Here is a 121,896-nt window from a genome sequence, read left to right on the forward strand (position 1 = left end):
TCCGTTTTATGGGCTTTTTGTGGGATAACAAACAACACAGGCCATTTCAAGGCACTCCTTAAAAAGGGAGAGCGTGTGAGCTGCCGCTTACGTAAAAATAATATATTGACATATATTTTAACATGTATGTACATGTATATATGTAAATAACAGATATCTATATATAACCCTTATATGTATAGTATATGTACGTGGAAATACATTTTGACAGTATGCTGTGATAGCTAGTAAAATATATTCCAAAATATTTTTCATAAATATATGTTGCCAAGTACTGTCTTTTAAGGAATGGAAAATGTTACTTTTTTTACCTTAGCTAGGTTACATTAAAATGCATAAAACTACAAAGTTCAGCGCTAAATCACGATAGAATTCTGTGGTAGACTTTGAAAAGTTTGAATGAATGAATCATGACTGACAACTGAAACAGTGCTTTCAATAATTGCTATTTTTTGCTCAAATAACTTGGTCCATTGTTGAATTGTGACATGGGACTCCCTGGAAGGTCGCATCTGAAAAACAAAATATAATACACAAATGACCTCGGTGTTTAACATCTCTATTTGAAAATAATGTCTTTGAATGTCAAATTGATACTTGCAATGCAGATTCCTTCTCCTTCAGTGTCCATTTTCAGACTCACAAGTTGACAGTTACCCTGTGGATGATACAGAGACAGAGAGTCAGTGAAAACATTCCACACGAGACGAAGAATTAGGGGTTCATGTTCATAAACACGTTTTAATTTAATTGGGAACGAGCCATCTAAATGTTTCAAAAGACTACTTCTATTGGCTGGGGTCTGTCCACAGGCAGCTGAGGCTCCAGACCAGAATAAAAAAGAATCTATCAGAGACACCCAGCCGTCAATAACGCTAGCTAAGTTAGCTAGCTAGCGAGCAATGCATTGCTTGGCTAGCCAACAACAATTAACAATAGTTTTTGCAATTAAATGATATGCAATAGATACATGACATTAACTCTACTGAACTCTACCCTACTTACATTTTCAAAACAGTGCTTACCTTAGTCAGTCACCTTGGTGGCAAGCTAAAGAAGGCGCTAGTTTGCTTGCTTGTAGTTGTCACCCACCAGGTTAAAAACATATTTTAATTCATATTTTAGTTAATTTGCATAATTTTTTTTTTAGGGTAAACACAGGTGAATACAGTGATTAAATTCACCTTGACCAAGAGAGATTTACATGGTTATCAAAACGTTGCGCCAGGGTAAACCTACACAAAACACAGCCCTTAATTTAAGTGTTTCTAAAATCTCCTATGGGAAAAACGAATGGTGGAAAAATGATTGGAACCATTTCCCTGTTTGACTGCTAGGTTTTATGGGTACTATAATACAAACTTGTGGTACTCTACTCTAAATTGTAATGCTGCTCAGTCAGACAGCTCAGAAAAAAATATATTTACATTGACTTTTTCCACAATTTGTTACCTTACAGCCTTATTCTGAAATTGATTAAATAAAAATGTTCCTCATCAATCTACACATAATGACCTAGCAAAAACAGGTTTTAGAAATGTTTGCTAATTTATTAAAAATAAAAACAGAAATACGTTACTTGCAAAAGTATTCAGACCCTTTGCTATGAGAATTGAAATTGAGCTCGGGTGCATCCTGTTTCCATTGATCATCCTTGAGATGTTTCTACAACTTGATTGGAGTTCATCTGTGGTAAATTCAATTGATTGGACATTATTTGTAAAGACACACCTGTCTATATAAGGTCCCACAGTTGACAGTGCATGTCAGAGGATAAACCAAGCCATGAGGTTGAAGAAATTGTCCATAGAGCTCAGAGACAGGATTGTGTCAAGGCACAGATCTGGGTAAGGGTACCAAAACATTTCTGCAGCATTGAAGGTCCCCAAGAACACAGTGCCCTCCATCGTTCTTAAATGGAAGACATTTGGAAGCACCAAGACTCTTCCTAGAGCTGGACGCCCAGCCAAACTGAGCAATAGGGGGAGAAGGGCCTTAGTCAGGGAGGTGACCAAGAACCTGATGGTCACTCTGACAGAGCTCCAGAGTTCCTTTGTGGAGATGGGAGAACCTTCCAGAAGGACAACCATCTCTGCAACAATCAGGCCATTATGGTAGAATGGCCAGACGGAAGCCACTCCTCAGTAAAAGGCACACGACAGCCCGCTTAGAGTTTGCCAAAAGGCACATGAAGGGCTCTCAGACCATCAGAAACAAGATTCCCTGGTCTGATGAAACCAAGATTGAACCCTTTGGCCTGAATGCCAGCGTCACATCTGGAGGAAACCTGGCACCATCCCAATGGTGAAGCATGATGGTGAAGCATGATGGTGGCAGCATCATGCTGTGGGGATGTATTTCAGTGGCAGGGACTGGGAGACTAGTCAGGATTGAGGGAAAGATGAACGGGAGCAAAGATCAGATAGATCCTTCATAAAAACCTGCTCCAGAGCGCTCAGGACCTCAGACTGGGGCAAAGGTTCATCTTCCAACAGGACAACAACCCTAAGCACACAGCCAAGACAACGCAGGAGTGGCTCGGGACAAGTCTCTGAATGTCCTTGAGTGGCCCAGTCAGAGCCCAGATATGAACTCGATCAAACATCTCTGGAGAAACTTGAAAAAGCTGTGCAGCGATGCTCCCCATCCAACCTGACAAAGCTTGAGAGGATCTGCAGAGAAGAATGGGAGTAGTTACCCAAATACAGGTGGGCCAAGCTTGTAGCGTCATACCCAAGAAGACTCAAGGCTGTAATTGCTGCCAAAGATGCTTCAAAATAGTACTGAGTAAAAGGTCTGAATACTTATGTAAATATGATATGTAATTATTAATTACATATTACATTTACATAAGTATTCAGACCCTTTACACAGTACTATTTTGAAGCATCTTTGGCAGCGAATACAGCCTCGAAAAAAATGTTTCTGCTTTGTCATTATGGTGTATTGTGTGTAGATTGATGAGGGGGAAAAAAAACATTTTAATCCATTTTAGAATAAGACCGTAACGTAACAAAATGTAGAAAAAGTCAAGGGGTCTGAATAGTTTCTGAATGGACTGTATGTTCTAATTTCAAGTGTCTTTTCAGAATAAACACCTCGTTATTTTTTACTATGTTTCATAAGTGGAAGGTAGGCTATTCCTCAATAGCTCCAGAAATGATTTTCAACTACAACCTAATGATTCAACTTTTGCATGCAAAACGGATCTTTAGGAATCGAATGCTAAGATACCTGAGGCCAATAGAGACTCAACCTTATCGGGGTAGAGACGGTTGTGACGGTGTATTTTATCCATATATTTTACAAACAAATGTACATACAGTACCAGTCAACGGTTTTTCTTAATTTTGACTATTTTCTACATTGTAGAATAATAGTGAAGACATCAAGAACTGTTGAAGATGCATATGGTGCATATGATGTAATGATAGAAAAGTCTACGTGGTCCGAGAACCACTGATAATAGCACGAGGTGTTACTGTAGGCATTTCAAATAATTGTAAATGCACATGGAGTGGTATGGATGTGAATACCTAAGTATGTATAGTAAGGGACCGTACATTTGCAATATGGACTTTCTCACTAACCATACGGCAACTGCCGAAATGTTCCCTTAAGGTATGTTATAGAAGGAAAATAATGAATGCCCCAAACAGTTCTATGTGAGCTGAGTTTTCAGATCTATAATGTTATATCTAAGGGTTCACCAGCGCCCATCGGTCTACAGGTAGTGAGCACTGACAGGAGAAGCCATTGAAATATTTGAGAGGGTAACAGCCCAGGGACACTGATTTCCTCAGTATGAAAGATATGTGTACCTCTCGGGCTGCTGCGCTGTGACCGTTTCTGCGGTGTGGGCATGAATAACTAAAGATTTATAACGTTATATGGGGATTCTGTATGGCGATATGAAAGAAGAGAGTAGTATTCCTGAATATGCTGTTAAATGGAACCCTAGTGAATATTTAAATCCCTGTATGAATAGAACACTGGTGTGGAGGAGGAATTTGTGATGTTACACAAGCGTATAATGGGCTACTAGAGATAAAGTAACATAATATTGAGTATAACTTGCACACCCACACATAGCCGCACGTAAGTGGTGTAAAAAGTATTCTGAGAAATGTTCAGAGTGGTCCATTTACGGATCATTTGAGAAGGATGGGGTTAAAGTGTCGTACAGGACTTGACTTACCCCTGACCAATACAACTATAAACGCTCATGAGATTTCTTCCACCTTGGTAATACATTTTGAAGTAAACCCCACGCCCTGTTAAATAGACCCAATGATTTTCTGTGTTCACCTACTCAACCGTTTAACATGCTAGGTGGAGACTTATTATGGACAGAGCATTCTACACAGGGACACTCAATGTCAGAGCATGACTTCGAGTGTCCCTGTGTAGAATTTCCACGACACTCCAACCTGTCTATCAACCTATAAACTTTCACATGTAGGTGAGACTGTAGCAACATCATGATGGGTATAGGGCAGATTCGAGCATCAGGTAGCCTAAACCTATTGGTGTTACATTGACCTGGGTGAATGCAATATGAATGATTATATGCTGTAATAGAAAAAAGTGCATGCTCATCAAATCAAATCCAATCAAATAGAGCTCCATTTTTATGGAACGGTCTGCCTACCCATGTCAGAGACGCAAACTCGGTCTCAACCTTTAAGTCTTTACTGAAGACTCATCTCTTCAGTGGGTCATATGATTGAGTGTAGTCTGGCCCAGGAGTGGGAAGGTGAACGGAAAGGCTCTGGAGCAACGAACCGCCCTTGCTGTCTCTGCCTGGCCGGTTCCCCTCTTTCCACTGGGATTCTCTGCCTCTAACCCTATTACAGGGGCTGAGTCACTGGCTTACTGGGGCTCTATCATGCCGTCCCTGGAAGGGGTGCGTCACCTGAGTGGGTTGATTCACTGATGTGGTCATCCTGTCTGGGTTGGCACCCCCCCTTGGGTTGTGCCATGGCAGAGATCTTTGTGGGCTATACTCAGCCTTGTCTCAGGATGGTAAGTTGGTGGTTGAAGATATCCCTCTAGTGGTGTGGGGGCTGTGCTTTGGCAAAGTGGGTGGGGTTATATCCTTCTGTTTGGCCCTGTCCGGGGGTGTCCTCGGATGGGGCCACAGTGTCTCCTGACCCCTCCTGTCTCAGCCTCCAGTATTTATGCTGCAGTAGTTTGTGTCGGGGGGCTAGGGTCAGTTTGTTATATCTGGAGTACTTCTCCTGTCCTATTCGGTGTCCTGTGTGAATCTAAGTGTGCGTTCTCTAATTCTCTCCTTCTCTCTTTCTTTCTCTCTCTCGGAGGACCTGAGCCCTAGGACCATGCCCCAGGACTACCTGACATGATGACTCCTTGCTGTCCCCAGTCCACCTGGCCGTGCTGCTGCTCCAGTTTCAACTGTTCTGCCTTATTATTATTCAACCATGCTGGTCATTTATGAACATTTGAACATCTTGGCCATGTTCTGTTAAAATCTCCACCTGGCACAGCCAGAAGAGGACTGGACACCCCACATATGCTCTCTCTAATTCTCTCTTTCTTTCTCTCTCTCGGAGGACCTGAGCCCTAGGACCATGCCCCAGGACTACCTGACATGATGACTCCTTGCTGTCCCCAGTCCATCTGACCGTGCTGCTGCTCCAGTTTCAACTGTTCTGCCTTATTATTATACGACCATGCTGGTCATTTATGAACATTTGAACATCTTGGCCATGTTCTGTTATAATCTCCACCCGGCACAGCCAGAAGAGGACTGGCCACCCCACATAGCCTGGTTCCTCTCTAGGTTTCTTCCTAGGTTTTGGCCTTTCTAGGGAGTTTTTCCTAGCCACCGTGCTTCTACACCTGCATTGCTTGCTGTTTGGGGTTTTAGGCTGGGTTTCTGTACAGCACTTTGAGATATCAGCTGATGTACGAAGGGCTATATAAATACATTTGATCTGATTTGATTTGAAAAAAGATCCCTCTGGTCTGGTTCTGATGACTCATTCCTACACCATGGCCACAGCAAACAGCCGAGGCTGAGATAAACAGGCTCCCTGTGACGTGTGTGTTAGTGTGAGTGAGAGTGCATGTGCGTTTTGTGTTTCTGTTTGTCTGCTTATCAGTCATATTTACTGTGCTCCCTGGTGGCCCTACTGCCTGCTCTGCAACACTCCCACTGTGCAGATTGTCAGTGTGACTCAACTGCAGATTTGACTGGATGGAGAGAGATCAGAGCACGGAGGAGAGGATAGAGCCAAGCACAGAGAGATCAGAGTCGTACTAAGTCTTCCACTGGGAAGGGGGCGCTGTGGAGCTCTGCCCACACCATCAATCCTAGCATTAAAGGGGAACTGCACCCGCTGATTTGGCCTAATTTTTTGGCTTGCTCCTCAAGAAATGCTGGCGGCCATGACAGAAGCCATACGTCAGTTGGCTTGGGGGTGTGGTTTGATGTGGGTGTTTCCTGGGTGTGTCCTTGCCACCACCAATACACATCAATCTGTCAGATCCTTGCCCACAGCTGTTCGCCCCCACTCAATCACAGCGGAGGGAAACAGGTTGAGTTCAATAATTCCTGCAGGTTGTGTTCAATAACTACAGGCAGATGGGTGAGATGCCGGAGAAAGCTTTGAATAGGTCAGTAGCCTATAGCGTAATATGAGAAGAATGCAATTGCTGAATTTATGTAGATATTCTAGTGTTTTGATACCTTTCAAATGCAGTAACAGGTCAATGTAGAATAAACAACAGTTTACATAAGACCAACGAAGCAGTGTTCTGCTAATATAACAATGTTCACCTTTCACTTTTCATTGTCATTCCCAGCTGATACAGATACTGTGCCTATCAGTATTTTGTCTGGTGGTAATGGGGCGACCATGGTAACATGTCAGAGTGGCCATACCTTCCTGTGTGGTGTCCAGTATACAACAGGAGTTCCCTGATCCTGGTGCAGAATACAGTGTTTCCCCCTCCCCATATTGGCTGATAGCATTCAATTCAATAATAAAAAGAAACAATACACGTAAAAGTTTTTAAAATATATTTTGACCCCTTTTTCATCATATCCAATTGGTAGTTACAGTCTTGTCCCATCGCTGCAACTCCCGTACAGACTCTGGAAAGGCGAAGGTCAAGAGCCGTGCATCCTCCGAAACACAACCCCGCCAAGCCGTACTGCTTCTTGACACAATGCACACTTAACCCAGAAGCCAGCCGCACCAATGTGCTGGAGGAAACACTGTACACCCGGCGACTGTGTCAGCATGCATGCACACGGCCCGCAAGGACAACCCGGACAAGGACATCCCGGGCGGCCGAACCCTCCCCTAATCCAGACGACGCTGGGCCAATTGTGCGTCGCCTCATGGGTCTCCCGGTCACGGCCAGCTGCGACACAGCCCGGTATCGAACCAAGATCTGTAGTAACACAGCTAGCACTGCGATGCAGTGGTTTAGACCACTCGGGAGGCCCCTGTCTAGCAACATTTTAATGCCAAGTGCCAGGTCTCTCTCCATTCAGAGACATCAGTATCAAGCCCGTCTGTCAGTCTGGCTCCATACATGTTTCTGTGAACACATACAACACACAGCCCCTGTCTTATTACCAGTGGCAGTTATGAAAGGGGATACTGACACACAAAAAGAATGTTTAAGTTTGAACAGTCAGATAAAACCAGTGGTGGAAAAAGTACCTAACTGTCACTTGAATAAAATTAAAAAGTAAAGGTATAAATCATTTCAAATTCCTTATATTAGGCAAACCATTTTCTTGTTCTTGTTCTTATTTTTAAGTTACGGAAAGCCAGGGGCACACTCCAACATAATTCAGTCCCTCCAGGATTCTGCAATTCTGCGATCGCATAATTCAATGCAAAATCAACCAATCAGCGAATATTATGTGAGAGCTCGCAATTTTCACCAATCACCGCACTTTTAGCGCATAAAAGGGTCCAATCAAAAGCGGGTTCATAATTTTGACCAATTACTACACTTTTACAGTGACAAATGGCCCAATCAAATCAAATGTTATTAGTCACATGCGCCGAATACAACAGCTGTAGACCTTACAGTGAAATGCTGAATACAAGCCTTTAAGCCCTTAACCAGCAATGCAGTTTTAAGAAAATACCCCCAAAAAAGTAAGAGATAAGAATAACAAATCATTAAAGAGCAGCAGTAAATAACAATAGAAGGGCTATATATAGGGGGTACCGGTGCAGAGTCAATGTGTCAATGTGCGGGGGCACCTGTGTCGAGGTAATTGAGGTAATATGTACATGTAGAGTTATTAAAGTGACTATGCATAGATAATAACAGAGAGTAGCAGCAGGGGGGCATTTCAAATAGTCTGGGTAGCCATTTGATTAGCTGTTCAGGAGTCTTATGACTTGGGGGTAGAAGCTGTTTAGAAGCCTCTTGGACCTAGACTTGGTGCTCTGGTACCGCTTACCATGCGGTAGCAGAGAGAACAGTCTATGACTAGGGTGACTGGAGTCTTTGACAATTTTAGGGCCTTCCTCTGACACCTCCTGTTGTAGAGATCCTGGATGGCAGGAAGCTTGTCCCCGGTGATGTACTGGGCCATACTTTTATCTCCCTCACCAACTTCAAACATCTGCTATCTGAGCAGCTAACCGATCGCTGCAGCTGTACATAGTCTATCGGTAAATAGCCCACCCAGTTTTACCTACCTCATCCCCATACTGTTTTTATTTATTTACTTTTCTGCTCTTTTGCACACCAATATCTCTACCTGTACATGACCATCTGATCATTTATCACTCCAGTGTTAATCTGCAAAATTGTAATTATTCGCCTACCTCCTCATGCCTTTTGCACACAATGTATATAGACTCCCCCTTTTTTTTCTACTGTGTGCCTTGCGGTCGGAGGCCGAGCAGTTGCCATACCAGGCAGTTATGCAACCACCTGTAAAACCTTTTGAGGATCACGTCAAAGTTTTTTCCCCTGGCCTGTCAGTGTATTCACGTGGCAAGATGATGGCTGATTGGTGATGGCTGACAGGCAGTACAATGAACAGACATCAATCTCATTTGCCAACAAAAATAACAGCTAAAGACCATGCAAAACTATTGCCAAATGTTTTACATGAAAGTGGGGGGATTGTGCTGGAACACAAGAGCAAGTCGACAATCAACAGTCACTTCGAATCAGCAAAGCATATGAGAATGTCAGAACAGTTCCCACAGCAGTGGCAGATCACCATGACTGAAGACTGTGGCATGTGCCGAAAGAATCAAGGTGAGTGGCGTTTTCCTCAAACTTTTACTCTGCTAACCTTCGCTTAAGTAGGGTGGTCAGCACTCTGCTCTCCCAGTTTGTCTTTGGAGAGCGCTGCTCAAGGCACCGAGTACAATTTGTCAGCTTTGCCATTTTAAACTCTCTGTAAAACTTTATACGGATCACGAAAGTACAATCTTTCTGGCTTTTTTTTTAGAAATGGTAATATTGTTTTAAAAGTACATATCATCCACAATACTGTTTTTACATTTTCTGTTCTTTATCTCCCTTACGACCCTTTCATTAAAATATACAATCACAATCTCAAGTATTTTGAAGACAATTTATGGGAAAGAAATATCGATCCTCAAATTGAAAGCGATTGATCAGCTTAGAATCTTTTTTTTTTTTTAAATGAGAGAGAGAGAAAGAGTGTGAGTGGGAATGGGAGGTGGATCTCATGTTAATAGCAAGCCCCAAGCCTGATGGAGAGGACAGGTGTGTGTGTGTGAGTGAATTATGACACAGGATATATATTTTATCTAATTAATTGGTGCAAGTGTTATTTTTCAGATTTTTCACCTCTTGTTATGTTCAGAAAAAGAGCTGTGTTTGCTCCAAAAAAAAAGACAGCCCAAAAGATCAATTTGTCTCTAATTGTTTTCATGGAAGATGAACTTGAGACATAATACGTCTTAACTGCAGCTTGGACCCCAGGAGTTTGTCCCGGTTTAAGGTTTAATCTTTTTTAGTACCTACAAATTAAGCATTTTGTTATGTTGGAACCTTTTATAGATTCCACACCTTTTTTGTTCAGAAATAGAGTTGCTTGTTCAGGAAAATAAACAAAATTGAGCATGTTTCTAATTGTTTTTGTATTCTGCTTAACACCGTCCTAAAACAGAGCACATATGACTTTTTATTGCTTTATATGAAATTAACGTGAGAAAAAAAAACATTGCAAAATGCATCATAGAATTTCAGAAAAGCTGCCGCAAAATCAAGCATTTCTGGCTGCAGAAATCACAAAAAAAGTTGCAAAATCCTGGAGGGTGTAACGGGATTCTTCCTGGGAAGGAGAGGCGGACCAAAATGCAGCGTGGTTATAATTCATGGTTCTTTAATAATGAAACTATACATGAATAAACTACAAAACAAGAAACGTGAAAACCCGAAACAGTCCCGTGTGGTACAAACACTGACACAGGAGACACTATACAAAAACAATAAACAAAATAACGACCGTGAAGCTAATGAGGACTGTGCTGACACATGCAATCAACATAGACAATCACCCACAAACAAACAGTGAAACCCAGGCTACCTAAGTATGATTCTCAATCAGAGACAACTAATGACACCTGCCTCTGAGAACCATACTAGGCCGAAACATACAAATCCCAAAATCATAGAAAAAACAAACTGACTGTCCACCCCAACTCACGCCCTGACCATACTAAATAATGACAAAACAACGGAAATAAAGGTCAGAACGTGACAGAGGGACTGATCATTTACAAACAAAGCATGTGTTTAGTTAGTCCTCGAGATCAGAGGCAGTAGGGATGACCAGGGATGTTCGGTTGATAAGTGCGTGAATTGGAGTAAAAAGTACAATATTTTCTTAAGAAATGTAGTGAAGTAAAAGTAGTCTAAAACATAAATAGTAAAGTAAAGTACAGATACCCCAAAAAATTAAGTATTTTCCACCTCTGGATAAAACCTACCCAATTATGGTCTCCCCATCAAACAACTGAGGCAGCATCTGGCTCCCCCAAAAAACAGTTCTCAATCTGTAGAAATAGAGAGTTGAGGCAGAATTCATCAGTGACACATGGAATGAAAAAGGTGTTGCTAATACTGGACATTTCTGATGTACTGTATTATTAGTAATCACATCCAGTCCCACTTTGTGGATGTGTTGAGTGCCAGATCACTCTCCATTCAGAGATGTCAATATCAAGCCTGTCTGTCAGGACTCCATCACATCTTACAAGTTTCCAAGTGCTGGCTCCATGGATGCATATATGAACACATATACAGTCACTGTTCTATCACCAATGGCAGTTATGATAGGTGATATCTGACAAACCAGCATATACTATGTTGAAGTTTGAAAAGGTCAGACTACATCGACCTAATTCTGGTTTCCCCATAGAGGACCGTTGGTGAGCAGACAAACAGTGAGGTTGGAGGTGAGGTCTTTGCCAGCGCCCCAATGATGGGCATGGCAGCGTAGATCAGCTCCTGGCTGATGGAATGGAACCAACCTGTTCGTTGCATTCACCTTTCATAAAATGAATGGTGAACACAGCGAACAGGCTGGTTACACCAGATTAGGTTATGCCCTGGACATTATATGCATCTAAGAAGTAGAAAATAATAAACAAATAATATCAGCTTACATAAATGATATTTCACAATTGTGTGTCCTTTTGATAGAAATCGAGGGAGACTCTGGCAACAACAGAGGTGTTATATGGGTACTTACTTTTATTCTGAATTAAGTGGTTTTTGGAGGTCGCTAAAAATATTATGCCCACCTTTGCTCCTTCTGGTAGGTCCCGGCATCCCTTCATTGGATCAGCCTGGAAAGTGTTACGCTCGTCGAAATGATCGGACCAAGGTGCAGCGTGGTAGGCGTACATTTTGTCTATATTAAAAATGAACACCTAAAAACAACAAAAGGAAAACGAACGTAACGTTCGGTAGGCTACATAGAGCTATACAAAAACAACATCCCACAAAACTAAGGTGGCAAAACAGGCTACCTAAGTATGATTCCCAATCAGAGACAATGATAGACAGCTGTCCCTGATTGAGAACCATACCCGGCCAAACCATAGAAATAAAGAACATAGAGTTTCCCACCCGAGTCACACCCTGACCAACCAAACATAGAGAATAAAAAGATCCCCCCCCCAAAGGTGCAGACTCCGGCCGCAAACCTGACACTATAGGGGAGGGTCCGGGTGGGCCTCTATCCTGGTGGTGGCTCCTGTGCGGGACGCAGAACCCGCTCCAGCTCTGGCTCCCCCCACTTTGGTGGCGCCTCTGGTGCGGGGACCCTCGCCGCAGGCTCCGGACTGGAGAACGTCACTGCAGGCTCCGTACTGACCCGTGGAGCAGGCACAGGACTCACCAGGCTGTGGGGGAGCACTGGAGATCTGGTGCTTATCCTTTGTAGGGGTCCAGATTTTGCAGCTCTTTCAGAACATCAGCTATCTGGATTTGCGTAAAGGAGAAATGGTGGGGGATTTGGCGGGTTGCTGTGGAGGGTGCCGGGCAGTTGACCGGAGTAGGGGTAGCCAGGTGGAAAGCATGGTCAGCTGTAGAGAAATGCTTGTTGAAATTTATCGGTGGTGACAGTGTTTCCTAGCCTCAGAGCAGTGGGCAGCTGGGAGGAGGTGCTCTTATTCTCCATGAACTTTACACTGTCCCAAAACTTTTTTTTAAGTTAGTATTACAGGATGCTAATTTCTGTTTGAAAAAGCTAGCCTTAGCTTTCCTAACTGCCTGTGTATATTTGTTCCTAACTTCCCTGAAAAGTTGCATATCACGGGGGCTATCCGATGCTAATGCAGAACACCACAGGATGTTTTTGTGCTGGTCAAGGGCAGACAGGTCTGGAGTGAACCAAGGACTATATCTATTCCTAGTTCTAAATTTTTTGAATGGGGCATGCTTATTTAAGATGGTGAGGAAGGCAATTTTAAAGAATAGCCAGGCATCATCCACTGATGGGATGAGGTCAATGTCATTCCAGGATAACCCAGCCAGGTTTGACAGTGATGAGTGGAGGCCGTTTGACCGCTGACCCATTACGGATGCAGGCAATGAGGCAGTGATCGCTGAGATCTTGATTGAAAACAGCAGAGGTGTATTTGGAGGGTGAGTTAGTTAGGATGACATCTATGAGGGTGCCCGTGTTTATGGATTTGGAGTTGTACCTGGTAGGTTCAGCCCCCTCCTGTACTGCCTGTTCACACATGATTGCGTGGCCACTCACGCCTCCAACTCAATCATCAAGTTTGCGACGACACAACTGTAGTTGGCATAATTACCAACAATGCCGAGACAGCCTACAGGGAGGAGGTGAGGGCCCTGGGAAAGTGGTGCCCGGAAAATAACCTCACTCAATGTCAAAAAACCAAAGGAGCTGATCGTTGGACTTCAGGAAACAACAGATGGGCAAACTACCTGCCCTCCAGGACACCTACAGCACCCGATATCACAGGAAGGCCAAAAAGATCATCAAGGACATCAACCACCCGAGCCACGGCCTGTTCACCCCGCTATCATCCAGAAGGCGAGGTGAGTACAGGTGCATCAAAGCTGGGAGATTGAAAAACAGCTTCTCTCAAGGGCATCAGACTGTTAAATAGCCATCACTAGCCGGCTTCCACCCGGTTACGCAACCCTGCACCTGAGAGGCTGCTGCCCTATATACATAGACTTGGAATCACTGGCCACTTTAATAATGGAACACTAGTCACTTTAATAATGTTTACATACTGCTTTACTCATCTCACATGTATACTGTATTCTATTCTACTGTATTTTAGTCAATGCCACTGACATTTCTCTATTATAATATTTATATATTTCTTAATTCCATTTTTTTACTTTTAGATTTGTGTGTATTGTTGTGACTTGTTAGATACTACTGAGCTGTTGGAGCTAGGAACACAAGCATTTCAATGCACCCGAAATAACATCTGCTAAATATGTGTGACCAATAAAATTTGGTTTGATTTGATGTTTGGATGTGTGTCCTGATGTGAGGAAATGTTTAACTGTATGTGTGGATCTGCTGGCTCAATATGCTATGATAGTTTGAGGTTAGCTGGTGTGTTGATTTACTGTCAGCCTGGTCTCAGAGCACTTCCTTTTTTTCTTCCATCCCATCCCTAGGAGGGGTGCGTCACTTGAGTCACTGAGTCACTAACGTGATCTTCCTGAGCGGGTTTGGCGCCCCCCTCGGGTTCGTGCCATGGGGGAGATCTTCGTGGTCAGTCTGTTATATCTGGAGTATTTATCCTGTCTTATCCGGTGTCCTGTGTGGCTTTAAGTATGCTCCCTCTAATTCTCTCTCTCTCTCCCTCTACCTCCCCTCCCGGAGGACCTGAGCCCTGAGACCATGTCTCAGGACTACCTGGCCTGATGACTCCTTGCTGTCCCCAGTCCACCTGGTCGTGCTGATGCTCCAGTTTCAACTGTTCTGCCTGCAGCTATGGAACCCTGACCTGTTCACCGGACGTGCTACTTTTTCGCGGCCCGGCTGTTTTCGACTGTCTCTCTCTACCGCACCTGCTGTCTCTAACTCAATGCTCGGCTATGAAAAGCCATTTACTCCTGAGGTGCTGACCTGTTGCACCCTCTACAACCACTGTGATTATTATTATTATTTGACCCTACTGGTCATCTATGAACATTTGAACATCTTGGCCATGTACTGTTATAATCTCAACCCGGCACAGCCAGAAGAGGACTGGCCACCCCTCAGAGCCTGGTTCCTCTCTAAGTTTCTTTCTAGGTTCCTGCCTTTCTAGGGAGTTTTCCCTAGCCACTGTGCTTCTACATCTGCATTGCTTGCTGTTTGGGGTTTTAGGTTGGGTTTCTCTATAGCACTTTGTGACATTGGCTGATATAAAAAGGGCTTTATAAATACATTTTATTCATTGATTGAAAGTTGCCTGTGCAGCCTGCTAGAAGCATGAATTGTCAAACCAATCTTCCAATCATCAATCTTCAGTCTCAAATGGCTGTGATCCTTTGAACGTGTTGGAGGCGATGAAACAATGGCGCCCCATTCAATGAAGGGAAGCGAAGTGGGTGGAGGGGCGATTTGCACGTGGAGCTTGGAAAAAGAGGGCATGAATGGTTGACATAATTCTGATCCAAAATCAACCTTAATTTACTTGTTGTGACTCCGGTCAATGGATTCATTGGGCTTAGTGTAAAGGTGGAGAGGTGAAGGAACATCCACATTAGGATAACATATTCTCCTGGCCAGACTAGATGGTTACATAACTCATAAGGGGATCAGCTAAACTTTGACAAGGCTGAAATTATTTGGAATTATTACCTGTTTAATAATTCAACATTTCAAACCAAGGGCACCAACCAGCTTAAAAAGAGGCGTAAAATGTAGAACCACTCTCTGAGAGGAAGGTTTAGAAAGTTAATGAGATGTGCTCAGCCAGGCATGTACAGTACTCCGCAAGGGGTAACCCAAGGTAACTTCTTTAAATGGCTCATCTGATATTAATGGTTCACTGTACATGTGTGTGTGGAGAGAGAGAGAGATTTTTAAAAGAGTATGTGAGTTTCCAGGCGTCTTACATCTCCCACAAGGCACTGCAGCAGAACAGCCGAGCCTTGGGGCATCTCCAAGACACAGCTCGACTCTTCTGACGCACCCATATACACAACAGACAGACACACACACCACTGAGGCAGCCTCTACCCTGAGGAGGCATCTGAGGCAGCCTCTACCCTGAGGAGGCATCTGAGGTAGCCTCTACCTTGAGGAGGCATCTGAGGCAGCCTCTACCCACCATGGCATCTGACAAGACATACACACAGAGACACTGCTATATAAATACGTTCATGTTACTCTGTCAAATTACTTTGAAATGTACTATAAAATCCTTCAGTCACACACGGCATATAGCTTAGCAAGGTGTTGTTCCACCTCAGTAGCCTTGGGTCAAGGGTTTGTAAGAACTAATGTACTGCTGATACAGAGTAAACCTCAAAGTCCAGGTGCCCAAAAAACACCTTTATCATAAGGAGCAGTAAGGAAGGCCATGGCGATGTGGAGCTAAAGGGGTTGTGTGGTTGGTTACCCTGGTCTGATAGACTTACGAGGCCCATGATGCCTCCTGGCACTGATCACGTTCTCCTGCTCAACGGAGAATGACTCCGTACCTCGTAAAAAAACACCCAGCGCTCCGCTTCCACAAACACTCCACACACTGTAAACGTGGCGACTTTTTTTACGACCTGGTAAAACACCAAGGTTTTATTCTCCTGGAGGACCTAATGTTTCCCAGGATCCCGAGCGGGCCCCCCCTTCATCTATACAGAGCCGTGGCGCAAAAGCAAGGAGGAACGGTATTTGGAGGGAATTTCTGTTTGGATGGAACTACAGCGTAGGTCTGGCAAGCACCGCTCAGTTTGAACGTTGTTTTTCTCGCAGCGGCCTGTTGAGTGGAGCATAGGCATTCGGGATGTTAGATGTCAGGTTGAATTAGATTGCTTTGTGCAGCTTTCCATGGGCTGCACCACCTAGGCAGACAGGCAGATACTGCATAGTCAACCACAGATAAAACATATATCCTCCAATCCGTTGTTGTTTACTCACTGTGAAAAGTGTCCTGTGATTTTTTTTTCCTTCTCTGTAAACCATGCGCATCCCATAACCATTCTGCTGACTTCTTGGTGACATAATACAGACCTGCAGGCTAGATAAACCTTATACTTACACATCTATCCACTTTTCCTTTATACATAGACGTTATTAGGTTACATCAGTGTCTGGACTCTGTTACTCCTACTGACCCTGCTATGAGGTCCTGAGGTCAGAGGTTAGGAGGTAAAGGTGTCTTATCAGACACGATGGGATCAACCTGTCCTTTATTACAGTGGTCTGTCACCGATCATGGCGTTCAAAGTATCCAAGTGTATCATGATCTGACATTAGGTTCTCTACATGCACAGACATAGTCATGCAGATGAACAAAGCCTATAAGCATGAACGTGAAGAAACACACAAACATACAGCGCATGCATATGAATGACATGAATCTACCGGCACACAGTGGTATTTTGTGTCTGCAGTAAAGAGGACAGAGTTTAAAGAAAGAAAGGGAGCAGGAGAATGAATCAGAGGCATGGCTAAAGTCTGGATCTGAGCTCATTCATCAAGGTGGAGCAGGCACCCAGAGGAAATTGGGTTAAGGGGAGAAAACAAATCAGAATTTCCTTCGAAGACCTACCTGTCTAACTGCTGGGAGGGAGCTGCTCTGCTGAAACTTTGAAGAATAGATTTTGTTTTTGTCTAGCAGGTAGTGTAGCAGCTCAACCCCAAGCCTATGAGAACAGAGTAATAATCTTTCTAGACAGGGATTTCCACTGTGTTTTGTTCTCTGGACGCCTCACCAGAAGCTGTACAGATGAAAGTGAGGAAATATTAGACAAAACGGTGGAATTAGTTTCAGAGGCATATTTCACATCTGTCTGCATGCTGTTGTTGCTTTGTTGTGTCAGAGGTACAGATGATACATCAGTGGAACAAAGCCAACAAGTGGCTTAACATTCCTCTTAAGGATTTTCTGTGGGATCCTGAGTTTTTCCTTATCATACCCGAGGAGAAAAACTCCTGCCAATATTTTCCTGGTCAAACCATGTGATCAGTGAAAACTCCTGGCCCTGACAGGTAGACATGATGATAATCTGTGATTGGCCGAACTGTGTTGATTACAGCAGCTTCCTGTGAGGCGATGGCTCACTGGATCTCCACCGAGATGAAGGAACATAAACATTGGAGATGGTGGATGTGTTTTGCTACCTGGAGAGAGCTGTGGAGGAAGAGGCTAAAGAGGAAGAGGCTAAACTGCTCCTCCATTACTTCACAACAAGACAGGAGATATATTCTATTCACACTCCATGCCAAGGGAGAACGTACGTGCTACTGCATACTTCATACACAGTACCTCACATATCCTTGGCATTTGCACATCAGTGTGTACACAGAGAGAGAGAGAGAGAGAGAGAGAGAGAGAGAGAGAGAGAGAGAGAGACCCTTCTCAACTCACTTTCATCAGTCACTGTACCTCAGATCCTGTGGAATCTTTGCGTCTGTGATCCTGGGTTGAGGAGCAGCTCTAATTGGTGCAGGCTGGGGATGGATATGTTCTTTGGGGCTGAGGGGTCGACTGGGTCACCCTTCATTAGTGAGGGAGCGGGACCGTTTCTCGTCTCCCTGTGGTGTATCTCCATCCACACAACCTTCATCTCATCTACCATGACTGACAGCAGGGATCCAATGCACGTACATGCGCATACATGTCTGCTTCATGTACTTGAAGTTAGTTACCAGAGTTGGAGCCATGCTTCGAAAGCTGCATTTCATGCAGAGTGACAATGATGAGGCAGTTCAGGACGCTGCACTGTATATGATTTTAAATGCATTGAGATGGGCTTCTTAGTGCAGAGGCAATTACACCACATCATACAGCAGCCTGGTCTCAGAGCATTTTGTATGATTTTGTACGTAAATATGATACACTCCATTTAGTATGATATGTTACATTTCATATGATATGTATTAATTTGTGGATGTCCATCATCCATTTCATATTATATGTTACAAATTACAATTCGTATATGTTTCAAATTTGCAGTATGTTATGAATTCCAATTTGTTGTGGCTAACGTTAGCTAGGTGGCTAACAGTAGCATTAGCTAGGCTAGGGTTTAGGGTTAGGAGTTAGATTAAAAGGTTAAGGTTAGGGGAAGGGTTAGCTAAAAGGGTTAAGGTTAGGGTTAGTGGAAGGTTAAGCTAACATGCTAAGTAGTTGAAAGTAGCTAAAAGGTAGTAAGTACTAGTTGAAAAGTTGCTAATTAGCTCAAATGCTAAAGTTGTACGTGATGAGATTCGAACATGCAACCAGGCTGCCCACAGAACAAAATTGTGTTATATCAGTATCTGTATCAGTAGGACAAGTACATTACATTAGTCTATACCATTTTGGGAATAACCAGAGCACTAGAGAAGTAGAAACACAGACCAAACCGACAGGGATCAAGGCTCTTTAAATTAAAGCAGACATATCTTAGGGATTTTTCATCAATATTTCAAGAATGCTTATTAGCTGTGTCATAGCCTCGCTGAGCTGAGGAGCCAGAGTGATTCTTTAACATGGATTCTCTTTCTGCTCCTCACAATACTCTATTCTGAATATTTCATCAAACAGACAACAATTAAAGAGGTGCAATATTCATTTTCTCTAGAGCGAAGATTAATCTCTCCACTTTCCTTCCCTCTCCTCTACCCTCTTTTTCTCCTCTCTCCCTTCCCCTCTCCTCTTCTTTTCTCTCCTCTCAGAGATTTCAAAGAGGCACATAGGCTTGGAAGAGATAAATTCTCCCTACCACTTACTGGACCTAATTATAAAGTGTTACCCAACGCTCCTTTCACCTTGAACTGAAAGTGTACTTAGAGATAGGGTGACAGACTTGTACTTACTCGTGCAGTCAGAGAACTTTCAGCAAAGCCCATATTACATTTCCTCCACAAATTTTTAAGCAGCCCTCGTGACTCAAATTGTGTGAGGAAGACGAAGAAAGAGGAGCCATGCGTGTCTGACACAGAGTTAGAAAAACAGCCTGAGGATTCAGGTGTTTGGTAGATAGTGAATGAAATGTAGGAATGAATGCCCCGGAACCTGTTTACAACATTCCTGCACACTAAGGGAATAAGAGACATAGCTGAGCTGAACCAAGTGGATAACATCACTAACGATGTTAGATATTTACCTATTCATGTTAAATTAAAACATCCCCCCACCCCTCTCAGTCTGTCCTTTTTGAGGTGTGCTTTTGAATGTTTGCCCCCAGGCCTATTTAAGTGATGTTGGACAAGTTGTTTCCATCAGTCAATATTCATCACCCAAAAAGACCTTTCATGTCTCAACCTTCTGCTGCTACAGTATGATTATTTTACATGAAAGATAAGTGGCTAAAATAGTGCTTCCAACTCCAGTACAGTTTCAGTTAACCTGTAGAAATGGCAAACACAACTGTCATGCCTCTAGCACAGGCAGCCTCAGGCAGTCTCTCTTCACTGACTTGCCTGCCTGGAATAGATTGGAGCCTTAGTGGCAAAAGTGCAGAGGTGGGTGAAAGTGACTAGTTCAATGATTCCATATAAAAGCTAAGCTCTGGAGTGCTGTGTGTTATTGGGATGCAGTGCTAATGGTCTGTTGCTGTGCTGTGGAGTGGAGGGGCTGGAGAGTTGGAGATGTGTCCCAGCTAGCACATTCGGTACCTTGGAAGCTGTGGGAACATATCTTTTTGATTTCCGATTGGTTCTGGGAACAAAGCCATACGTTTCTTGACCAGTAAAACTGAACGTTTTTTATGTTCTGAGAACGGAAGAGAAAATTTGTCCTGTCCTGGAAACTGACATTTTTAGGTTGCAGGGAGGTTCTGAGAACATTTTACTATTGTCCCCTGAATGTCTTCACACTGTTTTGCAATGAAGGTCTACAGTAGTCTCAACAACGCACTCTAGGCTAGCATCATTAGCTCTTTTGTCTAACTATGTAGTGTGTTGTGTTATTTATTTTGTCTTCCCAGTCAAATCCTGTCCTGCCCCGAGTGGAAACATTGAGCTCTTCTCCAACACCATCCATCCATCCTGTTTTTTTGTGTGTTTTTTGGTACTTTCCACCCCTATTTCATGATATTCAATTGGTAGTTACAGTCTTGTCCCATTGCGGCAACTTCCGTATGGACTCGGGAGAGGCGAAGGTCGAAAGCCACACGTCCTCCGAAACATGACTCTGCCTAGCCGTACTGCTTCCTGACACACTGCTCGTTTAACCTGGAAGCCAGCCGCACCAATGTGTCGGAGGAAACACCATTCAACTGGCGACCAAGATCAACGTGTGTGCGCCATCGTGCCACAAGGAGTCGATAGAGCACGATGGGAAAAGGACATCCTAGCTGGCCAAACCCTCCCCTAACCCGGACGACGCTGGGCCAATTGTGCGCTGCCTCATGGGTCTAACGGTCGCGGCCAACGACACAGCCTGGGATTGAACACCGGTCTGTAGTGACGCCTCTAGCACTGCGATGCTCGGGAGGCGATGAGCCTGTCCTGCACTGAAGCCTATGAACACCTCAACCCCTGTCCTGCACTGACGTCAAGCTTCTGAACACCTTAACTCATGCCTCATACAATCACTGATTCAATCACTGCTGTGATCCCTTCCCAACATTGTGTGGAGGCTACTGAGGGGAGGACGGCTCATAATAATGTCTTGAATGGAGCTGAACACACTTAACAAGACAGAGGATAGAGACAGTTTTGTTGACGCTGAGAACAGAATTTTCAATTTTTAAATAACATTCTTAGAATGTTCTTTGAATGTTACTAATGTTTTCTTGTGGTTTTGTTTTTATGTTTTACTTTAAATAGAACCATGAGGAAACTGTAAGAAACATTATGCTGAAGTACTGAAATTCCCACAGAAGAACATTGTTTCTTAACGTTCTATGAACGCTCTGAGAAAATTACTCTAAATAGAACCATGATGAAACATGTAGGAAACTTTATGCTGAAGTATTGAAATCCCCACAGATGAATGTTGTTAACCGTTGTCTGAACTATTTGAGAACGTTGGAAATATCAAATTAGGTGGAGAATGTTCCTAGAACAGTACCAACATTTTTTATTAAATGTAACCATGTTTGAAGTAATGATATAGCAAGAAAATTATTTTGTCAAGTTCGTTAAATTTGTTGAGTATGATTCCAAAGCCAGTAAAGAACAAGAAGGCCTGAACACTGCTAAAGCTCCAAATTCACCGCTTTTTATTGACAACGTTTCGATCCTTCGTCAGGTCAAACAAATTTTCCAAAGCCAAGCAACTATCCTGCACCATTCCCAGGACTTTGTGGGAAGGTTGTATGCAAAATAACCATAGGACAACCACGCTCTCACTAAGCTCTAAGAAACATATGGTTCTCAGAACGTTATGTGCTACCTGGGGTCTCAGTGGTGGGTAAAATTGTCTAATAAAAGGCTCATTCTCTTTCCCCCTCTGTTTCAGTCCACCTCATCTATCAATGGAGACAATCACAGAGACCGTCGTCAGGCCGTCGTAGCGGGACTGAAGAGCCTCCACGGTCTTGGCTAAGAAAACAAATATTATGCCATAGCTGGAAAGAACATTATGTATACATTTATTGTTGCTTTAACAAGAGGTTTATTGTGTCGTGACCCTGCTGCTGCATTATGTCCTGTTAGGTGTTGTATTTGGACAGGGAGCAGCTTGGTACGGTGTGTGGATCACATGAATTTACTGTGTGCAGTGTGCAGACTAGATCAGAGGCCAGGGCTCTATTCTCTCATTAAGATCTCAAGGGTCTGAAAACGTTCTGTGTGATAATTCAAGAACTGTATGTAGCCATGAGAGATGAGAGTGTGTGTCTGGTACAATATGGTGGGGTGAAGCACTCTTAAATCAGGCTGGTTATTACTGTGGCGATGAGGAGCTATGGCCCTCTGATGGCTGTTTATGATGAGATCGTGTACAGCCACTTATAGAAAACATTTCATCCACACTCATAACTTACTTGAACTCTATACTGGACAACAGGCATACGCCCACATAATGGGACTGTCACACTTTATGTGGATAGTCCAGATTTTCCATCTGTAGACGCTTTGTAGACGAGTTTGTTGATAGTATGACCATCTGTTGATAAGCAACTGCTTCCTAAGGTTACGGGTAGGGTTATGTTTAGAATGAGGATTAAAGTAAGCGTTAACGTTAGGGTTCAAATCAAATCAAATGTTATTTGTCACACGCTTCATAAACAACAGGTGTAAGCTAACAGTGAAATGCTTAATTACAGGCTGTTCACAACATTTCAAAGAGAAATAAAACAAGGAATAAATACACAATGTGTAATGATAACATGGCTATATACACTGGTTAGCAGTACTGAGTCAATGTGCAGGGGTACGAGATAATTGCGGTATATATGTACATATACAGTGCATTCGAAAAGTATTCAGACCAAATGACTGTTTTCACATTTTGTTACATTACATCTTTATTCTACAATAGATTCAATTGTTTTTTCACTCGTCAAACTACACACAATACCCCATAATGACATAGCAAAAACAGTTTAAAAAAACATTTTTGTGCATTTATAATTTTAAAAAACACAGAAATGTTACATTAACATAAGTATTCAGACCCTTTCCTCAGTAGTTTGTTGAAGATCCTTTGGCAGTGATTACAGCCTCAAGTTTTCTTGGGTATGACGCTACAAGCTTGAAACACCTGCATTTGGGGAGTTTCTCCCAATCTTCTCTGCAGATCATCTCAAGCTCTGTCAGGTTGGATGGGGAGCATTGCTACACAGCTATTTTCAGGTCTCTCCAGAGATGTTAGATCAGGTTTAAGTTCAGGCTCTGGCTGGGCCACTCAAGGACATTTAGAGACTTGTCCCGAAGCCACTCCAGCGTTGTCTTGGCTGTGTGCTTAGGGTCGTTGTCCTGTTGGAAGGTGAACCTTCGCCCCAGTCTGAGGTCCTGAGCGCTCTGGAGCAGGTTTTCATCAAGGATCTCTCTGTACTTTGCGCCGTTCATCTTTCCCTCGATCCTGACTAGTCTCTGAGTCTCTGGAAAACATCCCCACAGCATGATGCTGCCACCACCATGCTTCACCGTAGGGATGGTCCCAGGTTTCCTCCAGACTTGCTTGGCATTCAGACCAAAGAGTCCAATCTTGGTTTCATCAGACCAGAGAATCTTGTTTCTCATGGTCTGAGAGTCTTAGGTGCCTTTTGCCAAACTCCAAGCAGGCTGTCATGTGCCTTTTTCTGAGGAGTGGCTTTCATCTGGCCACTCTACCATAATGGCCTGATTGCTGCAGAGATGGTTGTCCTTCTGGAAGGTTCTCCCATCTCCACAAAGGAACTCTGGAGCTCTGTTAGAGTGACCATCATGTTTTTGGTCACCTCCCTGACTAAGGCCCTTCTCCCCCGATTGCTCAGTTTGGCCAGCTCTAGAAAGAGTCTTGGTGGTTCCAAAGTTCTTCCATTTAAGAATGATGGAGGCCACTGTGTTCTTGGGGACCTTTAATGCTGCAGAAATGTTTTGGTACCCTTCCCCAGATCTATGCCTTGACACAATCCTGTCTCGGAGCAATTCCTTCAACCTCATGGCTTAGTTGTTGCTCTAACATGCACTGTCAACTGTGGGACCCTTATATAGACAGGTGTATGCCTTTCCAAATCATGTCCAATCATTTGAATTTACCACAGGTGGACTCCAATCAAGTTGTAGAAACATCTCAAGGATGATCAATGGAAACAGAATGCACCTGAGCTCAAGTTCGATTCTCATAGCAAAGAGTCTGAATTCCTATGTAAATAAATTTGCAAACATTTCTAAAAACCTGTTTTCGCTTTGACATTATGGGGTATTGTGTGCAGATTGCTGAGGATTTTTTATTTAATGTAATCAATTTTAGAATAATGCTGTAACTTAACAAAATTTGGAAACAGTCAAAGGGTCTGAATACTTTCCAAAGGCACTGTATGTGCGTGTTTTCTATCCCAGTTTGCTCCTCTACCTGTAGGCTTTACATACACTCCCCACCCATTGGCTGCAACCCTTCTAATTTAGTGTACCCTGCATGCACAACCCATGTGAAATTCCTGGTCACTGGCAGCGTTTGGAACTGCTGATCTGCGGTCAAGAACGCTGAGTTCATCTCAGCCTATGCTGCCCTTCAGTCCCTTGACTTTTGGGCCCTGATGGAGACATGGATCATGCCAGAGAACACTGCTACTCCAGCTGCCCTCTCTTCATCTAACTATGTTTTTATCTCATAGTCCAAGAGCATCTGGCAGTCGTGGTGGTGACACAAGGATACTTTTTTCTCTTTTCTCCCTCTCACCTGTCCATCTCCTCATTTGAATTCCATACGTCACTTGTCCACTCAAGCTTAACATTGTTGTCATCTAACGCCCAACAGGTGCCCTTAGATAGTTCCTCAATGAGCTCGACACCCTGATAAGCTAATTTCCTGACGATGGCTCACCGCTCTTCGTACTTGGCGACTCCGGTTGTCTGCCTTCGATTAATTTCTTTCCAACTCTTTCTTCCCCCTCCTTACCTCTTTTGATCTCACTCTTTCCCGGTCCCCTCCCACTCACCATGGCAGGCAATACTCTTGACCTCATCTTTACTAGAGGCTATTCGCCTACTAATCTCACTGCTCCAAGTATCTGATCAAGTATCTGATCACTACTTTGTTTCCTTTTCTGTCTCCATTTCCTCCAACCCTAGTCACTCAGCCCCTACCCAGATGTTCATGCGCCATTGCAATCTTTGCTCTCTCTCTCCCACTACCCTGTCCTCTTCTATGGGCAAAAATGGAGGAAAACTAAACTTCCAGATGGACCTATCATACTTCCACTCCCTCCTCTCTACCTTCTCTTCCTCTGTATCTGCTGCTAAAGCCACTTTCTATCACTGTACATTTCTAACCCTAGGAAACTATTTTCCACCTTCTGCTCCCTCCTTAATCCTCCACCCCCTCCCTCCTCCCTCTCTGTGAATGATGCTGTCAACCACTTCACTTTGCTTATTGAGTCGACTGGTTCCACTCACACAGAACTAGCCTACAACTTGACCTCTATCTCCCGATGAAATCCTGCGACTATGAGGTCGGGCTGCCCAACAACGTGCCTGCTCGACCCCATCCTCCTCCCTTCTCCAGACCATCTCTGGAGACATTCTGTAATGATTTATGTTGGTGGAAGGAGAGGAGGACCAAAGTACAGCATGGTACGTATCCATAATACTTTTAATCCAGAATGAATACACGAACAAAAACAACAAAACCATAACCGAACAGTTCTGACAGGTGCAACAAACACTAACCAGAAAATAATCACCCACCCCTCAAAATGGGAAAACAGGCTACCTAAGTATGGCTCTCAATCAGAGACAACGATAGACAGCTGCCTCTGATTGAGAACCATACCAGGCCAAACACATAGAACAAGAAAACCTAGACCTAAAACATAGAATACCCACCCACATCACACCCTGACCAAACTAGAAATAGAAACCTACAAAGCAATCTACGGTCAGGGCGTGACACATTCTCCCATTCCTCAATCCCCTCATCAACTCATCCCTGATCACTGGCTGCATCCCCTCTGACATCAAAATGTCACTACCCTCCTCTTGAAACCAACACTCGACTCCTCTGACATCAAAAACTACAGACCGGTATCCCTTCTTTCTTTTCTTTCCAAAACACTTGAGCGTCCCTGACCATGTCTCTCGCTATGTCTCTCAGAACAATCTTCTTGACCCTAATCAGTCAGGCTTCAAGACGAGTCACTCAACCAAGACTGCACTTCTCTGTATCAAGCTCAACCTTGACAAGATGGAGCTGCTCTTCCCAGCAGGGAAGGCCTGCCCGCTCAAAGACCTCTCCATCACGGTTGACAACTCCACAGTGTCCCCCTCCCAGAGTGTAAGAACCTGCTCTGACTTTGCTGATAGCTAGTTTATTGAGTAAAAATGTACTTACTATGACTGCGATAGATGGTTGTCCCACATAACTATCAGAAGATGAAAGGACTGACTGCTAAATGACTAAAATGTAATGTAAAGTGCTTCGAAAATAACAAGTGTAGACTAACAGTGAAGTGCTTACTTACGGACCCTTCCCAACAATGCAAAGAGAAAACACGTACGCATGTACACACACACACACACACACACACACACACACACACACACACACACACACACACACACACACGATGTCTCTGAACTCCTCTGGCTCTTAGATGTGGTTTTGCTGAGCAGCTGTTATGGTTTTATAGTGATGAAAGAGAGATGACAGTGGGATGGATGGATGGATTGAAGATTGAAGAGGAGGAGTGGTGAGGGAGAGCAGACATTGGCCTAATGAGCCATCTGTAGTGGCCCTGTGTGTACACCATCATCAAACATCAAGCCAGCACGGATCACTTCACACCATCATCAAACATCAAGCCAGCACATCCACACACCAGTATAGCTCCACACACCAGTATAGTTCCACACACCATTATAGTTCCACACACCAGTATAGTTCCACACACCATTATAGTTCCACACACCAGTATAGCTCCACACACCAGTATAGTTCCACACACCATTATAGTTCCACACACCATTATAGTTCCACACACCAGTATAGCTCCACACACCATTATAGTTCCACACACCAGTATAGTTTCACACACCAGTATAGTTCCACACACCATTATAGTTCCACACAACAGTATAGCTCCACACACCAGTATAGTTCCACACACCAGTATAGCTCCACACACCAGTATAGTTCCACACACCAGTATAGCTCCACACCCCAGTATAGCTCCACACCCCAGTATAGCTCCACACACCAGTATAGCTCCACACACCAGTATAGCTCCACACACCAGTATAGCTCCACACACCAGTATAGCTCCACACCCCAGAATAGCTCCACACACCAGTATAGTTCCACACACCAGTATAGCTCCACACACCAGTATAGTTCCACACACCAGTATAGTTCCACACACCAGTATAGCTCCACACACCAGTATAGTTACACACACCAGTATAGTTCCACACACCAGTATAGTTCCACACACCAGTATAGTTCCACACACCAGTATAGCTCCACACACCAGTATAGTTCCACACACCAGTATAGTTCCACACACCATTATAGCTCCACACACCAGTATAGCTACACACACCAGTATAGTTCCACACACCATTATAGTTCCTCACACCAGTATAGCTCCACACACCAGTATAGCTACACACACCAGTATAGTTCCACACACCAGTATAGTTCCACACACCAGTATAGTTCCACACACCATTATAGCTCCACACACCAGTATAGCTACACACACCAGTATAGTTCCACACACCATTATAGTTCCACACACCAGTATAGTTCCACACACCAGTATAGCTCCACACACCAGTATAGCTCCACACACCAAAATAGTTCCACACACCAGTATAATTCCACACACCAGTATAGCTACACACACCAGTATAGTTCCACATACCAGTATAGTTCCACACACCAGTATAGCTACACACACCAGTATAGTTCCACACACCAGTATAGCTCCACACACCAGTATAGCTCCACACACCAAAATAGTTCCACACACCAGTATAATTCCACACACCAGTATAGCTACACACACCAGTATAGTTCCACATACCAGTTTAGTTCCACATACCAGTATAGCTACACACACCAGTATAGCTACACACACACCCAACCTGGTCTCATAGACTAGACGTAACATAGCACATGTAAATCCAGGTACACTCAAATTAGTATAATATGTTACATTTGGTAAGGTAAGATAAGATAGATGGTTACTTAAGGCGAAAACAAAAGTAGGGTGGATGGTTGGTCGGGGTGGATGGGTAGGTGTATCACGTGAACTTCTAACAACCCAAAGGTTGTGGACAACTTGAGCATTTTAGCTAATTAGCAAGTTTTCAACTACTTCTAACTACTTTGCAACTACTTAGCATATTAGCTAATCCTTCCCCTAACCTTAACCTTGACCCTTTTAGCTAACCCTTCCCCTAACCCTTTAACCTAACTCCTAAACTTAACCCTAACCTTAACCCTAACCCAGCTAACGTTAGCCACCTAGCCAGAATGTGTAACATATCATATGTTTTGTAAATTCGTAACATATTGCAAGTTTGGAAAATTCGTAACATATAATACGACTTAACATATCCTATGAAATGGGTGATGGACATCCACATATGATTACATACCATACGAAAAGCAACATATTACATGAAATGGGGTGTCTCGGATTTAAGTACAGAATAATAGGAATCAATCAATCAATCAAATGTATTTACAAAGCCCTTTTTACATCAGCCAATGTCACAAAGTGCTATACAGAAACCCAGCCTAAAACCCCAAACAACAAGCAATGCAGTTGTAGAAGCACGGTGGCTAGGAAAAACTCCCTAGAAAGGCAGGAACCTAGGAAGAAACCTAGAAAGGAACCAGGCTCTGAGGGGTGGCCAGTCCTCTTCTGGCTGTGCCAGGTTGAGATTATAACAGTACATGGCCAAGATGTTCAAATGTTCATAGATGACCAGCAGGGTCAAATAATAATAATAATCACAGTGGTTGTGGAGGGTGCAACAGGTCGGCACCTCAGGAGTAAATGTCAGTTGGCTTTTCATAGCTGAGCATTGAGTTAGAGACAGCAGGTATGGTAGAGAGAGACAGTCGAAAACAGCATGTCTGCGACTAAGTAGCACGTCCGGTGAATAGGTCAGGGTTCCGTAGCCGTAGGCAGAACAGTTGAAACTGGAGCAGCAGCATGAGCAGGTGGACTGGGGACAGCAAGGAGTCATCAGGCCAGGTAGTCCTGAGGCATGGTCTCAGGGCTCTGGTCCTCCGGGAGGGGAGGGAGAGAGAGAGAATTAGAGGGAGCATACTTAAATCCACACAGGACACCGGATAAGACAGGATAAATACTCCAGATATAACAGACTGACCCTAGCCCCCCGAAACAAACTGTTGCAGCATAAATACTGGAGGCTGAGACAGGAGGGCTTGGGAGACACTGTGGCCCCGTCCGACGATACCCACGGACAGGGCCAACCAGGCAGGATATAACCTCACCCAAATCACAACCCCCACACCACTACAGGGATATCTTCAAACCACCAACTTACTACCCAGAGACAAGGCCGAGTATAGCCCACGAAGATCTCCCCCACGGCACGAACCCGAGGGGGGCGCCAAACCCGGACAGGAAGATCACGTCAGTGACTCAGTGACTCAAGTGACGCACCCCTCCTAGGGATGGGATGGAAGAAAAAAAAGGAAGTGCTCTGAGACTAGGCTGACACACCAGTATATCAACGCACCAGTATATCAACACACCAGCTAACCTCACACCATCATAACACATTGAGCCAGCAGATCCACACATATAGTTCCCTAGCCTCTCAAAGCACTTCTTGATGACAGAAGTGAGCGTTGCGGGGCGATAGTCATTTAGTTCAGTTACCTTTACTTTCTTGGGTACAGAAACAATGGTGGCCATATTGAAGCAAGTGAGGACAGCAGACTGGGATAGGGAGAGATTGAATATGTCTGTAAACACTCTGTCTACATGCCCGCTTGTATATATTTACTCAACACTTGCATACCCACACATTGCGCTCATTGTTCTCATTGGGTTCACAGTTGGAGAGGAAGCTTAAAAGGGAGATAATGAGAGGATAGAATAGAATGACTGACAGAGATGACCATATGCAGAGAGAGAGAGAGAGAGAGAGAGAGAGAGAGAGAGAGAGAGAGAGAGAGAGAGAGCATAATGGAGAGAGTAGGGACGTAATTGAACTTCGTGCTGTCAGTGAATTAGCGCATTAGCGCAGTGAGTGTTAGAGCCGTGGAGATCATTCCTACATTGCAGTGTTTAACACACTCCAGAGGCCAGGGGTATATGACGGTCAATGGACTCTGACCATACATTAGTGTCTGAGGGTATATCATGGTGGTCAATCTATCTGTGTTAGTACACCACAGGGACACTGATATTGCATGCTGGTCAATTCAATCTATCACTTGTGGGTGGACTCCTGTCAGTGGAGTCTGGGCTGTGGGGTGAATGGTTAGTGCAGAGTTTCTATGTTAATTTGCTATACCGCCATAGCTTATCATAGGTCCAATTTGTAGCAATAGTCATTGTGCAGTTGGCAGTAATACCTATAACTACGTGTGTTAAAACAACACACAGTCAGTTCTGCAAGAAATGTGTGGATGCTATCCATCAGCTCTCAATTCACAGATGGAGAGAGAATTTACTAGCTTCTTGGAGTAGCCGTCTGTGAATAGAACAGACACCATTTGCTGGCGCAAACCTCTGTCTCCCTGCACAGCCTAATCCCAATGCTTAATGGCATTGCTTTCAAAGTCCTCCTAGTAGTGCCAATAGCCATGCAGAATTATCCATGGTGCATAAAAAGATTCAAGAGCCCAACACACAAAATCCCCCTAAACATTGGTATGTCATTTGCGTATGTGTGTGTGTGTGTGTGTGTGTGTGTGTGTGTGTGTGTGTGTGTGTGTGTGTGTGTGTGTGTGTGTGTGTGTGTGTGTGTGTGTGTGTGCTAAATATTGATATGTAATTGCAGTGTGTACAGTGTTTTTCCTTGTTGGTAATCAAATCAAATCAAATCAAATCAAATTTAAATATTGATATCTATGTACAGAAATTAAAACCCCAAACAGCAGACAATGTGTCAGAAACAATAAGTCCTCTTCTGGCTGTCGGGTGGAGATTATAACAGTCAAGATGTTCAAATGTTTTCATGGTCTTCAGCTCTGGCCAGTAGGAGAACAGGTGGGGGAGAGAAGTAGTCCTGGGGAGACAGGAAGATGAGAAAGGTGGACTGAGTTTGTCAAGTCCTGGCTGTGAATGGATTTGTCAATCCTGGCTGTGAATGGAGACTCCGTTGATTGAGGGATTATAATGATTATCAATCAGCGACCTGTTGTAATGCTATAGGCATCACCAGCACCATGTGATGCTATAGGCACCACCAGAACCATGTGATCCTATAGGCACCACCAGAACCATGTGATCCTATAGGCACCACCAGAACCATGTGATGCTATAGGCATCACCAGAACCATGTGATGCTATAGGCACCACCAGAACCATGTGATGCTATAGGCACTACCAGCACCGTGTGATGCTGCAGGCAGGGCAAACCCGTTTTGGTGATTTCTGGTACAGTATATCATCAAAACAAATTAATCACAGCACTCTTCTACCTGATTAAAGGTTAGGAATCATGAGTTTTTACTCACCAATGTAACAACACAGGTGGTCAAAGAAGTAGTAATTTAGCTGTAGTCACAATCTGATTACCTATAAGTGCAGACATAGTTATGTTTTTGGGTTATTACATATTGAGTAACATATTTCTGGATATCTTCTAAACTACCCACAATGCACTATTTCTCAACATGTTATGGAGGATCTACTCCGTGTTACCGAGTTCGTATGCTCGCTCGGTAGCTAGCTCAAGCTGGCTAACGTTAGCCACACCTCATGCTCTTCATGGACTATTGATACACCATCCAAAGGGTAAATAATAACTTCACTATGCTCAAAGGGATAATCAATGGCTGCTTTTTTTACCCATCTACCAATAGGTGCCCCTTGCAAGGCATTGGAAAACCTCCCTGGTCTTTGTGGTTGAATCTGACTCAAGACATTTCAGCTTTTTAGGTTTAATTCATTTGTAAAAAATAATAAAACTTACCTTATGGGGTATTGTGAGTAGGCCAGTGACCAAAAAAAATCTAAATTTAATACATTTTAATCCCACTTTGTAACACAACAAAATGTGGAAATAGTCAAGGGATGTGAATACTTTCTGAAGGCACTGTATGTTGCACACTCACAAACTATTTCAACAATTACATCTATTTCTCACTAATTTAACCATTTAGAGAGTTTAAAAATGCTCCTAAACACAATTTAACTGGGCGCACTAGATTAGAGCCTCCATGGTGTCTGTGCAGCAGCCTGAACGTTTGATGTCACTATAGTGAGTTATGGGTGATACGATAGAATGAGGGTAATTTACTGTCTGGCAAATGTGATTGTGTATGTTTTTAATCAGGCCATAACTGGCCATCACAGACAGACAGTAGGACCCAGTGTTTGTGGAAGTGGAGATGTAACTCGTTTGGCCATGGAACTAACGTAGGCTTTATGATTAAACACACATCCTAATTTAATGGCTCTTCCTCAAATGAACCGCACGGCCGTGAAACAGCATAAGGGCTCCCTAAAGAGGAGTCCGGGGGGGGACATTGGAAATGACATATTCAACACATTGCTATTCATGGTTTTGTCCCATGCATTAATTACGTTACAAAGCCCTTCCAAAGCTGCTCCTGTGAAGAGTGGCTCCTCCACTGAAAAAATGTGTCCTACCCAGGATAAAAGCCTACCTCACCACCGTCCGTCCACAAAGTAATTAAGGCTCAGGCATTAATAACTCTGGAGAGAGGGAGAAATGAAATGAAACATGGGCAGGATTTATGCCCCACATTTCCACAGCTTTAGCAAGTCTGCTCAAACGCTCACACAGTCTACGTCTATTTTAAAATTGTTGCTCTTTTTTTCCAAGAAGTGCCCAGCTGGCTGGTTATTACTTGGAGGAAGAGCCCCAAACTTCCCTGATCAACAAAGTGCCAGGGGAGGAAAATAATTAATTCTTTATTTATTTTCCAGGCTTTTTTTTAGGTTCCCTTCGGCCAGATCGATGCCTTTCAATTTCACCTCTACGGCATCTCTGTCCAGAGCTATAAGGGCATTTCTGAGGTGGAGTCGAACCGGAGTGGAATACACTAATATTCCTGGAGTCAATCGATCAGGAATGGCATCCAACTCAGCATTAGCACAACAGCACAGAGTACTGATGAGGGTTGGGAATTGGCTGGTGAATTGGAAGTCCAAAGCAACAAACCAAATGCTACACTGCATTTTTCCCTGGTCTCTGTACTCTAGTACCTCATCAGGCCAGGGCCAGGAAACGCACCCCCAATGACGAACAACAATTCTCCATCTTCACTGCAATATAAAGAACTCTATTGATTCCCCTAACTACCATTATACTGCCCTATTGCCCGCATCACTGTCAGTCTAATAACTGGAGTTGGATAGTGTGACGTGAGTAGGACCTACACACACACACACTCTCTCTCTCTCCACAGTTAGGTTGTGTATTGGTCTTCAGGCTCTGTGGTCCGTCATTCATTAGAATAGAGTCCTCTCAATCTTGTCCTAGGGCACCATTAGCATTCTGCTGGCAGGCTGGGGGTATGGGGGTAAGGGGGGGGTACACCAGAGCTAATGGGTGCTGACATGCTGACAATGATGAGGGGGCAATGGCATTATGTGATAGGAGGTCTGGGCCTGCAGCCAGACTGATCTGCAGCACGGCTCACAGGGTATACACACACCCGCACGCACACACTCACACACTCATACTGTACACACACACCTTGTCTGTAACACATGCAGGGCATACAAAGTATGAAAAATTACAGGTAAGCACACACATGCACGGTCTGTCACACTCTCTTTATCACACAGTGAACACACTATCATTCATTAAAGTACATTGGTGCAGAGAAACATGCACCCCATTGCTCACAGATAGTGTATGGGATAATTACAGTAAATCACATACCAGACAGTTCATATCATCTCAGGCAGGGGTTAGCAGAATAGCCAGGGAGCTCACAATATCACAATATTTATGTGCCAATAGGATATGTATTGTGATTCTAAATGTATTGCAATTCGATACACTTGGAGGTAAAAGTGTTCACATGTTAGCTCACCATTTAAAATTTTTAAAAAGAAGAATGAAAACTAGCTCTAGGTGACTCGTTTCACAGAACTATGCGTATGTCGCGGGTCACTACCTCACACGAGAGCCATTTGAATGTCATTGTCACGCCCTGACCATAGAGAGCCCTCGGGTTCTCTATGGTGTAATAGGTCAGGGTGTGGCTAGGGGGGTTTCTAGGTATTGTATTCCTATATTGGTGTGTGTGTATGGTTCCCAATTGGAGGCAGCTGATAATCGTTACCTCTAATTGGGGATCATACTTAGTGTGTCCTTTTTCCCACCTGCTATGTGGGATATTGTTTTGTATGAGTGCCTATGTGCGCGACGTATTTTCACGATCGGTATGTTTTTGTTGTTTTGGAAGTTTCACGATCATTAAAATGTGGAACTCTACTCATGCTGCGCATTGGTCAAATTATTTATACGACGGGTGTGACAGTCATCTTTTTTATTTTCAAGAAATGCCTTCTGGAACATGTGAACTTTCATGTGCCTTAATAACAAAATTGTATGCCGTCTGTAAATACAAATAAAATTGTAATATTAAGAGCCTAGTTGGTTTAGCCACAGAAAACGGCAGCAACCTTTCCTCTAGTCATGATTGGCTGAGATAATGAGTGGGCTGGACATGCCGAGAGATGAGTTTGGATTGGTCTGCCATTTAGCACGCTTCTGTCTATTTGAGCTGGTCAGTATGTCGCAGCTTTACAAAATATATATATTGCTCAGAATTTGTTTTTAACTGACTTACCTAGTTAAATAAAAAATAGTAAACTGTTGCTCTCCACTTTCTGGAAGACCAAGTTTTTAAATCAGTGGAATTAGAGTATGATAGCTAAGGAGACGGATAAAACACCTGTCTCCGGATTACATCTTCAAACTAAGGGCAATCATGGCATCTGTGACAAGGAGAAGCGTCCAACCATGATGTATAAGGATAAGATAGTCTACCTAGCTTCATTTTAAGATATAACACGTTTCAAATTTTGACAAAGTTGTTTTCATTTCAAGTTAAAGTGTACTCTTCGTATCTAACTAGCTACATGTCTTAACAAAAGACTCCACTATGAAAGTAACCGTGGGTTCGTAAATTCAATCTGGCCATCTACTCTGATTTCAGAGCACTCTCATCTGAGTGTGCCAGAGCGCATAATAACTGATGAATTTACGAATGCTCAACACCTGTTGAATATTATCGGTGTCAGTAAACGTTGGCAAAAAAGCGTAATTCAATTGTTGCCAGCAGCACAGATACAGTCACCAACGCTCTGGATAACATGAAAACAGCTAAACCAGCTCTGCTAGTGCGAGTAAAAACGTCAGCGGGGGGTGTTCTCTCAATTGTGTCTGGAAGTAGCAAGCAAGCTAGTCAATGTTAGCAAGTTAGCTTGGGTGCTTGACTACAGTTGTCTCGGATCAACCCTACTCATCGGCCAGAGCATCCAGTGTGCGCTCTGAACACTCCGAGAGTGAAACATCCTGAATTTACGAACAGACAATCTGACAGCACAGTTGCAGTCACCAACTCTCTGGATAACATAAAAACAGCCCAACCAGCTCTGCTAGGGTGATTAATGTTCAGTGAGCTGTTCTCTTGTTTGTGTCTTGAAGTAGCTAACAAGTTAGCCAGTTAGCTTGAATGCTTGACTGTTGTTGTTAGTACAGAATGCTCGGATCAACCCTTAAAGAGATGGATTGTGCTAAAGCTTAAGAGGGTGTGAACGATGCTGAATGGGTGTAGACAAAGAAGAGCTCTCCATTAGGTACCAAAACATTCAAAGGACATTTTCTCAAAAGTGATGTTACAAATGTATCAACTTTCAAAACAGAATTACTTTCCCATTGTTCCTCAAATGCAGTGTATGATATACCATTTTGTAGCTCTGTGTCTCCGATTTTATCCAACATTTCAAATTTTGCTACATAAGACTGAATCAAGGTGGTCGGTCACATTAGGATGATAACACCCAAGTTTTGAAGCAGGTACAGCCAACTAGCGCTAGCTAAAGCAAACAACCAAGAAAAAAAGTAAAGCCACAGTATCGCTATAAAATCGGCAAAAATAATATTATGATAATCTACTGTATCACCTATTAGTAGGGTGTCTGGAAAAGACACGTTGTCTGCCTGTTATTTGCAGATACTCATCAAATTTGAACTGTATCAGAATCTCAAGTTTGAGCCAAAGAGCCCGTCTAAAAACGTCCATCAATTTGAGAAAACAGCCAAAATAAGGAAGCAGATTCATCTATTTAATTAGAGAGCATCTGAGAGGCCTGCCGCTTGTCCATTCATTCATCTGGTGTCGCACTTAACAACAAGCAAAAGCTATTTAATCCTGGTTAAAACACAAGGCCTTCATATCATCAGCAACATTTCCGTCCTCCCAGCAGTCTATTGGCGCTGTGTCATCAATCTAGAACTTTTCTCTGGACTGCAATTAAACAAAGCAGGGGGCCATACCGCAGCATTGATGAAATCATCAAACATGCTCTTCTCTAATTACCCGTATGTCATTTTGTTCTGCCAGTTTAATGTTGGGGGGACATTAGTATCAGTGTGTGGACAGATGAGAGCACGGGCAGTGTGTGTGTGTGTCTGTGTATAGTATAATATTTATAATCTAATATCAAATTCATTCTGGTTGTCATCCTAGCTGACATTTATTCTACTAATGCATGAGGTTAAGAGCTGATCCTCTTCACATCCTTTTACAAGCGGCTGCCATTTGATTATGAGGCCTTGCCAAGCCCACTTTTTGAAATTCACTGGCGGGTAATTTTTCTTCTTTATCGATCCATTGCCCTGGTAGGGGGAACACATCAATATTAAGGCACCCATCAGCTCTCCATCTGGTCAATGGACATATGGGGGGGGGAAAGTGACTTTACGGTAAGCTTCACCCTCTCTGTGACACCTGCCACTCTGACACCTCAGGTGGGGATGTGGGGTGTGTGGGCGGGACAAAATGGAGGAGGGACACTTTCGCTAACTCAGGACAAAAATTTGACACCCGTGCATAGGGCTGTGTCCTGATTTGAGATATGTGTCATGTGTGTTATCAAATATTCTGTGTAGATTTTCAACAGGAAGAAACAGATGTGGATATACCACATGAATGTTGCAGCCAGTTGAATATCACCTGACAGATTCTTGTGTGTTCTTTGGCTGCCGTGGCCTGTCCTCGGTTTTCTCCAATTCAACTGTTCCTTTCTCTGTCATGCCATTTCAGAGGCACACTCCCGTGTCCTTAGTTCTCCCTCCCATCTCCCGTTCCCTGCTCCCTATTTCCATTCCATAAATAATTTTAAGTGTGAGAGAATATCTCATCCGCTTCGCAGACAGAGATAGACTGCTCCACCCCTACTACGTAAGCAAAGCCCATGTTAGATTTGCATATGGAATCGTCCACGCGGTCAGATGTCGAGCCGTGTGTTCCAGTGTCTCAGTCAGGATCAGCAAGGAAGGGACTGTATCCTGTCTATTACATTACATAAAGCTACTAGACACAGATAGGACAAATAAGACCAGTTCACAGGTTTTACAGGTCATTATGGAGAATCACAGAGCTCACCTGTAAAAATGTGTCCTGTTATCTATCTCTATCAGATACTGAAGACTATTGCTGAATACCTACAGTGCTGTGTGTGTGGTGGTGGTGGTGGGGGGGCTACATGTAGAGACAGAGAGGATAGGCCTATTTAGTATTGGGCCAGTGTGTACTGTGTTACAGACAGGGAAAATAAGTAGTATTGGGCTAGTGTGTACTGTGTTACAGACAGGGAAAATAAGTAGTCTTGGGCTAGTGTGTACTGTGTAACAGACAGGGAAAATAAGTAATCTTGGGCTAGTGTGTACTGTGTAACAGACAGGGAAAATAAGTAGTATTGGGCTAGTGTGTACTGTGTTACAGACAGGGCAAATAAGTAGTATTGGGCTAGTGTGTACTGTGTTACAGACAGGGAAAATAAGTAGTATTGGGCCAGTGTGTACTGTGTTACAGACAGGGAAAATAAGTAGTATTGGGCTAGTGCGTACTGTGTTACAGACAGGGAAAATAAGTAGTATTGGGCTAGTGTGTACTGTGTTACAGACAGGGAAAATAAGTAGTATTGGGCCAGTGTGTACTGTGTTACAGACAGGGAAAATAAGTAGTATTGGGCTAGTGCAGGGCTCTCCAACCCTGTTCCTGGAGAGGTACTGTCCTGTAGGTTTTCACTCCAACTCTAATCTAGCGCACATGATTCTAATAATTAGCTGGTTGATAAGATTAATCAGGTTAGTTACAACTGGGGTTGGAGCGATGTCCACGCGACAGCTGACCGCGTGGACGATTCCATATGCAAATCTAATATGGGCTTTGCTTACGTAGTAGGGGTGGAGCAGTCTCTCTCTGTCTGCGGAGCGGATGAGATATTCTCTCACACTTAAAATAATTTATGGAATGGGAATAGGGTAGCTCTCCAGGAACAGGGTTGGAGAGCCCTTGGCCAATGTGTGCTGTGTTACAGACTGGGATAGTATTTAGTTGCTATATGTTCACAGACAGAACTGGTAGGCCTCTTTAGTATTGGGCCAGCGTGAGTGTACTGAAAGTTGTGAGCAGCAGCAGGAGCAGCAGCTCGAGGCTAACAGATGGAATGCGTCCCATACCAGTCTGCTGGCTAATGAGTGGAGAGCAGCCAGAGAGCAGCCAGACACTGGCAGATGCTGAGCCTCCGGGACACTTCCTAAAAGCCTTTTTTGGAGCGCTACATTTTAATTCCAGCACATGGACACACTGTGAAAGAGGGATGGCTGATGTGGGATGAGGTGTTGGAATTCAATGAGAACAAATGGCATGTTTCCAAGTTGCCATGTTTTTAACAAGGCTGACAGTTATGCAGGCGCTTATCTATACAGGCGGACTGTGCTGAACTGGGAAATTACATGCATTCCTTGAACAAAGTGGAATATTTTATCTGCTCAAAATACTCCCTAGAATGCTTTAAGTTGTGATGTATCATTCTATTTAAGGCCAGGCACCACAGGCTTAAATTACATTGGCTGGATGTCGTTTGGGTGGTGGACCATTTTTGATACACGGGAAACTGTTGAGCGTGAAAAACACAGCAGCGCTACAGTTCTTGACACACAAACCAGTGTGCCTGGCACCTACTACCATACCCCGTTCAAAGGCACTTCAATCTTTTGTCTAGCCCATTCACCCTCTGAATGGCAGACATACACAATCCATGTCTCAAAATCCTTATTAAACCTGTCTCCTCCCCATCATCTACACGGATTGAAATGGATATAACAAGTGACATCAATAAGGGATCATATCTTTCACCTGGATTCACCTGGTCAGTCTGTCATGGAAAGAGCAGGTGTTCTTAATGTTTTGTACACTCAGTGTATATTTTTTTCTTTGTTTGTTATACTAGCGCAATCAACATTTCATGAATTTTAACCACGTTAAAATGGTCATACATCAGTCATTTCAAAGCTCATGATTTTGAATTACATGTAATTTAAAAGCCCATTTCATAAATAATTTAACAAACTGGACTATATGTAGTAACTTACTTTGATGAGATGGTGATTGGGTCTAAATAGGTGTTTGGCGTTTGACAGTCTAAATTCACTGTACTTGTCTTTTACTGCCATTTATCGAAAGTTACTCTTCCCACACGTCAACCCATTTTCCTCAGCTTCAGAAGCATTTGCCTTCACAAAATTATGTGTGGTTATCCTTAGATATATTCTCGAGACTTGTCCAGAAGAATTGTTGATATGTTGTAGATTTTGTTTTCAAGATATCATTTTCTTTTGAAAAAACACATTTTACGAACATGATTTGAGTATTTTACAGCCAGCAGCTGCTCTAAGTAAGTCCTGTCCTGGAGTGTCTTAACAAAATGAAAACCAACATATTTAGGGTGACTTAATCCAGTGTCCAGAAAAATATTCACATTTTTAATACATAACTACCTTTTTAATACATATAAGATTTTTTTTATACAAAAAAGTATTATATTTGTTTCTACATTCAACTAGTAATAGTTGATTGAGATATAATTAAGGGGGAAAAAATCCCTATTAAGGTGTGGTGCCTGGCCTTACATTTTAGTATTCAGGGAGAAACATCTTTATCTCCAAACATAATCTAAAATCACCATCGCAGATGCAACCTGCAATTTCCCAAACTGGCCTCTTCCCCTCTCTGAATAGAACCAGTGGGCACTCTCTTTCCATAAGATGAAGTTTGGCGTAGCATGCTGTTTCTGGGCATAAATCATACGCTTTATCCTACCCCCAGCCTCAATAAAACTCCTCTAAATGTAAATGGGTTCACGCGCGGATGCCATTGCAGGCTTACTTTAAGAGAATAACCATATAAATCATGTTTGTTTAAAGGATACCGCATAAAGAGCTTTCTCACTATTGTGATGATCACACCACAGAGACAAGTGATCCTCATAACCTGCCCAGAAAAACACATACAGTTGAAGTTGGAAGTTTACATACACTTAGGTTGGAGTCATTAAAACTTGTTTTTCACATTTCCTGTTAACAAACTATAGTTTTGGCAAGTCGGTTAGGACGTCTACTTTGTGCATGACACAAGTCATTTTTCCAACAATTGTTTACAGACAGATTATTTCACTTATAATTCACTGTATCACAATTCCAGTGGGTCAGAAGTTTACATACACTAAGTTGACTGTGCCTCTAAACAGCTTGGAAAATTCCATAAAATGATGTCATGGCTTTAGAAGCTTCTGATAGGCTAATTGACATCATTTGAGTCAATTGGAGGTGTACCTGTGGATGTATTTCAAGGCCTACCTTCAAACTCAGTGCCTCTTTGCTTGACATCATGGGAAAATCAAAAGAAAATCAGCCAAGACCTCCACAAGTCTAGTTCATCCTTGGGAGCATTTTCCAAATGTTCCAAATGCCTGAAGGTACCATGTTCATCTGTACAAACAATAGTACGCAAGTATAAACACCATGGGACACCACTCAGGAAGGAGAGGCGTTCTGTCTCCTAGAGATGAACGTAATTTGGTGCAAAAAGTGCAAATCAATCCTTGAACAACAGCAAAGCACCTTGTGATGCTGGAGGAAACAGGTGCAAAAGTATCTATATCCACAGTAAAACGAGTCCTATATCGAAATAACCTGAAAGGCCGCTCAGCAAGGAAGAAGCCACTGCTCCAAAACCGCCATTAAAAACCCAGACTACGGTTTGCAACTGCACATGGGGACAAATATCGTACTTTTTGGAGAAATGTCCTCTGGGCTGATGGGAAAAAAATATAACTGCTCCAAAATTGCCATAAAAGGGGGATGCTTGCAAGCCGAAGAACACCATCCCAACTGTGAAGCACGGGGGTGGCAGCATCATGTTGTGGGGGTGCTTTGCTGTAGGAGGGACTGGTGCACTTCACAAAAGGGAGGAGGGAGGAAAATTATGTGGATATATTGAAGCAACATCTCAAGATATCAGTCAGGAAGTTAAAGCTTGGTCGCAAATGGGTCTTCCAAATGGACAATGACCCCAAGCATACTTCCAAAGTTGTGGCAAAATGGCTTAAGGACAACAAAGTCAAGGTATTGGAGTGGCCGTCACAAAGCCCTGATCTCAATCCCATAGAACATGTGTGGGAAGAACTGAAAAAGCGTGTGCGAGCAAGGAGGCCTACAAACCTGACTCAGTTACACCAGCTCTGTCAGGAGGAATGGGCCAAAATTCACCCAACTTATTGTGGGAAGCTTGTGGAAGGCTACCCAAAACATTTGACCCAAGTTAAACAATTTAAAGGCAATGCTACCAAATACTAATTGAGCGTATGTAAACTTCTGACCCACTGTGAATTTTGATGAAAGAAATAAAAGCTGAAATAAATAATTCTCTTTACTAAAAATAAAGTGGTGATCCTAACTGACTTTTTCTCAGTTAAAGTAAGTGATTTTCCCTCCAGTAAATGGGGGTACTTCTTAACAGATTTCTATTTCTGATTGATTGATCTATTTGATGATGTAACTCTGATCAGGAGTGGAGAAATAAAAACACTTAGAATTTTGCAAAGAGGCCTCAACCTCCCCAGTTAGGTAACTGGTTCTCTGCTTAAAAAGTGGTTTGTCTTTTGTCTTTTTTAGGACAGAGGTACGGCACATTTGAAGCAGCTTTGTCTTGAGATACAGCACTGCATGTTAATGTTGTGGGATTACAAAACTGTATAGTCGGTTAAGGGGAATCACTGTTGGATTAATAATAAGGATACGCCCCTTTTTTTCTATTTTTGCCTAAAATGACATACCTAAATCTAACTGCCTGTAGCTCAGGCCCTTAAGTAAGGATATGCATATTCTTGGTACCATTTTAAAGGAAACACTTTGAAAGTTGTGGAAATGTGAAAGGAATGTAGGAGAATATAACAAAATAGATCTGGTAAAAGATAATACAAAGAAAAAAAACAACCGTTCTTTTGTATTTTTTTGTACCATCATCTTTGAAATGCAAGAGAAAGGCCATAATGTATTATTCCAGCCCAGGTGCAATTTAGATTATGTCCACTAGATGGCAGCAGTGTATGTGCAAAGTTTTAGACCAATGAAACATTGTATTTCTGTTAAAAAAGTTGTATCAAGACTGCCCAAATGTGCCTAATATGTTTATTAATAACTTTATGTTAAAAATGATGCACTCTCCTCAAACAATAGCATGGTATTCTTTCACTGTTATAGCTACTGTAAATTGGACAGTGCCAACATCTTTAGGATAGGCTAACAGCTCTCTGTATCCCAATAAACCATCCAGCAAACATGACTGCCCCGTGTGGTTATTTGGTGGGCAATGTGGGCACAGGTTAGCCCACACCAAGACAACAACAGTCCGACATAGGCTAGACCACACCAATCCAACATCAACCAAACACAGGCTAGCCTAGCATGAGCTAGCCCACAAAAGCCCAAGACTGGCTAGCCTACACTAGCCCAACACAGGCTATCCCAAACCAAGCCCACATCAGCCCAACACAGGCTTGCCCACACCAGCCCAATACGTGGGGTGGAAGGTCACAAAGCTCAAAGAATTAAATCACATAAAATGAGAGAGCAGTGAAGAGCTGGCAAAATTAAACATCCCGAAAAGGAGAAATAATATAGTGCTTGAATATATTCGTTAAACCTTTGAATGTTAGCTAAAGTGGTCCGCTTGTCCACTCCTCAGAGAAAGCAGAATGTGAACAAAAGGATATTTTTCATTAGGGAGAAAGTCTCTTCATTATCACAAAGGACCCTGGCTCTTTGTTTTCCCTTGTTCCCCTGCTTCCTCCTCAGCTCTGCACTCTTCTGCCTAATTAAGCTCGTTGCTGATGAAATGGCCTATCTGGGAGTGCTGATTAAGCCATCATAGAGGTGCTGCCTCGCCTCAGTGTCTGGGGAACGACGTGCTTCATTAACACGATTGGACCAGATGGTTGGGACTGCATGGGCAGGTCCAGTCCGGGTGCTGGGCAGGTCAGGTGCTTAGAGGTGATTGTCTGCTGCCTAGACCACACAGAAACACAACGTTTTACCTCAAACTAGTTAAAGATGTGACTTGTTTTTTACTCCTATTCTGGTAAGGTTTCCTGTCATCCTTTACCTTCTACTGTGCTCTTTAAGGGGCATAGATCAAAACCTGCAAACCAAATGCAAACCACGGAGCTAATTTAAAACCCTGAGGCAACTTTCACATATTCCTCTGAGAGAAGAAACCCATCAAACATCCAAGGAATCTCATTATGAATGTCAGTCATTCAACTAGATAACGCAGCAACCGACTACCATCTGGCCATAATGTCACCAGTTCATCATCCATACTAACTTCAGAACACTCCTCCAAGTATCAAAGAAACACATGAATGAATCTGAAGTGGTAAACATCTGGCTACTCCAACCTCAGCCAACAGCTTCGCCCCCCCCAGCTACTCGTCCAAGCCTCCCCAGCTTCTCCTTTCCTTCTCCTTTCAAATCCAGATAGCGGATGTTCTGAAAGAGCTGCAAAACCTGGACCCGTACAAATCACCTTGGCTTGACAATCTGGACCCTCTATTTCTGAAACTATCCGCTGCCATTGTCGCAACCCCTATTACCAGCCTGTTCAACCTCTCTTTCATATCGTCTGAGATCCCCAAGGATTGGAAAGCTGCCGCAGTCATCCCCCTCTTCAAAGGGGGAGACATCCTGGACCCAAACTGTTACAGAACTATATCCATCCTGCCCTGCCTATCTAAGGTCTTCGAAAGCCAAGCCAACAAACAGATCATTGACCATCTCGAATCCCACGGTACCTTCTCCGCTGTGCAATCTGGTTTCCGAGCCGGTCACGGGTGCACCTCAGCCACGCTCAAGGTACTAAACGATATCATAACAGCCATTGATAAAAGACAGTACTGTGCAGCCGTCTTTTTTGACCTGGCCAAGGCTTTCGACTCTGTCAATCACCATATTCTTATCGGCAGACTCAGTAGCCTCGGTTTTTCTAATGGCTGCCTTGCCTGGTTCACCAACTACTTTGCAGACAGAGTTCAGTGTGTCAAATCGGAGGGCATGTTGTCCGGTCCTCTGGCAGTCTCTATGGGGGTGCCACAAGGTTCAATTCTCGGGCCAACTCTTTTCTCTGTATATATCAATGATGTTGCTCTTGCTGCGGGCGATTCCCTGATGCATCTCTATGCAGACGACACCGTTCTGTATACTTCTGGCCCTTCCTTGGACACTGTGATATCTAACCTCCAAACGAGCTTCAATGCCATACAACACTCCTTCCGTGGCCTCCAACTGCTCTTAAACGCTAGTAAAACCAAATGTATGCTTTTCAACCGTTCACTGCCTGCACCCGCACACCCGACTAGCATCACCACCCTGGATGGTTCCGACCTAGAATATGTGGACATCTATAAGTACCTAGGTGTCTGGCTAGACTGTAAACTCTCCTTCCAGACTCATATCAAACATCTCCAATCTAAAATCAAATCTAGAGTTGGCTTTCTATTCCGCAAAAAAGCCTCCTTCACTCACGCCGCCAAACATACCTTAGTAAAACTGACTATCCTACCGATCCTCGACTTCGGCGATGTCATCTACAAAATAGCTTCCAATACTCTACTCAGCAAACTGGATGCAGTTTATCACAGTGCCATCTGTTTTGTTACTAAAGCACCTTATACCACCCACCACTGCGACCTGTATGCTCTAGTCGGCTGGCCCTCGCTACATATTCGTAGCCAGACCCACTGGCTCCAGGTCATCTACAAGTCCATGCTAGGTAAAGCTCCACCTTATCTCAGTTCACTGGTCATGATGGCAACACCCACCCGTAGCATGCGCTCCAGCAGGTGTATCTCACTGATCATCCCTAAATCCAACACCTCATTTGGCCGCCTGTCCTTCCAGCTCACTGCTGCCTGTGACTGGAACAAATTGCAAAAATCGCTGAAGTTGGAGACTTTTATCTCTCTCACCAACTTTAAACATCTGCTATCTGAGCAGCTAACCGATCACTGCAGCTGTACATAGTCCATCGGTAAATAGCCCACCCAATTTACCTACCTCATCCCCATACTGTTTTTATTTATTTACTTTTCTGCTCTTTTGCACACCAGTATCTCTACCTGCACATGACCATCTGATCATATCACTCCAGTGTTAATCTGCAAAATTGTAATTATTCACCTACCTCCTCATGACTTTTGCACACAATGTATATAGACTCTTTTTTTATTTTTTCCTACTGTGTTATTGACTTGTTTATTGTTTACTCCATGTGTAACTCTGTGTTGTTGTCTGTTCACACTGCTATGCTTTATCTGGCCAGGTCGCAGTTGTAAATGAGAACTTGTTCTCAACTAGCCTACCTGGTTACATAAAGGTGAAAAAATACAAATAAATGACAGGATCATGTCCTGTTAACGACCAGCTATCCTCAGTATCATCCTATCACAATGAAGTGTGAGTGCTCCTGCAACGAGGTGGTAGTCCTATTCAAGTGGTTGTGTTGGAGTACTTGGCCAGGGTCAACAACCTGGTCTCTCAGCCAACAACCATTACAGTTGAAAAAAAACAGTGAATCTGTGAAAGGATCTGTGAAAGGAGTCCCCAACAGGGTCAGCCTGAAATGCTCTTAGTACCTCCCTAAATGTTTTAGGCCCCCCATGTGGGTAAGTGAATGAGAGTTAAGTGGGTAGGTGATGAATGTTGCCTTTATGGTGCGGTTAGACTGTTTATGAGAGATATTAAAGTGAGCTGCACTTATAACAGTTAAGAACACTCAGTGTCATCCATCAATGTGTATTGAACACTTTATGGAGTCCGGACACTTTTAATATACTGTACTTCCTCTTTGCAACAATGAATCTTCAATGCCTCAACTTTAGAGAGCACCACTCTTCCCACTTCCTTAATTGTTTTATTGCTTCTTTCATTTATTTGCAGATTTATGGTGTACAGTATTGATGTCCTACATTGTAATAGTTAAGGCATGTTGAGGAATGCTTCCTTTCAATGCTGCCTCACTACATGTGAATTTGAAAAAATAATTTATTAGGTTTATTAGGTGTGTACACATATTTGTAGATGTTATCGCAGGTGCAGCGAAATGCGTGTGTTTCTAGCTCCAACAGTGCAGTAATACCTAGCAATAAAAAAGAAAACAATTTACACATAATCCAGAAAAATTAAGAAATTGAGAAATATCAGAAAGAGCAATGTCAGTGACCAGAATATAAATATATGTACATATAATGGTACATATAATGCTGTGTAAAGAGAGTATGGACAGTATATGAATAGAAAAGGTGTGTATAGCAGTAGTTATATAGGATGAGCCTTGACTAGAATACAGTACAGTATATATAGTTGAAGTTGGAAGTTTACATACACTTAGATTTGAGTCATTAAAACTCGTTTTTCAACCCCTCCACAAGTTTCTTGTTAACAAACTATAGTTTTGGCAAGTCAGTTAGGACATCTACTTTGTGCATGACAAGTAATATTTCAAACAATTGTTTACAGACAGATTATTTCACTTATAATTCACTGTATCACAATTCCAGTGGGTCAGAAGTTTACATACACTAAGTCGACTGTGCCTCTAAACAGCGTGGAAAATTCCAGAAAATGATGTCATGGCTTTAGAAGCTTCTGATAGGCTAATTGACATAATTTGAGTCAATTGGAGTTGTACCTGTGGATGTATTTCAAGGCCTACCTTCAAACTCAGTGCCTCTTTGCTTGACATCATGGGAAAATCAAAAGAAATTAGCCAAGACCTCAGAAAAAAACTGTAGACCTCCACAAGTCTGGTTCATCCTTGGGAGCAATTTCCAAACGTCTGAAGGTACCACGTACATCTGTACAAACAATAGCATGCAAGTATAAACACCATGGGACCACGCAGCCGTCATACCGCTCAGGAAGGAGAAGCGTTCTGTCTCCTAGAGATGAAAATACTTTGGTGCGAAAAGTGCAAATCAATCCCAGAACAACAGCAAAGTACCTTGTGAAGATGCTAGAGGAAACGGGTACAAAAGTATCTATATGCACAGTAAAAACGAGTCCTATATCGGCATAACCTGAATGGCCGCTCAGCAAGGAAGAAGCCACTGCTCCAAAACCGCCATAAAAAAGCCAGACTACGGTTTGCAACTGCACATGGGGACAAAGATCATACTTTTTGGAGAAATTTCCTCTGGTCTGATGAAACAAAAATAGAACAGTTAGGCCATAATGACCGTCGTTATGTTTGGAGGAAAAAGGGGGAGGCTTGCAAGCCGAAGATGTTGCTTCAATATGGGTCTTCCAAATGGACATTGATCCCAAGAATACTTCCAAAGTATGGAAACATACTGGAAACATGGCTTAAGGACAACAAAGTCAAGGTATTGGATTGGCCATCACAAAGCCCTGACCTCAATCCTATAGAAAATTTGTAGAGCAGAACTGAACAAGCGTGTGCGAGCAAGGAGGCCTACAAACCTGACTCAGTTACACCAGCTCTGTCAGGAGGAATGGGCCAAAATTCACCCAACTTATTGTGGGAAGCTTGTGGAAGGCTACCCAAAACCCAAAACCAATACCCATAATGACTATGGGCAGCAGTTTCTAAGGTAGAGTACTTGTTGGTAGCTGGCTAGAACAGTGACTAAGGCTAGTGGTGACTGTTTAACAGTCTGATGGCCTGGAGGTAGAAGCTGTTTCCTATTCTCTTGGTCCCAGCTTTGATGCAACTGTACTTTTTCCACCTTCTAGATGGTGGAGGAGTGAATAGACTGTGTCTCGGGTGGCTGAGGTCCTTGATGATCTTATTGGCCTTCTTGTGACACCGGGTGCTGTAGATGTCCTGGAAGGCAGGCAGTGTAATGGAAGTAAGTCGCTGGTTTATGGACCATTAATCCGAGAAACTCAATCTTCTGCAATACATTGAAATCTAATTGTGTTTAATCACAGATCATGTGCTCTCTCTCCCTATCTCCCTCCCTCCCCTCAGGAGACTGAAAAGATTTGGCATGGATCCTCAGATCCTCAAAAAGCCATTCAGCTACACCATCAAGAGCATCCTGACTGGCTGCATCACTGCCTGGTATGGCAACTGCTCGGCCTATGACCGCAAGGCACTACAGGGGGTAGTGCGTACGGCCCAGTACATCACTGGGGCCAAGCTTCCTGCCATTAAGGACCTCTATGCCAGGCGGTGTCAGAGGAAGGCCCAAAAATGTGTCAAAGACTAGTCATAGACTGTTCTCTCTGCTATCGCACAGCAAGCGGTACCGGAGCACCAAGTCTAGGTCCAAAAGGCTTCTTAACAGCTTCTACCACCAAGCCATAAGACTCCTGAACATCTAATCAAATGGCTACCCAGACTATTTGCATTGTCCACCCCCTCTTTTACATGGCTGCTACTCTCTGTTATTATCTATGCATAGTCACTTTAACTCTACCTACATGCACGTATTACCTCAATTACCTCGACTAACCTGTGCGCCAGCACATTGACTCTGTACTGGTACCGCCTGTATATAGCCTCGCTACTGTTATTTTACTGCTGCTCTTTAACAATTTGTTATTTGTTATTTTTTTACTTATCTATTTCTTACTTAACTTATTTTTCTTAACTGTTGGTTAGGGGCATTGTTGGTTGTAAGTAAGCATTTTACTGTAAGGTCTGTTGTATTCGGCACGACCCGCTCTCTTTCTTTCTCTCTGCTACCTTTTTGACTTTCCACTCTCTCCTCGTTTCTCAATTTGTTCTCCCTCTTTCTTTATCATACATTTCTCATAGCATGACAGGAAAGAGTATGCTTCATCATCTATACACTTTCTTCCTCCCGCTCTGTCTCTTTCGTTGGAGATAGCTGGGTCTGACTATGTAGCCGTCCTCCACTCCTGCTGTCTGTTCTATTAGTGCTGAGGGAGACACAGAAACCCCTGTGAGCCAGGAGGGTTAAGCCATGTCAAAGAGACTCCCAGACACAACTGGACACAACACAGAACACAGAATAGACTGACAGGCCATGTGAGGCGTACAAAACACACTGCAGCTGACCGTGCTGAAGTCGGGTTCACCTCGCTGCTTTTCTATTCTTCCATTCATCCCCTGCTCCCTAGCCATCCCCTTCAGTATGTGTCACCCCAAGAACAATTCCCTTCCTCTCATTTTTCAAAGTCATCCCTCCCTCCTGTACATCCATCACTGTCCGCTCCTCTTCCTCTGAATAGATGCAATCTCTTTTTGCCCATCGTCAATCTGTTCGATTGTTCTTCAGTTCACTGCAACTCTGTCCCTCCTCTGTCCCCCCTTCATTCCAGAGCCTTATATCAACACACCCCTCCTCTTTCTATCGCTCCATCTCTCTGCATCCATACTGTTCTTCTCTCCTTCCCTCTCTTACTCTCTTTCTAAATTTACCAGCAGCATTGATTGACTATGTGTGCAAGCAAGTGTTTTTTTTTGCGTGACAAAGTGTGTGTGTGTGTGCTTCAGTGCATTTGTGCGTGTGTGTGTATGAGTTTTATTAGAGTACTGTGGCTAAGGCTGGTCCTATGAACATTGCTCTCTACCTGTATCAGCATTAAGCAGGCAGACCTGTGTCGGCCCCATGCTGAATGATGGTTAATAGGAATGACCCGCGCCCAAGGAGGAGAGAGGGATAAAGAAGGAGAGAGAAAGTCAGTGAGATGATGTGCAGGTGTTTTCCCCATTCAAAACCTTTTAGGCTGTCTTGGACAAAGCCATTTTTGCAGAGTGACACTAAGTTTGGTATGAATGGTCATTTATAACCATAGTTGTACACTATACTGTTCAGGCTTGGGGAAGGTAATCTAATAATGAAAACACAATTGTGTTGTTTTCTAATAAATTCCTCTCCACACAGAGATACATCAATAGTGAGAAATAGACTAAGAGGACAGACCTCAGTGATTTACTGACAGATTACAGAATACAGATGGCTTGCAAATGTTACCTATTAATTCACATACATAAATAATGAAGTTGGATAATATAAGTGTTTTAATGAATATCAGGGACTATTCACCATGAGGGATTCTTACTAGTCACAGTGATTAATGACTCTACCTCTGGGCAGCCATAAAACTTCCTGACACATTTTATCATGGCCAGGGGTCTAATTCTATTTTACTTTGCATTATTGTTGAGATCACTTCCCATAATTTGATAAGCACACACACCTTTCTAAGGGAAAACATTTTCCCTTGGCGTTTTCCCTATTTTGCTGCATTACAACCTGTAATTTAAATAGATTTTTATTTGGATTTCAAATAATGAACATACACAAAATTGTCCAAATTGGTGAAGTGAAATGAAAAAAATAACTTATTTTAAAAAATTCTAAAAAATACTAAATGGAAAAGTGGTTGCGTGCATATGTATTCACCCCCTTTGCTATGAAGCCCCTAAATATGATCTGGTGCAACCAATTACCTTCAGAAGTCACATAATTAGTTAAATAAAGTCCAACTGTATGCAATCTAAGTGTCACATAATCTGTCACATGATCTCAGTATATCTGTTCTGTAAGGCCCCAGAGTCTGCAACACCACAAAGCAAGGGGCACCACCAAGCAAGCGGCACCATGAAGACCAAGGAGCTCTCCAAACAGGTCAGGGACAAAGTTGTGGAGAAGTACAGATCAGGGTTGGGTTATAAATAATATCCGAAACTTTGAACATCCCACAGAGCACCATTACATCCATTATAGAAAATGGAAAGAATATGGCACCACAACAAACCTGCCAAGAGAGGGCCGCCCACCAAAACTCAGGCAAGGAGGGCATTAATCAGAGAGGAAACAAAAAGATATCCCTGAAGGAGCTGCAAAGCTCCACAGCTGAGATTGGAGTATCTGTCCATAGGACCACCTTAAGCTGCTTGGCTTTACAGAAGAGTGGCCAGAAAAAAAGCAATTTCTTAAAGAAAAAAATAAGCAAACACGTTTGGTGTTCGCCAAAAGGCATGTGGGAGACTCTCCAAATATATGGAAGGAGGTACTCGGGGTGATGAAAGCTTTTTTGCCATCAAGGAAAACGCTATGTCTGGCACAAACCCAACACCTCTCATCACCCCGAGAACCATATCCCCACAGTGAAGGATGGTGGTGACAGCATCATGCTGTGGGGACGTTTTTCATAGGCAGGGACTGGGAAACTGGTCAGAATTTAAGGAATGATGGATGGTGCTAAATACAGGGAAGTTCTTTTTTTCTTTTTTCTTTTTTTTCTTCTCCCCAATTTCGTGATATCCAATTGTTTAGTTGCTACTATCTTGTCTCATCGCTACAACTCCCGTACGGGATCGAGAGAGATGAAGAAAGTAATGCGTCCTCCGATACACAGCCCAACCAAGCCGCACTTCTTCTTAAGACAGCGCGCATCCAACCCGGAAGCCAGCCGCACCAATGTGTCGGAGGAAACACCGTGCACTTGGCAACCTTGGTTAGCGCGCACTGCGCCCGGCCCGCCACAGGAGTCGCTGGTGCACGATGAGACAAGGATATCCCTACCGGCCAAGCCCTCCCTAACCCAGACGACGCTAGGCCAATTGTGCGTCGCCCCACGGACCTCCCGGTCACGGCCGGTTACGACAGAGCCTGGGTGCAAACCCAGATTCTCTGGTGGCACAGCTGGTGCTGCAGTACAGCACCCTTAACCACTGCGCCACCTGGGAGGCCTCAGGGAAGTTCTTGAGAGAAACCTGTTTCAGTCTTCCAGAGACGTGAAACTGGGACGGAGGTTTACCTTCCAGCAGGAGAATGACCCAAAGCATAGTGCTAAAGCAACACTCGAGTGGTTTAAGGGGAAACGTTTAAATGTCTTGGAATGGCCTAGTCAAAGCCCAAACCTCAATCAAATTGAGAATCTGTGGTATGACTTAAAGATTGCTGTACACCAACGGAACCCATCTCACTTGAAGGCGCTGGAGCAGTTTTTCCTTGAAGAATGGCAAAAATCCCTGTGGCTAGATGTGCCAAGCTTATAGAGACATACCCCAAGAGACTTGCAGCTGTAATTGTTGCAAAAGGTGGCTCTACAAAGTATTGGCTTTGGGGGGGGTGAATAGTTATGCACGCTCAAGTTCTTATTTCTTGTTTGTTTCACAATAAAAAAATATATTTTGCATCTTCAAGTGGTAGGCATGCTGTGTAAATCAAATGATACAAACCCCTCCAAAATCTATTTTAATTCTAGGTTGTAAGTAAACAAAATAGTAAAAATGCCAAGGGGGTGAATACTTTCGCAAGTCACTGTACTGTATACATAATGCCATTAAGATGGAAGTGTGAAAGGGTGTGTGTGTGAAAGTAGCCATTACATCCATGTGAAGGAAGGACATGTTGGTGAGTAGAAAGACAGCCTTATGACCAAAGGGCAGAGCAAACCTCACACTTTTAAATATCCATTATTGCTTTGCCCACAGACCCTTCCTGCTGGATTGGTTCCTGGAATATTAGGCTGCTTTCTTCTCACACTCAGATCATGCAAAAATATTACTTGAAGCAGTGCCCAGCCTATAGCAAGAGTGCGCATAGAGAACTTAAAGTGTGAGTAAATGTTGTTTCGGCATCAAATACACAGCCAATTCTAAAGGAACATTCATGACAAGACATAACATATATTTCTCTGTCCTGTTGACAAAAAAAATACACTGTTTCCCCCTGTGCCAACCAGACAGCCAAGCAGCCAGCCAGGCAGCCAGAGCTGCACATATGGGCCTGCTCAGCAGTCGGCAGTAGCTGGTAACAGAAACACAAAGCTGTCAGAGCCCCGTTGTCCTTTTCCGTCTCCCCAGAAATAGAGTTTATTACAGCCCGGGGCGAAGTTTCTCAGTTGGGCCTTCAGCCCAATGGCCGCTGGCAGGAAATCTCTCCTTGGATATTAATAGTTGTGGTTAGTGGGCCATTTAATTGAGAGAGGTAGTGAGTGGTAGGTGAAAAGGATGATGGAGAGGCTCCTGCCAAGCCACAGTGGATATGTGGGATTGCTGTACTGCATAAATGCACTCAATTTACTGGTCTGTCAATAGACTTGGGCGGTATACAGTATATACCGTATACGTATTTGGAAATAGCCACGGGATGATTTTTCAATAGCGTCAATACCGCTTAAATACGTTTGAAAATTTGTAGCTAATTTTTAAGTAAATACCTGAAGTAAACCTGAGCAATACTTTAGGAGATAAAGAAGATTGCATTCTTCATTTCACCTGTCACATAATTTTTCATTATGAAGCTTACCGGTAGTTCCCAGTCATGTGGTGTTTGTTTACAAGACACCGGAGCCTTATGAGTCACTCACTGTTGTTCAGCACGTGCCAGGTGATTTAATTAGAGTATGGAATGCACAACTAAATGTTTTACAGCTAGATATCTTATAACTATTAAGTGAACTGTCTAAAATTTGCTAAATGCGCTGCAGTTGTGCATTTGGTTTTCTAATTTAGAAGTGACAGGTAGCTAGCGGTTAGAGATGCGAGCCAGCAACCGAAGGGTTGCCAGTTTGTATACCAGGTCTGCCTGGAGAAATCTGTTGGGAAATGAGCTGGAAACTGGAGGGTTGCTTGTATCAAATCCTAGATGCAATGCCTGCAGTTGTGCCCTTGAGCAAGGCACTTAACACCCCACAACAGCAGCTCCCATCACCTCTCCAAAAACCTGTATATGTATGTGTGTCTTTTGGAGGGGTTGGGTTAAAAGCAGAAGTAACATTTTGGTTGGACCTTGTGTGCAATTGACCAATAAAGTGATCTTCATCTCTTAATCTAGCTAAGTGGCTAGCTTCTTCCAAAATCAAGCTTTTCTTGGTAACAGCAGAGAATCCACTCCTGGATCAAGAGCCTTGCTGTCTAATATTTGTTTGGTGCGTGCAACAAACTGTGAGTAGCATGTTTGAGTTACTTGTATAACGTTATGAGCTGGGATGTCAGTCCTGAAAAAAGTTTAGTTCAGAGACGGTATAAAATGTTCGCAATGTGCTCATTAGCATTTAGTTAGCATTATCTACGGGATTTTACATGTACATGGTAGCATTGCTAACCTTCGGATTACAGAGTGGCATTTTGCCCCTTGTGTTCAGTGCCGGTATTACCGAATTTACCGGTAAGGCACAAGGTCGCTATGAAGGTACAGTATGACAATCTGAATACGGCTCAAGCCTGTCCTTGGGCTTACCATAAAACAGCTATTTTTATCAGACAGCAACACATGTTTTCTGCTCTATCAGTGGTGCTGGTCACTTTTGATTGGGAAGAGGCAGAGTATCATATAAGGAAAACTCACACATCCTGTCTACAAATTGTTTAACTTTAAAAAAAAAGCTACAGTATGAGACAGGCCAATGAGCGCAGACGTATGCAAATACAAAATTAATCCGCAATCAGTCCTCCTACATAGCAACTGTGTGTCATCTCCCCTGCAAGGCTACGTCAGTCCGTACTCCTTCTGCCACAGCGATTTTGACAGCCCTCTCTGTGCCAAGGAGGTGACCTCTGTCACTGTGCCAATAGGTGTACAACTTGTGAAATGTGCACTCCTCCCCTAGCACATCTCCTTTCTCCCCTCTACTCTCTCCTCCCCCATCCCATCCCCACCCTGATCTCCTGGTCTATCTCTCTCTCTAAAGGCACAAGGAGAAAAAGGCCATCCCACTGCAGAGAGGACATGCATGACTGCCCACCTGTCGGACACCATGTCCAACAACGAGGTCACCGGCACCATGCAGCATCGCAACCGCATCATGAATATTCACGACCCTGGGAAAGGTGGTGTCAGCCATTTTCCCTGCAGTGGTTTTCCACAGTGGTTTCCTGGAGCGATGCATGGAACTTCAATGACATTGCAGGCCTGAACATCAATGGCATTGCAGCCCTGGGATATCTCTCTAAATCAATCGCTCTTATTCATCTGAACTGATCTATACACATTTTGCAATGAGGTCTTAGAGGAGGTGGATTTAGAGCTTTCTGCTTTGATGACTGATGCAGAAAAATATAGGAAACTTGTCAAAATAAGGCGCGCATGCGGTATAGTGGATGAGATCCACCAAGGCTGGGCAAAAGAAGACTGCCTTGATAAACTGACTGAGCAAGTTTGACAGTAAATAATCGAGGAATCGCACCACTCACCACATTCAACCCCCTAGAGCAGATTCCTTTGCTCTTTTATGGATTTGTGTTATTTCAGGGATTTCAGTGAGGTATTCTAACACAACACATTCCTGTGCCAGCTTCTGATGTCCTTAAGGAATTGCTCCATCTTGGATCTAGAGGGAGTTATTTATGATTGAAAAAACTGAAATGGAATAGCACTCACATACTGTGATTGATTGAGATAAACTGGGCATTTCATGCAAAGCAGCACTAAGCTTTTCTGATGTCCCTTGGCCATCTGCTACAAAGCACCGCCTTTCATTCGGTACAAAAAGGGCATCCTTTGAATATAGGCACAGCCAATGCATTCACCTTCTTTCATAACTTACAGTCACACTTTGCTGTGCTTTTTCCTCTACTCTGATGCATTGTGAGCAGATCATTGTTCCTCCTGCATTATTTCAGAATTGTTTCATTAAATTAACATTACTTCTTCACAATTAGGTTGGATATTAAACTGTAGATTAATTGTGGTACCGTATTCCTACGAGGTCTGCAGAACGCTCTCATAAACCACGGAATAGAGCCACGCTCTGTTATGCGGAAACATTCTGATGAAATGTACTTTTCCACTCAAGTGGCAAATGTTCCATCACACTATAACCATGGAACTGAATGTAAAAAATAAGGTGCCTTAAATGTTGATTGAAAATGTTCTCTGTTACCCCTGAAAATAACCTATTTGATCATACATTAGAAAACAGGGCCCACAATATGATTGACGTTGAATAAAACTGCATAGACTACAACTAGAAGCTCTGTCCATGGTCCTGAATGTAGACTACAACTAGGAACACTATCCATGGTCCTGAATCTCTTCCTTCAAGTTTCAACTTTATTGTCCCATACAGTGGTTTTGCAGCAAAGGAGCACAAAGAACAATATTGAACATATAAAATACACATGGATCACAATGACACAGAGTTAATGACACATACCTTCTACAGTACATCTGCATTGCTTGCTGTTTGGGCTTTTAGGCTGGGTTTCTGTATAAGCACTTTGTGACATCTGTTGATTTAAAAAGGGTTTTATAAATATATTTCATTGATTGAGTTATAGTGAATACAATGAGCGTAGGGCTGACAGCCATCAGTACTGATATATACAGTAGGCCTACTAGTGATCGACATTAGCAGCAGCACAAAAGTATAGCAAAGTTGTTTAATAAGCTCTCTGCATTCTTAGATTATCTCGTCAACAACATATCATCAGTGTGCTGACAAAACTAAAATGACCATCATCATCAACATATTACCATCATAATCCGCAACATCATCATCATCCCTAGCCTACCTTCTTCTTTTCCCTGTAATCAAAAGGGCAATGGCCATAGGGCTGAAGGAGTGTTTGTACCTGTTAGTCAGTGGGGAATCGAAACTGGGAGCCAAAGGATAGGACCTGAAACCCATGGTGTAGGGGGTGGGTACAGTCAGACAGGATGGATTCTGCCTTCCTCACCACTTGTCTGTTGTACAGGTCAGACATACTATCCTGTGATCTTACTGACCACATCACTATTCTAGCTAGTGCATTGTTTGCTTTTACACCAAGGTTGCCGTACCAGCAAATCAAAGACAACGTTAAGACAGACTCTATGTACGACTTATAAAAGAGAGTAATCAAGGTCCTGTCTACCTGGAATTTTGCCAGTTTCCTGAGACAAAAAAAGTGTTTGCTGGCCCTTCTTCCACAACATGTCACTGTTACACTCAAATTTCAATGTATTCTCAATCATTGTGCCAAGATACTTGTAGTTGTCTACCATGTCTACCACCTGGCCTTTGATGATAGTGTTCTGAGGGGTAGGGGGTTGATGCCTGAAATGAACAGACATCTTTGGGTTTTGTCATACAGTTGTAAGAATGCACGGTTACACCAAAGTGGCTCAATCATTACCTGATTCATGGGTGCAATTATTTGGTTGGACTGTCTCCTTGACTGGCTGAATTAGCTCTGACTGAGGGATAGCTCTACATTCTACTGCATTGAGACCCTTCCTATTGTGGGACCAAGTATGGACATCCATAAAGACTACTGAGATTGCGCCTGACACTCTATATAGTAGGTAGCATATACACTGGATATAAACAAACAGAGAGAGAGCTTAGTCCTAGAATGCCCTGCAAATGGTCCAGGAGAGAATTAAAAAAAACATTGAAATTCATTCATTTACCGGTCATTTCTCAAAGTGTGAAAAATGAATTGCTCTGGATGTAGGCCTAGTGGTGGGGGAGACATAGAGTGGAAGAGTGAGGGTGGCTGGGAGCTGAGGTGGGCTACCCATCACAGAGCAGATAACTCTGGTTCTATTCATGGCCAGGCTCCATCTGTCCCATGGGATGCAGTCTCCTCCATAAAAGAAGGGTCATATCTGCTGCCTGCCTCTACAGATTTAGGGTCCACCAGCCTTAACCCTCATCCAGAGCATCTGGTTATGGCACACACTCACACACTGGCACAACCACACGCACGCACAAATGCACACAACCACGCACACACAGAGTGGAGTGGATCCACTGTATTTAATCATGCTCACACTAAACTGATGCACTTGAGTGACCCTGCACGAAAAGGACATTATGTTTTTTTTATAGCCTAGGTGTAATCATAGAATTCCATATAGAGTCCCCATTCATTTAATATCTGATGTCTGTGGGCCTAGTAGCCTGGGCCTAGTAAAGATTTGTCATATCATTTTAACATTTAATGCCTTTTGACATAGACAGTTTGTGGGTTTCATGTTCAGGAAGCACATTTTCACCATAAAAATGCACCTTTTAAACAAAGCATTTCATGCATCCTCGCATTTGCAGACGTATGTAAGATAGCCTATTATTCGTAATGTGATGATTAGCTAGACATCATTTAGGCTAATAATATAACTCAATCATCGTTCGCAAAGAAAGACTGTTCAATGCAGCGCATAGTGGCATAGGGAAGGCCTAGGCTATAGGCTTATCAGATACATTTCTTGTTGGCCTTTTATAAACACATTTCATGCAATTCTACTACACTTTATTTGAATGGAGACATTAGCAGAATCTTTTTTAATGCTAAAAAATAGCTGACACTGACAAACAGATCAATAAATACATTGTTGTCTGATCCATATAATCGACCTACGAAAAGTGGAAACACAAATACAATATGACGTCCATCTAACCTGGAGGAGGACATTTTTGTCCAAAAACAAACATAAGTGGCACTGACTCAATGATAAAGACAGTGATTATGCCCACTCACTGGGGATATGGCCGATGTTCTCTGCTGGTGCCAATAAGATATTTGGCTACAGTTTGCTCAATTAAGTTGAGAATTTTGATAACTAAAAGACAGACTGGAGTATTTTCATTGTCATCTCTACAGCAATAGCCATTAGCTTTCCAAACAGTTTTTCCGCAATTGTATTTTTAAATATTGAGATATGCCTGGCTGGGTCTCTTTACACTTGACAGTCACAACTCAACAACCATCTATTTGGTATTTCCCGTATGATCTGCCCAAATTGCGGGCCCTTCCGACTGTAGGCTGTGTGATTTAAAACCATCCACAGTCTCTTTTAAAATAAGCTAATGGTCCTCTTTGGCCAAATTATACTTTCTGGTGTAGTAGCCTATTTTTAATGATTTTAGTTATAGACAGGAGTAAGTTAATTGGACTACATAATTTTGGCAATTTAATTCAATTTACTTTAGGGAAGCTTAGGTTCCCCTATACAATCTAAAAATAGGGGTTCAACAAGGGTTCTTATAAGATCCTCAAAGTCCTTTGAGGAACCTTAGGGTTCTTGGTACTGAAGATTGCCCCCAAAAGGATCTTCCAAGAACCTCATAGGAGGTGGGGTTCATCGAGGAACCTCAATTGGTGAGGGTTCTTGCAGGAACCTAACTGCCCAACTGAAACATTCAGATTTTAATTTGAAAGGACAGCAGGTGCAGGCACTTAACTGAAAAATGTAAAGATCTCCTCAATTTAAGGTAAGGTTTGTCCCATATATGATCTAAAATTATATTGTTTTGTGATGATACCATCTATCTTTTCATATTTGTGCAAATCTTTCCAAAACAAAAGAATGGACACAATTAATTTGATATCAATCAACAAAGAGGAAAGAATATGTAGGCTACACGAAAATGTTGAAGACTAGCTGTATTGGGTGCAGATGACTGAACTGCTCACTTTTGTGTCTGTAGGTATACAGACGAGGAGACATACACAGGTACAGTTGAAGTCTGAAGTTGACATACACCTTAGCCAAATACATTTAAACTCAGTTTTTCACAATTCCTGACATTTAATCCTAGTAAAATTTCCCTGTCTTAGGTCAGTTAGGATCACCACTTTATTTTAAGAATGTGAAATGTCAATAGTCGAGAGAATAATTTATTTCAGCTTTCATTGCTTTCATCACATTCCCAGTGGGTCAGAAGTTTACATACACTCAATTAGTATTTGGCAGCATTGCGTTTAAATTGTTTAACTTGGGTCAAACGTTTCGGGTAGCCTTCCACAAGCTTCCCACAATAAGTTGGGTGAATTTTGGCCCATTCCTCCTGACAGAGCTGGTATAACTGAGTCAGGCTTGTATGCTTCCTTGCTTGCACACGCTTTTTCAGTTCTGCCCTACAAATTTTCTATAGGACTGAGGTCAGGGCTTTGTGATGGCCACTCCAATACCTTGACGTTGTTGTCCTTAAGCCATTTTGCAAGTATGCTTGGGGTCATTGTCCATTTGGAAGACCCAATTGCAACCAAGCTTGAACTTCCTGACTGATGTCTTGAGATGTTGCTTCAATATATCCACATAATTTTCCTCCCTCATGATTCCATCTATTTTGTGAAGTGCACCAGTCCCTCCTGCAGCAAAGCACCCCCACAACATGATGCTGCCACCCCCGTGCTTCACGGTTGGGATGGTGTTCTTCGGCTTGCAAGCCTCCCTCTTTTTCCTCCAAACATAACGATGGTCATTATGGCCAAACAGTTCTATTTTTGTTTCATCAGACCAGAGGACATTTCTCCAAAAAGTATGATTATTGTCCCCATGTGCAGTTGCAAACCGTAGTCGTTTTTTTAAATGGCGGTTTTGGAGCAGTGGCTTCTTCCTTGCTGAGCAGCCTTTCAGGTTATGTCGATATAGGACTCGTTTTTACTGTGGATATAGATACTTTTGAACCTGTTTCCTCCAGCATCTTCACAAGGTCCTTTGCTGTTGTTCTTGGATTGATTTGCACTTTTTGCACCAAAGTACGTTCATCTCTAGACAGAACGCGTCTCCTTCCTGAGCGATATGATGGCTGCGTGGTCCCATGGTGTTTATACTTGCATGCTATTGTTTGTACAGATGTACGTGATACCTTCAGGCATTTGGAAATTGTTCCCAAGGATGAACCAGACTTGTGGAGGTCTACAATTTTTTGGGGCTGATTTCTTTTGATTTTCTCATGATGTCAAGCAAAGAGGCACTGAGTTTGAAGGTAGGCCTTGAAATACATCCACAGGTACACCTCCAATTGACTCAAATGATGTCAATTAGCCTATCAGAAGCTTCTAAAGCCATGACATCATTTTCTGGAATTTTGCAAGCTGTTTAGAGGCACAGTCAACTTACTGTATATAAACTTCTGACTCACTGGAATTGTGATACAGTGAATTATAATTGAAAGAATCTGTCTAAACAATTGTTGGAAAAATGACTTGTGTCATGCACAAAGTAGATGTCCTAACCAACTTGTCAAAACTATAGTTTGTTAACAATAAATGTGTGGAGTGGTTGAAAAATGAGTTTTAATGACTCCAACCTAAGTGTATGTAAACTTTCGACTTCAACTGTACCTTGTCCATAATGTAGTATGCAAGTATAAACACCATTGGACCATGCATCCATCATATCGCTCAGGAAGGAGACGCATTCTGTCTCCTAGAGATGAACGTACTTTGGTGCAAAAAGTGCAAATCAATCCAAGAACAACAGCAAAGGACCTTGTGAAGATGCTGGAGGAAACAGGTTCAAAAGTATCTATATCCACAGTAAAACAAGTCCTATATTGACATAACCTGAAAGGCCGCTCAGCAAGGAAGAAGACACTGCTCCAAAACCGCCATAAAAAAGCCAGACTACGATTTGTAACTGCACATGGGGACAAAGATTGTACTTTTTGGAGAATGACCCCAAGCATACTTTCAAAGATGTGGAAAAATGGCTTAAGGACAACAAAGTCAAGGTATTGGAGTGGCCATCACAAAGCCCTGACCTCAATCCTATAGAAAATTTGTAGGGCAGAACTGCAAAAGTGTGTGCGAGCAAAGAGGCCTACAAACCTGACTCAGTTACACCAGCTCTGTCAGGAGGAATGGGCAAAAATTCACCCAAAGTATTGTGGGAAGCTTGTGGAAGGCTACCCGAAACGTTTGACCCAAGTTAAACAATTTAAAGGCAATGCTAAAAAATACTAATTGAGTGTATGTAAACTTCTGAACCAGTGGGAATGTGATGAAAGAAATAAAAGCTTAAATATATAATTCTCTCTACAATCATTCTGACATTATACATTCTTAAAATAAAGTGGTGCTCCTAACAGACCTAAGACAGGGAATTTTTACTAGGATTAAATGTCAGGAATTGTGAAAAACTGAGTTTAAATGTATTTGGCTAAGGTGTATGTCAACTTCCGACTTCAACTGTATGTGTATGAAAACCATTATCAAAACAGTTTTTCTTCATTCACATTTCACACAAAAACCAAGGTATGAATACTGTTAAGTGCATGTTTTGTTAATCATCTGTATAATTACAATTGTTTGGATTCACAGACTTCACCCTCGCTACACCTCTGATGAATTTAACAGGAAACCTGTTCGTTCACCAAGCACTGCAAAATCATCCTGGCTATCGAACCCAAAAGGTTTTTCCAGGATCCATTAAGAAGGGTTATTTGAAGAACTTATAGGGGCTCCACCATAGTTTCAATTTGAACACCCCCTAAAGTATCCTCCAGGAACCTTTACTTTTTACAGTATAATAGCCTATAATTTTTGGGGAATGTTGTATTAATTGTGATAGGCTCACGTTTTACCGGTACAGCGTTCCCCCACTATTTATTTCGTCCGGTTGCCGTCTCGGACCGTACTGCCTTACTTTCACCCCTGATGACATCAGACATTATAATAATTGACTAAAATAAGTTTCCCTCAAGAAGCTATCTATCCCAAAGCAGTGATCACTACAAGGAGATTTGACGGGGCCAAAAATTGCTTTGCTTTTGGATCATGAATTAGATTGCTAACAGTGTTAACAATCTAAACGGCCTCATCTCTCGTGTTCTGCCATCCGAGGCTTTGAGTCGGTGTGCGACTGCCAGTTCAGATTTTCCACTATTCACACGGGAGCGTGTCTCAGCACAAAGCGGCAAATGAACTCTGAATTCAACGGAGTCGTAATAAGATTAGGACAGGGAAGTCAACCATTCAGAGGACCACTTTACATGTGAGCAGAGGCAAGCTCATCCATTTGTGCAAAAACATTGTCCGGGCCAAGAAAACACAAGGCACAGGAGCACTGAATGAGAACATGAGAGCGCTGCGTAAACATTATTTCTGCTCATATCATACATTTGCAGGTGTTATTTTGAAACTGTTCCGAAATGTTCCTACAGAGATAAACCCAAAATTCTAAATCAAAAATCCATTGATTCATATTCTTATGACTTTTTGTGTGACACAATGATTTGAGGAAATTTAGGCTACCTTCCTGTGAACTCCTTTCTTTGTTTGAGTCATTGTCATCATCGTCATCATCATCATCATCATCACCACCACACCAAACCCATACATCTGTTATAGTGACCCAGATGCTTGCAATCGTCTATCATTTTCCCTTCCTAGTTTGTTTCCTTCACTATCCCCCTTCTCTTCCTACCCTCTTCCCTCTCCTCTCCTCTCCTGTCATGACCTTATCTCCCAGACCATTTTCTCCTGGTGTTCTGGCCAGCTAGCCTCACATCGCCTGGGCCAGCATCCCAATCCTGTCAGCCTGGGATAGGAACAAAGGCCTCCTGTCCTGCTGCTGCCTCCGCTGGTCCTCCAACCACAGTAGCCCTGCCCCGTCTCCCCTCCACCACCCCACCACCAGCCCTCCAATCCCCCCAGGACTACTGGCTCAACCCTCACCTCCCCATGACCTCCAGGAGATTAGATTTTACAGCTCATCCAAAACTAATTTTGAACTGCAGGATAGTCCCAGGTAAGTAAAAATGTAATATCAGGAGATACTTGTGTGTTAAATATTCATGCTCAGGTTACTTGTTTGCTTTCCCCATCCTTGTAAAATGCTGATTCAGGTTATGAATTTCAACATAACGTTTGGGAATCAAGTGTGCTGGGGGATTTATAATCCATCCCTTACATCACATGGTCATCATGACACATGTCCATTCAGAACAGATAGATACATATACTATAAATATAACTTTTTTGTCCTCAAAATATGAGTTCTGCTTCAACAACTGAAAATGGATGCAGGTTTTTACCAGGGTAAATGCACTGATCTATATCCACCTACTAATGATAATCAAAATCAACCTTTCTGATCCACCCAGAGAAATGCGCCATGTCACCAAATCAATAGTCCCTCAGCTGTTATTTTCAATGTCTCTACCATATTGCTATCTTGTCAGGCATGACTGAGCCAATTCATTCTGTATGCAAACACAGAGCCATTGGCTTCAACAGCCTCCAAAGCCACATGGACAGGGGCAGCTTGGGTCCCGGCAGATTGGAAAATTTCAAAGGGTGGGAAAATCCACACTGTATCTTCAGTAACTCCATGTCTAATGGTCCACTCTACGGCCCTCTTCTCACTGTGAGATGATTACAGTGACCACATCAATCCTCACACACACACAAACACCAAAACAAACCCATCAACCTCACACACAAACACACCAAAACAAACCCAGAGAGTGTGAAAGTTCAGCATCTTCTGTCAAAGTGGAACCTAGGAGAGGATGGATACACCACAACTTCCATAAAAACAGCTCTGATTTATTAGTGATTTTCTGCTTGATCTGTGTTTAATGTGGTGGACTGTGAGGTATCAGTGAAGCCCTTTCCAAAAGCAAATTACGCGCTTGGGCTGAGTCCTTTATGTGTTTGCAGAGCGGTGAATTTAAAGCCCATTAATATTCTATTGGCAGTAGACTTGAGAGATATCTTTGCAATTCCTCTGCTTGGGTCCGGTCAAAAATCCACTGTGCTGTCTTTGTGCTGCCCACGCTTCTATTGAATGAAATACATCTCAGTCAACTATGGCTGTGGAGCAGTGTTTTGCTAATGGGATTGTTAGAATGCAAACACACCTGGCTGGATTGAGTATCAAACAGTATATACACGAGTAGGTTTGCAAAGCTACCGGTAATTTACTAAAGTTACCAGAATCTTCAGTCATTTTGGTAATTAACAGGTATTCTATGGCAATCTATGGTAACTCTGGTAATTTATAAAAATTTTGCTCACTTTAAAATTTTTTATTTATATATAGTATACATTTAAAAAAATCTGTGTCCATATTGTTCATGACTTCCTAGTGGGTAGACCATATGGATCAAGAGAAAATGGCCTAATTAATAAAAAAAAAGGCTCTTATCAACAATGGCATTATTTTCAATTAACTCTGCAACTCTTTCAACTATTGACTTTTTTCACAAATTCCAACAGTTTGGCACAAAAACATTTACAAAAAATACGTATTAACATAATAAAAAAATGAGTGTGTAAATAAAAATATATAGGATATGCCATGCTGAAACCCTCGTATTAAACATCAATGGTATTCAATAAATTGATGGTTTATATTTAGGATACATTTTGTCATTTTTTAAAAATCGTTTTATTTGACTATTTTATATATTTAACGTGTGATAAGGCCACACAGAGGGCCAGAGATAATTACAGACACCTGTGATAATCTGACTACCCAAAATGGCCACTAGATTAAACTTGAAAGTTATCTAAATTCTGGTAGTTTACTGGTAAGTTTTACATCCCTTTGTAACCCTACACACAAATGACACACTGAGGCCCTTGTGCCAGAGCAATGTTTGCATATTTGCACTGGTGTACATTGTACATCTTAAAATCTTGGCAACAAGTGACAGTTTTACATTTTAATGTTGCAACTCTTAAAAATGCAGCTAATTTCTTAGGACAGTATCTTCCTCCTTGCCTTAAACGTGTGAGGTAAAAACCTATACGGAATTGGCTAGGAAACACCTGCTTTCATGACTGCAGAGCTGCAAAGGACAATGACTCACACACACACACTCACTCACACACACACACACATACACACACACACACACACACACACACCCACACCTTAATTCACTCATTCTCTCTCACAAACACGCCGTCACCCAGCCATATGCTGTGAAGTTGAAGGAGTGGGTGTAGTGTGGGAGTCGTTGTGGTGCAGAAAACAGTTATTGGGGACACAGGGGGCATTCGCTAACGTTGCTTCTCAGTTGGGACAGTAGCCCGACTCCGGACGGGCGAGCTCTAAACTCGTGACGAAGCTTTCTTAACGTGAACCATCCCGGCCAAGACCGCACACATCTTGCAGCGCCGGCTGATATAGGTAGGCTACATTGAGGCAGCTCAGGTAAGAGAGACTATCTTGTACTATTTATGTATCAAATAATTATCTGCAGTTTTCTTTTGATGCAGTAAACGATCTATTCAAATAGTCAGAGGGTGTGGTGATGTGGTTGCTTACACTATAGTGTATGGACGAATATTTGCGGTTCTAAGTGGTATTCGAGGACAAAACAATATGACGCTGAAACTATGCACAGGCGGCAGTTTTTTGTTGTTGCATGGAATTGTACATGAATATTTGATAGTGGTGTGGGCGAAAATCATTCTGAGAACTGTCTTACCAAGTATGGTAAATGGATGCGACCGGGTGTCGGTGACAGAGTGCACTCAAACAAATGACGGAGGAGTGACATGCAGGCTCAGGACCTTGAACTTGACCAATGGTCAGAGACAAATAGGAAGTCAGATAGATTCAGCCCATGTGTAACTATACCAATGGAAATGATCAAATCAAAACTTTACACTTCATTGGAATGCCTTTGAATTCTATTTTACTGGCCTGGTATTTTGTCCGAGCCTTTAATGTATCATGACAATTGTCTGTAGAGCAGTAAGTAGGCTACTGTTGGTGCTCTTATGCAAACTTGACATAGCTTACTCCACCACTGCTGTATACCAAAATGCAAGTCTGAAACGTCTGAATATTCAAGCTTCAACAACTGGGCTCGAGATCAAACTTTATAAATCATTTTCATAGCCGAAATATACAAGAGACACTTTGTCTATAGCTGTGAAAAATATACATGCACTTTGAGCAAAACTCAAATTTATCCGGTTTAGTGTAGCCAATAGTCTGTGAGATGATTTCATACCTCATTTAATCATAATTAATAAACTCTCCATGTGGACATTATGTGTGCATAGAGGCATAATTGCAGCGCATATGAATAATAATTGGAGCCTAGAGTGTATGCCTGTGTGTGTGTGCATCTCTCCCATGACTATACGCACGCGAGTGTCGATTGCAGTGGGCAGGGCAGTGAGAGCAGCGCGATCACGTTTCTGTTAAGTGCCCCTAAGCACCACCCGACTTCAGGGGCACATATGTACACGGTGCGAAACTCGGCCACAGCCACAGACCAACACTCATCACCAGGACTTCATTTATGTCTGGTCGTCGAGTTTAATGTCTATAAATATCTCTCGTAGCTGAGGTGGAACAATGAAGAGCGTTCGTGGGCGACACACAAGAACAAGGTCCGCCGCATGTTAAACTACTGTTGCATGTAGGTGGGGGAGCGCTGTCGCTGTCCCAGGTTGCTGAAAGCGCTCGTCAGTCGATCTGCGGCAAGCCAACGAGACAGTAAACGGTTTTTGATCGAGACAATATGCATGGACTCATGTGAATGCTGAACAATAGCAAGGCAGTTAACGTAGCTCTAGTCAGAGTAAATGGGATCTCACGTCCTCTAATGTTTAAAGGATGAAGATATTTTTCCTGTCAACCGTGCCACTGCTAATTCTCAGCTGTCTAGGTGTCTCTCGCGTCTTTGCTGGTAAGTTCATGTTTATGTACTTAAAGTATTTATTTTTCAACCATTACTCAACCATGCATTCACGTATTTGCCTTCTAGTGGGAACTCTAAGGTTAATGTGTGAGCATTAAGGGGACTGCATTGCTATCCGTGCAAATAAAACAATGGGAAAAAGTGTGTTATTTTTGTGCTAATTTGTTTCTAATTGGCATTTAGGCTATATTCTGTGCGATGAATGAGGAATCATGTGTGTAAGAATCTGTATTGATACAATGCTCTAGACATTATACTGGTACTGATCTATACTGAAACACTCTAAATAGGCCATGGAACATGAGCAGTTATGTTTCCGGATTTAAAGGCTAAACAAATGCTTTTGCAATAATTCAGCACCAGTTTTAATGCCTACGTTACGTTTCAGTATGTTTTATTACTGTAGCCTAGTTATATTTACTACCATATCAGCAAGAATAACACTAGCCTTTGATCCAAGCAGTTGTCAAGTGCTTATTCACAAGATTTAGACTGATATGACGTTAAACTGACTTAACCAAGTAAAGCTGACCATTTAATTAAGTAGTACATGGTACAGGTACAACCCCAATGTCTCTGAAAATGAAATAGCTTTAATAATGCATTTTAAAAAATGTTTTACTTAAAAATCTGTAATTAACTGTTATCACAGAATGATGGACAAATATATATTATACAAATATGTATTTCTTCTACACACATTTTCAATGTAATATGTGATATTTATACAGCAGGGACTAAACTAATATCCATTAGAATCATGGCATTACAGTGAATGTACTATTGGCACAGCTTGCTATAACATTTGTGGAGGAAAACAACCATTTCAAATTGTTCCTCGGAAGGCTGCTGAATGAGCAATGCGTAAGGTGAGAGTGAACCCTGGGAATAGATTCCGCTGGGGTTCTCCTCAGTCTATCACCCCAGAATGTACGTTCCCTAAACACTTGAGTGCTGTAGCTTTCACCGCTCATCTTGATGGAGCACTGCAAATCACACTGACACACTACTGCAATCAGAATCCACCCACTGCCTCTACAGCGTTTACATCTCTCTCTCTCCCTCAACCTCTCTCATAAATAAACAACACAGACACTTAGGACGTGTCTACACTTGACACCTACATGCGACATCTGCTATCAGAATACAACAAAAAAACGCTTTGTGGTCTGACTGTGTTCAGATCTGGCTGACCAGGGGGCAACGTCATCAACAGTCCTCCCACATGTCTCCAGAAAACGTGTGTTTTGAGAACGAGAGGCAACTTTTCATTATAATGTTGGAGGAAATACGCTCCTAGCATGTGAAGAATGTGTTTGCTGGCCTCCTAAATGGTAGCCAGCTAGCTAATATTTAGAAAAATATTTTTGGTTTGGCTAGAGTTATGCTAACCTGTTTGCAATCCCTTTAGCATTGAGTGCTAGCTACAGAGATTAGCTGGCCAGTTAGCTACAGCCATCAGTTGTTGTGGTGTTATCATATTTAGCCTATTCCACCATTTGTAAAATGTTTACTGGCATTTAAATATAGTGTGGGAATAGGGAATCTGGACACAATGTGGACACATTTCTGTAGGTGTAGATGCATGACACGTTCGCAATTCCATGAACAGAACGCTATGATCCGAATTATAAAGATGCATGAACTGTCACGTCTAGACACAGCGTTAGACCTAGCCTAGACACAGAAACACATGCATGCACACTTGCACGTAGGCAACACACACCCTTACTGTGTCAGCAAATCACATTTCGCCGAAAGTGGGGTGCACATATGGGTTTCTGTGGGCTCATAATTGTTTCATACATTCTGATTGTGCGGGGGGGCGATTGAATAAAACATTGATTAATGAGCCAGTCCTGCAGGCAGTGCAGAGACTTCTTCTAATCCCTCCTCCATCTACATCAACCTCCTTATAGCCACAGCAACATACACCTAGTGTATGATGTCATCTCACTAGACAGTACTGTACTGGAGAGCTGACACACGTACTGTAGCAATGCAGCCAGATCGAGGATCAAATGGTGTTTTTCAATCCACTGGACCTAGGGATGTACAGTGTGTGCAGGCTTTTGTTCCAGCCCAGTACTAACACCCTGTGGTTGTCCAGGACCAAGTTGAAGAACACTCAGACAATCAGAGACACCATTAAACCACTTCCATCTCCTTAGTAGAAGTGTTGACTGGGGAGAGTCAAGGGCACTTGTGGATGGATATTTGATTGAAGTAGACATTGCACTTGTATAAGGTACTCTTAAGAATGTGTTACTTCTGGGAAAAAATCTTCAGAAAACCAACATAGAGAACACAGAAACGAAGGAAAGCATGACAAGTAATCAGAGGAGCAAAGTTAGGTACTTGAGCAGGATGGTTGGATTGACAGAAGCGTGTGGGGGTGTGTTAACACGCTGTAAACTTTACATTTGTGACGTCCTTTAATGCATTTCTGTTTATGGTGAGTCATGAAGTATCTGTCACTCTGGACGAGGAATGTAAAGCTAATGTTTCCATTTAAAATGTAAATGAACTTCAACACCATCTTAACGAGGTGGTAAATTCCACCAGCCAGTCCCTGCTCCTCGACAGACTCGCCATGAAACACAATCAATCAGTCAGTCAACCCATCAAATCAACCAATCAATCAAGTAGTTAAACAGTAACCAATAGAAAAGCCCAGCATAACCTTAGAGACCCTTTCAAGTTCTGATGAAACGAGTAGCTATTCTAAAAAGCCTTGTTTTGTTTTTACTGTAAAACGCAGCATGACTATTACACTCCCACTATGAGGGTTCTAACGCTGGCCAACCAGAGGAGTCCTGCCACTCCCCAACCCTGCCACAGATTCTCAGTAGCAGCAGTATATTAACTGTCAAGTGTCAAGTCGTCATCACACCATCCCACCCAGAGGAGTTACAGCACCCAGACAGAGGAGCCAAAGGTCGTTAAACAGACTCATCAACTCCAGTCTACTGCCAAATCACTAGCTGGCTCAAAAGCTCTTTGTGGAATATTCACTGGGAGGTTGTTTCATCAGAAAAACACCTCATTTTACAGTATGTTAAACAAACTAGGGGGACATACACTGTGGTTCCTGAAGGTCTGTATTCTTGGAACAACAGTGTTTCCTTGATACCACCCTTTCTTTCTTCACTTTAGTCTACCGTTGTTCTCCTTTATGCTACATAGACATTTTTCATCTGTTAGATTCTGTGAATCTTTTGAAATAATATGTGATAACAAAAACAGCCCATAGCTACCTGTTTTGGATGTCATCTGGCTTAAGTGCTTCCTCTAAAGGCCTGGTTGTTATGTAGGCCAGCCACTTATTGTTGGATGAATCATCCCAATTTCAAAAGAACAGATTTAGATAGTTTACCCCCGAAGACAGACACAACCAATGGAGCAGGAAACAGAACATGCATGGGATTACACAGCAGAGGCTGGATATCTTCCACTTACCACATGTATGAGGTCTGCTCCAACCAGAACGGCAAAGAGAAATGAGTGTTTGGAAGCAGAACATTATGATATAAGTAATGGAGTGTGTGCTTGTTTACGTTCATACGTTCAATACGTTTGTATTACGTACATGTGTGTGTGTTTGTGTGTCAGTGTGTTTATGTGTGAGTGGAAACAGTTAAATAGTATTCATTCATTGGCTGGCTGTATTATTGAAGTATTCAATTAGTTATTTGGCAGTAGATCTGTAGACAAAAGGAGAGAACAGACGAAGGCACAGAATTCTCTCAAAATGGCACTTGCAGTTCAGCACACACATACATTACAGCCATTACCAGCATGAACATGCACTAATAAAGCCATGTTCCCCTTGTTAATCCAAAATAACAGCCTTAATGACAGGCTGATGGTATTTTCAAACACAGTAGGCAAACACAATAGAGACAAGGCAAAATGTCAGCGAGCATGAGAAGTGCTGCAGCACCAGCAGCAAAAGAGACAAGTGTAATCTTCCTCAGAATGAGTGTGGTTGGTTTTGCCTGAACTCAGACACTGTAGACAGAGGGACCTTAAACCAGAAACACACGGGGCTCCTGATGCTCTGTTGCCGGCTCCTGCACATGACTCACAGCCCTAGAATGTACAGATTAAGACAAAGGACTAAGCCTTGTTTGCGTTCCTGCTGGCTTCTGTTGAGTAAGGTTGACTGAAATACAACTCAACCAAACAGCATCTGTTCAACATCTTTTCACAGTGGAACTCATCTTAGCAGCTTATTTTCCAACCAGACCATGTGTGATTGATATAGTCAATTGCTCACTTTTTGTCATACTCCATATCTACTCCACTTGTGATCTCTCAGAGAGCTGGGATCCATGGAACTGAATGAATTTGCTTGTCTGAGGGGCCTTGTTGCTGTCATTGAGAACACACATTAATCAAATCAAATTGCATGTATCACATGCTTCAGAAAACAACCGGTGTATACTAACAGTGAAATGCTTACTTACCAACAACGCAGAGAGAAAAAAAAGAGAAAAATAGTCTGGAAAAATAATAACAGAAGTAATAAATACACAATGAGAGACTAGCTCCTGGCCATCAGGCCTGTGAGGTGGCACTGCCAACAGACTGACGTGTCCCTGCCATGTCTCTGACGCAGTCTGGAGTCTGCTCTGACACCATGAGTGGCAGGTGGGGAGGAGGATGGCAGGTGGTATTGGTGGGGGGCCAAGCTGTTGGGCGGTGGGGGTCCAATCTGCCATTTAGAGCCCATGAGTACAATATGATAATGGTGGGGTGGTTGCGCCAGAGAATGTTATGGTGCTGTATATGTTCCTGGCCCTAAGACAGGAGCGTACACACACACTGCCCTTGGCAGCTCACCAGAGCGTAAAAATACAGTTTTTATTTCCTCCTCTCTGTTAATATCCTAGGGGATAACGCAAATGGTGTGAGTTACGCTAGAACTGGCTGTGGAGACACAGCAGTTTACCTGTAGCCCAGTCTCTCTCTCTGTCTCGGTCTGTGTGTGTGTGTGCTCATGAAACACACTGTCTCCTGGGCCTGTGGCCAAATCCAGTGTAAGAGCTGCAGGCCTGGTGACATTAAGGAGGGATAGAAGCCTGCCTCTCAGAGAGGAACCGTCACGCTCACCAGGAGAGAGAGAAGGAAGAGGCACAGAGCAAGAGAAAACACCAACTGGGCACAGACGTGAATTCAACGTCTATTCCACATTGGCTCAACGTGGAATAGACGTGGAAACAACATTGATTCAACCAGTGTGTGCCCAGTGGGCAAGAGAAAAAAAATTGAGCGAAAAATGCAGAAAGACTGAGAGAAGGAAAGTGAGAGAGAGATGGAGAGAAAGCACCATAGAGAGCCAATGCCAACCTCTCTTTCTATCTCTCTCCACCATCTCCCTCCCAGTGCCATCCTTCCAAGGAGGCAGCTAGGCATTACCCCACCAGCTGCTTCACTTCTCAACAGACTGGCTAGCACTCTACAGAAAGAGAAGGATGAGAAAAAGAGAGAATGAAACAGACAGGAAACGAGGGATGAGGAGAGAGAATAAAACAGGGATGGAGAGAAAGATGATGAGAGAAAGAGAGCAAGAGAGTGGAGTAGGTAACAGGGAGAGAAAGTGATGAGTAGGAGATAGTGAAACAAGGAGAAGGGGAGAATAGTGAAAAACCCCATCATATTTATGTGCTGTGTGTATAATGTGCCCAGCTCTACTGGGATATTGATTGTGTAGATATTACCTTGGTTTCCTGGCCCGAGGAACTTGGATGGGAACTAGATTTCATTTGTAGTTAACAGACGAGCAGTACGGCAGCTTGTCAAATAATCAACACTGCCACCCGTGCTCCTTTGCTTTTGAATTAGCTGCATTCTCAGATGCGATACTACACAATGCAGCATTGATTTTCATACTCTGGCTTTTGACATTTAATTACACAAGTGAGGGGGAGAGTGAGTGGGTGAGAGAGTGAAAGTGAGAGGCTATTTCGGCGCTCGCATCTTTGCCACTCTTTAGGCCAGCGGGTTGGAGACTTATTTTGGCAAAAGTAAATAACTAATGTCTCCTCAAAAGAGAAAAGCCCTGGAGGTATGTTTATGATGGAGCGTGGTGAGTGAAAAGCCATGGAAAAGACACACATACACACTGTGTTCTCTGGTGCTTTGGGCAAGAAGCCACACTCCAGTGGTTCGCTTTCTAGGTTGTACAGTGCCTTGCGAAAGTATTCGGCCCCCTTGAACTTTGCAACCTTTTGCCACATTTCAGGCTTCAAACATAAAGATATAAAACTGTATTTTTTTGTGAAGAATCAACAACAAGTGGGACACAATCATGAAGTGGAACGACATTTATTGGATATTTCAAACTTTTTTAACAAATCAAAAACTGAAAAATTGGGCGTGCAAAATTATTCAGACCCTTTACTTTCAGTGCAGCAAACTCTCTCCAGAAGTTCAGTGAGGATCTCTGAATGATCCAATGTTGACCTAAATGACTAATGATGATAAATACAATCCACCTGTGTGTAATCAAGTCTCCGTATAAATGCACCTGCACTGTGATAGTCTCAGAGGTCCGTTAAAAGCGCAGAGAGCATCATGAAGAACAAGGAACACACCAGGCAGGTCCAAGATACTGTTGTGAAGAAGTTTAAAGCCGGATTTGGATACAAAAAGATTTCCCAAGCTTTAAACATCCCAAGGAGCACTGTGCAAGCGATAATATTGAAATGGAAGGAGTATCAGACCACTGCAAATCTACCAAGACCTGGCCGTCCCTCTAAACTTTCAGCTCATACAAGGAGAAGACTGATCAGAGATGCAGCCAAGAGGCCCATGATCACTCTGGATGAACTGCAGAGATCTACAGCTGAGGTGGGAGACTCTGTCCATAGGACAACAATCAGTCGTATATTGCACAAATCTGGCCTTTATGGAAGAGTGGCAAGAAGAAAGCCATTTCTTAAAGATATCCATAAAAAGTGTCGTTTAAAGTTTGCCACAAGCCACCTGGGAGACACACCAAACATGTGGAAGAAGGTGCTCTGGTCAGATGAAACCAAAATTGAACTTTTTGGCAATAATGCAAAATGTTATGTTTGGCGTAAAAGCAACACAGCTCATCACCCTGAACACACCATCCCCACTGTCAAACATGGTGGTGGCAGCATCATGGTTTGGGCCTGCTTTTCTTCAGCAGGGACAGGGAAGATGGTTAAAATTGATGGGAAGATGGATGGAGCCAAATACAGGACCATTCTGGAAGAAAACCTGATGGAGTCTGCAAAAGACCTGAGACTGGGATGGAGATTTGTCTTCCAACAAGACAATGATCCAAAACATAAAGCAAAATCTACAATGGAATGGTTCAAAAATAAACATATCCAGGTGTTAGAATGGCCAAGTCAAAGTCCAGACCTGAATCCAATCGAGAATCTGTGGAAAGAACTGAAAACTGCTGTTCACAAATGCTCTCCATCCAACCTCACTGAGCCCGAGCTGTTTTGCAAGGAGGAATGGGAAAAAATGTCAGTCTCTCGATGTGCAAAACTGATAGAGACATACCCCAAGCGACTTACAGCTGTAATCGCAGCAAAAGGTGGCGCTACAAAGTATTAACTTAAGGGGGCTGAATAATTTTGCACGCCCAATTTTTCAGTTTTTGATTTGTTAAAAAAGTTTGAAATATCCAATAAATGTCGTTCTACTTCATGATTGTGTCCCACTTGTTGTTGATTCTTCACAAAAAAATACAGTTTTATATCTTTATGTTTGAAGCCTGAAATGTGGCAAAAGGTCGCAAAGTTCAAGGGGGCCGAAAACTTTCGCAAGGCACTGTATATTTCCACAGTAAACTATAGACAGTACCATTTTCTATGTTAAACCAGGCCCTAATGAGCTCCTGGTTGGGATGAGTGGCAACCCTGATTAGAAGCACCTGCTGCTCACCGGTTGTTCTCTACAAATGCTGTTTAGAATTCAAATAAAACTGTACCTGAACACTGAGGAGGGTGGTAAAGCCGAAATGTCTGTGTACGCTATTCCTGATGCAGTAAAAAATAATAGTGAATGGAATAAGGAAGTAAGCTTTACGCAACATCTTTTTGAGTGTGAAACCAGTACACTTTGTTGTTTATGGGAGATGTCAACCCCCTCTGTGCCCCTAGAACTCTAAATGTAAGGTCAACCTGGACTGTATCTCTACCCATACTGTACTTGATGGAGGTGTTGGCGGGAGATGATGCAGAGATGATGAGGGGGTGGAGTAGGGGGTGCCAAGCCTGAACTCTTTCCTTCTAGTGTCTGAAGTGGAGGCAGTGAGCAGCTCCCACAGAAGTTTCAGTTAGCCGGATCACCGTTTACACTCCGGAGGACTAGGAGACTGTCTGCAGCCCACCTGTCAGGAGAGGCTCTACTGGACAACGTCCACACAACCAGATAGATCGGAGACAGGTGGAGATGACGAGAGAGAGCATTTCAGAGATCTGAAAGAGTCAGCGAGAGAATGAAAGAGAGAATGGCTGAACAAAAGCAGAGGGAAAGAGAGAGAGACTACAAGAAAGATGGAAATAGAAAGAGAGAGTGACCAAGAGAACAGGAAAATGTGTTGTTTCTCTGCTTCCATCCAGGGACAATAAGCAGTGAAAAATAGAGTGAGGCTCGATAAAGGCTGTAATGAAACAGGTGACAGTGCATTCATAATTGAACATGGCATCGTGTTATGGCTCCCAGTCTCGCCCTGTACACCTAACGCAGACATTCATTTTTCAACAGCTGCTTAAGATGCCAAATGAAACACATTAACTCTATTGTTCCAACACTTCTTTAGGCTTTACTGCTGTTTCTGTAACTGTTGTGGGTGTGAGAATGACAACATGAATATATGCCTGCAATTCAGTGTGTGTGTCTGCATGTGTGTGTGTGTGTGTGTGTGTGTGTGTGTGTGTGTGTGTGTGTGTGTGTGTGCGTGTACTGCTCAGTACAGTAAACCTGAGGAAGAGTATGAATGACCTGAAAGCACAAAGGGAGAAGTGGTTGCCCTTGCAATCTCAATGACACGTTGGGGGGGGAGGGGGGGGTATTGAAAAGCCACTTGTGATTCCCCCAGCATGCTCGTTAGCGTCAGGGGAGGACGTGTTAATGAACATGTGCTAATTTATTGCCCAGCAGGGTCAGCTATCGCTTAGAGACAGCAACCCAAGGTTCACTTCATTTGTCTATTTATGGTCTCTCATTGCTAATGCCAGGGAGAAGCACCACATTATTGGCCCACTTTGATATTTTACTCCCCTCGGGCCATTACTGCCAGCATGCAGACTCTATGTCTGTCTGTCTGTGGGATATTTACCCATGAGATGAGAAGGGTGTCTTTGATTGCTGAGCAGTAAGCGTTCTATGAGCACAGAGGCATGAAAGGATGAAATGCTGCAGGACCAGACCAGGGTCTTAGATCAGGCAGAGGCAAAGCAACTCAGTCAGAAATCAGCCCGTGTTCAACAGTCAGAGAGAGCAGCTATACAGTTCACAGGTTGAGTGCTACGGTCTTTCCCAGGTCAGAGGGTCTGGTGGTCGGGGGGGGTATGAGTTGAGAGAGAAGGGCCTGTGGAGGCCAGAGAACGTTCATTAAATAATGATAGGCTTTATTGATCTAGGGCAGCTGGAGTACTGTGACAATGAGACTAAGCAGGAGGCAGTGATTGTGTGTGCGTGCTTGCAAGTTAGTAAAGGGTCTTAAAATGTCGAGGGGAAATAGTACGTGCAAACTGCAAGCCAACAGTTTGAGTGTTTTATTTGTTGTCTGTAGGCTGGACAAAATCTAATTTAATGTGCACTGTACAATTAGTTTACTAGCAAACACACACAGACACCCATGCAAACATACTGCCTCACTCTTTATATACCCCCTCTCTCCTTGAAAGACTGCCGAGCTGCCACCCACTGAACACTCATCCTCATGACACGGCCCAGCACGCCACACTCTACCTCCTGTCCCTCTGATGACTCCGCTAACAAAGACATGCTGGTGTCTGCTCCCTCTCTCTCTCACACACACGCACCAGGGACAGGGCTCTGAGTCCGGACTCAAAGTCATCCCCATCTCTCATCGTGTGTGTGTGTGTGAGAGAGTGAGTTTATGGAGACCTCTGTCTGCTGTTTCATTAGTCCTGACTCACACTTCACGTCATGGGGATATATGATAGCTTCCCGTCTTGGCCACCGTCTGCCAAGGAGTACATCCCCAACAAAGCAACTGGGTGTGTGTCTCTGTCTCAGGCCTTTAATCAGCAAAACAATTACTAGGCCATGATTTACACTGCCTAGCTAAAGACAAGAGTGAGCGCTAACACGCTCAATAACTCATCTGAATACATCTGCAGCACTAAATAGATGTCGGAATAACGTAACATGATTATGAGTGTCCACTCTCAATTATCTGTTCCCGTCCCTCCTGTGTCTCATCACACAAACCCATCAATCCTCAATGTCTGACTGTTTACCATACGGAAGTGTACGTGTGACACGGAGGGGCTAAGAGACAGGGCGCCCTCCCTCTGACAGTGAAGGAACATGGAAGATTGTATGTTCATTTACTCTGCAGACACTCCCCCATCGCATGAGTCATCACCACTAAAGCTCTCTGATCATTCAGGTAAACCCTGATAATGATTGTCCCATTCACTGTCTGGAATGTATGAATTGAAAGTGTTATTGAAGCTTTTTTTGAAAAACAGTTGGCATGTCCCTACTCCAGCAGGGTTTGGATCTCTCATTCATTTGTAATCACAGCGTCATCTGCTCACTTATTTGATTAAGTATGCCGCCAGGTGTAAACATCTGAATACAGCACACACACACACACACACACACACACACACACACACACACACACACACACACACACACACACACACACACACACACACACACACACACACACACACAACCAGCATGCACGCACACAAAACTGTAAATGTATTGCACAGCAACAAATCATTACTTTGAAGTGATGTAGCACAAACTCTAATTAAACTGTCAATGGTTTGCAGCACGTACAACACATTACACTGAATAATAAAAAGTAATCCAACTCTATATACACTGGAGTGTACAAAACATTAAGAACACCTGCTCTTTCCATGACAGACTGACCAGGTGAATCCAGGTGAAAGATATGATCCCCTATTGATGTCACTTAAATCCACTTCAATCAGTGTAGATGAAAGGGAGGAGACAGGTTAAAGAAGGATTTTTAAGCCTTGAGACATGGATTGTGTGTGTGTGCCATTCAGAGGATGAAAGGGCAAGACAAAAGATTGAAGTGTCTTTGAATGGGGTATGGTAGTAGGTGCCAGGCGCATCAGTTTGAGTGTGTCAAGAACTGCAAAGCTGCTGGGTTTTTCCACACTCAACAGTTTCCCGTGTGTATCAAGAATGGTCCACCACCCAAAGGACATCCAGCCAACTTGACACAACTGTGGGAAGCACTGGAGTCAGCACGGGCCAGCATCCTTGTGGAACGCTTTCAACATCTTTTAGAGTCCATGCCCTGATGAATTGAGGCTGTTCTAAGGGCAAATAGGGGTGCAACTAAATGTTAGGAAGGTGTTCCTAAAGTGTTGTACACTCAGTGTACATTATTTTGAGTTGAGTGTAATTTCACGGAATATTCAACTGACTCTAAATGTGAACCTATTCAAAATTCAACTCTTAATTGCGGGGCCATTTAAAATTCAACCCCTACAAACCTCTCCACTCTAGATTTGATTGCACTTGTATTTCTTATGAGTCCTAATTATGCTGAATGGATGTGAATACTGAATCAGGCCCCAGCTCTCCCTGGGTGAGTAATAGTGAACAGTGAAACCAGCTGTGGGGGGCTGCAGTGATCAGAGGCCTCTGTTTGTAGTAAGCACCAGGCTCCACAGTCTGATGGCCAATCTGTAGATCATACTGTCTAGAATAGCCAAGCTTTCCTGTGGAGTAGCTTATTAACCGCTCTGTGATTGTAGGGACTGTTTGAAGTACTATATTGAGTCCATGTAAATAACACATGTACCCATTACCATACCTACTGTATCCTACCCAGTACCCACTAGACAGTAAACTCCATTTGCTTCATGTGTATCTTTTCTCTCTCTCTCCCTGTCTGTGTTTGCAGACAGTTTGGCGGCTCCTGTCAATGTGACCATCAAGGCTTTGAAGTCCAACTCTGCCGTGGTGACATGGGACATCCCCGAAGGGGACCTTGTCATCGGCTTCGCCATCACACAGCAGGTGAGAGCGAGAAGGAGCGCAGTGCGGGGGGGGACACCCATCCAAGCCACACAAACACTCCCTCTCGCCAATAGGAGATCAAATAGTATCTGTCACCAATCGCCACTCACCGTCCCTGCGTTGCTGGCCAGCTGCTTGTTTTGCGGAACCGTTGTGTCACGGGACGTTGTGTTGCCAGGACGATCCCGTCAGAGCGCCCGTCTCCTCGACAACAGCAGTGGAAGATTGCAGCTGTGTAAAGAGGGAAAGCAATAACATTTCCCACTTTCACACAGTCACTCTACCCTGCACAATGGTTAGGCTCCATTCTAGCCAATCAGCTGATGATTTCCTGGTCCCAGAGACCCAGCTAAGAACCCTGGTCCCGCCCATCTCCTGACTGCTGCTCCCTCTATTCACTCCTCCACATACAGCTCCTCCACACAGTCTATTTCTGTCTACTATTACTGTACAGTATGTGATCACTGGGATTGAAGTTCACCAGGGCTCAATGTTGTGTGTGAGACTTCTACTCAACATCAGTGAATAGTTTTGTGTTACACTGCTCACTAAACGCACCTCTGTGATGATGTGCCAACAGAAGAAGGATGTGCGCATGCTGCGCTTCATCCAGGAAGTGAACACCACCACCCACTCCTGTACATTATGGGACTTGGAGGAGGAGACCGACTACATTGTGCACGTGCAGTCCATCAGCATGAGTGGGCCCATGAGTCAGCACAGCGAACCCCTGCGCTTCCGCACGCCCAAGGAGTCTGAGACACAGGCCTCCAAGAGTAAAGGTAAAAAACTCTAGAATCTCACACACAACTTTAGGATAAGACTGAAGCTAATACATACAGTATCTACGGAGAAAACAAAGTCCAAAGCACTTCTCCAGGTTCCCGTACCTTGCTGTAATGCAGGTACAGTGCCAGAAAAGGAAGAGGAAACCCTGTGCACAGCAGTATGTACACATACAGTGCCGAGACTAAAGCTTGCAGTTAGACTGTTGACAACTTTTCACTGATTCCATAAAGGCCAATACAAATCAATGGGGACACAAAGTGTGAAATTAAGTTTCACAACAGAATGCTCTTAAACATCAAGCGCTCTTACAACAATTTATGAATATAACACCTATATTAATTTAGTTGGGATATTCTCAGCTAGGAAAAACTAGCACAAAGGGATACAGAATGCTACAAACAGCCTCATCAGACACATACAGACCTACAGTCCCTAGGCCCAGACCAACACAGAACGAGATCCATATAGGTGGACGAGATGAGAACCGGTGCAACGAAAGTGGTGTTAGTGTGTGAGTGATGGCTGGGCAGAGGTGATATAAATGTGCGTGTCTCAGAGAAGTGTTTGTTTCCTGTACAGCCAGGCAGCCACTGTGATAAATGGCTACAGTATTAAGGCATGACTCAGCACCGGTCGCATGATGATGCAGCCTCCATATCCCTCTATGTCAGTGGTATTCAAACTTTTTCAATGGGCACCCCATTTTGTCTGCAATAATTTCTTGAGACCCCATTTTTTCACAAGAATTTCCCACAACCCCACCCTAAATATAATGACAGAACCTTAACATCGGTACATTTAGATTTTTATAGCAACAAATAACCTTCAATTCATTACATTTATCTCTTATCAAAATGAAGAAACAAATAAATATATTTACTGAATAAAATTATATTTTTTGTAATGATCTTTCTCAAGAACGTATTCACACCCCTTGACTTAGTTGTGTTACAACCTGAATTCAAAATGGATGAAATAGCTTCTTTTTTTTTTGATCACCCATTTACACCCAATACCCCATAATGATGAAGTGAAAACACGTTTTTAGACATTTTTGCTAATTTATTCAAAATTAAATATAGAAATAACTCTTTGTAAGTATTCACACCCCTGAGTCAATACTTGGTAGAAGCACCTTTGGCGGTGATTACAGCTGTGAGTCTTTCTGGGTAAGTCTTTTAGAGCTTTCCAGACCTGGATTGTGCAACATTTGCCCATTATTCTTTTCAGAATTCTTCAATCTCTGCCAAAGTGGATGTTGATCATGGCTAGACAACTATTTTCAAGTCTTGCCATAGATTTTCAAGTAGATTTATGTCAAAACCGTAACTCAGCTACTCAGGTGCATTCACTGTCTTCTTGGTAATCAACTTCAGTTTAGATTTGGCCTTGTGTTTTAGGTTATTGTCCTGCTGAAAGGTGAATTCATATCCCAGTGTCTGGTGGAAAGCAGACTGAACCAGGTATTCCTGTAGGATTTTGCCTGTGTTTAGCTCCAATCTGTAAATTTTTTTATCTGGAAAATCTCCCCGGTCCTTAACGATTGCAAGCATACCCATAACATGATGCAGCCACCGCTATGATTGAAAATATGGAGAGTGGTCCTCAGTAATGTGATGTATTGGATTTGGATTCAGGACAAAAAGTGTTAATTTAGTGCCTTGTTGCAAACAGTTTTGGAATATTTTCACTCTGTCAATTAGGCTAGTATTGTGGAGTAGCTACAATGTTGTTGATTCATCCTCAGTTTTATCCTATCACAGCCATTAAACTCTCTAACTGTTTTAAAGTCTCCATTGGCCTCATGGTGTAATCCCTGAGCGGTTTCCCTCTGACAAATTAGTTAGAAAGGACACCTGTATGTTTGTAGTGACTGGGTGTATTGATACACCATCCAAAGTGTAATTTAATAACTTCACCATGCCCATAGGGATATTCAATGTCTGCTTTAAAAAATATATATTTACCTTCCAATAGGTGCCCTTCTTTGCGAGGCATTGGAAAACATCCCTGGTCTTTGTGGTTGAATCTGTGTTTGAAATTCACTGCTCGACTGAGGGACCTTACAGATGTGTGGGGTATAGAGATGAGGAAGTCATGTTAAACACTGTTATTGCACACAAAGTGAGTCCATGCAATTTATTATGTGACTTTTTAAGCACATTTGTTTCTCTTGAATATATTTTCGCTTGCCATAAAAGGGTTAAATACTTAGACTCAAGACATTTAATCTTTTCATAATCAATGAATTTGTCCAAATTTTCACAAACATAATTCTACTTTAACAATATGGGTTACTGTGTGTAGGCCAGTGACAGAAAATCACAATTTAAATCATTTAAAACCACAAAAATGTAAAATTTTACTGTGGAAAATGTCAAGGGGTGTGAATTCTTTCTGAAGGCACTGTATGTCCGCTGAAGAGAGACATGAGAGGATGAGAAAATTGGTTGTGATCAGTCAGGGAAATAAAAGTGCTGAAAACATGTTGGCTCACTATTTAAAAAGAATAATGGCGAACAAGCTATAGGAAGAAAAATCCCGGAGTTTTGGCGCAGGCAGTGGAAACCCATCATTCGGGGCAGAGCCCGACCTGTTTATCTAGACAGAACAAAACAAAAAGTGGACATTTATTTACTTATATTTGCCTGATTTGCATGTTATTTTGGCATTAATACGTGTCACATATAATTTTGCAAACAATGTAAAAAATAAAATAATAATCAAGTTAATAAAGCCACACAATATGGCCTCTTTTTTTTGCTTTCTTGAGTAAGGCAGCTCTAAAATGCAGGTGTTTCAACCTAGCTCAGTGCTTTCTGTGGTGGTGGGGCAGCCAGCGGAAAATCAGTGTTCTGTCACTCATAGGGACACTGCGTCACCGCAAATCTATGTCGGGGAGACACTCTAGACCCAAACTGTTACAGACCTATATTTATCCTACCCTGCCTTTCTAAGGTCTTCGAAAGCCAAGTTAACAAACAGATCACCGACCACTTCGAATCCCACTGTACCTGCTACGCTATGCAATCTGGTTTCCGAGCTGGTCATGGGTGCACCTCAGCCACGCTCAAGGTCCTAAACGATATCATAACCGCCACCGATAAAAGGCAATACTGTGCAGCCGTATTCATCGACCTGGCCAAGGCTTTCGACTCTGTCAATCACCACATTCTTATCAGCAGACTCAACAACCTTGGTTTCTCAAATGACTGCCTCGCCTGGTTCACCAACTACTTCTCAGACAGAGTTCAGTGTGTCAAATCAACAACCTTGGTTTCTCTGTTGTCTGGACCTCTGGCAGTCTCTTTGGGGGTGCCACAAGGTTCAATTCTCAGGCCGACTCTTTTCTCTGTATACATCAATGATGTTGCTCTTGCTGCTGGTGATTCTCTGATCCACCTCTACGCAGACGACACCGTTCTGTATACTTCTGGCCTTTCTTTGGACACTGCGTTAACTAACCACCAGACGAGCTTCAATGCCATACAACTCTCCTTCCGTGGCCTCCAACTGCTCTTAAATGCAAGTAAAACTAAGTGCATGCTCTTCAACCAAATCGCTGCCCGCCGTCCAGGATCACTACTCTGGACGGTTCTGACTTAGAATATGTAGACAACTACAAATACCTAGGTGTCTGGTTAGACTGTAAACTCTCCTTCCAGACTAACATTAAGCATCTCCAATCCAAAATTAAATCTAGAATCAGCTTCCTATTTCGCAACAAAGCATCCTTCACTCATGCTGCCAAACATACCCACGTAAAACTGACTATCCTACCGATCCTTGACTTCAAAATCTTAGCTACCAAGCTAGACAAGCAGTCATCATCATGAATCAAGTTGACAATCTGCTGGCAAATCCTTTTCAATCCAAATTATAGGTAAAATGTATTGGTGCTCATCGGCCATTGGACATTAACATTACACAAGTTGGAAATCGCAAATTCAACAATGAGTGGTTTGGAAGGAATCAACAGCATGGGCCAGAATAGTTTGAATACATTGTCCATGCTGTCAATCCTGCATGACTTCTGCCGTGTTCAAAACAACTGGAAACTCTGAAAAAAAACAAGCTCCAGCTGGGAAAATCTGTTTTGAACGGTCATAAAATTCGGAATTCCAAGCCAGGAAATCTGCCATCTTTCTAGTGCGCCGACCTGAAGCTCACTGATGTCAAGAACCATAATAAATCCAGAGAAACTTTGATGACAAATTCAAGTGAGAACAGCACAACAATGCAAGTCCAAAAAGGTATTGTATGCTGCTGCATAAATGATGTAATATGCGAGGGAGATATGTGTACTGCAGATAAGAAAGTAATACTAAGTGTATGTTGTGTAGTAAGCTGTTAGTAGCCCATGTACCTCACCCTAATAATTTGGTCCCTTTCCCCCTCATAACTTAGCCTACTGTTCTGACTTGGTGGTGCACATGTCGACTATTAGAGAAATGTCATCATTGAATATTGTAAGAGCGTTCATTGTCTGATTATATGCCCCCTTTATTTATCCTATGGCTCTGACTTGGTGTATAGGGAGAATACCGTAAGAACGGCCCATGTTCTGAATTCTGTTGCTGTACATTTCAAAATTGCTGAACAAATAATTATACTGACTACATCCTTCCTAGCTCGCTCATCAAAGTCTTAATCGAAATGACAGATTGCTCGTCATTCCCTTGTGCCATAGTTTGTACATCTCAATTGGCAGTAGAAACCACATTTGTTTAAGCAAGTCAGCCATAAACTATCTTTTTTTTTAAAGGCAGTAAATTAAGCTGAATGAACAGTTTTGCTGCCAGACAAGGCTCCGCTGATAGCCAGGTGTAGCGGTGGTAAGGATTCACTCCATGGTGCTGAAAAGAAAGCTCTGCTGTCGGGACAGCATTATGTAGGCCCTAACAGTTTGTGGGCATTGTTGGTCACCATTATATTGCAATGAATGTATAGTTTAGTGTTGTGTAGTGGCTTTGCTGGTATGCATCTAAAACATTTTTTTTATCACTAGGCGAAAGCAGGAGATAAAGAGAGGAAACAAAGAAAGCTGTGATCAGACAATTTGAGATCCTGTCTGTTCAAAACAAAACACAATTATTCTGTATAACAGACAGACTGCTCTGACATTCTGACACAGACACTATTTTTCCCCTCATCAATCTACGCACAATACCACATATGACAAAGCAAGAAACGTTTTTTTTAGATTTAAATATATATATATATTTTATACTGAAATATCAAGTATTCAGAACCTTTACTCAATACTTTGTTGAAGCGCCTTTGGCAGCGATGACAGACTCAAGTCTTCTTTGGTATGACTCTACAAGCTTGGCACACCTGTATTTGGGGGGTTTATCACATTCTTCTCTGTAGATCCTCTCAAGCTCAGTCAGGTTGGATGGGGAGCGTCGCTAAACAGGTCTCTCCAGAGATGTTCGATCTAGTTCAAGTCCGGGCTCTGGCTGGGCCACTCAAGGACATTGAGACGTATCCCGAAGCCACTCCTGCATTGTCTTGGCTGTGTGCTTAGGGTTGTTGTCCTGTTGGAAGGTGACCCTTTGCCCCTGTCCGAGGTCCTGAACACTCTGGAGCAGGTTTTCATCAAGGATCTATGTACTTTGCGCCGTTCATCTTTCCCTTGATCCTGACTAGTCTCTCAGTCCCTGCTGCTGAAAAACATCCCCACAGTATGATGCTGCCACCACCATGCTTCACCATAGGGATGGTGCCAGGTTTCCTCCAGACGTGACGCTTGGCATTCAAGCCAAAGAGTTCCATTTTGGTTTCATCAGACCAGAGACTCTTGTTTCTCATGGTCTGAGATTCCTTTAAGTGCCTTTTGGCAACCTCCAAGTGGGCTGTCATGTGCCTTTTACTGAAGGGTGGTTTCCATCTTGCCACTCTACCATAAAGGCCTGATTTGTGGAGTGCTGCAGACGTGGTTGTCCTTCTGGAAGGTTCTCCCATTTCCCCAGAGGAACTCTGGAGCTCTGTCAGAGTGACCATCGGGGTCTTGGCCACCTCCCTAATCAAGGCCAAGAACCCAAAGGTCACTGGTCCCCCGGCTCAGTTTGGCCGGGCGACCAGCTCTAGGAAGTCTTGGTGGTTCCAAACATCTTCCATTTAAGAATGATGGAGGCCAGCCTTCAATGCTGCAGACATTTTTTTGGTACCCTCCCCAAGATCTGTGCTTCGACACAATCCTATCTCGGAGCGCTACGGACAATTCCTTTGACCTCATGACTTGGTTTTTGCTCTGACATGCACTGTCAACTGAGGTATTTTATCAATGGAAACAGAATGCACCTGAGCTCAATTTCGAGTTTCACAGGAAAGGGTCTGAATACTTAAGTAAATAAGGTATCTCTTTTTTTATTTTCCATTATGGGGTATTGTGTGTAGATTGAGGTAAAACATTTCTTTAATCCATTTTAGAATGAGGCTGTAACATAACAAAATGTGGAAAAAGTGAAGAGGTCTGAATACTTTTCAAATGCACAGTATGTGTTTGTCTCCCAAGACCATAGCTATAGAACCAGCATGTGGTCTGTGACCAAGACTCTTGGTGAGGGAGGTTTTCTAGCTAGACCAGCGGGACAACTCCCTCCTGGACATCTGCAAAACTGTGCTGCAGTAAAACAGGTGTATAACACTCCAAGACTATATGTCTTTACTCATATAATCCTGCAGCTATACAGCATACAGTTTACCATGTCCCTGAATGCTCCCACCTGCAAACTTCCTCCTGTACAAACAGTACAGTCCCACCTCTCCCTGCAGAGGACTCAACCTGTCTCTAGGATTGGAGACCGTCTTTGACATTAGAACTGACCAATATTAGCCATATGGAGGCCATCTGGCAGCGGTGTCAGGAGCCTCTGGCTTTCCAGCTTGGATTGGTTAATGTCAAGATACATAGACTCATCGATTGGCTGAATCAGTCATTGGGAGAACCTGCTGGAGTGTGGTGAAGCTGTGGCGAAATCTGCACAGAGCCTTCACCATGCTAATGTACCAGTGTCACTGCCTACTTCTGTTTGGTCTTTAAATGGGGGGAACTTGTGTGCTGAACTTTAGCCAGCTCTCTACTGAATTCAGAAACATGTTGCTTTGTATGAGTGGACCTTGAACACACACAAACACACACTTTTCTGATAGTTTTTGGCCCTTAGGACATTAATAATGATTATTGAGTTCTATTTAGGCCCAACTCAATCGATCGTGGCTGCTGTGATTAACTCTCTCTCTCCAACCCCTTCAGAGTGGGGATCCCCACTGACCCTGTCTCAGGCTTATGTATTCTCTTCATGCCCAGCTTCTACTGAATCCTTTGACACCATCAGCCTCTCTCAGAAATAGTGGGCAAATTGAGCCATGTGCTGTGCGGTTCCCACATTCCCGCTCTTCAATGAGGAGATAATTGTGGAGCCTGTGCACAAGTTGTTAGGGTTGAGTCGGAATCATGAAAAACGTGGCCTGTTTGAAGTAGTGCTAGCTGACAGAAAGCCAGTGGTGAGTGGTGACATCCTGGGACTGAAGAAGAATAGAGAGATCAGTCTACACAATAGGGGGTGTCAGGGGCAAATTGTTCTATCCAGCTGACACAGAGCAGAACTACTCCTGAGTATGTATAATTACAGTAGAGACCAGTGGAGGCTGCTGAGGGGAGAACGGCTCATATTAATGGCTGGAATGGAGCAAATGGAATGGCACCAAACACCTTGAAAGCATGCATTTGATAACATTCCACTGATTCCGATCCAGTCATTAACACAAGCCCGTTCTCCCCAATTAAGGTGCCACCAACCTCCTGTGGTAGAGACAAGTTCTACTGGACTGAAGTTCTGCCTGGCATATTCACTTAGCAGATGATGGATTTCACCCCAACACTCCCCCATCATTAGACTGACCTTTCAGGAGAACCTGGGATTAATAAGCTGCCAGTTACCAATAATGACTCTGATGATAATGTTGCCATGGTGATGAACTGATTGTGCTGCTGTATTTGACACTCCAGACGAGGTGACCATGGAGGAAGTGGGAGCTCAGCTGAGGGCGGGGGAGTTCATCATTATCGTGGTGGTGCTGATCATGTGGGCAGGTGAGGGGTGGAATGTTTCAAAAGGTCAGAGTGCTACCCACACACTAGGGTTGCAAAATTCCAGTAAGTTTCCCCAAGTTCCCAGTTTTTCCAGATATCCTGGTTGCAGGAATCCTGCTTATTCCCTTCTGATTCTGGGAACATCCAACCAGGATTTCTTGAAAACATGGTAATTTGGGAAAAGTTACTGGAATTTTGCAACCCTGCCACACACCCACCCACCCACCCACCCACCCACCCACCCACCCACCCACCCACCCACCCACCCACCCACCCACCCTCATGAATGTAGAAAAAAAAGAAAAGGTATATTTAAACAAATATGGTCCACAATTTGTTGTAATTTGTCCATGCTAAATGATTTCAGTCTGCTTTTCACTGCGGTAATGTGGTTGTTATTTACTTATTGTGTATGTCCTTTTCTCCGCCTCTCTGTCAGGTGTGATCGCTCTCTTCTGCCGTCAGTATGACATCATCAAAGACAATGAGCCCAACACCAACAAGGACAAAGCTAAGACCTCATCAGAGTGCAGTACTCCGGAGCACCCGACGGGGGGGCTGTTGCGCAGTAAGGTATAACCCCTTCTCCTCCCCACTGAGTCCCCACCGTCACCGGGCAGGTGAATCGTCCCAGCGACTTAAAAACGTCCACTTTCACCAGCAGTTAACACTCCCATAACACCATTAGAGCTACGCCCACCACATAACAGAATATGCATTGATTTACTAGCATTGATGACAGCACTTCATCCCCCCCCAAAAATGGTTAAAATGCAAAACATGCATCTCAGGTCATAAGTTACAACAATGCTATAAATCCAAAGCCTTTCAAATCAATGCATAGACAGCCCATACGCTGGCATGATTGTCCGATGTCCATTCGCTTCTCTCCATCAACAACTGGCTGATGACCTCTGCCAACTAAACCAATTGACACTAAAATGACCAAAATACCCCATCTCCCTTCCAGAGAGAAAGCATCATAACCCTCCCATTCTGTCCAGGCGCTCCATGCTCATACACTAGCAGAATTATACTTTATTCCAGGTTTAGAGACTGGCCTTCATCTTTTTCATCCCTGCTGTTTCCCTTCTTCCCCTCCAGTTCCCCAAGAACAACAACAACAACAACCGGGCTCCATCTGTGAACATCATCGAGGTGTGACGGCCAGAACACTCTCTAATCCAAAGGATTGAGTGTATTCTAAACAGAGCAACCAAAGGGCCCTTTATGCCCATCTGCTTGTTAGGATGAGGCTAGGACTGTGGGTCGTGGCCGGCCCTTTGGCATGGGGCCTGGGTGTGAACTGGGCCCTCAGGACTCCAGGGTCCAGGTTTCAGAGTAGAGGCTCTAGATGTGGTGGCAGGACTGTGGCTGTCGCTGCTCTAATTATTGCCAGAAGGTCAAGGAGATAAAGGCCAAATGGGTTCAGCTATGAGTTGAGAGAGAGGAGATATGAACATGGCCAGGGGACTGCATATAACCAGGGCCAGAGACCCTCTCTCTCAGCTTGTTGTTAATGAACTGAAACACACTGTCCCGGCCCCTGTTCCCCATACTGCAACCAAGGCTTGAGCACTGTGCACCGTGTGAAAATGAACTCCCCCTACTGCATCTCCTCTCTTACAGTGTTTATTTATTTGCCTCCTATTATGCTGATTTGCTGTAAGGCACATACTGTAGTTTCCTTACTATTGCTTACCTCCTTTGACATATACCTCTTATTCAAACTACAGTATATATCACTGTATCAAAACCTGTTTCATCTATTCACAACAACTTCTTATTTGTAAAGTACCAGTTTTATAGATCTCCTTCTGGCTCAACTCCCTGAAACCTCCTCTGAGATGTGTTTTCATTCGATCAGAGCTAGTTAGTTCCCCGCTCAGGGAATTCAGACAATACAAGGCTAATTTTGGAGGCCTTTCTGAATCCAAGCTGGTGGCTATGACGTCAGGGCAAGATCAAAAGGAGCACTCAAGACACCCGTGTGGCAGAATTCTCCATTTATCTGGAGAATTAAAGCTTGTTAGCTCTGACAGCAGAAAAGAACGTTGTCATTTATAAACAAATCTGGTCTCTACATTTATCGTTGATTTACCTTAAATATAACATTTTCCTTTAAAAGGTCCAAAGCAGCCATTTAAAAAAATATCAATATCAAATCATCTCTGGGCAACAATTAAGTATGTTACTGTGTTTGTTTTTGGTTAAAATGATCAAAAAGAAGAAAAAAATTGCTTCTTAGCAAAGAGCAATTTCTCAAGCAAGAATTATGCTAGGACCGTCTGGGAGTGGTCTGAGTGGGGAGGGGAAAACTGGAAACTAGCTGTTATTGGCAGAGAGGTTTGGAACTATCTTTCTTATCGGACTATTAACTTATTGCATGGTGATGTCCCCATGGAAAGCCCAAAGCTCCATTCCACCAAAATGGGTGAAATTTCAGGCAGTCTTTTCAAACTGCTCTTACAATAAAAGGGCTTTATCCAAATGTTCACAATTACACAGTATTATTCCAATCTCAGTGTGCAGATATATATAAAACACAGGAAAATCACGTTGACTGCACTGGGCCTTTAGGGGATAATCCACACCAAACGGCTTAATTCATACAATTAACAGTGTTAAATAACACTAATATGTGAATATATTTCTTAACAAATGTTTAATTTTGTTGTTATAACAAGGTTGCTAGAAATATGTGAAAAGCATTGTGGAAATATCTTGCAACAAAACCCACAATGCAATGCTATTTCTGAACTGCCTGGCTAGCTAGCTAGAAAACATAGCTATACACAATAATACCAAAGTCAATATCAGCATGTGAAGTAGCTAGCTAGCTGTATAATCGCCTAAACAAACTGCACAATCAATTTAGGAGTCTCTTAAAATTGCAGTTCATCAACTCGCAATGAAGCGAGTGCAGATATGGTACGTTGCTATGGCAACAATGGCCTTTTCCCACAGACACACGGGGAGCATAGAGATAAATAGTAATGGCGTCTTTTTGAGGGCATTAAATCCACCATGGTTCGTTAGTCAAAGCATGTGGGAAAATAAAGACATGAATCGTAACTGGCTCGTTTCATCTTGTTCTTGATACCATGTCTTGTTTTGAGGTGTTTTGACTGATTTAATGTCAATGCTGATATGGCTAGCTAGCTAACCAACAACTGTAATGACGTATGAGGGACAAGTGCTCATTGTGCAAATGTATTTATGTTTTCAATAAAACATTGGAGAGGAAATATAGCATACATGTTATCAACAATTCAAGCCAACCCTGTCTGTTGTGCCCCATAATTGCAAAAGCGTCAGTTTTGTTGCTAAACAACCAGACCGTCTATGGGAATGGCTAAACGAACCAGAGATAACTGATTTCCTGTTTTTAGGACTAAAAGCTGGCGAGCTCTATTGCGAGATGGTACTTGAAGGAGAAACTGAGTTTAATCATTTGGTACACTGTTTAGATTGGGCACATCTAAGTGAAATATATACTTTTTCATGATTATATAAACAGATGGATGTGTTCCAGACAAGTATGCCATACCATCTATTGGCTCACTTGGCGATCTGGAGTGCAGGTAATTGTTTAAAAAGCGTCATAAAATGTGATAAGTGCGTTATCCCACATCTCCGTTGACGAGAACCATTTGGCTATGCCACATTCCTACACCATTTCCTGATTTCACAGATAGACCACTTAGAAGTTAAATCATGGGGAATTGTTTTATTTTACCCACTGATAGAACATAGGCTTTCAAGAAATTGACAGGAGATTCATGAATTTTATTTCTGGTGGTGGATTATCCCTTTAAGTAAAAATTATATTTGACTTATAAGTAGATTTACTAAAATGCTACTGTTCAAATATTTTAAGTGTATCGTTTCTCTTATCACCTACTTTTATTAGTGAATGTTCAAGAGAGTTTACACTCACCTTTAAGAGGGGCCTGACTCATGTGCATGGACTGGATGTGTCTCTGAGGAAGGGCTAAACAGGCCTCCCCATGACAGCAATAACAGCCCTGAGTGGAGCAGTAGAGCATCTCACACACCGGCAGGCCATGAAGCACCTGTCCAACCTACACTCAACCCAGCCACACTTAATGCAGGGGGACTTTAAAATGTGATTAAATAAGTTTAAAGTCCTATTTTATGAGCATCCTTGTTTATGAAAAGACCTTGCTAATACGATATTATCCCGATACTTTGGTGCCGATACGATATGCATTGCCATTGCCATTCTCACGATTCTACATGTATTCCAATTCGACTGTGATTTTATTACGATTCGATGTTCCAAACATATTGCTCACCATATGTCTGCTGCAGAGGAACAAAAGACAGCCATGAGAACGTTTTGATCAGTCATGGAAATAAAAATGCTGAAAATAAATTGTCTCCCTATTTAACAAGATGATGGAAAAAAAGTTTTGCTGCAGGTACAGCCAACTAGCGCAAATATAATATAGTATAATATAATATAATATAGTCAAAACGATACATCTTCAAAAATAATATCCCGATATGTAACTGTATTGATTTTTCCCCCATCACTAATGAGCTCCATATGTTGGTTCTAAACGTTGACCCCTTTGATTCAGTCCCATCTGACATCATCATTAGTAGTCATCTTCACAGAAGGGCTTCCACTGAATCATCTTCAGTGTGAGAGTCCATCCTCCCCACCCCATGTACTGTATCACAGGCAGGTGTTGACATGCTGTACGAAGAGACTATGCTGTGGAGATTCTCAAATTGGCCAGACAACCTCCTCCACATCCCCATGAAGGGGACATTGCTGTGGTAATGTGTTTTAGGTCTGATTTAAAAAAGCACTGCCTTAAACACCTAAATATTCCATTTTGTTTGATAGGATGGAATGGTAAGGGTCCAATTTGTTCCACCTTTTCCATTTAGTATTTCCCTGCCACTTGGCCCATGGAGGCTGCAGTATGTTATGTTAAACATCTGTGGTCTGGCTGTATCCATTATGAGATGGTATAGGAGGAAAAGTAGAATTTGATTTATTTTCTATGGGATGGGCAAATGTAATGCTAAATAAAGAGCATGACAGAAATGTGTACATATGTTTTCTCATCAGTTATGTGGTTTCTAGAAATGCTACATACAAGTATTATTATTTGAGAAATGTGTCAACCTTTTCACATTCTGTAAAGAGTGGTATTGGTGAGAGAAATTTGTCTTCAGGCAAAGATTTTTGAAGTCTTACGGGCAATGTAAATGTCACGTTATTAGAGAGACTGAACATTTGTTCATGACACTTTGCTTTCAATGTATTTATAACATTCTATCGCTGTCCTATTTGACCTATATCCAATGTACAACAATCTTGTTAAAATGTGCTTATTGAGGAATAGAGAAAGGTAAATATACAGCCGAGGGAGGAGGCAGGAAGGTAGACTATTCTGTACTTTACTCTCATTGATTACTCCAGTTCTGTTATGACGCATCACATTGTGAACTGTAATTTCGCCTGTACCCGTCTCGGTGAACAGACCTCTCTGCAGGTGATTGACCTTGGCTGTGGGGGAGTGGCAGACTAATGACAGGCAGAGCACAGCGATGTATAAATAGGGGAGAGGGGGTTGACTGATGACTAATAAAATATGTTTTTTTTTTATCTTTCTCCTTACTTCCACCATTAATGAGAAAGAGGGGAGCAGAACTCAGCTTCCATTTCTCCAATAAGCAGTGATTCGTGTCAGGGACAAGAGCAGGCTTTAAGCAGAAATGGAGGAAAGAGAGAGAGAGAGAGAAAAGGAGGGAGACTGAGAAAGGAGGAGGCCCATATGATGGATTAATACAGACATATGGATGTTCGGAGGACAAACTTGCTGGCGAGGTCTCCAAACGTTGTGCTGCTGCATTACCCCATCAGCACTTCTCACAAAAGTTTCTATGCTGAAGGTTGAAAGCATCTGTCCTTAAGACTGTTGGAACTGGTAGCTCATTGCAATCGATAGGTATCTGTTGACTCAGTAACAGATAATGATGATCATCTCCCTGGATGATTTCTTTGAACTGGGGCCTTGTCTGTTTGCAGTGTGCCAGCACTACATTTCTCAAAGGCACCCAAGCATGGCTTATTTCTCATTCACCTACCTCCTTGCAGTTTTTAAAATTGGCATTTTACTGTCCGCATTAGATTGGGCAACTCTAAACTTTCTGTTACACTGAGATTAATAGTCAGGGCCAAACATTATCAATACAGTGCTCAAGTCTTATTAAAAATTGCTTAAAGTTTTTCAATTAAGCGTAGCATAAATTTTCATTATGGCACACCATTTACACAATGTTGCCAATGTAAATACCATTTTTTTTAAATTCTGGTTTCAATAATATTAATGCATTTTAGGGCTAATGTACTGTAAAGCAAGTTGTTATGTTGCCAAGTTGTGGCCCAACCATGCTTTGAAGAATCTATGGTTGCAGTTCTGCATTATGATCTGCTTGACTGGCTCTGGGAGCAGCTCCCTGCAGTCCGAGGCTGGCTGTAAACAATGACTGTTGCTGTGTTATTTGAATAAACATCAGAGGCGGCTGTGACCAAGACATATCAAAAGCTAACAGCCTTTTACTGTCACAGGAGGGGAGCTTTGTGGAGGAGCTTAGCCTGACACTTGGCTCTCTGTCTCAATATGCCCTAGTGTCATAGGAAGGATACAGTGGGATTGATCAGTCATCCGCACAAGGCGAACAGCAAAGCATAGAAATAATTATATTTCTATGGCCAACAGTTCTCTGTAACCTTTTGGTTTCTTTGGATCTCAGTCCCTTGGGAGATAGAGGCTCTGTAAAGTTGTAAAATAACTGCTGTCAGAGATTTCCATATCCAGGCAGACCAATTCTGATATTTTTTTCACTAATTGGTCTTTTGACCAATCAGATCAGCTCTGAAAAAGATCTGATGTGAAAAGATCTGATATCATTGGTCAAAAGACCAATTAGTGGAAATACAAAAAAAAGAAGAAAAGGTACAGTATTCAGATGGGCCTAATAGAGCCCAGCTGGAACTACTGAGGGGGAACTTTGCTTTTTCTTTATACTTACTGTAAGAACAACAGTCTACTTAGGTCTTGTGGGAACCCACACTTTTTAGAATGCTGAAAAATTGTGTTTGCTTACTTGAGAGGGTTGATTTGCTCTCTTCATAGGATGAAAAATAGGGGATAGTACTTGAGGTTTAATCTAATGATAATATCAGGCAAGGAAAATAGAAAAACAATGTCATACTAAATTGTGTTTTTTTCCCAGTCCATTTAGTTTTACTTTGGTTCTTTGTAATAGAGCAAAGGGATTCTCATTTAAAAAACAGCCTATGACGCATCGATAAAAAACATTTATCTAATGTCAAAATTGACAAAAGTGTAAATAGGAACATTGCGTCATGAAGTCAGTCTCGTCCAAAACAGAGTTGTGTGAGACTTGAGGTCGTGACTGCATCACAACGTAAATGAAGGTTGGGTTTGTTTCAATCCTGCCCACAGCTGGCAGCATGCAGGTAATCATCAATTCGGAGTGCAGCAGCACGCATCCCAATCATATTGTCCGTGGCAAATTTGGGTTATAGCTATAGGGCTAGTTCGGGACCATAAGTAAATTATACAATGCACAGTGCATTCGTATTCAGACCCCTCGACTTTTTCCACATCTTATGTTGCAGCCATATTCTAAAATCTATTAAATTGTTAAATCCCCCCTCAAACTACACACAATACCACATAATGACAAAGCAAAAACTGTTTCTTAGAAATGTTTGCAAAAGTATACAAAAATCGCTCCCCTCAAAATATCACATTTACATAAGTATTCAGACCCTTCACTCAGTACTTTGTTGAAACACCTTTGGCAGCGATCACAGCCTCGAGTCTTCTTGGGTATTACGCTACAAGCTTGGCACACCTATATTTGGGGAGTTTCTCCCATTCTTCTCTGCAGAGCCTCTCAAGCTCTGTCAGGTTGGATGTGGAGCGTTAGTGCACAGCAATTTTCAGGTCTCTCCAGAGATGTTCAATCAGATTCAAGTCCGGGCTCTGGCTGGACCACTCAAGGACATTGAGACTTGTCCCGAAGTCCCTCCTGCATTGTCCTGTTGGAAGGTGAACCTTCGCCCCAGTCTGAGGTCCTGAATGCTCTGGAGCAGGTTTTCATCAAGGATCTCTCCGTACTTTGCCTCGCACATCTTTCCCTCGATCCTGACTAGTCTCCCAGTCCCTGCCGCTGAAAAACATCCCCATGCCACCACCATGCTTCACCGTAGGGATGGTGCCAGGTTTCCTCCAAATGTGACACTTGACATTCAGGCCAAAAAGTTCCATCTTGGTTTCATCTGACCAGAGAATCTTGTTTCTCATGGTCAGAGTCTTAGGTGCCTTTTGGCAAACTCCAAGCAGACTGTCGTGTCTTTTACCGAGGAGTGGCTTCCGTCTGGCCACTTTATCATAAAGGCCTGATTAGTGGACTGCTGCAGAGATGGGAGAACCTTCCAGAAGGACAACCATCTCCACAGAGGAACTCTAGAGCTCTGTCAGAGTGACCATTGGGTTCTTGGTCACCTCCCTGACCAAGGCCCTTCTCCCCCGATTGTTGCCAGCTCTAGGAAGAGTCTTGGTGGTTCCAAACTTCTTCCATTTAAGAATGATGGAGGCCTCTGTGTTCATGGGGACCTACAATGCTGCAGACATTTCTTGGTACCCTTCCCCAGACCTGTGCCTCGACACAATCCAGTCTCGAAGCTCTACGGACAAATCCTTCAACCTCATGGCTTGGTTTTTGCTCTGACATGCACTGTAAACTGTGGGACTCTATATAGACAGGTGTGTGCCTTTCCAAATCATGTTCAATCAATTGAATTTATCATCCGGTGGACTCCCATCAAGTTGCTGAAACATCTCAAGGATGTATATAAATTAGCGAACCTTTCTAAAAATCTGTTTTCTCTTTGTCGTTATGGGGTATTGTGTGTAGATTTCAGAATACTTGTATTCATTTAATCCATTTTAGAATAATGCCGTAACGAAACATGGAAAAAGTCAAGGGGAATACTTTAAAAAAAACTTTTGAATACTTTCCCGAAAAATACAGTACCAGTCAAAAGTGTGGACACACCTATTTTACTATTTTTTTTTATATTGTAGAATAACAGTGAAGACATCAAAGCTATGAAATAACACATGGAATCATGTAGTAACCAAAAAGTGTTCAACATATCAAAATATATTTTATATTCTTCAAAGTAGCCACCCTTTGCCTCGAGGACAGCTTTGCACACTCTAGGCATTCTCTCAACCAGCTTCATGAGGAATGCTTTTCCAACAGTTTTGAAAGAGTTCCCACATATGCTTAGCATTTTCTTGCTGCTATTCCTTCACTCTGCGGTCCAACTCATCCCAAACCATCTCAATTGGGTAGAGGTCGGGCGATTGTGGAGGCCAGGTCATCTGATGCAGCACCATCACTCTCCTTCTTGGTCAAATAGCCCTATGGGTCATTGTCCTGTTGAAAAACAAATTATAGTCTCACTAAGTGCAAACCAGATGGGATGGCATATCGCTGCAGAATGGTGTGGTAGCCATGCTGGTTAATTGTGCAATGAATTCTAAATAAATCAGTGTCACAAGCAAAGCACCCTCACACCTCCTCCTCCATGCTTCACGATGGGAACCACACATGCGGAGATCATCTGTTCACCTACTCTGCGTCTCACAGACACAGCGGTTGGAATCAACAATCTCAAATTTGAAATAATCAGACCAAAAGGACAGATTTCCAGTCTAATGTCCATTGTGCGTGTTTCTTGGCCAAAGCAAGTCTCTTCTTATTGGTGTCCTTTATTAGTGGTTTCTTTGCAGCAATTTGACCATGAAGGCCTGATTCACACAGTCTCCTCTGAAAAGTTGATGTTGAGATGTGTCTGTTACTTGAACTCTGTGATTTATTTGGGCTGCATCTGAGGAGTAGTTAACTCTAATGAACTTATCCTCTGCAACAGAGGTAACTCTGGGTCTTCCTTTCCTGTGGCAGTCCTCATGAGAGCCAGTTTCATCATAGCGCTTGCTGGTTTTTGCAACTGCACTTGAAGAAACTTTCAAGGTTCTTGAAATGTTCTGTATTGACTGACCTTCATGTCTTAGTAATAATGGACTGTCGTTTCTCTTTGCTTATTTGAGAGGTTCTTGTATACCACCCTTATCTTGTCACAACACAATGGATTGGCTGAAACGCATTAAGGAAAGTAATTCAACAAATTAACAAGGAACACCTATTAATTGAAATGCATTCAAGGTGACCACCTCATTAAGCTGAGATGGCGCCGGAGCAGAAGGCAGGTGTTTTACGTGCCCCCAACAGATTGTTTTTTTGTTTGTTTATCTGCGTTGTTTGGAACTTATTTTTGTACGTAATTTTGCCGCTACCGTCTCTTATGACCGAAAATAACTTCTAGATATCAGGACTGCAATTACTCACCATGGACTAGCAGAATAATTTGACTTCTTTCACGACTTTGAAAAGCCCGAGGTGGAGGATATAGAGCTACCACGGGAACAGACCCGACCCCATTGATCTTCGTGAAGAGGCGGTGGAGAAAGAGGCCGGAGGGCGGGCTTCCTTCTGAGGAGTCGAAGGTGATCAAATTAACCCACACTCCTCTCAACTCTGCTAGTAAACATGCAATCTTTGGACAATAAAATGGAGGAGTTATTGGGAAGATTTAACTACCAAAGGGACATTAAAAACTAACATCTTATGCTTCACAGGGTCGTGGCTGAACGACAACAATATCAACATAGAGCTGGCTGGTTATACGATGTACCGGCAGGATAGAACAGTGGTGTCTGCTAAGACAAGGGGTGGCGGTCTATGTATTTTTGTAAAAAACAGCTGGTGCACGATACCTAAGGAAGTCTCGAGCTATTGCACGCCTGAGGTAGAGTTTCTCATGATATGCTGCAGTCCACATTACCTACCGAGAGATTATCTATATTCTTTGTATAACACTGAAACATGCATGAGAGCGCCATCTGTACCGTAAGACTGTGTGATCACGCTCTCCACAGCCAATGTAAGTAAGATGTTTAGACGGGTCAACATTCACAAGGCTGCAGGGCCAGATGGATTACCAAGATGTGTACTGCAAGCATGCACTGACCAACTAGCAAGTGTCTTCGCTGACATTTGACTGCTCCCTGTCTGAGTCTGTAATACCAACATGTTTTATGCAGACCACCATAGTGCCTGTACAAAGAACACTAAGGTAACCTGCCTAAATGACTACCGGTCCGTAGCACTCACATCTGTAGCCATGAAGTGCTTTGAAAGACTGGCCATGGCTCACATCAACACCATCATCCCAGAAACCCTAGACCCAGTCCAATTTGCATACCGCCCCAACAGATCTACAGATGATGCAGTCTCTATTGCACTCCACACTGCCCTTTCCCACTTGGACAAAAGGAACACCTATGTGAAAATGCTATTACGTGAATACAGCTCAGCGTTCAACACCATAGTGCCCTCAAAGCTCATCAATAAGCTAAGGAATCTGGGACTAAACACCTCCCTCTGTAACTGGATCCTGGACATGCTGACGGGCCGCCCCCAGGTGGAAAGGGTAGGTAAACAACACATCTGCCACGCTGATCCTCAACACAGGAGCCCCCTCAGGAGTGCATGCTCAGCCCCCTCCTGTACTCCCCGTTCACTCATGACTGCTCGGCCAGGCACGACTCCAACGCCATCATTAAATTTGCAGACGACAAAAGTGGTAGGCCTGATCACCGACAACGAAACAGCATATAGGGAGGTCAGAGACGTGGCCATGGGGTGCCAGGACAACCAGCTCTCTCTCAACGTGATCAAGACAAAGGAGGTGATTGTGGACTACAGGAAAAATAGAACCGAGCACATTCTCATCGACAGGGCTGCAGTGAAGCAGGTTGAGAGCTTCAAGTTCCTTGGTGTCCACATCACCAACAAACTAACAAGGTCCAAGCACACCATGACAGTTGTGAAGTGGGCACGACAAAAGCTATCCCCCCCCCCCAGGAGACTGAAAAGATTTGGCATGGGTCCTCAGATCCTCAAAAAAGGTTCTACAGCTGCACCAGAGAACATCCTGACTAGTTGCATCACTGCCTGGTATGGCAACTGCTCGGCCTTCGACTGCAAGGCACTACAGAGGGTAGTGAGAACGACCCAGTACATCACTGGGGCCAAGCTTCCTGCCATCCAGGACCTCTATACCAGGCGGTGTCTGAGGAAGGCCCTAAAAATTGTCCGACTCCAGCCACCCTAGTCATAAAAATAGTCAGACTGCTACCACATGGCAAGCGGTACCGGAGTCTAGGTCCAAGTCTAGGTCCAAGAGGCCTCTAAAGAGGGTAGAAGCTTCTAAAGAGCTACCCCCAAGCTATAAGACTCCAGAACATCTTGTCAAATGGCTACTCGCATTGTCATCTATGCATGGTCACTTTAATTAACTCTACCTAAATGTACATACTACCTCAACTAACTGGCACCCACCTGTATATATTGTTATGTTTTACTGCTGCGCTTTAATTACTTGTTACTTTTATCTCTTATCCGTATTTTTTTAAACTGCACCGTCGGTTAGGGGCTCGTAAGTAAGCATTTCACTGTAAGGTCTACACCGGTTGTATTCGGCGCATATGATTCATAGAATTTGATTTGATTGAGAGAATGCCAAGAGTGTGCAAAGCTGTCATCAAGGCGAAGGGTGGCTACTTTGAAGAATCTCAAATATATTTAGATTTGTTTCACACGTTTTTGGTTACTACATGATTCCATGTGTTATTTCATAGTTTGTCTTCACTATTACTCTACAAATGTAGAAAATAGTAAAAATAAAGAAAAACCCTGTAATGAGTAGGTGTCAAAACATTTGACTGGTACTGTAGCTTCAAATTTAAATGACTCAAACCAAACTATAAATTGTATAAATGTATATACAAATATTGAAAGCATTTAAATGAGAAAACTAAGAATGAGACAATGAAAATGTTTGCAACATGAAAAATTGTGTAATTAATTGACGGTCTCTAACTAGCCCCGGAGATAGGCTATCCAATGTCCAACCAATATTGCCAGTTGCACACCTGCCATCTGAAGCTAATTGGCTAAATAATTTGGCTAACTCTTCCCCCCTGCAAACACACAAGACACCCACATCAAACTCACATTTGAATTCAGTCACTGCATCTAGCATTTCTTCATGAACCAAATCTAAAACAAGGCCAAATCAGAAAGTGCATGTTGCTCTTTAATGAGGGATAGCATGGTTATACGATTATGCACAAGGTTACACAATGTCTATAATGTGGATTATGGTGTATGCTTACTTGTGTACGGTTAATAAAATAAGTGATTTAACATTAAATCAGTTTCTGCTCCTTTTCTCACAGCTGGATTCAAAATACTACAGTACCAATAGACCATGTCAAATAATTTTCTTCCAGGATTCCAACAATGGTAATTGAGAGGGATGAACTTGAGCTTAGTGTTTATATCCACATTTTTTATTTAACTAGGCAAGTCAGTTCAGAACAAATTCTTATTTACAATGATGGCCTACCATATCCACATGTAGGTAATTAAATCATATGCTATTTAAAGCTGTTAGCAATAAGCTTAAATCAGAGGTTGAATAGCATATATGATTATGAGAACCTAAAAGATAAAGTAAATTAGTAAGCAAGCTTAGATGGGGTAGTTCATATTGAAAATGGTCATAGGTAGGCTGCACTGCAATTCCATCATCTTTATTGTAAACTGCCAAAGTGCTCCATTTATTTTTTCTTATAAATGAAACCTCTATTCTATTAGCATCAGTGAGCCACATGCAATATCTCCTCAGTCATCGAGTGCACTCATATGGTATTCTGACTGGGCTAGACATTCATCCTTGTAAAAGTTCACTCAGGGTTTCAGGCAACTGCTTTTAATGTGAAATCAGAAACCTGTGCGAGAAATGTGCCGAGATTCACAATGTCAAAGAAAATAGGCCACACATAACAGATCCCTACAAATCGGGTTTCTCACCAAATTCCCACACTAGATTATGTTTACAGATGTATTGATGCTTGTGTTGGAGAGACAAGGCCAATCCATATCGCTTCGCTGCACAGAATATAGATAAAGTAGAGAATTTTAAGAGTTGACCTAATCCATGTGACAAACTAACTCCCTTAATTTTGTTAGACATGAAATCTAAGATGGAACAAAAACATCAAGCAACCATAACATGGCCTCAAATACTCAGGCATATGCTAATAAACAAATGACAGGCCAGAGGCAGTAAGTGAACAGCATCTGGAACAATACATACGGCACCACACCTTGGAAATGGTGTAGATCAGTTAGGATTTGATTGTCCCTTCAAAGTGTTCCAACTGAACCAAGGGGCTAATCAGAACCAAGTACTAACAAAGTGTTGGATGATTTGTTTGTACTTCAACAGCAAGAATGCAACATGTATGGGGAAAGAAATTCAACTGCACAAATAAGAGTTTAGCCAGGGAAATGTGCACAATATTCAAAAAGGAGTTCTTTAAAACATTAAAACAAGCCTGTGCAAACAAGGTGCCTAGCACAAACTAGGAGTGACAGTACAAAAAGGAAATAAGTGCAGACAGGAGACAGGCACGCACAACGATTGGCTATTACGTTATTTTTGTTCCTTTTCTGTCATCAATGTTATGATTATACTGGATGGTAAGCTGAAAGGAACATAATTTAAATTAAAGTACAACAAGAAAATAGATGAATCACACTAAAATCCACAATATTACTGTCTCAGATCGAACAAATTGAAAAAAAAAAAAAATCTCTGGGCTTCAAGACACTAACAATAAACATACAAATCTTGAGCGAGGATAAATTAATTGACTTCAAACAAAAAACAATAAGTGAAAGACGTTGTTAAAAGCTGAGAAGAAGTAAAGGATTCATTCAAGTTTTAACCGTGGTTCTAGGCTTACAATATAAGAGCTCAAATCTTAGACACCTAATGACCTGAGTGATGTCATTTGCCAAATTTAAAAGTGTACTGCCCTATACATTCCTCTGGTAAAATGCCCTGTTGCTTGGATTTACAGAACTGGTCTTCTCTCAAAGATCTGTGGGAGATTGGCAAAGCGCTGGTGGTTCCTGTAGTTCTGGTTCTGCCATTCGTCCAGAGTGTAATTTGTTCTGTCATTTCCAAATCGTCTTTGGTAATTTCTGATGAACAAACATTTGAGAAAAAAAATAAAATCAAAACTGCGCTTTCTTAAAAACGAGAAAAAAAAATTGTATGGGGTAAAGTGAAATCAATACTCAGAAAGGAGTATGTGACTGCATTAGAAAAGATGCAATCAATTGTCCAATTAAGACTGAAATGTCCTCTACAGAGGGCAGCAGTAGAAAAACACGCATGTAGATGCCTGTACCTGCGGGTGAGATCCGAGGGGTGCTGCCACTGCCTGCCGTCGGTGCCTGGTCTCTGATCGGCCACATGGTTCATCAGGTTCAGCAGCTCAGTCATCACCCCTGGAGACAAACCCATACAGGTAGCACACACACACACACACTACAAGCTGAACAAGTACTATGAAAAAGAAGATACAGGACGGCAAGAATATACAGCATCAATGGCACAGAAAACCTGGGAATCATGCCATTTGAGGGTCATTACAAGCATTATTCAGAAATCTAGAACAAGTGGCTTCAGATAAGTGTCTGCTAAATGACCATTACCATTATTTTTATTAATAATATTAGATTAAGCTGTGTCGATAACAAAAAGGATATAATTATGGCACAAAATAGACAATTAAGAAAAACCTAGCCAGTCAGTGAGCAAGTCCTAATAACAGTATTTCTGTGAAAAAAGTCAAATTATCAATGAAAATCCAAGACAACTTCCTAGTGAAGGTGATTATCCTAGCCCAAGCGGCTCTTAAGATTTGTTACATGTGTGGTAAAGTACCTGGCGACGGCTTAAGCGCCTACACCAGCAAAAAAAAAGATGATGCCCAGAGCTTACCTATGATGTTGCACAATTGTCAATTTTATTCAAAGTATGGTATATTTGGGCTTGAAGTGGGAAATCTGAAGTGGGAACTTTGTGGAAATCCGTGTCAATGACGTGCAAGTGCTTTCTGACTTGTGTGTCAGTTACAGGGCTGGCTTTAGTTCATTTGGAACCACCTACAGTACCAGTCAAAAGTTTGGACACACCTACTCATTCAATGTTTTTTTCTTTAAAGAAATGGTACTATTTTCTACATTGTAGAATAATAGTGAAGCCATCAACATGAAATAACAAACATGGAATTATGTAGTACACAAAAATGTTAATCTAAATATATTTTATATTCTTCAAAGTAGCCACCCAAATCAATTAAATAAATGCTTCAGAGTTCAAGTAACAGACATCTCAACATCAACTGTTCAGAGACTGAATCAAATTGTATTAGTCACATGCGCCAAATACAAAATTACTGTGAAACGCTTACTTACGAACCCCTAGTAGTGATAATGTAGTTTAAAAAAATACAGATAAGGTGAGATAAAAGTAACAAGTAATTAAAGACCCGCAGTAAAATAAAATTATATATATATATATATATATATATATATATATATATAAGGGGGATGCCGGTACAGAGTCAATGTGCAGGGCACTGGTTCGTTGAGGTAGTATGTACATGTAGGTAGAGTTAATTAGAGTGACTATACAGGCAGTGGTGTGGAGAGGGGCAATGCAAATAGTCTGGGTAGCCATTTGACTAGATGTTCAGGAGTCTTATGGCTTTCTAGTCCGGTGCCGACAGAGATGGCCGCCTCGCTTCGCGTTCCTAGGAAACTATGCAGTGTTTCTTTTTTTTTTTTACGTGTTATTTCTTACATTGGTACCCCAGGTAATCTTAGGTTTCATTACATACAGTTGGGAGGAACTACTGAATATAAGAGCAACGTCAACTCACCATCAGTACGACCAAGAATATGACTCTCCTGAAGCGGATCCTGTGTTTTGCCTTCCACCCAGGACAATGGATCGGATCCCAGCCGGCGACCCTAAATAACAACGCCGTAAAAGGGGCAAACGAAGCGGTCTTCTGGTCAGGCTCCAGAGACGGGCACATCGTGCACCGCTCCCTATCATACTACTCGCCAATGTTCAGTCTCTTGACAACAAGGTTGATGAAATCCGAGCAAGGGTAGCATTCCAGAGAGACAGAGACTAACGTTCTTTACTTCACGGAAACATGGCTCACTCGAGAGACGCTAACGGAGTCGGTGCAGCCAGCTGGTTTCGTCACGCATCGCGCCGACAGAAACAAGCATCTTTCTGGTAAGAAGAGGGCCGGGGGGGTATGCCTTATGATTAACGAGACGTGGTGTGATCATAACAACATACAGGAACTCAAGTCCTTCTGTTCACCTGACTTAGAATTCCTCACAATCAAATGGCGACAGCATTATCTACCAAGGGAATTATCTTCGATTATAATCACAGCCGTATATATTCCCCCCCAAGCAGACACATCGATGGCCCTGAACGAACCTTATTTGACTATGTAAACTGGAAACCACATATCCTGAGGCTGCATTCATTGTAGCTGGGGATTTTAACAAGGCTAATCTGAAAACAAGACTCCCTAAATTCTATCAGCATATCGATTGTGCTACCAGGTCTGGTAAAACCCCGGATCATTGTTATTCTAACTTCCGCGACGCATATAAGGCCCTCCCCCGCACTCCTTTCGGTAAAGCTGACCACGACTCCATTTTGTTGCTTCCGGCCTACAGACAGAAACTAAAACAAGAAGCTCCCGCACACAGGTCTGTTCAATGCTGGTCTGACAAATCCAATTCCACGCTTCAAGACTGCTTCAATCACGTGGATTGGGATATGTTCCGCATTGCGTCCAACAACAACAACATTGACGAATATGCTGATTCGGTGAGCAAGTTCATTAGAAAGTGCATCGGCGACGTTATACCCACAGCAACGATTAAAACATTCCCAAACCAGAAACCGTGGATTGATGGCAGCATTCGCACGAAACTGAAAGCGCAAACCACTGCTTTTAACCAGGGCAAGGTGACCGGAAACAAATAGTGTAGCTGTTCCAGCCGCAAGGCAATCAAACAAGCTAAGTGTCAGTATAGAGACAAAGTAGAATCTCAATTCAACAGCTCAGACACAAGAGGTATGTGGCAGGGTCTACAGTCAATCACGGATTACAAAAAGAAAACCAGCCCTGTCGCGGACCAGGATGTCTTGCTCCCAGACAGACTAAATAACTTTTTTGCTCGCTTTGAGGACAATACAGTGCCACTGACATGGCCCGCTACCAAAACCTGCGGGCTCTCCTTCACTGCAGCCAACGCGAGTAAAACATTTAAACGTGTTAACCCTCGCAAGGCTGCAGGCCCAGACGGCATCCCTAGCCGCGTCTTTAGAGCATGCGCAGACCAGCTGGCTGGTGTGTTTACGGACATATTCAATCAATCCTTATCCCAGTCTGCTGTTCCCACATGCTTCAAGAGGGCCACCATTGTTCCTGTTCCCAAGAAAGCTAAGGTAACTGAGCTATACGACTACCGCCCCGTAGCACTCACTTCAGTCGTCATGAAGTGCTTTGAGAGACTAGTCAAGGACCATATCACCTCCACCCTACCTGACACCCTAGACCCACTCCAATTTGCTTACCGCCCCAATAGGTCCACAGACGACGCAATCGCAACCACACCGCCCTAACCCATCTGGACCTATGTGAGAATGCTGTTCATCTACTACAGCTCAGCATTCAACACCATAGTACCCTCCAAACTCATCATCAAGCTCGAGACCCTGGGTCTCAACCCCCCCCCCCTGTGCAACTGGGTACTGGACTTCCTGACGGGCCACCCCCAGGTGGTGAGGGTAGGTAACAACATCTCCACCCCGCTGATCCTCAACACTGGGGCCACACAAGGGTGCGTTCTGAGCACTCTCCTGTACTCCCTGTTCACCCACGACTGCGTGGCCATGCACGCCTCCAACTCAATCATCAAGTTTGCGGATGACACTAAAGTGGTAGGCTTGATTACCAACAACAACGAGACGGCCTACAGGGAGGAGGTAAAAGCCCTCGGAGTGTGGTGTCAGGAAAATAACCTCACACTCAACGTCAACAAAAAGGAGATGATTGTGGACTTCAGGAAACAGCAGAGGGAGCACCCCCTATCCACATCGACGGGACAGGAGTGGAGAGGGTAGTAAGTTTTAAGTTCCTCGCGTACACATCATGGACAAACTGAATTGTTGAAGAGGCAGCGTCATCCAGAAGGCGAAGTCAGTACAGGTGCATCAAAGCAGGGACCGAGAGACTGAAAAACAGCTTCTATCTCAAGGCCATCAGACTGTTAAACAGCCACCATTAACATTGAGTGGCTGCTGCCAACATACTGAATCAACTCCAGCCACTTTAATAATGGAAATGGATGTAAAAAATGTATCACTAGCCACTTTAAACAATGCCACTTAATATAATGTTTACATACCCTACATTACTCATCTCATATGTATGTACTGTACTCTATATCATCTACTGCATCTTGCCATCTTTATGTAATAAATGTATCACTAACCACTTTGTTTATATACCCTACATTACTCATATGTATATACACTGTACTCTATACCATCTACTGCATCTTTCCTATGCCGTTCTGTACCAGCACTCATTCACATATCTTTATGTACATAGTCTTTGTCCCTTTACACTTGTGTGTATAAGGTAGTAGTTGTGGAATTGTTAGGTTAGATTACTCGTTGGTTATTACTGCATTGTCGGAACTAGAAGCCAAAGCATTTCACTACACTCGCATTTACATCTACTAACCATGTGTATGTGACAAATAAAATTTGATTTGGGGGTAGAAGCTGTTTAAAAGCCTCTTGGACCTAGAGTCAGACCTTCATGGTAGAATTGCTGCAAAAAAACTAATACTAAAGGGCATCAATAAGAAGAAGAGACTTGCTTGGGCAAAGAAACACGAGCAATGGACATTAGACCAGTGGAAACTTGTCCTTTGGTCTAGAGTCCAAATTGGAACATTTTAGTTCCAACCTCCATGTCTTTGTGAGACAGGTGAACAGATGATCTCCGCATGTGTATTTCCCACCGTAAAGCATGGAGGAGGAGGTGTTATGCTGTGCATGTGCTTTGCTGGTGACACTGTCTGATTTATTTAGAATTCAAGGCACACTTAACCAGCATGGTTACCACAGCATTCTGCAGCGATACACCATCCCATCTGGTTTGGGCTTAGTGGGACGATCATTTGTTTTTCAACAGGACAATGACCCAACACATCTCCAGGCTGTGTAAGGGCTATTTCACCAAGGAGAGTGATGGGAGTGCTGCATCCCACAATCCCCCGACCTCAACCAAATTGAGATGGTTTGGGATGAGTCAGACTGCAGAGTGAAGGAAAAGCAGCCAACAAGTGTACAGCATATGTGGGAACTCCTTCAAGACTGTTGGAAAAGGATTCCAGGTGAAGCTGGTTGAGAGAAAGCTTTGCACGCTCTTGGCAATCAAGGAAAAGGGTGGCTATTTGAAGAATCTCAAATAGAAAATATATTTTGTTTTATTTTACACTTTTTTGGTTACTACATGATTCCATATGTGTTATTTCATAGTCTTGATGTCTTCACTATTATTCTAGAAAATATAAAAAAAGAAAATTAGTAGGTGTCCTAAAACATTTGACCGGTAGTGTACATGTACAAATTACCTCGACTAACCTGTACCCCTGCACATTTACTCGGTACCGGGCCCCTGTATATAGCCTCGTTATTGTTATGTAATTCTTCTGTTACTTTTATTTTATTTAGTTAAGAAAATATTAACTGTATTACTTGAACTGCACTGTTGGTTAATTAATGGCTTGTAAGTGTGCATTCGGCGCATGTGACAAATCAGATTTGATAAGTCTCTGAATGTCCTTGAGTGGCCCAGCCAGAGCCCGGACTTGAACCCGATTAAACATCTCTGGAGAGACCTGAAAACAGCTGTGCAGCGACGCTCCCCATCCAACCTGACAGAGCTCGAGAGGATCTGCAGAGACGAATGGGAGAAACTCCCCAAATACAAGTGTACCAAGCTTGTAGCGTCATACCCAAAAATACTTGAGGTTGTAATCGCTGCCAAATGAGCTTCAACAAAGTACTGAGTAAAGGGTCTGAATACTTACATGTGGTATTTCAGTTGTCATATACATACACACACGCTAACATTTCTAAATGACTGATCTTTTCCTTTACGCACTGCACAGCAGAATTCATGAGTAGGTTAGGATTCAAGGTTATTAGGACTGGCATGAATTAAGTCTGACTTAGAATGGGATTTCACACAAAGCCTTACACATCATTACAGCCAACCACAGAGGATTCACGACACCATAAGATAAGGACTCAGTGTGGAAATGGGGTAAGGTTTTGGGGCGATAAATAGACTTCAAGAGAACGAGAAATTAGTTGAAATAACTTATGTTGGGATAACAAGAACATTTCACTAAACTCACCAATTGAAGCACCTGGTTATCACCAGGCCCCCAACATCCCAAATAATGAGATACACCTCTTACCTTCTCCTGCACCAATGTTCTCCCTTATGTGTCTGGTGACTGAGTCCACATAGAGCCACTTCTCACGCTGCCAGTCCTCCTCCCTGTCATAGACCACTGGCCTGGAAAAGACATCCACCCAATTCAAACACTCAAGAAATCTATTCCGCTTCCTTCCACTCTCACAAGACCTCAGATCTGACAGAATTGAATAAGTAATGCTTTATTGAGTCTTTGACCATTCAAGTCATGTAAAAGCATTGATTAAATAAAGATGCATTTGTGAAGTGGTTGAGTGGGAGAATAACCAGACCGTCTGTCTACATTCTGAGAAGAAAAATAAACCAGTCTCTCCGGAAACAATACCAGTCAGCAGGGCCTGAAGCTCACTTTTTGGTCCAACAGCCAACTACGGCATGTAGATTTTAAAATTTACCCACCACCCAAAATATTTTTTGTCTGCTGGAATTACACCAACACAAAAAAGGGATGAGCATCCTTTGTCATGTTTCTAAATCAATAATTTTATTACTAGTAAGATGTAATGAGGAATAGTGTTTCATTTGATCTTTTGTGACCAAGTCTAAACCAAAATGTCAGATGAGAAATGTTCACCTGCCCCTTTCAGGGTGGGAGGTTACTGTGGTAATGCCAGTTGAGCCATGTTTGTGCCTGTGAGATTGAGTCTGACTAGGAGCCAACGTCTTCTCTTCCCTAGCAGTTGAAACTCAAACATTGAAAAACAACTTAGCTTGTGAACTAAACAAAGTATATAGACATGAAACACAAGGACAGTCTCACTTCAGTTAACTTTCGTTATGCCTATGCGTAGCGCTTCTAAGCACTTCACGTCAGCACAGCCCCCAGCCAGGCAATGTTGCTGAGCGAGGTGGGATAGGCTATAGGATTAATAGTTCTTTGACTTTGTGCGATTCATTTACCAACTATGAAACAAAAAATGGCAGAAATACTGCGGATGCATTTATTTTGCTAGAAATCATACTATTTTAATTCATAAATGCAAGTGAAATGCTAGCACTGGAGCCTTGACCACCCGCCAACATGGCTGGTGAAATAGACATCTTACCGCCAATGCCAAAATCTGCCTGCATTTGGCGGGTGTTAATTTTAAGCCATGCCAGATAGGGAAGAAAATCATCAAATTGCTCCCTCTAGAGGAGATTTAGAAAGCATCAAGGACCCTGAAATGTACCTTGGTGCAGTTTTCTGGACAGGTCTTGTATTGACCACTTTCTGGTCAGACGAAGTTGAAGCTGCCTGGACAGGTTTTATCTTTGTCACTTTCTGCCCAAGCGAAGGTTTCTGGACAATTGTGTTCTTGATAATGTTCTGTCCAGGTGAAGGTTTCTGGACAGGTCTTGTGGTCGTCTTGACAACATTCTTCTCCAGAGAAGGTTTCTGCACAGACCTGGTCTCAGACACTTTCTGCTCAGGCAGCGTTGAGGGTTGGCTGCTGCTGCTCTGTTGCACGCTGGGAACCACCAATACTGACCTCACCTGGACACGGCAGAAAAGTCTTACAGCAATATGACCAGAGAAATCCACACAAGCACTATACAGTCACAACCAAATATAAGCTATCCTAACAGTTGATGCAGGCAAAACTGATTAGTTAAATCAAAGAGCTACATTAAGAAAACAAAAGAAAGTATGCGTTCGGACCACTTACCTGGACTTGGAGAGGAAAGGCGTTCTCGTAGCTGGGCTCCACGGTTACCTCTTCAGCCAGGAGTGTGACCTGGCACTCCTGAACTGAATCAAGCACACCCCCCCCACCCTCCACCACATTTCCCTCACAACCCGCATTGAACTCCACTGGGGCAATGTGACACAATGAGGACTCCAGTATCGGGGCACCGATACTCAAATCGTCCCCTGCCGTACCCTCCAAGCCCTCATCTGCACCCTCCACTGGGACCAGAGGTGCCCCATATAACCCATAAGCTACATCCTCCGAAGTGAAAGACTGGTGCGGCTGGCAAACCATAGCCTGGCCCCCAATGGGATCAGGGAACCCTGGAGGACATGGAGGCTCCCCATCATCTGACACAGCCACCTGCAGCCTCTGCATCACCTCCCTCCCCATAAACAAAGGGCTGGACGAGATGCGGGGCTGCAGGGGTGGCACAGCCTGAGACACGTCCTTTCCTGCTTTAAGTGCCGCAAGGTAGGACCTGGAAAAAAAACCCTCAATGCTCACAACCTCCTCTTCCTCCTGATGGTTTATCTCCTCATTGCCCTCTTTTCCCCTTTCTCCCACCATCTTCTCTCCTTTCCCCTCCTCCCGCTCTCCTACGTCATATCCCTTCCTTGAAACATGGTTCTGTGTTGAACTATGAGCTAAGAAAGGCTTAGTTTGCTGGGTGTCGCCGTCACTGGGGTTACGGGTGCAGTCGTCGTAAAAACTGTTACAGCTATTGACAAAGGCTTCAATGCCCTCATCGCTCCCCCTGTCGCTGTCAATGGGGCTCAGGCACATGATGTCGTCAACGTCAAAGTCAAAAACAGGACCAAGGTCCATCGAGACTTTCTCAGGCTCATGGCTCAGGGTCTCAGACCCGTTTGATACGGGGCCGCCTGGAGCTGCAGCACCACCCGGTCTACTTCCAGCCTCTCCTGCTTGGCCACACTGGATATGATCAGAGTTTGGCACACATATCACAGCTTCGGATGTACCTTTATCTTTGACTGTATTTTCAACACTAGATGGCACTTTTTGGAGGTCAGTGGTAGGGGAGACAGTGGCTACACCTGGAAGGATGCTGCATGAAACTACAACACAAGCCAGGTCTGGGGAGATGGCCTTAGGACTGCAGGGCTTTTTGTATGTAGTCTCGTACGTGTCATCAAGGCAGGAGTCATCCAATCGCCTCTTGTGTCTTGTAGGGGCATTGTTGTTCACAATCTCTATTTTCAAGTTGCAGAATGGATTGGATGAATTCCATGACTGGTTAGTGCCGCTAGGACTAACCCTACCGTTTTCACAAGTTATCATTCTAGAATAAACAGAGAGTGGTCTCAAGTGCCCAAAACTCTTATTATCTCCTCTTGGTTTTGCACTACTTAGCCTATGAAATATTGTCTTCAGAGGCTGGATAGGCCTCTCCATTGCTCCTGATACAGTGGTCAACCAGCTGGTGCTAAACAGATACCAGGATCAGGAACTCTTCTAGAATGTTTCCTAAGGGTAGAAAAAAAATGATATCTACAACGATTTTGCTTCAATTCCAATTCAGACCCTCTCTGAGCTACAGTTGTGAAGCAGGAAAGAATAACTAAGCACTTCTGGATCACATATTTTTGGAATCCTTCAGAATAAGAGTCACGTCCTGTACACCTGGTAAAAACAACAAACACATAAAAACGCAACATGTAAAGTGTTAGTCCAATGTTTCATGAGCTGAAATGAAAGATCCCAGAAATGTTCCACCTGCACAAAAAGCTTTTTTCTCTCAAATTCTAAGCACAAATGTATTTACATCCCTGTTAGTGAGCATTTCTCCTTTGTCAAAATAATCCATCAACCCTGACAGGTGAGGCATATCAAGAAGATGATTAAACAGCATGATCATTACACAGGTGCACCTTGTCCTGGGGACAATAAAAGGCCACTAAAATGCGCAGTTGTGTCAGGCAACACATTGTCAGATATATCAAGTTGAGGGAGTGTGCAATTGGACTGCTGACTGCAGGAATATCAACCATAGCTGTTGCCAAAGAATTAGGGCTGACCCTAATTGGTCGATTGTTTGGTCGTTAGGCTATTGGTTGACCGGGATTGTTTTAGTCGAGTAGTAACATACATATACAGTGCCTTCGGGAAGTATTTCGACTACTTGACTTTTTCCACATTGTTATGTTACAACCTTCTAATAAAAAATAATAATAACTTTGTCACCAATCTACACACAATACACCATAATGACAAAGCGAAAACAGATTTTTAGAAATTTTGCAATTGTATTAAAAATAAAAACAGAAATACCTTATTTTACATACCCTTTGCTACGAGACTCGAAATTGAGCTCAGGTATATCCGGTTTCCATTGATCATCCTTGAGATGTTTCTACACCTTCATTGGAGTCCACCTGTGAGGTTGAAGGAATTGTCCGTAGAGCTCCGAGACAGGATTGTGTCAAGGCACAGATCTGGGGAAGGGTACCAAAAAATGTCTGCAGCATTGATTGCCAAGCGTCACGTCTGGAGGAAACCTGGCACCATCCCTACAGTGAAGCATGGTGGTGGTAGCATCATGCTGTGGGGATGTCAGCAGCAGGGACTGGGAGACTAGTCAGGATCGAGGCCAAGATGAACAGAGCAAAGTACAGAGAGATCCTTGATGAAAACCTATCCAGAGCACTCAGGACCTCAGACTGGGGCAAAGGTTCACCTTCCAACAGGACAATACCAAGCACACGGACAAGACAACACAGGAGTGGCTTCGGGACATGTCTCTGATTGTCCTTGAGTGGCCTAGCCAGAGCCCGGACTTGAACCCAATCAAACATCTCTGGAGAGTCCTGAAAATAGCTGTGCAGCGACGCTCCCCATCCAACCTGAGAGGATCTGCAGACAGGAATGGGAGAAACTCCCCAAATACAGGTGCGCCAAGCTTGCCGCGTCATACCCAAGAAGAATCGAGGCTGTAATCGCTGCCAAAGGTGCTTCAAGAAAGTACTGAGTAAAGGTTCTGAATAATTATGTAAATGTGATATTTCAGTTTTTGAAAAAAATATAAAAAATATGCACACAATTCTAAAAACCTGTTTTTACTTTGTCATTATGGGGTTGTGTGTCGATTTCTGAGGGGGGGGAAACGATTTAACCGCTAATGACTCCCCATCCCGCATGAGGGAGCGTAATCATCAACTGACACTAATTAGCATAACGCAACGGACATAAATATTCCTAGAAAATATTCCTATTCATGAAAGTCACAAGTGAAATATATTGAGACACAGCTTAGCCTTTTGTTAATCACCCTGTCATCTCAGATTTTCAAAATATGCTTTACAGCCAAAGCTAGACAAGCATGTGTAAGTTTATCGATAGCCTAGCATAGCATTTTGTCCAACTAGCAGCAGGTAACTTGGTCACGGAAATCAGAAAAGCAATCAAATTAAATTGTTTACCTTTGATGAGCTTCAGATGTTTTCACTCACGAGACTCCCAGTTAGATAGCCAATATTTTTGTAGCCGAAATATCTCCGTTTGTTCTTCACGTTTGGCTGAGAAATCACCCGGAAATTGCAGTCACGAAAACACCGAAAAATATTCCAAATTAGCTCCATAATATCGACAGAAACATGGCAAACATTGTTTATAATCAATCCTCAAGGTGTTTTTCAAATATCTATTCGATAATATATCCACCGGGACAATTGGTTTTTCAGTAGGACCGATTGGAATAATGGCTACCTCTGTATTTTACGCGAGAATCACTCTGGGAGCATCAGGTGACCACTTGCGCAATGCTGCCGCTTATGGGTATTCTTCAACATAAATGCGTAAAACTACGTCACAATGCTGTAGACACCTTGGGGAATACGGAGAAAAAGTAATCTGGTTGATAGCCCATTCACTGCTCAATAGGGACGCATTGGAACGCAGCGCTTTCAAAACATGAGGCACTTCCGGATTGGATTTTTCTCAGGCTTTCGCCTGCAATATCAGTGCTGTTATACTCAGACAATATTTGCACAGTTTTGGAAACTTTAGAGTGTTTTCTATCCTAAGCTGTCAATCATATGCATATTCTAGCATCTTGTCCTGACAAAATATCCCGTTTTACTACGGGAACGTTATTTTTCAAAAAATGAAAATACTGCCCCCTAGTGTCACAAAAGGGTAATCAATTTTAGAATAAAGTTGTAACGTAACAAAAACACTTTTCTGGTTACTACATGATTCCATATGTGTTATGAAAGAAGTGAGAAAGTAGTTATGCTTTATTTCATAATCAGTTACGAGATTAGTATATATATGTTTTTTAAATATTTTGTTTGGAGTGCTCCAAGTGAGTATGTGTCTGGTTTCTCTGTCCTGATAATGTTGAGGGAGCGCATGTATAGAAGTATCTGGCCTGCTGCGCGGAAATATACGAAAGTTTTATTTTAAACATCCATTTCAAATTATATATTAAATCTATAGCTCCTCAAAGTAAGCTATTTGAAAGATCTTTCCAACTATCTCCCCATTGATATTCACCAATCCGTGTGAAAGAGCAACGGAAGTTATAGGCCTACTGCTGCATTGGCCTATAGGCTATGAGTTCCATGTGCTCATTTCTTTACCCCCCAATGGATCATGATGTATCAATTAGAGGTTGACCGATTATGATACCGATTATTGGAGGACCAAAAAAGCCACTGCCGATTAAAAAAAATAATTGTAATAATGACAATTACAACAATACTGAATGAACACTGATTTTAACTTAATATAATACATCAATAAAATCTATTTAGCCTCAAGTAAATAATGAAACATGTTCAATTTGGTTTAAATAATGCAAAAACAAAGTGCTGGAGAAGAAAGTATAAGTGCAATATGTGCTATGTAAGAAAGCTAACGTTTCAGTTCCTTGCTCAGAACATGAGAGCATATGAAAGCTGGTGGTTCCTTCTAACATGAGTCTTCAATATTCCCAGGTAAGAAGTTTTAGGTTGTAGGACTATTTCCCTCTATACCATTTGTATTTCATTAACCTTTGACTATTGGATGTTCTTATAGGCACTTTAGTATTGCCAGTGTAACAGTATAGCTTCCGTCCCTCTAGTTAGCGCGCGCTAGCCATTTCACTTCGGTTACACCAGCCTCATCTCGGGAGTTGATAGGCTTCAAGTCATAAACAGCGCAATGCTTGACGCACAACGAAGAGCTGCTGGCAAAATGCACAAAAGTGCTGTTTGAATAAATGTTTACGCACCTGCTTCTGCCTACCACCGCTCAGTCAGATACTTGTATACTCAGTCAGATTATACTGTAATGTTGCAAGATTGATCTCCCGAGCTGACAATGTGAAAATCTGTCGTTCTGACCCTGAACAAGGCAGTTAACCCACCGTTCCTAGGCCGTCATTGAAAATAAGAATGTGTTCTTAACTGACTTGCCTAGTTAAATGAAAAAGGTACAAAAAATAAATAAATAGGCAAATCGGCACCCCAAAAACACAGATTTCCGATTGTTATGAAAATGTTAAATTGGCCCTAATTAATCAGCCATTCTGATTAATCGGTCGACCTCTAGTATCAATATGGCAGAGGCTGGTGATCTCGCATTAGTCGACTTTAAACTTTTAGATTATAATTTTTTTACGATTGACCACATGACAATTTCCAGAAAATGTTATTGAAATTAAACTGTACACAAAAACACACATATGAAAATCATAACTGGCACACATTTTGCCTATAGGCTACTTTCAAGCAAGGTAAGATTATTAAAAAACACAATTATTTAACTAGGCAAGTCAGTTATTTTAAAATGACTGCCTACCCCGGCCAAAACATCCCCTAACGACGCTGGGCCAATTGTGCACCGTCCTATGGGACTCCCGATCACAGCCAGTTGTAATTCAGCCTGTAATCGAACCAGGATGTGTAGTGACACCTCTAGCACTGAGATGCAGTGCCTTAGACCGCTGTGCCACTCGGGACATGCCTCATAAGATTAAATAAAACTTTCAGGTTTCAAATAATGAATGTTTTCAAAATGAAAACCTGCCTCCAGCTGACATTGTAAAGTGGTGGGAGATTTACTGATAGCCTGTGACCTACACTTGAATGGGAGGCGCTTCAATTATCAGTTGAGAAATATATTTTTTTAATCATGCGCCAAAACTTATGCTCGCTTGGATTTAGTCAGAACGAAAATATAAATGAAACAATTTCAAAGATTTGACTGAATTACAGGTCATATAGGAAATCAGTCAATTGGAATAATCTACGGATTTCAGTCTGTGGCTTCAGGCTCATGCGATGGTGCCTGGAAAGCAGGCCAGCAGTGGAGAATACCCTCTCCGTACTTGCAATGCCACTGAGGATGCTAAACACCCTTCGGGCCACTCTTGCCAGGAATGCGGAGTTTATTATTTTTATTTTTTAATATTCTATTGGCAGGCCTAAAAGGGTTTTTAGGCGAAATAACCCCATCAAAAACAATAAGCTCTTTGGAAGAGGTAATATGTCAGGCCTATTGGACCAAACTCAATGATAGTCTATTGCATAGACAATAGAATGAAAATGACCTGAACTTTTAAGCGATCTGATTTTTTGTTTCTAAATAATTTGCAACAATGATACACTTAGCTAGCTACCCACCTCGTTCCTTTCTGTTAGCATGTAGTACACCATCATGTTTCGGGAGGCGTGTCTTCTCAGATTCCACAATGACTCTTTAGTTGTGGACACTACATCACCGCACTCCCTCTCTTGCTCTTTGTAAGTCAACTTGATCTTGCACCGGTGTGTTTTGTCAGTTTCTTAATGAAAATATGAAAAAAGCCTTTGGGTAACTTGCTCCACGCTTCAGTCAAATTGGGCACGCGCAATTCCTCTGGGCCCAGTCTGATGACCTGGAGCCTGCCGCACCACCCTGGAAAGCTTCTCCTGTTATAGATGCACTTCAGACCCTGTCCTAACCCGAGATGTACTCTTAAGGAGCCGAACGTTACAGTTAGCCTAAGGACCTTGTGTTATTTTCAGAGGTAGGCTGGCTCTGATAGCCAGAACACCACCTAAACGTGAATAAATTATCAATATACGGTTCTAGAAACACATGCGAAATGCACACTTACTGTATACTGTTAAATGCAGTTGGCTAACCTCACAAAATTACCATTATATTGATTTTTCTACTAACGTTAGCTAGCCAACACTGTAGCTCGCTAGGAAATGCGATTCATCACGACACATCTCAAAATCATTTTAGAGGCAGACTAGCTAGCTCAAGTTGGCATATTTCGTCTCATTTACTGTTATTTGAAGGTGTCATTATTCAATAATGATCTTAGGTATTGTTTTACGTAAGTTAAAGTTGTAAAAACATACTAACGTTAACCGTTGACGTTAGCGCGTCGCTTCCCCCTCATCAGAATTTTTTTATCGGTCCAACACAAAAGTTTGATAGTTGGTTGTATAACTAGCTAACTGAACAGTAGCTAATGTTCATAAACTCACCACTTGTATTGTTGTCAAATCACCCAATGCACAGCCAAAAACACTTGTGGTAATTGGCGCCTCAATTTAGCGGGGTGCCTGCGTGTAGCTGCATGCGCAAGGAAGAGCAATGAGTTCACGTGACATCTTCACGTTAGAGGGTACATTTTTGACCGATGGACCAGAAATCTATCCTTATTTGGATACAATCGAAGTGAGGCGTGTGTACTAGGAGCTTGACACGGAAACAGGGGTCACACGGGACTCTGGCAGGAATGGGAGTCAAGTTCAGGACAGAACCATATCGACAGTCCAGAGGAACTGGTTTACTCTCGCGCCTCGCTCCAGTTGTAGCCAGTCATTAATTTACCTCAGATGCACGCGGAGAAATACACAATTACTTATGTCTATTGCCGCGTTCAAGACAACTGGGAACTCTGAAATTACGAGGTTACATCATGACGTCGGTGATCTTCAGCTCGGAAAGTCAGAGCTCTAGAAAGAGCCCCGAGTTGGAATTCCGAGTTGGATGACCGTTCAAATCGATTTTTCCCAGTCGGAACTCGAATTTTTCCGAGTTCCCAGTTGATTTCAACGCGCCAATTATTCATGTATTCATCCAGCTCTGGTAAATACAACGGCTGCCTTCATTGATTACATCTTGTAATGTTGTTATTAGCTGTGTAGCAAATGTCTCGTGAGCTCTGAGCAGCACAGCAGCCTAACCGAGCAGTTGTTATGGCTACTCACACGCAGAGCGGCTGAATCGCATTAGTGGAAACCATGACTGTTCTCAGGGCACATCTGCCGGTTTTGACTAGGATAAGTGACTTTTCGTAGCAGGTAAGTAGAATTTACGTGGCAGGTTATTAGGATAAATAGGTTAAGGTTACGAAAACGGTTAGGGTTAGCTATAGTTGTAACCGACGGGACTCGAACATAAACTCAGCAAAAAAAGAAACGTCCCTTTTTATTTCAAGGCGATTCGTAAAAATCCAAATAACTTCACAGATCTTCATTGTAAAGGGTTTAAACACTGTTTTCCATGCTTGTTCAATGAACCATAAACAATTAATGAACATGCACCTGTGGAACAGTTGTTAAGACACTAACAGCTTACATAGGGTATGCAATTAAGGTCATAGTTATGAAAACTTAGGACACTAAAGAGGCCTTTCTACTTACTCTGAAAACACCAAAAGAAAGATGCCCACGGTCCCTGCTCATCTGTGTGAACGTGCCTTAGGCATGCTGCAAGGAGGCATGAGAACTGCAGATGTGGCCAGGTCAATAAATTGCAATGTCCGTACTGTGAGATGCCTAAGACAGCGCTACAGGGAGACAGGACGGACAGCTGATCATCCTCACAGTGGCAGACCACGTGTAACAACACCTCCACAGGATCTGTACATCCAACAACATCACACCTGCGGGACAGGTACAGGATGGCAACAACAATTGCCCGAGTTACACCAGGAACGCACAATCCCTCCATCAGTGATCAGACTGTCCGTAATAGACTGAGAGAGGCTGGACTGAGGGCTTGTAGGCCTGT

General features: G+C 42.8%; 2 protein-coding genes across 5 annotated transcripts; one reads left to right on the forward strand and one right to left on the reverse strand.

The window, feature by feature from the left end:
* Positions 1-67,891: 67,891 nt before the first annotated feature.
* On the forward strand, positions 67,892-95,158 carry LOC112256613 (fibronectin type III domain-containing protein 5). The gene is made up of 6 exons (XM_024429966.2): positions 67,892-68,356; positions 80,508-80,623; positions 81,204-81,405; positions 89,430-89,513; positions 89,953-90,086; positions 90,618-95,158. The coding sequence occupies exons 1-6, from the start codon at positions 68,284-68,286 to the stop codon at positions 90,675-90,677; spliced, it is 669 nt and encodes a 222-aa protein (XP_024285734.1). The 5' UTR covers positions 67,892-68,283; the 3' UTR covers positions 90,678-95,158.
* A 7,643-nt stretch (positions 95,159-102,801) lies between these two features.
* Positions 102,802-121,001, reverse strand: LOC112256612. 4 transcript variants are annotated; one of them, XM_024429964.2, is made up of 6 exons: positions 120,363-121,001; positions 112,852-114,363; positions 112,375-112,679; positions 111,183-111,283; positions 104,987-105,086; positions 102,802-104,777 (listed from the first exon to the last, which is right to left on the reverse strand). In XM_024429964.2, exons 2-6 carry the CDS (start codon positions 114,289-114,291, stop codon positions 104,648-104,650), a joined length of 2,076 nt encoding a protein of 691 aa, XP_024285732.1. In that variant the 5' UTR covers positions 114,292-114,363; positions 120,363-121,001; the 3' UTR covers positions 102,802-104,647. The 4 variants fall into 4 exon arrangements, with proteins under 4 accessions (XP_024285732.1, XP_042181368.1, XP_024285733.1 ...); XM_042325434.1 differs by having other exon boundaries at positions 112,852-114,519; XM_024429965.2 differs by lacking the exon at positions 120,363-121,001 and adding an exon at positions 119,505-120,080.
* Positions 121,002-121,896: the final 895 nt, after the last annotated feature.

Source organism: Oncorhynchus tshawytscha, linkage group LG08, assembly GCF_018296145.1.
Source record: "Oncorhynchus tshawytscha isolate Ot180627B linkage group LG08, Otsh_v2.0, whole genome shotgun sequence".
Taxonomy (NCBI): Eukaryota; Metazoa; Chordata; class Actinopteri; order Salmoniformes; family Salmonidae; genus Oncorhynchus; species Oncorhynchus tshawytscha.

Bases quoted from the DNA above. Each gene is read 5' to 3' on its own strand.
- LOC112256613 (XM_024429966.2), top strand. From the start codon at position 68,284: ATGAAGATATTTTTCCTGTCAACCGTGCCACTGCTAATTCTCAGCTGT. The intron at 80,624-81,203 runs GTGAGAGCGAGA...ATGTGCCAACAG, and splicing joins GCTTCGCCATCACACAGCAG to AAGAAGGATGTGCGCATGCT. The intron at 90,087-90,617 runs GTATAACCCCTT...CTTCCCCTCCAG, and splicing joins GGGGGCTGTTGCGCAGTAAG to TTCCCCAAGAACAACAACAA.
- LOC112256612 (XM_024429964.2), bottom strand. From the start codon at position 114,291: ATGGAGAGGCCTATCCAGCCTCTGAAGACAATATTTCATAGGCTAAGT. The intron at 112,680-112,851 runs GTAAGTGGTCCG...TGCCGTGTCCAG, and splicing joins CCTTTCCTCTCCAAGTCCAG to GTGAGGTCAGTATTGGTGGT. The intron at 105,087-111,182 runs GTAAGAGGTGTA...GTTTGTCTCCAG, and splicing joins GAACATTGGTGCAGGAGAAG to GGGTGATGACTGAGCTGCTG.